The sequence below is a fragment of the Armigeres subalbatus genome, chromosome 3, assembly GCF_024139115.2.
Source record: "Armigeres subalbatus isolate Guangzhou_Male chromosome 3, GZ_Asu_2, whole genome shotgun sequence".
In the NCBI taxonomy this organism is placed as follows: Eukaryota; Metazoa; Arthropoda; class Insecta; order Diptera; family Culicidae; genus Armigeres; species Armigeres subalbatus.
The window spans coordinates 216,807,612-216,931,685 of NC_085141.1; the positions used below are offsets into that span (position 1 = coordinate 216,807,612).

At 38.9% G+C, this 124,074-nt stretch overlaps 7 protein-coding genes, 1 long non-coding RNA gene and 1 pseudogene across 12 annotated transcripts; 3 read left to right on the plus strand and 6 right to left on the minus strand.

Annotated features, from left to right (window-relative positions):
• Positions 1-1,157: 1,157 nt before the first annotated feature.
• LOC134219723 (RNA cytidine acetyltransferase) lies at positions 1,158-14,700 on the minus strand. The gene is made up of 6 exons (XM_062698561.1): positions 14,352-14,700; positions 12,863-13,964; positions 12,283-12,804; positions 2,157-2,670; positions 1,411-1,966; positions 1,158-1,352 (listed from the first exon to the last, which is right to left on the minus strand). The coding sequence occupies exons 1-6, from the start codon at positions 14,552-14,554 to the stop codon at positions 1,232-1,234; spliced, it is 3,018 nt and encodes a 1,005-aa protein (XP_062554545.1). The 5' UTR covers positions 14,555-14,700; the 3' UTR covers positions 1,158-1,231.
• A 5,492-nt stretch (positions 14,701-20,192) lies between these two features.
• On the minus strand, positions 20,193-21,195 carry LOC134225411 (uncharacterized). Its single transcript, XR_009983237.1, has 3 exons — positions 21,077-21,195; positions 20,938-21,017; positions 20,193-20,447 (listed from the first exon to the last, which is right to left on the minus strand). It is a non-coding gene; the product is annotated as an uncharacterized LOC134225411 (long non-coding RNA).
• Positions 21,196-24,919: 3,724 nt separating this feature from the next.
• Positions 24,920-26,779, plus strand: LOC134219730 (transcription initiation factor TFIID subunit 7-like). The gene is made up of 5 exons (XM_062698569.1): positions 24,920-25,198; positions 25,266-25,362; positions 25,427-25,642; positions 25,761-26,624; positions 26,684-26,779. The coding sequence occupies exons 2-5, from the start codon at positions 25,282-25,284 to the stop codon at positions 26,705-26,707; spliced, it is 1,185 nt and encodes a 394-aa protein (XP_062554553.1). The 5' UTR covers positions 24,920-25,198; positions 25,266-25,281; the 3' UTR covers positions 26,708-26,779.
• On the minus strand, positions 26,770-29,331 carry LOC134219729 (asparagine synthetase domain-containing protein CG17486-like). Of its 4 annotated transcripts, none has more exons than XM_062698567.1 (6): positions 29,123-29,331; positions 28,622-29,033; positions 28,376-28,557; positions 27,865-28,310; positions 27,347-27,527; positions 26,770-27,276 (listed from the first exon to the last, which is right to left on the minus strand). In XM_062698567.1, exons 1-6 carry the CDS (start codon positions 29,180-29,182, stop codon positions 26,818-26,820), a joined length of 1,740 nt encoding a protein of 579 aa, XP_062554551.1. In that variant the 5' UTR covers positions 29,183-29,331; the 3' UTR covers positions 26,770-26,817. The 4 variants fall into 4 exon arrangements, with proteins under 4 accessions (XP_062554551.1, XP_062554552.1, XP_062554549.1 ...); XM_062698568.1 differs by having other exon boundaries at positions 28,625-29,033; positions 29,123-29,330; XM_062698565.1 differs by having other exon boundaries at positions 28,373-28,557; positions 29,123-29,330.
• An 11,397-nt stretch (positions 29,332-40,728) lies between these two features.
• On the minus strand, positions 40,729-63,136 carry LOC134225419 (partitioning defective 6 homolog beta). Its single transcript, XM_062705480.1, has 5 exons — positions 62,612-63,136; positions 62,320-62,545; positions 41,682-41,809; positions 41,524-41,621; positions 40,729-41,465 (listed from the first exon to the last, which is right to left on the minus strand). The coding sequence occupies exons 1-5, from the start codon at positions 62,672-62,674 to the stop codon at positions 41,036-41,038; spliced, it is 945 nt and encodes a 314-aa protein (XP_062561464.1). The 5' UTR covers positions 62,675-63,136; the 3' UTR covers positions 40,729-41,035.
• A 680-nt stretch (positions 63,137-63,816) lies between these two features.
• Positions 63,817-67,371, minus strand: LOC134225420 (rho GTPase-activating protein 100F-like; annotated as a pseudogene).
• A 16,296-nt stretch (positions 67,372-83,667) lies between these two features.
• LOC134219751 (serine/arginine-rich splicing factor 1A) lies at positions 83,668-85,677 on the plus strand. Its single transcript, XM_062698617.1, has 4 exons — positions 83,668-83,957; positions 84,028-84,406; positions 84,471-84,547; positions 85,124-85,677. The coding sequence occupies exons 1-4, from the start codon at positions 83,791-83,793 to the stop codon at positions 85,215-85,217; spliced, it is 717 nt and encodes a 238-aa protein (XP_062554601.1). The 5' UTR covers positions 83,668-83,790; the 3' UTR covers positions 85,218-85,677.
• Positions 85,678-103,504: 17,827 nt separating this feature from the next.
• Positions 103,505-105,298, minus strand: LOC134219758 (peroxisome assembly protein 12-A). Of its 2 annotated transcripts, none has more exons than XM_062698623.1 (5): positions 105,030-105,298; positions 104,792-104,967; positions 104,227-104,720; positions 103,713-103,934; positions 103,505-103,642 (listed from the first exon to the last, which is right to left on the minus strand). In XM_062698623.1, exons 2-5 carry the CDS (start codon positions 104,912-104,914, stop codon positions 103,528-103,530), a joined length of 954 nt encoding a protein of 317 aa, XP_062554607.1. In that variant the 5' UTR covers positions 104,915-104,967; positions 105,030-105,298; the 3' UTR covers positions 103,505-103,527. The 2 variants fall into 2 exon arrangements, with proteins under 2 accessions (XP_062554607.1, XP_062554606.1); XM_062698622.1 differs by having other exon boundaries at positions 104,792-104,972; positions 105,030-105,297.
• Positions 105,299-106,963: 1,665 nt separating this feature from the next.
• LOC134219757 (alcohol dehydrogenase class-3) lies at positions 106,964-118,596 on the plus strand. The gene is made up of 3 exons (XM_062698621.1): positions 106,964-107,073; positions 107,139-107,220; positions 117,108-118,596. The coding sequence occupies exons 2-3, from the start codon at positions 107,200-107,202 to the stop codon at positions 118,218-118,220; spliced, it is 1,134 nt and encodes a 377-aa protein (XP_062554605.1). The 5' UTR covers positions 106,964-107,073; positions 107,139-107,199; the 3' UTR covers positions 118,221-118,596.
• The last annotated feature ends 5,478 nt before the right edge of the window (positions 118,597-124,074 follow it).

The following is a 124,074-nucleotide window of genomic DNA, read 5'->3' on the forward strand; positions in this document are numbered from 1 at the left end:
CAAAATAATTGCCTACCCAAAGGCGGATGTCTTGGGTTGAATGACAACTGTTACGTACTGTACTTCATGCTGCCTATCTATAAGGCGCTCGTCGGATTGAATAACTATTGTGACATGGTTAGTAACTATCGTAACGCTGGTTGCATATATTGTACTCGTAATTTCCAGAGACCTCGATATTAATTAATCCAGAACTAACTAAATCAGTCATTGATCTGAGCGAAACTCAATAGCGTTCAATAATAACATATATTTCGCCTTATGGATGCCTAATTTGGTAAAACTAAACTTGTTCAATACCTTAAAAATGAGCGAGATTTTTATGGTAGTAAATTTCAGAATTTGCACACATACGCACACATACATGCATACAAGTGATCTATTAGTGTCTCAAAACATGCTCACATTTGCTATCTAGCTTCTACTGAAGAAATTTTTGAAATCCCTTTCAATTTTTACGTTTTTGCTTTTCTGAGAAGATTTTTTGTACATGCTTCTATATGTTCCTCAATAAAAATCATTTGTTTCTTTGAAACAAATCAGAAAAATAGGCATAATTCCATATCATATCATTTGTTATAATTATATTTTCAATGTCAAAGTGAATTTGTTTCAAATACCATACATTTTATTTAATGATTAACGAGATTTCTTGATAGATTAATACGTAACACACCTGCGTAACGCATACAAAGTGAAATTATAGACACTTCCGAAGGAAGGGTCAAAAACATAAGGAACCGTACACTTATTGCGCATGGACTAATGGAGGAGGGTTGATATCTTCTTAGGCCCAACACAGAAAAATTTAATACGCTTCATACTAAGTTCACACAGAATAAAAATAAAACCTATACATAGTGTATAATGTAGAGTGGATTGTTCTTTCTGTTTCGAACCTATCGGATCTAAATAAGTAGGGGGAATGACGGCTTTGGCGGGTTTTGTTCTATTATTGTCAGGGGAATTTTTTTTAAGACTGATTATGCTCAAATTTGGCCCAAACATTCTTTGCATATCAAAGAATATTGTGGCCAAATTTAATAAAATTCGGTCGACAAAAACCCCCCTGACAAAAATAGAACAAAACGTTTCGAAAAATTGAATTGATTCTTTCATAATCACAGAAAACACAAAGTAACAGACTGTAAGCAGAATTAGATTTTGGTAATTTAATATTTTCTTTGCGTAAAATAAGTTCTCTATGATGAAAAATAATTTTTCAATTATTCTACTTGTTTTTGCGAAATTTTTGTTTCTTTCCAAAGTCATGCTTTGACTTTTTCTTTTTAGGAAGGCTATCATTTTCCTCATATGATAGATTGTTCTCCTCTCCAAGACGTTTTTCGCCACTAAAAAACAAGGAAAATAATTAAAACTACCATTGCGAAAAATAATTATTCTTCTCACCTTTTAATCGACACAATCGAAGACTTATTTTTTGATAATGCATTTTTCCATTCATCGTCCGTTCCTTTGATAACATACTGATCAAGGTTCTCCTTCTTCAGCCGAGCCAGCTCTTTCTTTTGCTTTTTCTCTAGTTTCCGGACATCATCTTCCAGATCCTCGTTGATGGATTTATCGAGCGCCAATAAATTTTCGCCTGTATCAAGCAGACTTTCTTTTACCATGGTACTCTCGATGGTGCGCTCCAGCACTGAATCGATGTACTTCGTAAGCTTTTTCAAACAATCGTAGAACTTGGCAAGCACTTGGTTGTTGGGCATGTTGAATTCTTCCGCTAGTTTGTCGATTGCCTTATGCTGCAGTCCCGTTCCCAGAAGAATTGCTTTCTGGAGCGAGTCAATTTGAGCACTACCCATTTTCGATTGAAAGTATAGCAGGGCCAGATCCGATGTGAGGTCCATTATCAACTTGTACTCAACCTGGTTGCGTGAGTACATCTCCAACCGTTGGATATCATGTGGCAGGAAGTATTCATCAATGGTTTTTTGTGTTAGTTCTAAAAAGCAATAAGAAAAAAATACGCAATCTATATGAATCCATATTTAAAAACATCAGAAACGCATTCTTGCAATTTCTGTGACTCACTTCAATCAACATAACTTAAGTCTTAAAATAAATTTCCCTATTCTGTTTAGTATTTAACGTTCTTCGTCGCTTTAGTCTTTAGACAGCAGCCTTAAACTCACCTTGTCCTTCGATCTTCACTGCACGGTTGTCGAGTAGCGAAAGTGACATTCCGGTACCAAACTTGGTGAACGACTTCCCTAGCAATTTCAAAATACGCCTCCGAAAATCGATGAAATATTCTTTCAACCAATCGCTGGTTTCCACCTTTTCTATGCCGGTGCTGATGGGCGACAACATAATGCACGAATGCTCGCCTGTCAAATCATTTTCCTTCTGGCTCAGGTACACAGGAACAAATTTTTGACTTTTCCAAAAGCGCAGTAGATCGTTCGTTAGCCCAAATGAGGTTCCAAGGTAATCGAGATGCTCGGGTCGACGCTCGGATAGACGTTTCAGCAGTGTGGGGACTTTCTTGCGAGGTTCGATAACCTCTTTCAACAGACCTACGTCTTCGTCGTCGATTGTTTGGATTCCGTTGTCTTCATTGTCATCCTCCAGGTCATCGCCCAGAGATGTGAAATTACCTTCGTAGTAATTCTTAAGCAATTTCAACGCTCGCTTACCGTAGCCCATCTGCAAGGAAATTTTGAAATTATTTTTTGGTCCGGATTCGTATCCAAATAAGATGATAAGCAAAAAAAAACGCGCTGTAATAGTTTTCATTTAGTACGGACATTTATTTTGTAGTTGATCGATGCTTTCGTTTCGTACTATGAAGATGAAAATCGTTTCAATGTTTTAGCAGGGTGCAATGCGACCACTTAAACCTACCCCTCTGGCCATCAATAAAGTAATAAGTACCAACCGTCTAAGACGAGTTTAGTACTCTCCATTTAATTCCACCAATTATTTTGATAGCTTTGCAGATACAAATATATCAAAATAATTGGAGGAATTAAATGAAGAGTACTAAACTCGTCTTAGACGGTTGAATACATTCCACTAAAAAGAGCTTAAAATATTTTTTCTGAGTAATAAGTACTTCAGTCAGGGGGAAGAAATATGAGTTAACGGAAACGGAAATCTGCATGCAGACACCTGAGGCGGATAACTCAAGTAGTGTGGGGATGGTTACTATATAGAGGCTAATCCGACCCACTGAAACCAAAACCTATTCGACGATCTGTAGCCTCGGCTTGCAATTAAGCTATCGCACAAAGCATTGAAAACAAATCAACTTCATAAGTGGTAACTTCACCACCCGTCGATCGCAAACCACGACATTAACCCAACGGTCTTTATCAGTAAGTCACGTAGGAGACGAGCACCCGGGAAACAACAATCGCGCATGGACCGCAATTACATCTATATGTACTTACAAATTGAGGGGCACTCGCGACATGTTGGTTTCCGAGGTGAAAAAGGTGTTCACAGCATCACTGGTCTCTACTGCAGCTGCTGGTTTTGTTCAAAACGCCACCACCGCTGCAGTTTCGACATAATCTGTTGACCTGCTGCAAATCCTCTCGATGAGGCTGTCCGGGGTCAAATCCATGCCGCTGACAAGCAGCATGTCGTTTCGCTTAATATCAAATCGCGGGCATGCAAACATCACATGTTCCGCAGACTCCTCCTCGACTACGCATTCCGTACAATCCCCAGATTCTGCGAACCTGAACCTATGCAATAACTTCTTGAAACAGCCATGTTCAGACTACACATGTAAGGTGGAACTTGATCTTACTAATTTTTAATTGACCCAACACGATACATGCGGAATTAGACTGTGGGTCACACGATCTTTGACTGCGGCAAGATGAAAACACCACTAGGTGTTCCAAGCATTTAGTAGTATATTCATCTTGGACTGCGGTATCCCATGCTCTTTGGCATTTTAGCAACGAGGCTGCTCTCTTGACACGTCGCACTTGCAGCAAGTCCCATTCATTAAAGCACTCCACATCTTCTTCCAGAAGTATGTCTATCGCTATCGTATGTCTATGCCCAGCAATGACGCAAACCATCTAATACAATATGGTGCGGTATGCGCTTGCGACCCATAGACATATCAGCTGATCAATTTCTTGATGTTGTACCTAGCCTCAAGTGCCTTAGACCATGCTGTTACGCCGTATCGGTTAATAGACAACGCTACTCTAGATATAAGCCTACGCACCTGACTATGAACCGCCGATCTGTCGGATATCATTCGTGATAATGATTTTATCGCTAGTGATGCCCTTTGGCATGCATAATCGACGTGGCTCGTAAAATTGAGCTTATCGTCGATAATCACGCCTCTCACGGACTTAACTGTGCAAGTCCCTAACATTATCTTGGTATCCTGCAACCCATGGCGGTTATTTACCACCGAGACTTCCGTCTTGTGATGTGCTAACGCCAACCTCCTTGAGTTGAACTATTCCTCGACTCTGCTAATTGCATGAAGATTTAAGTTCAACTTCATCGAGGATGTCGTAACCTCAAGCATTACATCACCTGCAAACCCGTCTGTTTTCACGATGACTGGGAAAATTTAACGTAATCCTCCGTCGTACATGGTATTCCACAGTACCGGTCCGAGGATCGATCCCTGTGGAGAACCTGCTGACACCTCAATCGGCTGCTGACCAGCATCGGTACCATACAACAATCACATTCTGAAAATAGCTTCACAGATAATCCGGAACTTGCAAGCGGTGTAATGAGTCAGCAATAGCTGCCCAGCTTGCGTTATTAAAAGCATTTTTTACATCTAATGTAATCAATGCACAGTACCTAATACCCCCTCCATTCAAACCACGCGCTATCCTAACCATATCCGTTACCGATCGAATTGCTTCAACGGTAGAACGACCTTTCCCAAACCGGTTGCTTGATAAGCAATCGTATGTATCGACAGTCTATTCAGGATCACCCTCTCCAACAACTTACCTGTTGTGTCGAGCAGACATATTGGTCTGTATGCCGAAGAGTCTATTTTTTAAGGTTTCCTTCATCCAGGGCAGCGTGTGAAGCAACTCCTGAACATATACGATTTAGCAAGAATCGCATGTTTAAGGACCAGGCTTATAGGATTCCTTCCGGACCTGGTGCCTTGTTTATCATAAGTTTTCTTGCAGCGACGATAAGCGCGTCGTTAGTTACTAGCGGTACCACGTCAACTGATTCAGAACCCACCCTTCGACGATCCTGGCTAACATCTCCGGGGACTTTTTAGAAGATGTGCTATTAGTCCTAGTCACCACTATCCTGTATGCATTCCCCCATGGAGTGTCATTAGTCATCCAACACAGCTCTTTAAAGCAGGCTCCAATACTACGTTTGATCTCGTAGTTTAGAGCTCTGCTCGCTGTCTTGAACAACTGGTGTCTTTTGATTCTGTGCACCTTTAGTTCTAAGACAGGTGCTGCGAAGATCAGCAATCGTGTTCGTCCACCAATTAACCGGTTTGCGGTTGCCAGTTGGCTTAGTCCTCCTTGGCATTGTTATGTCACAAGCTCGTGTCAGGACATCGGATAACTCGTCGCTGCTCAGGCCAAGAGTACGATATCCCATCGTAATGATTCATCTAACAATTCTGGGTTGAACTACGAGATACGCCATCCTAGGTCAACTGTATTGACCCGCTTTGTGGTTCTATTGGGAGTATAATTGACCATAAAGCGTACTTGCTGATGGTTGCTCAAAGTATAGGGGAAGGTGGGTAGACTTGATCCCCGGGGAGACTTGATCACCCCCTGTTTTATCGAGAACTAAAGTAGTTTTGTTCTAGCGTATTTTTTAATATAGATCCTCTAAACAAATGACCTTTATGTGGTGAGTTATTTTTTGGATTGACAACCTTATTTATTCTGCAGGGCGATTTGTATGTTTTGACCTTCCCAAAGATTTTTTATTGGCCACGCAAAATTTGAACTACTTTTCATAACAATGACCGAATGCTTTCGTTTTTTCACAGCACAAAGCCATAAATATGCTTAATGATCTGTACTGATGAAAATGTCAAAATTCCATCAAAGTTTTAGGATATTTGAATTTGAAGTTATTGCCTCAATATGGGGACACTTGTTCCCCCATTAGTCACCCATACAAAAATTTGGCAAAAAATTCAAAAAAATTTAAATCTATATTCAGGCTTCTAATTTTTTGTGGATTTGATAGATGTGATGAAGTTTTGGCAGAAAAAAATATTTATTGCGTAGATATCATAAAAAGGGGATCAAGTCTCCCCAAATTTTAAAATTGCATGTGCTGTCGAATTCAATAAAAAAATCGTTCATGTATACGCACTGTATATTTTGAAGGAAAAATATTAAAAAAATCTGAGGGCACCTTTCTAATTTTATCAAAGCAAGTTCTTGGAGAGGGATCAATTTCCCCCGATAATTCAAAAAGTCGATTTTTGACAGCACTCCAAAAAATCGATTGTGTATCAAAAAAACAATAATTTAAGGACTGTCATACATCAGTAAAGTTAAACACTATATTTCTGTGTGGAAATCGCGTATGTTTATTTATTTTTGGCTGTGGTACATCGGAAATCAGAAAAGCGGATCATGTCTACCCAGTCTCCCCTACCCTCATGTCACATCGTTACATGACTCACCTCTCGGACACCTGAACGTGGATACCTGCCCCTCGATCAATAAGACCACGTTCAGTCTCGCTAGCGACTCTAGCAGGATATTACCTCTAGCGTTAGTGAACCGGGCATCCCAGTACACTGCCCACGCATTGACGCTTAAGGTCGCTTCGTCACCTTGTTGTCGGACGCTTCACTGGATATTTTTATGTGAAAATACTTCAAAGTGTTTGGGTCCTCCTTGCAACTGTCGTTGAATCCCGATGAAGTAGTTGCCTTTGTTATTCCATGGTTATTCATGCTTGTCGAGGTAGCAAGGAGGCCATGTGAGGGTAGACACTTGCGTGTTCAGAGCCAGATCAGCGTTGGTCAGGAATTATCATCTGTGCCTACTTCCACCTAGTTGGCAAAACTGGGTGGAAGGATTGGATGGCATTAAACGGCCCGCAACGGCTTTTTGGAACGGGAGGCAGTCTAGTAATTAGCCTACTCGCCGTTTCAGGTCGGTGTCACTCGGCCTTACTAAGAGAGAAGAATGTCTCGACTGCCAGCCCTCGCATTCAAAATATAGAAATACCCAAAGCAAAGCGCGCTGCCAGTGCTCCCGGGATGGGACGTCATATTGTCCGCTTCAGCATTCAACTGAGCCTGAGGATATGACCAGATTTATACCCAGGGTAGTGACTCATCTTCAAAATAAAAATAATTCCGAAACTACGAAGATTTGATAACATTGAATGCTTAATATTTTCTTCTTGGTTCACTGTTGTTTTTTGTATTTTGTAAATTTAATTGTATTTTATCTTCTGGAAATTATAGAAGTAGTTTCTTCAGAAATTTCTTGAAAAAATCATGAATTGACCATATTGAAATTCTGACGGGAAACTCTCCAGACACTCTTCGTAAATACTTCAAGGATTTCTTTCGGAAATTCATTAAGATAATATTTTGGGTATTCTATCAGGAATTCTTTTAAGAATTCCTGCAAGAATTTAATTGGCAATTTCTCCAAGAATTTGTTTTAAAACTCCTCCAGAAATTTGTTTCTCTGGAAAATTTATTTAAAACCCTCAGTCAATTCTTAAGGAATCACTCCGAAAATTCCTTCAATTTTTTTAAAGAAACTCCTTCGAAAAAAACCTCAAGGAACTTCTTCTAAAATTCCATTAGAAATCATTTCTGGAATTCCTCCGGAAATTCCTAAAGCTTCTTCGGAAATTACATTCTTTCGAAAATTTTGAATTTCTAGGAAATTCCTTATTGGGGGAATTTCAGAAAGTATTCCTAACAAAAAATCTGGCATTTTCAAATATTCCCAGGAATGCCTTCAAATATGTCTTTAAGACATACATATATTTACATCGGAAATTCTTTTAGGAATTTCTTCATAAGCTCCTTTAGAAATTTCTTCGAGAATCCATTAAGAAATTACTTCGGAAAATTCTTTTAGAAACTCCATTCACAATAGGGTATGATGGGGCAAGATGGGTCAACTAAGGCGAACCCTCAATGCCGCAAAATAGAAACATTTTAATTTAGATTTTTAACGTGGATCTATAAAAATAGCTCATAATCTGTAAGCCAGGGGTATGAAATAACAAAAATTCAACTTTTTATTTCATTTTGAGTCATTAAAGTCGAAGTCTATTTTTCAGTCAATCAGGAAATGCCGGGGCAAGATGGGTCAAACAGTGGGGCAAATGGGTCACCTTTAAATTCTGCAATTAATATTGTTCTTATTCACAATATTAAATTACACCCAGAAAAATAGGTTTATTGTCAATGGTTTTATTGAATAAAAATAGGTTTTTAGGCTTTGGATGAAGAAATGTCTCTACATTTAAAAATGTCTGCAATTTCTTATGAAAACAAGTCGTCTGTGTAATGCTTTCTTAAAGACAAAATTTATACATTTTAATTTGATAAATTATCATCATCATGCTCAAAAGTAACCTTAAAATGATTAAATCAGCAAACGAGAAAGGTAAAAAACGATATGAATACAACATGATCACTTTGTCTGATAATTCCAGGTTTTCATAGGAAGTCGACACCCTGAGTCCCTGACACCGTTACAAACTACTACAGAGCATCTATATCCCAACGTAACAGGAGTGTGAAAAGATCAAACTACAATATTCCTATATCACGTATGTGTAGTTCAGGGTTGTTAATCGTTAATTTATCGTTATCGCCGATAAAGTTGATTGTGATCAACGTTATCGGTTGCTACGAAAACGATGAATCAACTGAATTATTATCGTAGTTCGATAATTTAACGTAAGTTAACTCGATAATTTGCGATAATGGGGTTACTAGATTACGCGAATAAGGTTGGTGAAAATTTTTGACAGAAGCCGAGAATGGAACAAATTGTTTGCAGCTGGTTGATGAGAGTTAATTTTGATTGAAGCGGGGCACTCTAAAATTATTGCTTAATGCCTGCTACTCTACGAAACGGTAAGAAGTGAGGTGCTCTGTTGGTGGTTTAGTGTTTTTTCACTATACAGCATAGATATTCCAATACGAAGATTGCGGAAATTTGCACTACCCAGGCGGACTTAATTCTCTGAGACAGTGACACTTAAATATGAGTACGAGCATAATGACTTTCCTTTGCTAATCCTTATCGTATAAGCAAGAATATTCACCTGGAATCAATTGGAACCCCTCGGCAATATATTGGGATCCAAGTACTAGAAATTTATTTGATGCAGCGATCTGTTGTGCTGCATTCCAGGCAGCACCAGTACCTACCGAGGAAACATTCTCTCAACAGATTGGTGGACTAATTCAATATGATTTGGTTAGACTAAAGATTTTAGTCTAAACTGGGAGTCAAAGAATATTCATATAACTGGGTGCTCCGGATCTTCAAAACAGAAGTTTTCATAAGACGAGTTTGTACAATCCCATTGAATTCCACCACTTAATTATATCTTGACAGATACGTATTTCGACCTAAGTCGAGTCAAGTATGAGACACTGAAGACGGCCTTACTGTTGAGGTCGAAATACGTATCTGTCAAGATACAATTAAGTGGTGGAATTCAATGGGATTGTACAAACTCGTCTTATGACAAGTGAAGACATTCCACTAAAAAGCTCAATATAATTTTCTTAACAGAAGTTTTGTTAATCATGCTAGATTAAACATAAGTATACTGCCGTTATACGCATAACTGTCCCATGTATATAGGAAATCCCAGCAAACATGGGACAAATATGCGTATGATGGCAGTATAGGTAGACATTAAAAATCCTCTCAGATTCTCTACTGTGAACAACTGCGACTCTGTAAGAACTTCAATGATTGAACGAAATAATGTTTTGGTCAATTCGGAGACCTCCTTGAATTCCGATTTAATTCAGGCGTTCCTGAATATTGTAAGGCGATACAATATTTTTAAAATAGATATTGCAAATCCAACTTGTGAATATTTGCACTTTGAACTATAGTACATGTTACAGTCAACTCGATAATTATCGATAAATCAACGAATACTCGATAACGATAACGTTAATTCAACGCTCACTTTATCGTCAACGAAGCATTATCGTAAAAGCATTACCGTCAAACGGGGTGACTTGCAACACTTTTCAAGTTTTTCTCTCAATAATTCTGAATTAGAAGGATTTATTCATTCTACTAGTACATGATACTTTTAATGTGTCCTAATATTCGTGATTAGACATATAATCAGACATATAACAATAACACGTCTACCTCGGATCCTTGCTAACGGCTGACAACAAAGTTAGTCGTGAAATACGAAGGCGCATCATCTGTGGAAGTCGGGCCTACTACGGGCTCCAGAAGAAACTGCGGTCGAAAAAGATTCGCCACCGCACCAAATGTGTCATGTACAAGACGTTAATAAGACCGGTAGTCCTCTAAGGACATGAAACATGGACAATGCTCGAGGAGGACTTGCAAGCACTCGGAGTATTCGAGAGACGGGTGCTTAGGACCATCTTTGGCGGTGTGCAAGAAGACGGTGTGTGGCGGCGAAGAATGAACCATGAGCTCGCCCAACTCTACGGCGAACCCAGTATCCAGAAGGTAGCTAAAGCCGGAAGGGTACGATGGGCAGGACATGTTGCAAGAATGCCGGACAACAACCCTGCAAAGATGGTGTTCGCTTCCGATCCGGCAGGTACGAGACGGCGTGGAGCGCAGCGAGCGAGATGGGCAGACCAGGTGCAGAACGACTTGGCGAGCGTGGGGCGTATCCGAGGATGGAGAGATGCGGCCTCGAACCGTGCATTGTGGCGTCAAATTGTTGATTCAGTGTTATCTGTTTAGATGTTAACTAAATAAATGAATGAAACAATAATAAAAATATGAAAATAATATCAAAATGATGGGTGTTGCAAGCCACCCCTACTGCGGGGTGACTTGCAACACTTCATCGAATTCAATCATAACATGTTTTAGAACAACTTAATCATAGTAATTTTTCATCCTGGGTCATTCTTCACCACTGTCAATGCAGGGGCCTTACTTGAGGGATCCCCCTCCCCTCATTCCGATTTTTTTTACGATTTCAACGGATCGATTGATATTTTTAAGTCATCGGTTTGAAAGTGCTTTATGTCGGTTTAAGAATGGTGTGCACCATCACCATTCCCTGGATAGTTGTTTTTAAAACGGTTTTCCTTTCTTTCCCCGCCATCCAAATTACCACAATTATGTTAAGATCATTATTTTAAAAAGGCATTTCCGCAGCAAGCAGCAAAACATCCACGAGTGTTGGATCTTCTTGGGGATTCAACACTGTTTGACCACCGTAAGTCTTAGTTTTACTGTTTTCTGTATTAGGATAATGTAATGTGTTAGGGACAAATCGTACCGCCGAGCGGCTTCCCGGATAAACAATTTGTTTTTTAACCTCTACCGCTGCCTTCATCAAAGTTTTCTTTGAAAAATTAGCAGACATGCGACTTCCTGCAGGCATTTGATGCGGCATGATAAAGTTTTTCTGTAACATAAAATCATTGCTAGTTTGAAAAACAAAATGTTTAAAAACTGAACCAGCAGTTTTTGAATAATAAACTGTCGTGTATCAGCTGTTGCAAGTCACCCGGGGGACATATTTCAAAAAAGTTGATATTTCAAAAACAAACAACAAACAAAACATTTATTATTTTACAGAATTACATACCTAATTAGATACTGTAACTGGAAAGGGGATCGATTTTGGTGAAATTATTTTCAATTTTTTACGCCAACTTACGATTTACGACGTTCAACTTTCAATTAACGTAACAGTTTCACAAAATAATATTAAAAAACAACAGTAAGTTATATTTTCACCTAAATACCAACTAGGCACAACAAATACAATGTAAACTAGGGATGCGTGATAACATAGGTCGATGTTTGGGTATATATTTATTGTAAAAAAACAAAAACTTGTGGAACACCCAAGTGTTGCAAGTCACCCCGCTGTTGCAAGTCACCCCGTTTGACGGTATCGTTATCGAAGTTGGCGTTAAATTAACGATGATAATTTATCGATTAACAACCTTGGTAGTGATAATAAAACACCGCTTACATATGAAAACAGCATTGCTTTCCTATGTTTACATTAGCTGAAGAAAATGCCCTTTAAATGTAGTTCTAGTGTAAGAAATTTGATTTTTCTATTTATACTCACACGTTGATAATTTGGATGTGTGGCAATCCTTACAATCCTAGCACCACTCAACTTTGGAAACTGTTGGTCGCCATACTGTTCGGCTATGTTCCAAGGAATCAAATCGCCGGCACTCTTCATCCCACGAGCCATCGAATTCTGTATCGATTGCGACGATATTTGACCCTCCAGGCAAACTTGAACCACCACCAGAATTTCCGGAAGTTGATCTTTCTTCGTTATCGGTCCCAGAAGACAGAAAAGATGATGGGCTGGAGCATCGCTCATCATCTGCAGATCGTTGGGACTGTTTTTGTAGTGCGAGGACACACATATGGAAACGACACGCTGTAGGAATGCTTCCGCCGCTCTGTGGTACGAGAAAAGCGCGTCCCGATCGATATAGTACAGTTCACAAACGTCTGGGGTGGGACAACCGGAGTTAAGATTTGGAACCACTGTAGCATCGAGGCATAGCAATGATGTGAGCCAAGATTCTACCGCATCATGCGGGTTGTAACGGATCGACTCTTCAAGTTTTATCTAGAAAGGAAAAAAAACACTATTTTTCTAGAAATTTCATAAGCGATGGGATAGTTACCGGTGGTGGGGCATGGTTATCCTTTTGTATTTGGGATAGGAGCTTCAAACTCAACGAGCGACCAGTGCCCTCGTACCCGTTGATGGTCGATGCCATGAACACCAAGTAAGGTCCGAGCATCGCTTTTACAAGAGGCAGTGGAATGGCAGCTGCCTCGTCAATTATTAGCAAATCAGCTGCGTTTAGCAGATGTGCATCTGATGGCGAAATGTACTGAATTGTCTGACGATTATTCCTTGTAATATTTATTCGAATTATGGCTTTATTAAAATCTGGATTAGTAGATCTGATGATGGTGTAATCGGTGTGCTCTTGATATTCCAGAGCATCAAATCCTTTCATGGTGAACTCGAAGAGTGTGATCAAATTTTCTGGCGATGGCGAAGTAACATACACATTTACATATCCGAATGCTATGGCTGCAGAAATTGCTAAACCCATAGCGGCAGATTTACCACGACCTCTGCCTGCAGTTAAGGACGTTGGCGGTTTCAGTTGCTTCTCGGCCAAAGCATCGATAAATTGAGCAACTGCCTTAGCCTGATCGTGTGTCTTGCACAGATTTACGAGAGGACCCACCGGGGGAGTATCAGAAAGGTTCTCCTTAAGTTCTTCGAGCATTTCGTCATTCGCACTTTTTCGCATCGCACTGATTTCAACGGGTTTGATTTCTGCAGTTCTGGAGGACAACGGAAGAACGGTTAGATCATCGTTAACCAACAAACAACGGGAGCAATCAGCCAAAGAAAGAATAAGCCTCTCGTTGAAACGGCACGTGACGTCTTGATGTGCTTCCGTTCGATACCGCTTGTGGACATCCATACTCATTGTGTAGAGTTGCTTCAAAGAGTTTATGGTTTTCAGCAGAAGGATGATCAATCCTCCTCCCTCGACTGTTTCGATTGTGCGTGCAAGTAGATTGGGAGTTAGAGCTTCAAAATCTTGCAGTACGCAAACGCCATAAGTTTTCCCAAGGATCGTATGCGTGTCCTTATAATATCTGCCATGAATAGTTGTCGACACTCTGAATGTATCGAACAAATCCGACTCGTTGATGTCAATTTTGCCTGCTTGTATCTTTTTTGCTCGTTTCTTTCCATGACTAAAATTAAACATTTTACATATTAGAGAGTTTCACAGAAATAGGATGATATTTTTTAGAGTATGTTATATTGGCAAGGTATATCTGAAGTAAGCATTTTGCCTGTAGAATAAAATTTGAACACATAAAACATTACTTTCAGAACACTACTAAAAATCCTTAAAGAACACATATTTACGTAAGTGTGGACATTTAACGTTCAGTTTTTTGTATAGGAGAACTTAAAGCGCTAAGACAATCCGAAAGAACAGAAAGAACAGGTCCCTTTTCCACACAGCAACAAACTACAATGCAACCACCATGGAGAATAACCGGTAAATGGATGCATCTAATGAACCATACGCCAGAAGTTACAATAGTTGAGAGTAGGTAATTATTGATACATACTTGGAGATAGCTTCGTCCTTGTTTTTGTAACACCACAAAACGGTAGGCCTCGCCTTCACTGAAGCCTTCGTCAGCATGTCGTACAGAATCGGAACTTGATCTCTGCCCTTGTCCCCGACCACAACGAACATCGTTCGGTGGCCTAGCTTTACGCCGTTCTCTATCAGGACACGAATGCGATTGTCGATCTTTTTCTTCACCATTTTTTTAAATTACTGTTTGCAATGTAATAATGTTTATTAAACAATATTTCGGTAAATTTTCACGTGTTAAACTAATTCGAAAAGATACAGCCAATGAATGTGCTACGACCGCTATTAACACGCATGTGGCGAACCAAAATAACCAAAACAATCCTGATGGGCCGGTGAGTGAGGGTCACTCACATGAGAGTCAATGTAGACGAAAAGGCCTTTGCCATAACTGTCAACAATCTCGGATACTTATTCAAAATGACGTATGTGATTTTGTAAACAAAGATTCAAAAGTCGTTGGCACTCCCACGCAAACTAAACACTCTATACCAGGAACCAGCAACTACAATGCACGTGTGCTGGGTTAGTGTGTAAATGCATTCTCCCTTGTAAAAAAACACCAGGAACTAATAACCGGGATCCGACACTCGGATTTTTTTTCGTGTTGCGCTTGAAGTCTGCATCGGTGTGTAGAGTTCTACACTCAACTAAACCATCTAAGTAACATCATAAGCCTCATTTTATGAAGAGCGGAAAATTTACCGAATTTCATTTTTTCATTGAGGCTCTTATGATAATTACTGGCCTGTTAAGAAATTCATTTTTGTATCTTATGAAGTTCATAATAGTTATTCATAGAAAAATTAAAACATAAGAATTGTCTTATGATTTTCATCACTACTCTTGATGTGAAAAACTCATAAGACAAATCTTATGAAATGGGAAGTCAACATGGTGGAATATGTTGAACGCAGTTCTCATCGCAGATTTATTTCTACAAGTCGATCACAAACGTGAGTAAATGTTTCTATTGTTAATTGTTTCTCTCTGCTGTTATATACAAAAACATATAATTTATGTTTTACAGAACCTTGACCAATGCAGGAGGACACCACCAGCACAGATTTTTTCAACTTCATCTGCAATCCGAACAATGACCTGGTGCGGCGACAAATTGAGGGGTTTGAAATCGTTGATTCGCGGTGACGTCGCTCGTCAGCTGAAGAAAATCGACCGTCAAATTGTACAGGATACTTTGTGGCGCCAATGGAAACTATACTGTATGGATCGTATAACTATACCAGCAAACATTTCCCACCAGCAGGAGAGGACCGACCGATTGAACATGCGAATTTCGAATCTCTCAAATCGAATAATCTCCAAGTTATTGATAAGAATAAATGTTTGAGATATAAGAGCATCATTATCGGTCGCGAGCATTTTAACAACCCGCGCAGCGCTTTCATTTTAGTTTCGTCACTCGTTTCCGTATCGGTCACTATTTTCGGCTCTCAATTTGGTTGCTGTATTCCGTACCGGTGACGTTTGACAGTTGACAGTTCATCAAATAGCAGCGCTCTTATAGCGCTACCAAATTTGGTCACCTGTCAGTCGCGCTACTGTTATAGCAGCGCGTTTAGTAGCGACCGGTAAAGTGTCAAGTAATGATAGTGCGCTGCCAAACGGCCTAAACTCACCACCGGTAATCTTGCTCTAAGTAGTACATATTACTTTAAGCTAGTTAAAAATCTTAGTTTAAAAAATGATACGTTTACACGAGAAAAATACAATATTATATTGTACATTAATTGTAGTATTTTTATTTCCTTCTTTTTTGATCTTGTGAAACAGCACAACATATATGATTATCGTGTTGAAAATATTATGACCCTCATATACAAGAATTATTGATGTTCATAAGATTCCCTTATGAAATTCTTTATGAAGGCTGAATTAACTTAATATTTTTATAAGACAAGCATATAAAAATCATTCTCGGTCATATAACACGCTGTTTATAAGAAAATCGTATAATGTTTATAGGATATCCTTATAGCAAAAAAACATAAGATATTCGTATGATTATCACTAGTTTTCTTGGCTGAGTGTAGGTATACAAATGAAAAGACGCTAAGGGCTGTTCAAATATTACGTAACGCGTAAAATGTTGTTTTTAAGAAACCCCCACCCCCTCGTAACAATCCGTAATGCTACGTTTTGACAGGGCAAGTGAATTGAACAACTCAGTTGAATTCAATTGACTTGCCAAAAGTTGAACATGTTCAACTTTCTTTTCGTTCAAGTGAATTGAATTAAGGTGTTTACACTTTCAGTTCTCGTTCGATTCAAGCGACTTGCTCAATTCACTTGCCTTGTCTAAACGTAGCATAACAAATTTCAGAACCACCCCCATCCCTATGCGTAACGCGTAACAACCCAGGTAACCATAAGCATAAGCCATACGTGCGACTATAAGGCTACCACAGAGCTAACAAACTTCATACTGAATCTATAATAGCCCTATATAGCCGAAAAGGCGAAGTAAAGTGCTAATGGTTACCTGGGAAATGCTGTTTTTTGAAAAAGATCTTAATTTTAGTAGAATTTGAAGACGGTGCAATAAATTATTATCTATTGCTTGTTCCATGCTTTTCAAAAAATAATGAATATCGTGAATGGAACCTATATTGTAGATCCAGTTGAAAACCGAACTGAGCTCACGCGACAATCGCTTTTTCTTCCATTTCTAAATGTCGCAACTGCATCGCGAGTGGTGCGCATGATGGCGCACGGCTATTATGGCATAGATGCGCACTACTCGCGATGTAGTTGCGACATCCGGAAATGGAAAAAAATGCGATCGTCGCGCATTGTCGAACCGAACTTTCTTCCGAAGTTTTATCTGTCAAACTAATTGATGCGTTGTTTAGCGCATTTTTAGGGGAATCCAGCGCACTACTTCCGAAGTTGGGAAAGTTGCTTGTATCTGAAGAAAAATCCAACTTCGGTATAAAAAGCGTTCTAACTTTGTTCCGGATATTAGACAATGGGGCAGTGCGCCGAATGAACACTTTGACGTTTGAACACCTTTTCATACATCGAATTCATTCTAAATGAATTTCGGCACCGCTCAAACGTCAAATAATGAACCTATGCACTGCCCCATAGTTCGACATAGTTGTTTCATAAGGGCCGAAGTCGCAAATGTAAACAAATCGAGTTTATGTCATAGATCGAACCTCCTGGAAATGTACTATATGTAGCATATTCAAAATGGTACAAAATGTTTTTTTTGCTGACAGAAAAATACAGAAGGGCGATATTACATTTCCGTTGGAATTTTTTTTTTCTTGGTGCGATTGCGCCCCGTTTTCTCCATGGCAGCAGCAAAACGGCTAAACTGTGTTTCATTTTTGCATTACACTGCTAAAAAAGTTTACACACAAAAGACTTTGAAGTATGCTCTTTTGACTATAAAGTATTCAATTATGACTTCAATGTACGCTCTTTCGTGGGAGAATGGGACTACACATAAAATGCAATAAATATTATGCACAATTATGACTATCTTTTATTCACAAATGATTAACATTTCTAGATTGCTTTGAGAATAGATCGTATGTGCAAAAGAGAGATTCTCTTTGATCTCGCTCTCTTTCGCTAATATGTCGGCTAGTTTTGCATGTTTTGCTCCATTTCTACTTCAGCATGATAGACAAAGCTATTGTCTTTGGATATCTGCCAAGAAATTCGAAGTAAACTTTTGCATAGTTTCGTAATAATCGAAAGCGAAAAGATCCAAAGAGAGACTCTCTTTTGCACATACGACCTATTTTCAAAGCACTCTAGATTTATGCATAAAAACAGGAAAAGTGTGTAAATCTTATCCTTTTTATGCATCAAATTTTACTCCTTTTGTGGGTAGTCCCATTCTCCCGCAAAATAGTGTATTTCTGCCGAAAAGAGCATACTTTCAGCTGTGCGTGTATGACACTTCGTTCTTGCATCAAAAACAGATGTGAGCAAAAGGGCTAAACGGTACATTGAAAACACAACGGGGCGATGCAAACAGGCGATATTGACAAATAGGTTGACAGCCGAGCGTGGAATTTGGGCGAAAAGGATGTTGTGAAAAACATTATGGCGCATTTCTGAAGGGCGCAAGTGTACACTGTTAGAAAAAAAGGACGACTAGTTCTTCAATCAGATTTTCAAATCGAAATCAATCCTTAGCGAATTTTGTTTATTTGTTTATTTGTTTGTTATAGATCAACAGACTCCATTTAGCCCCAATGATCTCATCACCTAATTACTAATTACACTCACAGTATGCATAATTACATAAATACGGAATACGGAAAGAGCTACTTTCAAAACAATCTAATAATACTAACAAAATATAACAGAATTATCATCGACATTTGCATAAGACATTTACTAGATTTGCACATTTCTTACGGTTCCCAGTATAGTGGCTCACGACTCGGCTCATCACATACGAATTCCCTAAACATCAATCCAGCGGGCCACGTCGTTTCCAAAAGAGCTTTTGCTTTGTACTGCATGTCGAATCCTACTTTGAATGAAACATAACGAAGATCTTCAAAATTACTCCATTGAGGAACAAGTCTCGTCACATCAGGTGGATCGCTTAGATTCAGCGTTTCGATAACCATTTTCCGTATATCGTCACAGGACACATGTTTTGCTATTCGCGTGAAGAAAATCCAGAACGTTTGGCTGCGGAAGGGCGAAGCTTTATGTGCATTTCTCCCCACATGTAGATGATTGCGATTTAAAGATGATATATTCCTAACGTTCGATTTGCTGCGAGGCGTAGATGTAGAAGGCATTATTCTATTTTCCTCACCGGTCTTAGGGGGTCGATTTATGACTAATTGCTTTATGTCAGAAATACATTCTTTTACTTCAGATAGCTCCACTTGTAGTTGTTGTACTGTTAGTTCCAAGTTGTTTTCTGTACTTGTAGCTTGCTTCTCGTCGTTCAATCCGTTTTGAACCTTATGGTGGCTGAATGTAGGTATAGGCATTCGTCGCATATCCAAAATAAGTTGTCGCTCTCCAAACATCTTTGTAGATCGTAAGCATTCATTGAAGTGCATTCCAAATGGTACTTTCTCGAATGGCAACAATCGCATTTTATTTGTTCGTCCGATGCGAAGAGAGGTAGCCTGCATTTCGCACATCCCGAGTAGGTCATTGTCGGGCAAGTTTGATAGCTCCGAAAAAAAAAAACAGCAAGAGCGGCTTCACAACAATAACAATGGACGTTTTGTAGATCACTTCCCGAATAGAATGAAATTATACCACTATTTTTCTGGTTATCGTTATTTGATTATAAAGAATTGTTATTGAAGTTTTAATGGAATCATTAAAAATATCGAACGATAATTATACCAAGAATCATATATACGATATCGTCTACAATAGTTTGATTTTGGACGATACACTGAACGGGTCGTTAAGTATCGTTACCATTCAATAAGAGCAATTTTTCCATATATTTTTGTTAAGCGATTTTACCAGATATCGTTAGTTTATCATCGTTTTTTGACTTGTGATGATTTGGATTATAATTGTATTCAACGTAGATGATCGATAGTATGCTTTGTGCTTAATTCAAATTGAAAGGTGTATAATAAGCATTCAATTATACAATAACCGAATTACAGTACGTATAATATTATTTCACGAAATACGATACATAATATGATAGTTAAAGAATAGTATGATTCATGCTATGATTTAAATAACATTTTTGTGTTTTTTCAGTTTATGATAAAATAATTGAACACAAAACAAGTTTTCATCATATTTTATTTATTATCTTATATAATTATTAAAAAGTTTTCCTAATTTATTAAAAAATATCAACGGTTTTTTTAAATTGCCTAATGATAATAAATTGCCTAATAAAATGATTATGGCTTGATAAATCATTGCTTTCAAAGTTAAAATTGCTTGTATAATTGCTTCTTCAAATTTTCACAATTATATCTTAGAACAACAAAAACTACCTCTGGAATGATTTTTGTTTGGTGCTGAATCTTTGCCCATGTCCAGAGGATCTGCTTTTTCCGGTGGTGCTGCATTCCTGTTCCTATAAAAGAAGACAAAAAAAAAATGAATGTCTGTAATATATATATGGAGTTTTGAGCATCATTCATTTTCTGACTTCTTGATAATAGCAAGCCATTCTGCTTGCGAATGGTTATCTGAGATTTTTTAAATAAGAAAAATCGCCGTTTCTCTCCATTTTTTATCTGTTTCAATAGGTTTAAAGCCCAGCTACAATGGTGAGCGCAGCGGCGCGTTTTGACAGAATATACATAGGTTAACTGTAAAAACCCGACGCTGTGCTTAACATTGTAGCTGGGCCTTTAGGCGATTCTTGGACTTAAATATAATCTCATTCTCGGGTTCTTTGCCAAAAATCACATAAATGAAAAAAAAAATGATTGAAACAATATAGAAAATGTTGTCAATCAAAAATATAAAATGATTTAACGAATACAAAAATTTGATGTGAAAGGTTATCGGATCGATTGTGAGTCATATAGATTCAATGTGGTTTATCATAGACTTCTTACCTTCACAAACGTTCCGCGGTTCAGCCGAATCCGATAATGAAATAGCGTACTTATTTTCATCTTAGGAGGTATACGTATTTCTGAAAATGAACAATATTTATGTTAGTTTTCTACGTCGTATAATATAGAGTCCACTTACATGTATTCTAAACCAATTTATTTTTGATTTTAGAATGCAATACATATTGCATTTTATTCACATTGCTGCCGAAAAAAATAAATGGCAGTTGGCCCGAACAACATTTGCCGAAAGAAATTGTCACAATTACACTGAAAATGAAAACACCTTATTTCTGTGTTGGTGAAAAGCTAGCTAAATTATTTATGGTAAGATACGTTTAGAATAAAATGATATCAGGTAATCCTTACTACACCATGTATAATCTGTGAATTATTGTATATGATCGAGTCGTTATTTTTGTTAATCATAAAATTGCACATATATCATATACGTTATGATGATTACAAGCGGAATGGCAAACTAATAATATCAACTATTCGGCGTACAATTTATTTCTATTCGGGTTGTAGCAAGCAAAATCAAAATACGATTTTTAAGCGAACACCGTTCCGAATTCTAAACATTCATATTTGTGTCTAATCAACAATAAATGTTCTTCGATCAACATGCACTTTAATCGTTTTTCACGGCGCAAAACACATTACATACTATGATATCAACGCAGCGGCTAATTGACTATATGCACTTGACGTTAACACGACACAACAATCTACTGGATCTTTCTAAAACATGTTCTACATACTTTTTTCTAGAGAAGAACTAAGCCTCCGTTCTTCTCTTTTATTTATATGTGGCTTCAATGATTAGATATTGATGTATTTCATGCATACTATTAACATTTAAAATACTATCTACTTTTCGAATTATAATTGAAAACATGTCATGGAACATTCGAACCCATTTTTCTCCATTCGAGTTCATTGCGACATTGGCCCTTATGAAACAACTGTGTCGAGTTCTCCGCAGATCAAGCTGATATCTCAAAGGCCTTTTATCATGAGTTACTATATACACGGAGACAAATGCCTTTAGTTTGAAACAACCATCACGGAGAATAAAAATAAGTAACTTCAACCAAAATAAAGGTTACTTCAAACAAATTCTTAGGTTGATTTGGGCACAAACAAATTTTAGTTTGCTTCAACCAAGTATATTGGTAAAAACAAACCATAATTACATGTTGTTGTTTTTCTGTTATGTATTTCAATTCAACCAAAATATAGTTTGAATCGACCATAATTTTAGTTGATTCGTTTGACAGTTCATACTACAAACAACACCGTTGGTTGTTTCAAACTAGTAAAAGTAGTATGAAACAACCATAATTTAGTTTGAATTAAACTAATTTATTGTTTGGAACAAGCAAAACAACAGTTTATTTCAAACTAATATAATTACTGCTTGTTTTTCTTCTTTCTGTTTTATGAAATGTTTTCAAAAGAAATTCAGTTCTTTACAGTTTTATTCTATCTCATCGATTTATTTTATTGAATAATGTATAAGCATTTTACTCGTAAGACCAGCATTTTTACCAAGGAATAACAATTAACAGCGCGCTGTCTTCCGGAAAATCCATAACCATGCGGCTATCGTCTTCCGGCAAATCCATAACCAAGCCGATCGTCGTTGAATTTTCGGTGCCCGGCAACTAGTTGGACTGTGCGGTGATGTTTCAACGGCGACGCGTTGATAATGGCTGGCATTGATGAAGTTTCTTGTCGCCTTCGATGGCATTATGGTTATTCGACGCATAATGGTTCCAGTTTAGTGTAGATATTTTCTTTTAGAATGCTGCAAGCTTTGACTGCGCTAAATCGCAAGTAGTCCAGGAGCGGAATAACTAAAAACTCGGCTAAACATGGCGAATGCGTACCAGATACAGCTGCAGCTGACTGAAGTGAAATCTAGTTTTGAACAGATTTTCCTGCAATTATAAAGTTTAAGGAATGCATTATTTTTAATCTTCTTTAATGTAATAATATACTTTACCTGATTATGTGTTTCAATAATTGAAAATAAATCTCTTGGTCCGTGTAGTTGATTACAGTGCGGTGTTCTAATGTGTTGCATTGTGTAGCAAATTTGTTGGTTGCAACAATCCATGTTTTGTTTGAAACAATGTAACATTTTGTTAAAAACAACTTTTTTTTTGTTTGAAATAAACAAAGATTAGCCGTATTCAAACTAATTTTGCAGTTTGTTATTAACTACAAAAAGTGTCTGTTTCAACCAAAACCAAGGTTTTAAAACAAACAAAAATTAGTTTAAAACAGCCATAATGTGTGTTTGTTATTCAACCATACATATGGTTGTTTCAAACTAAAGGCATTTGTCTCCGTGTATGTATGGTTGAATAACAAACACACATTATGGCTGTTTTAAACTAATTTTTGTTTGTTTTAAAACCTTGGTTTTGGTTGAAACAGACACTTTTTGTAGTTAATAACAAACTGACAATTAGTTTGAATACGGCTAATCTTTGTTTATTTCAAACAAAAAAAAAGTTGTTTTTAACAAAATGTTACATTGTTTCGACAAAACATGGATTGCAACCAACAATTTGCTACACAATGCAACATTAGAACACCGCACTGTAATCAATCAAGACCAAGAGATTTATTTTTCAATTATTGAAACACATAATCAGGTAAAGTATATTATTACATTAAAGAAGATTAAAAATAATGCATTCCTTAAACTTTATAATTGCAGGAAAATCTGTTCAAAACTAGATTTCACTTCAGTCAGCTGCAGTTGTATCTGGTACGCATTCGCCATGTTTAGCCGAGTTTTTAGTTATTCCGCTCCTGGACTACTTGCGATTTAGCGCAGTCAAAGCTTGTAGCATTCTAAAAGAAAATATCTACACTAAACTGGAACCATTATGCGTCGAATGGAAACCAACCTGCCATCCGAAGGCGACAAGAAACTTCATCAATGCCAGTCATTATCAACGCGTCGCCGTTGAAACATCACCGCACTGATCCAACTAGGTTGCCGGGCACCGAAAATTCAACGACGATCGGCTTGGTTATGGATTTGCAGGAAGACGATAGCCGCATGGTTATGGATTTTCCGGAAGACAGCGCGCTGTTAATTGTATTATTCCTTGGTAAAAATGCTGGTCTTACGAGTAAAATGCTTATACATTATTCAATAAAATAAATCGATGAGATAGAATAAAACTGTAAAGAACTGAATTTCTTTTGAAAACATTTCATAAAACAGAAAGAAGAAAAACAAGCAGTAATTATAACAGTTTGAAATAAACTGTTGTTTTGTTTGTTCCAAACAATAAATTAGTTTAATTCAAACTAAATTATGGTTGTTTCATACTACTTTTACTAGTTTGAAACAACCAACGGTGTTCATGTTTGTAGTATGAACTGTCAAACGAATCAACTAAAATTATGGTCGATTCAAACTATATTTTGGTTGAATTGAAATACATAACAGAAAATCAACAACATGTAATTATGGTTTGTTTTTACCAATATACTTGGTTGAAGCAAACTAAAATTTGTTTGTGCCCAAATCAACCTAAGAATTTGTTTGAAGTAACCTTTATTTTGGTTGAAGTTACTAATTTTTTTTCTCCGTGTATAGTAACTAAAAAATCCAGCGCCTGAGAACGTGCAGAGTTCCATATAAAAAAAGGTTTTTTATGCCCAGTTCTCGACTAGTGATGCGGAAAATAACGGTACTCTTTGTTTATAACGTTTAGGGTAAGACACCCAGAAATCGCCCTCCCCCCAGTTTTCGCCCACCTATTTTAAAATCTTCATTTCTCGTAAAATAGTTGTTGAAAACAGTCACAGTAAAAGTTTTTCCATACAAGCATCAATCAATTATGAAAAAACTGGACTTTAACTGTTTCCAACAACTAGTTTTCGAGAAATGAAGGTTTTAAAATAGGTGGGCGAAAACTGGGGGGAGGGCGATTTCTGGGTGCCTTACCCTATAGGATCAATTTTGGATTTTTCATTCAATGTTTCGAAAAATATGAACGCGCTGCTTAGACCAAATTGAAGTTTATTCAACATCGATAGTTGCGCTGATAGAGTTGTCAGTTGATTTGTTTGCTCGGGAATCAGAGTTGAGCTCGCGTGTATAGTATTTATAGTGCCTTTTCGTCATACAAACTAGAGAAAACAAGAGCTGCGTCAGCACCTGTCAGCATCAGTTTTACAAATATTTAATTATTTTTGTCTTGAAAACTCAATAAATTGATTAAATAAGGTAAAAATGTTCACTTGCTGTAGTAGTCCTTTGTAGCTAAACAAAAAATCTAATATTGTTTTTTTAGGTATAACTGCCTAGCAATGCCGGAAAAACCAGTGAAAGCTGAACCCAAGCGGGATGAGGTTGAATTAGAAACGCAAATGATTATGCGTATGCCCTTGGTAAGTATTTGTTATTTTTGGGATCATTTTCAACAGCTGAGGTATTCAAATTTGTTTTTCAAAGGAACCAGCCAGAATACTGCGAGAAGCTATCCAAACTGGAGCGAACAATCTGAAGGATAGGCTTACTATTCGGCTCGACAATGACCTTCGCTACGGGGAAGTTCGACTTGATCATTGGCTGCTACACGCTAAGGTTGTAGATTTACCGACTATCGTGGAAAGTTTGAAAACGATCGACAACAAAAATTTCTACAAAACAGCTGATTTATGCCAACTGGTAAGTTTTTCAGTTTTTTTCTGTAACAATACCATTAAACTGGAGTTGTATTGGTCATACTATGGGGACAAATCAATCTTTCGGTTTTAATAATTATGTTTGCTTCACAACAATTTAGATGATCTGTAAGGAGGAGCCTGATCAACCTTCAGCAGAAGAAGAATCCCCAAATAAGAACAAAAAGAAGGATCCTAACAAGGTCGACAAGAAGTTCCTGTGGCCACATGGCATAACACCACCATGTAAAAACGTCCGCAAACGCCGGTTCCGGAAAACCCTGAAGAAAAAGTATGTGGAAGCTCCGGAAATCGAGAAAGAAGTGAAGCGGTTGCTTCGAGTAGACAATGAAGCAGTCAACGTAAAGTGGGAACTCATTACTGAGGATGAGGATCCGAACAAATCAATATCGGATTCGAAACACGATGGTAATGCTCCCAATAAAAGTCCCACCAAGGGTAACAAGAAAAGCCACGCCAACAAGGATGTTGGTGAACACGATATTTTTGGTGAGGAGGTGTCAGATTCGGACGAGGATGAAAATCCGATTAATAAAAACATCGATATCGACGAGAGCAGCCGACTCTCGGCCGAGGCGGAAGATAGTCGACTGTCCGATTCTAGCTCTTATATGGGAACGCAATCCTCGGATCGCAATGCTGTCACCGAGTTCAGCAAGGGTATGTTCAGCAACATCAGCGCAAGTGGTGGTTCACGCTCGCGGAAGAACGATTCGCTACTGGGATCAAAATATGAAGACAACTCTCGTTTAGATTCGGACAATGAATCGACCGATTTTATGGCGTCATCGAAAGATTCGCTGAGTAACCGAATGTATGAACTGCGTCGCCAGTTGAGTGACTTGAAATCGCAAAGAATTCAGAAGGAACAGGAAATTCGAACAATCGAAAATCAAACGCTGCGCCAGCGCTTGCAGGATAATTTGGACAGTTTGTTGAGTCAAATTGTAGAAAAAGAAATGGAGGTATGACAACATAATTTTTCAGAACTGAACATTAGGACTCACTTATTTTTATTTTTCAGATTCAATATTTGGAACAGCAGTAGATTGAAATATAAACAATTAAATAATCGATTTGAGATATTGAAAAATAAATACAAGCTGCATATCAGTTTAAAGATTTATTTTAAATACGTATCACGACCTTGAAATGTCATCAAGAGCTAAGAAAGCTAGAACTATCGTTGGCATTCTGCTTCCTGTCAGCTATTCTGGAACCAAATTGTAACGCACGTTTGCGAAGTTTGCAAGACTGTCGTAGTCCTAGCTTATATGCGCATAATCTGAGGGTGAGTTTATCACCAATGCCTTCACCCAGTGGATGATAACATCTTTGGTCAGCATTCAAACTTCGTACTATCGAGATGAAGTCTTCCTGCAGGTAGGGCGTCCGCGGAGTGACGCCATGATCTCCTATAATTCTATCGTCTCTTGCAAGATTTCTACTAGGCAGTCGATCCCAATCCAACTCTAGTTCAGCCATTAGATTATTAAATCCCGTTAGAATACTTTCTTCACTCGGTTGGATGGCTTTGACGATGCTCCTATAGAATGCCGCACGGTGTCTCGAATAACCGCCAAACAACTCGTCCGCGCCAGAACCAAGTAGCATAACCTAACAGGGCAAATGTATATTTTGTTTAATTAATCTCTACATCTACTTAATTATTTCTGAAACATCTTACCCTACAAAGGCTATTATATTCGCTATTGTTCGCCAACCCTCTGCCACGTGATGCAAACCACAATGCTGCTCCCAAAGATTCGTCCAAAACAGATTTTAATGGAAATACTAGATCCGATATCCGATTTTTATAGTTTTGCAGTTCCATACGTGTTACATTTATTTCCACGAAGGTCCATTCTCTAGAAATTAATCAAACATATTAGATTACATTTGGTTACTATATTTTATAAATGTATGTCCGTTGAGACCAAAGAGAGAAAGTTTATTTACACCAACTGTAAATAATTTAGTACAAAGGATTCATATACTGCCGTTATACGCATAGCTGTCCCATGTATATAGGGAATCCCAGCAAAGATGGGACAAATATGCGTATGACGGCAGTATACGTCTGAACCAACCTTGAGTACCTCTTATTGGGGAAACCTCTAAGATCAGAAAAAAAAGTTTTATTTTTTCTTTGCTATGTCGAGGGATTGCCAACCTAAAAGGGAAGAAGCACCGTGTATGACTTACCGATTCGGTTTCAGAAGCTGTAATTCCTTCCAACTATTGTGCCCTGTTATCCGATCGGGTACATCCCAGTCAATATCGGTGCTGTTCGCCATATGTTTTTTGTACTCCGGATTCCCAGGGCGAATGATTTTTTCGAATGCCACATTCAGGAGACATATTGGAATGTGCGCCGGCACAAAGCTGTCGGCTAGTAGCGCCAGAATGGTACAATCGATTCCACCAGAGAATAGAATCCCAACTCGAGGATGCTCACAAGATTGTTTGGATGCCATACATGCTTTGCAGTGGTTGGGTGTATTAACCACTCTTTCGCGGACCGATTCAGTAAGCACATTCAACAAACGATCACACAGATCAGCAATGCAACTGTGGTTGAGTAGATAGTCGAATGTATCAGTCTCTTCTGGTGTTTGGGTGTTCAATACATGGTGAAAACTGAAAGCATTCTGAAACAAATAGAATGAGTCTATTGAATTAGGTTAAAACATGAGTTCATTAGCCTTATTACTACAGGAATCACATCCTTCGTCATCCACGGTAAATATATTAAATCGTCAGTAATGCTCAACGAGTCGATTTCATGATTGTTGGTGTGCTTCCAGGGAAATAGATTGAGTTCGATGTCAGTTCCATCCATATCAGCGTAATAAATACCATTTGGTGGAATTTCTACGACCCCTATTGAAGTGTTTCCTATCAAATGAAAAAAGAAAATCACTGTCAAGGTAATTCCACTAGTGTAAGAATCTTTACATACTACCTAAAACGCTTGTTATTATGAAGCCCTCCTCGGATTGCCCCAACAGAAGGGAATTTCTGCCAAGACTGTCCCTTGCAAAGTAAATTCTTCGTAGACTTTTGTCCAGCAATATGAGACTAAACGGACCTTTTAATTCTTTAAACACATCCGCTAGACTGGCTATATCGAATACCGCAGAAGTAATTCTGTCGAACAACCATTGCGTGTCACTTGCGTTCGTGTTTCCCCGGTCGATGAACAAATCTCCATTGAACAATAGTACGAATCTATCAGATTGTATCGGTTGGCGAGTGGTTTCTGAACCCTGTTGCCACAAGATTGAACCATACATTAATATACGATTGTCGTAAATTATCGACCCGGCATAATCAGGACCTCGGTTGTTCAGTAAATGTTTACATCCTTCCAACTGCAGAATATAAAAATTTGATACGGGTTATTAATGTTTGAATGACGAAATAAATTATTCAACATTATGTTGTATTTATTTGTACTTACAACTGCTTCGCCAAAATCTGTCGAACTACACTTCGAAACACAACAAAAAATTCCACACATGTTTATTGATATGGCTTTTTAAATGATGAATGGACTCATTCATACAGATCCGAACGTAAACAAAGAGTACTGTTATTTTCCTTATTTTCCGACCACTTCCTGAGAGCACTGTCACGCTTTACCATTCGTGGAACTCAGTCACTCATATCAATGGAAATTAAATGGACCGCCTTTCCAAATATAACTGCACTGAAAAAATCATACGCTAACAAAGAATTAACGATTAATTTGGCGTTGCAAAAAAAAGAAGCAGAATGTCGCGCATTTGAATAAAAAAAGGAAAAAAATAAATAAATAGAACTTCTTAAAAATTCTAGAAGTAATTTATTTAAAAACGGTTATCAGTTCTTTTTTCGTAGATAATAATTTCAATAAAAAACTCAAGCCGAAGTAACGATTTTAAAGGACCTTAGTCCACTAAACAAAGAAAGAAACACAAGGTCTGCGCTCAAGACTCTCGACGGTGTACAAGACGCGTCGGAGTCGTCCGCCGCGGCTAAACATTGGGCGGCTACAAGACGGTAGACTAGCCCAAAACTACGCGCAGCAGCTGGAAGTGGCACTCCCAACGGAAGAGCATCAGCTAGGCACAGCGTCTCTTGAAGATGGCTGGAGTGATATTCGATCCGCCATTGGAAGCACCGCAACCGCTGCACTCAGCACTATAGGCACGATACAAACGGGCGCGGAACAGACAAAACTCACAATGTTATGAAAACTCATATGTGAATGTGTACGTTATGTGGAAGATATTGATTGGGAAAATGTATTGGAGGTAACCACTTTCCCTTCAATGGGACTCGAACCCATGACCCTACAGTACGCTAGACTGGTGCTTTAACCAACTAAGCTACGAAGGACCTCCGTCGGCCTTCGCAACCTAGCGGCTACTGAACGAGCTCGAGATTCCCAAATTGGACGCATAGTCAGTGCAATAATAATACAATAATACAAATAAATAATACAAATTAATACAAATAATACAAATTAAAATACAATACTGCAATAATACAAATTAAAACGGTTGATCAAATCTACATTCGTTTAAATCGGGCATGCGTTCTAAGCTTTGAGTTTTTTTCAAATTATCTTGGTAGGATATTTTACACATAATTGAAATATAGATAATATAGTAACAAGTTTGTATTAAACATTTTAAATAGAATTATATAGACTTTTTCAAAAAAGCAACAAAGCTTAGGTATTGTTTGATTGCTTTGGGAAACTTGTCATGCATACTTCTATTAATTATTCAAATTTATATTTATTTGTGTTCACCAATGCGCTATCAGAAACAGGGCCTTTCAAGACTGAATTTGCTATACAACTTGTGAACATATTTTAATCAAGAACTTCATTCCAAAATTTCTGGAAGGAATTGCAAACAAGACCTTACAAAGGTGCAGAAAAAATACGATTTTTACGTAAATTTCTGAAACATCTCCTCTGTATCGTATTTATTCAAACCATTCGACAATTTGATGATAAATCTAATTTTCTAAGAACATGTGTACAATGTTCTGTTAATCGAAAATCCATATTCTTGTTAACGTTTGAAAGTATAGTTCGTCCGTAAACAAGAATACGGATGAAATTTAAAAAAAACTTCTTTACCGAACCTAAGCCTCATATGAATGTAATGTGTAACTGTGGATCAAATTTCCATCGTCATAACTCTTTGATGCATCATGAGGATTGTGAAAGACAAATTTGATTTTTTTTGTTGAATACAAGATTATTGTTGAAAACGAAGGTGTTTTTCACCATTTTTAACGGCTTTGGAAATGTTGTATTGTATTTGAAATAAAAGAGGAGAAATACCTAATATATTTATTTAGACAAATTGGAGAACGTAGAAGGAATCGATTGAGCGGGTATAAGTAACCCGGAGTGGTAATTAATTACTATGCCTGAAACTCAACTTTTGTGAGGATTGATCCTTGATTGAATGGGATATCTAGGGTCTATAAATTCATAAATAAATGACCAACTTTAGAAATTTGTATAAGTTCACAGTATGTACGAAAAATTGTAAACTTTGAAATAGAATTTAATGAGCGAATGAGTCTACCAATTCTCTCATGATTAGATTACTGCACTATTACTAGATTGAGATTACTGCACTATTTTTACAAAGAGGCAAATGCAGATTTGAAATTTTCCCCGGTGGTTATTGAATTTCCCGCATATTTCCCGACATTTTCCCGGTGATTTTCAATTCCCGGTTTTTTCCCGGTTCTCCCGGTTTTCCCGGTTCGCTGGTCACCATGGATAACTTCGCCGAACCTCTTGAAACGGGACTGAGCACATTCCGTCCGAATGCAATTGTTCAAGGATTGAACGATAATTTTGTAGAACGGATCTCTTGTTCTAGTCCACTGTCCTCTACGGCGATTTCTAAGGATGATCAAACCCTTGGTATGAGACGAGATTTCCGGTACAGCATAGACTAGAACAGGTTGATGATACTGCTACATTCTCCGCTTGAAGGACGGCAGAGGAGAAAAAAAATCAATTGCAGCATTTATTTAGGCTGAATCATTGAGGTCCGTAACGAGTAATGCAGCAACTGCAGCAAGGTCTAGACTATTGTTGACGGTACTCTGGAACCTGGGCCAGTCGACAGGCTAATAGCAGTGCACCCTTTTTTCGGTTAACGTGGAAATGGATCTTAACCCAACAGAGAAGTGATCGGAAGATAATTCATTAAGAATTATTGGCCTGGACATGTCGACTAAATTATTGGACAAAACAAGATCCAGCGTTGAAACCCGTCCTCTGCCTGTAGGATAAAATGTCGCTGCATCCGGAGCATGAATAAAAACTTGTTTGCCGTGGTCATTTGAATGAGCTGGGTGCAGGCCTGGTAGCGATAAATGCCCTTCAAAATAGTGACTTAGTGACCAACGATGACGAAAAAAGTGACCAAATAGTGACTTTCAGAAGCAAAAAAAGTGACCAAATAGTGACTTTTGTATATACTAACCAGGTAGTGAGCTGGGTTGCATTCGTATTGTTAATGTGTAACTTGTAGTAGATCGGAAACTAGGGATATCATGTTTTTTCAAATCCTTATTAGAATGCTATCAGAAATCAAGAGAAGACAAAAATTACAAAATCATGAGGATTACTACTGCTGGCCGTGTGCATCTTCATCGTAACTAGGGAGAGGATGGATCTTAGCAGGGGACAACCGACTTGGCGACACCATCATAAATACCACAGAGTTGGATATTGAGGAAGGTATTTGTTGGGACATCCAGAGGCTAGCAATATGACCATGGTAAACCTTATTCCGTGACACACGGGAGCAGGTAACGAGTTACAAGTTGTTACACTAAACCATGCTTATAATTTCAACAACGATTTTGAAGCAAGTTCTACACCATTGTGGTAATAAAGTTTAACATGAGCTCGAAGTTTGGAAAACTCTGAATTTTTTTCAGAAATTTCAGCGGAAGTTGATTTTCTGTGGAAAACCTTGTGAAAATTTCTAGGATTTTTTTTTCAGAAATTGTGCAGAAAATACTTCAATCCTTGTAAAATCTTTCTCCAGGAGTTCAAACGGAAATTCCAACAGAAATCCGATGGCGAATGTCAGCACAAAAACTTCCGGAAATTCATTCATACCATAAATTCAAGGCAGAATATTTTGTAGACATTCCTGCTGTCTTTCAGGAATTTCCGCGGAAACTGCACGTCAATAACTATAAAAACTTCTCCGCGAATTCCTGAAAAAAAAACGAGAAAGGCAAAAATCTCCTTCAAATACAAGCGGATATTTTCATAAATTCCGGTAGAAATCTTTTTGTGAATTCCTGTAGATATTGTTTGGTGAATTCCTAAGAAAAACCTTCCGAAAATTATTTCCCAAATTCAAGGCGGATTTTTTACGGGATTTACAGAAATTACAGTGAAAGTTCCTCTAAGAGAAACAAAGTTAGGAAGCTTTTTATAACGAAGGTGTATTTTTCACTAGATACAGGCAACTTACCCAACATAGGAAGTAGTGCGCTGGATTCGCCTAAAGATGCGCTAAACAACGCATCAATTGTTTGACAGATATAACTTCGGAAGAAAGTTCGGTTCGGAAGTCCCGATGTCCGAATTCTAATGTGGTGCTACGCCGACAATATCATGCTGTGTGGTTCGTCGTAGAGGGGTTAATCAATCAGAAACTAAGAAATATCTCGGAATTATGTCAAAATGACGTGACAAAAAAATGGATATTCAGAGACGATGAAAAATGACAACAAGTGAAGTTCTTACCCTTATAATGCTTGTTAAACGAGTGCTCAAGAGTATAATGCATTCATCACATCAAAAAAATTGGGTTCTATGCTTACCTATGCTATACTTCAAATGTGGAGTCCCTCTCAACGACATTTTGCTATCGAAAACAAAACCCTACGCTCCTTATTTATTAAATTTCCACCCAAAACTAAATCCGCGCGAAGCCTCAACCGTTATGTAAATCCGCATCAAATCCGCGAGAATAGCGATTTACATTTGATTTGGTTGATGATAATTAATAGTAGGTACAAATGATTTTTATTTTGAACTATTTTTACAAACGGTGGTGCGAAAATAGTGACTTTAGTGACCATTTTCCAAAAAATAGTGACTTTAGTGACTTTTGGATGCCAATAGTGACTTTTTAGTGACTAGGCTCAAAATAGTGACCAAGTCACTAAAAAGTGACTTGCTACCAGCCCTGTGGGTGCCACCTTTGTTATTTTTGCTGCAGTTCCCGACCCGGTGACAAGCGTGGTGTCATCATCATCAATAGACATAGCCCGCTGTCATCATTGAAACGCAGTATGAAAAAAAATATAGCCCAGGACATCCTGGCTACGATCTGGCGATGGGCCAAACAATAGGATGTCAATAGCCTGGCAGTTCCACTGACGACTGTGAGATCTTCAATGATAAATGTCGAAACACTAGTGCTGTCCAATGAGCAGCTCGAAGTAGCTCGAAGTTGTTCCCGTCCTGCTTGTTCTATTTTGTCAACAAATGGGCATGAGCAGGACAGGGAGAAACTTCGAGCTACTTCAAGCTCTCATTGGACAGCACTACTATTTTCCATTAGGAGCAGGGATGCCAGGGGATATTTTCAAATGTCTTCATAGTTGAGTAAAAATGTCTTCAAATGTCTTCAGTATCAAAATTATGATTATCAGTGAAAAAATTTCAAAATCCAATAGATTTGTTATTTCAATCATCTCCTTGTTTTATGTATCGGTTATTTTTACACAATTACAAATTGTCGGAATTCAAGAGAATATTCTTTTAAATCTTCATGAGTAAGGGAATTGACTTTCCCTTGATTTTTCTAATGAGTCTTTAAATATAATTCCAACGGATTTTTCTAACTGAATTTCTTTGTGGAATTTTTCTGAATTTATTATTGAAGAATAACCTGTAGCGATTCGGAACAATTCACCGTGAAATACTTGGAGAAACTTGCATAAGATTTTCTGATGAAATTTCCTGAATGGAGAAACTTCAGGATAAATTCCTGATGAATTTTTCGGAGACTTTCTAAAGGAATCCCTGACGGAATTTCCGGAGGAATTGCTGTTGGAACATTCAAAGGATTTTGTGAAGGAACTTTCAGAAAAATTTCTGAAAGAACTTCCGGATGAAATGCTAATGGAACTTCCGGAGGTATTACAGGAGAATTCCTGGAGGATTTTCCTGAGGACTTCCTGAAGGATTATCCTGAGCAATTACTGAAAGGGTTTCTGAAGAAATGTCTGAAGAATCTTCCGGAAGAACTTTTTGGAGGAACTTTTCGAGGTATTGCTCAGGAATATTGCGCAGGAATTTCCGAAAGAATTACTGGAGGAAATATCAGAGAAATTCCAGAGTATAGTTCAATAGGTATTATTGGAGAATCTTTCTGCAACATTCTCGGAGCATTTTCAAGAGGAATTCCTGGAGAAACTTCTGAAAGGATTTTTAGAGGAATTTCCGAACGAATGCCTGCAGGAGCTTCGAGAGCAATTCCTGAAAGATCTGCTGGAGGAAGTCGTGAAAGAAACAAACTGAGGAATTTCTGAAGGAGCGACTGGAGGAATTTCCGACGGAATTCTTGGAGGATCTAACGGAGAAATTTCTGGACGAACTTATGAAGGAGCTGCCAGAGGTACTTCCAAAGGAAACTCTGAAGAAATTTTCTGAAAAATCTCTAAAGAAATTGCTGGACGAATTCCTGGAGGAATTTCATGGGAAATTTCAGAAAGAATTCCAGAGATGTATTTACTGGAGAAATTCTTAGAGGAATTTCCAGTTAAAATACTGAAAGAGTGCCCAAAAATATTTCTTGAAAAAATATCAAAGGAATTCAAGGAAGAATTCAACAAGGAACTGTAACGAGTTTACCCCGAACTTTCTTTAATAAAAAACTCTGGCGGTTTTTTATGAAATTTCTCTGATTTTTTTCTTCAGAATATTCTCCTGAACAAATAAAAATAATTTAGGTTGGCTATTCTGAGAAATATCCATTTAACTCCAGAACAATTTCAATTTCTTGTCGACATTCGTAAGAATTTTCTATGGAAACTAAAGAAAATTTTCTGAGAAAATGAAACTAATTTCCTGTGAAAATTTTCGTAAAAATGTGAACATGGGTAAACATGGGAAATCCGAAGAGACATCCCTCAACTTCCAAATACAAATGATACTCCGGATTTGTATTTGAAAGACAGAAAGACAGACAAATTTAGACAAATTTCTTGTGGAAGTAAACATGAATTCTTTGCAAGAACTTAGAAAAAAATTTGTGGAAATAAAGATAAATTTCTCGTTTAAGTTTTGGGGGAATTTCTTTACTGTCCATACTGAAATTATTATAAATTTCCAAGATAATTGGAAAAGAATTTCCAATTTCAATTCTCTTGAAATTTTATGAGAAATTCCTCGGACTATTAATGGGAAATTCTCTTTATTTTACACGATTTTTTGGGCTCAAAATGAAATGTTGCAAAGCCCAAAACTTGCCTTAATATGTCTTAAATAAAAAATATTATTTTTACTGATTTAGATTTTCACCAGAATTACCAAAAAAAAATTAAGCGAATGCTGCCATCGGGAATTTTTAACCAGCACATAACTAAAATGTGTTGCAATTGTCAACCTTATCAACCGACTAGTGTAAATGTGTTTTTACGTATGAAATTTCAAGAAACATTAGTCTATTATGTATAACTTTTGAAATATTTAAATGATCTGCATATAGAAGTCACAAAATTTATAAGTTAGTCATCAAATTATATTTTCTATTCGCTGGCTTATTGATTGTCTTCAAGTATCTTTAAATAAGAAGGTAAGTCTTCAAATATTTTGAAAAGTCTTCAAAATGTCTTCATGAAATAAATGTCTTCACAGAGATTCAAATGTCTTCAAATCGAAGACATGTCTTCAAATCTGGCATCCCTGATTAGGAGTCGCAAGTCATTGCGGAAGTGTAGCCAATCTCTATTACGTTTAACGCCAGGGAAGTATACCGCTACTATCTTGATTTTGCTGTCGTTTTTGACCAGGTGTATTCCGATTGCTTCGATTACATTCGTGGAAATATCGATCTGCTCAAATATTATAATATGATCAGGGTGGCCAGACCTACCGATTTCTCGGTAGTCCTACCGATTTTTGACTCCCCTACCGATTCACAGACGAAAGATCGAAAACTACAGATTTTTCAAAATTCCTACCGAGAACTACCGATTTTCATGTCGCCAAACAAAAGCACGGTCAACATAGTAATTATTATCATAACCAATTTACATCATTTTAGTTAATTCTCAGACAATTTAAGATTAGAATAGTTGAATCTGCATTGTGTCGCATTATGCCTTAATTTGGTCTTATCTGTTATGATAACATTTAGCATCAAATCCATATAGTCCAATCAAATCCACATAAGTACATTAAAGGCAGGATCAGAGTATTCTATAATTATCTTTCGTGTCACTTACGATATTACTGCACTTTGATAAAGAGGATTTGAGGATCATCCGCTTTTGTTACTTTAAAATATCTTCAACAGGTTTGCTCAATATTTTTTTTAGAAATATAGAGATTTTTATTAGATTCTTTTCAGCATATAAATGTTAGTGTGATATTTCTCAACCAAATCCAACTATTCTTGAATTAAGGAGAAGAGCTTTCTCTGATTATTCTACGGTGGTTTCTAATTACATCCATTTATGAGCAACAAACTTCATAAAATATTAATTTTTGCAAGTATTCAGTATTATATTATTTAATAGATCAGCTGCAAGTCCAGCAATAATTTTGTAAATAGTGTAAATCAGCAGTCAATCTGATTGTTCTGTGATATTGATTTTACATTTTAAGAAACATGCATTTTCAACCATTCTAAATTCATCTTATATCAGTTGAGATTCAAATACTTGAAGCTATCATATTGCTTAGCTCTATTTTCTGCGGATTCGAACATCGAAATTTGTAACCAAATAAATCGGAAGATGTCGTTATGTCGAAACTGATGGCACTCCCACGCAAACCAACACCACCACCAGGTAGTCGAAGGTTCCCCTACCGGTATGTGGTGATAGTTTGCGTGGGAGTGCTAGAAGATTGGACAAATCGACGTTTCAATATTTTCTTACAATATCACATACGGTTCTTTTGAAAAAGTACCCGATATTTGAAATTGTACAACATGAGGCTAATACTATGTTCGCACTAGGACCTTATAATATGTTATTCAGCTATCTTGATGACCTTTTTCGTCGATTATTTGAATAACATGTTATTCAGGCCGTAGTACGAGCATAGTATAAGCACAGACAAACAGACGTAAAAGCTTGAATTTTTTTCTGAAAAATACCTCGCTTAACTCCTCTACTACCATCTTGCGCGCATGATAAACGAAACAATGTTTCGTATGACATGACATTGTCACCAGAAGGTGCTGGAGTGAAATGTCATACTTGAGGGATTACGACGCTAGCGCCTCTAGTTGTGAAACGCGCAATCAATTAAATTCGAATTGATCGTTGATTTCATGGTCGATGGTGATTTCTCTAGTGTTACGTCTGTGGTATAAGACTTGTGTGTCTTAAATATACTTTTTCATATGATTTGATATTTTCCTGCCTACCGATAACTACCGATTTTTCTACAGTCAAGCTACCGATTTATCAAAATATAATCTGGCCACTCTGAATATGATCCTTCCTTCGCAAGTGTCTATAATTTCACTTTGTATGCGTTACGCAGGTGTGTGTGTGTGTTACGTATTAATCTATCAAGAAATATCGTGAATTATTAACTAAAATATATGGTATTTGAAACAAATTCACTTTAATATTGAAAATATAATTATAACAAAAGATATGATATGGAAATATGCCTATGTTTCTGATTTGTTTCATAGAAACAAATGATTTCAATTGAGTAACATATAGAAGCATGTACAAAAAAAAATCTTCTCAGAAAAGCAAAAACGTAAAAATTAAAAGGGATTTATAAAACTTCTTTAGTGGAAGCTAGGCAGCAAATGTGAGCATGTTTTGAGACACTAATAGACCACTTATATACATGTATGAGTGCGTTTGTGTGCAAATTCTGGAATTTACTACCATGTAAATCTCACTTATTTTTAAGGTATTAAACAAGATTAGTTTTTCTAAATTAGTTCAATAAAATATATAATATTATTGAACGCTATTGAGTTTCACTCAGATCAATGACTGATTTAGTTAGTTCTGGATTAATTAATATCGAGGTCTCTGGAAATTACGAGTAAAATATATGCAACTAGCGTTACGATAGTTACCATGTCACAATAGCTAATCAATCCGACGAGCGCCTTATAGATAGGCAGCATGAAGAACAGTGCATTATCATTCGTTGAATTGTCACTCAACCAAGTCATGCATGACATCCGCCTTTGGGTAGGCAATTATTTGGCCACTTTCACGGTAAATCGCCGTGGGAAGCTGAGTAGTTTTATCTCGTTTTAAATACCGGAGTCTGGAAAAATTTCCTTATAGCTAAGGAAGGGTCAAAATCTCACTGTAGGTGGAGTAATCTGTTTTTTTTTATTGATAACATCACGCCACCACCCCTGTCTGCATCCGTGCTGTGTCTATCCAGTCGAAGACAGTGGTAATTTGGGTGAAGGAATGAATTGGCAGATTTAAGCCATGTTTCAGTTACGGCAGCCACATCGATCTTATGATGATTCAGAAAATCGAAATATTTCAATTATGCTTGTTGAGAATTGATCTTGAGAATCAGATCTGCTATTCCAATTTAGCATTTGGATTTTGGCTTGATCTAACATTGTATATATATATTTAATCATAAACTCCGACAGAGCTTAAAATTGCTGTTCTTTGTTCTTGCCGCAGGAACAAGTCACGTGCTAGACTGAGAAACTCGGATACGGAGAATAAATCCGATAATTGCACTTTTTGATTTACAATTAATTAATCAATCACAAGAAAAACGCAAAACGCTACATCATCTTGCCCCACATTCCTCTATACTTTCATCTTCCGTTTATAGTTCACTTTTCATTACCACAGAACTCTAATATCCTTTTATTGAAGAACGGATTTTTTTAAAAAATTACGCAATTATAGAAATTGTCATTCATTGAGGAAGTACCAACAAAAGCAAAATAATAAAAGAGAAGTGTTCGGATTCAATTAGCTCGTTGAGTCCTTAAAAATATTAGGTATATATTTTACTTATTCGGCTGTTATACACACTAAATATTACTACAACTGCGATTTCCATTAATGGATTTTTTATTGTAAGTAGATGAACATTTTATGCAAGTTGTAATGTATAAGTAAAACTCACTATTTTAATTGCTTCATTGTGAACTCTTTCCATGTTGTTCGAACAAGATTCCTGGTGACGTGTTGTTCTCTGTAGCCAGTATTTTAAAATTATCATATCTCATAGATTTTTGGTATGTATATGAAAAGGCCAAAGTTTTATATCGTGTAATGCACGAGCTGCGTCCTCAGTGGTAAGTATTCATATTACAATAAACTGTTGCACTGTCCTTGGAATGTTTTATTGCTGTATTAAGTTTCAAGAACTGCATTTAACGATTTTCAAAGTTTCGTATAGAAAGGCTTTGTTTTGATATCGAATCCATACTTTCTACCCTACAAGTAGATTCACGTCTAAAGTGTTCAAGAATTATCATTCTAATCGTCCGAATCTAAAGGCACTAATGTCTACTTAATGCATGTTTGTATATTTCGAAATTTTGATGCGCATATTTTGATTGAGCACTTTTTTTTTATTATTTTAATAATTACGATTAATAATGACAATAACAAGTAAGTGACGATAACGCTCTGCACTGCTAGGTGCTAATCTCGCAACAATCGAGAATTAGATGATGATTTAAGTACAAAATAAGATCAAAATATGATAAAACTGTTACAAGAAATACGCAAACCGACCGACAGCTCAAACAAATTAAATACCAAGTAAGCAGAGTAGCACAACGCAGAAATGCAACAAAAAATAATAAAACAACAAAAAAATAATTCCTGGGTCTGATTTTTCCCAAATGCATATACTGTATTTTTTAACAGATAATATAAACTTTTATCTCATAATCTAAATGCAGACAATATAAAACGAACGGAATGGTCTACGCAATACTGTTAGCAGTTATCTATAAGTTGGTACACAAATAGTCTAAAAAGACATCTAAATAGTTGAGTCACGATTGACGCACAATAGTGTGCTGTTTATACATTTTACGTGGAGGCTGTTGTGGGAAGGCATCTCTAGAAGGTAAATTGTGGTGCTGGTTGAAATTAAGTTATCTGATCACTGTTGCTGAGCTCACAAATGAAGCACCCCATCTTTTTGTGTGATCAACGCATTTTCTTCAAGAGTGGCGGCACCGGTAAGATCTCGTATTTCGTCCTGATCGTCCTGGTCGTTCTCCTCCGAACCCGTTGTGTGGTGTGATTGGTGCGAACCTCCGGATAGCTGACTGTTGCGTGAGAAGGAACCACGTCTCGGAGGAGCCAACGTTCTTTGGTTAGCAGGTTTCACCGTGATGATCAGGTTTGAGCTATTGGCCACCATCATGTCGGTGACCTGATCCAACGTTTTGCCATTTACTTCAATGCCGTTCACCTCAAGGACTTCGTCATTTACTGCCAGCAAACCGGTGCTTTCCGCCAGACCACCAGGCACCAAACGGGAGATAAATATACCGGGCTGTTTTTCCAGACCATTTGCTGTTACACGGACTGATGTGCCATCGCTGGAATAATTAGGATAGTAATGTGTAACCATGATTAATCATATTTACGTTGACTTACCGGATGTAGAAACCAAGCGGCTTATCACTGCCATGCTTTAGTAAACGAACTCTTCTACAGGTTTCTGGCACAATATCAACATCAATAATTGCAGATACCTGAAATAATATATTTTGAATTTAAGTCTTCTGCATATAATATTATTTATTAGGTCGTACTTGTCGGAAGTCATGAGGATTCGAAATAGCTAGACTTTTAGATTTTACAGGTGTTTGTCCAAGGATGCTACTTATGAGATTTCGTGGCCTAATGGTTCCATATCCGGTGATTTCTTCTATGCTGTCTCCTAGAGGAAAATAATTAAAAAAAACTTGATTTGTTTGACATCATAATAAGATCAAATAGAAGATTAGAAGCTGTATAGATTTTCAAATTAGGTGAAATGGCATTAAACTGATTACATATTTTTTTATCGGAAACTAAAATCAAAATATGTATTCGATTTGCTCTTATCGACAGCATGAATAATTTTCATTTTGATGTTACTATTTTTACCGTTAAAAGGGGGTGTCTTTCGAAAGGCTGAATACTTATTAGGCTGAAACCCGAGCAGGAGCGACGACCTCGATAACAGAAATTGATATGAACTAGCCTTGCATAAGAGGTAAAATACCAAAAACTTATATGCAGAATACTTGAGGCATAACGTGCTTAGGTATTTCAATACCAAACGAATAATAATTGGTTACCCGAGCAGGAGCGACGGCCTCAATAACATAAATTGGTATAAAGTAGCCTTGCATAAGAGGTAAAATACCAAAAAAGAATACCAAAATCTTATATGCAGAATACTTGAGGCATAACATGCTTAGCTATTTCATTACCAAACGAATAATAATTGGTTATGCATTTGGTATTGAAATATAATTTAATAACAGAGTATGTTATGGCTCAAGTATTGTGCATATTAATTTTTGGTATTATCACTTTGGTATTTTACCTCTTATGCAGGGCTAGTTCATAACAGAGTATGGTATCAATAACAGAATTAGGTATTATTGAGCTAATTTCTCTTGCTCGGGAATCCCCAAAGGCTGAAAATATCAGAAGGCAGTTAATTGATCAGAAATCTGAAATGTATCGGAAGGCTGAAATTTATGTGATGAAATAAATCTCAACCATACGAGTTATTGTACCAACCATGTTGAGTTTGAGTGGTTGAATAGTCAATAATAAATAAAGAATAAATGATACAGAATAAAGAATGAAGAATAAAGTATCAGGAGAGCTATTTAAACACGGTGGTGAGGCACTGGCTAGAGCGCTGCACTGGGTCATTACCAAGATTTGGGAGGAGGAAGTTTTGCCGCAGGAGTGGATGGAAGGTGTCGTGTGTCCCATCTACAAAAAGGGCGATAAGCTGGATTGTAGCAACTACCGCTCAATCACATTGTTGAACGCCGCCTACAAGGTATTCTCTCAAATTTTATGCTGTCGACTAGCACCAATTGCAAGGGAGTTCGTGGGGCAGTACCAGGCGGATTTTAGGGGCGAACGCTCCACCACGGACCAGGTGTTTGCCATTCGCCAAGTACTGCAGAAATACAGCGAATACAACGTGCCCACACATCATCTATTCGGGCCGATGCCCACGTAGCGTTTTTTTAACGCTGCGTGCACGTGGCGTTGAAAAAACGCAGGTGTGCATCGGTGCGGTGCGGCGACGCTGCGTTACCGCTTTTTCCCGATGCACACATGCGTCCTTTTAACGCCGTGTGCACGCAGCGTTGAAAAGACGCTACGTGGGCATCGGGCCTTCATCGACTTCAAAGCCGCATATGATACAATCGATCGGGACCAGCTATGGCAGCTAATGCACGAACACGGATTTCCGGATAAACTGACATCAAAGTTGATCAAAGCGACGATGGATCGGGTGATGTGCGTAGTTCGAGTTTCAGGGGCATTCTCGAGTCCCTTCGAAACGCGCAGAGGGTTACGGCAATAAGGTAATGGTCTTTCGTGTCTACTATTCAACATCGCTTACAATAATCGAATCAAAGTATCGATATCACCGATATATTGGTATTAACAAATCGATATATCGGAAAATCATATGATATTTCAATTTAGAATATATTTGTTGTAGTTAATAATTATTAGAAATAACTATTTTTCTATTACAAAATAAAATATGCTTCTAGAGTGTGCTAGTAGAACAATCATCGACGGGGGCGTTCGTCGTAGCGGCAGCGTTTTCGGCATGATACTGATCTCACTATTTTCCGTTCGCTCGACAAAAATAAACCACTGAAGTTTTGAGAAATTTGCTGAAATTTCACTGACATTTGTTCTGTATTTCTCTTCGGGTTATTTTGATTTTTGACAACAGAAAAATCTCTCCGGAATTTCCACGGAAGTAATTATTATTATTATTTTTATTTAAGAGGCGTTCAGCCCTTGGCTGGCTCACCTCTGCGACCACGGAAGTTTTTGAAAGTGTAAATTTAATGTTAAAATAAAACTTAGATTTTTTTTAGAAAATCCATTCTATTGAAATATTCTTAGCTGAAAAAGGAAAATCTTTTAAACTTCCACGAGAAATTATCTTTTTATTTCACACTAGCAGACCCGACGAACTTCGTTTCGCCTAAAATTGATTTATTTTCTGATTAGATCTCGAGTTATGAAGAAATTGGTGTTTCATTTGTATGGGAGCCCCCCTTTCCAAAGCGGGGAGGGGTCTCGAACCATCTTAAGAACCTTCCCCGGCCCCAAAAACCTCCACATACAAATTTTCACGTCGATCGGTTCAGTAGTTTCCGAGTCTATAAGGCACAGACAGACAGAAATTCATTTTTATGTATATAGAAGAAGAAGATGAAATTCCTCTGAATTTCAGCAGGGAGTTCTCATCGATTTTCACGGACATTCTTCAAAATTTACGCAAAAAGTTCCTCAAAAAAAAAACTAAGTTTTCATCAGAAAACCCGTAGCAATAATTTAAAGAAACTCTTTTTAATTTCTACGAGGCATATAGACGAATCCAAGTAAAAATAAGAAGAAGACACACGACGGTGTTAACTTTGACAGATCCTACAGCACAGCATAGGAAGATCATTTTAAAATGCTTATAATAAATTCTAGACAAAATGTAATTAAAATCTGATTGATGTATGATACGGAAAAAGTTCCGAACTGTATGATAGATACATTTTTGGCAAATATACAAAAAATTGAGATAAGCCTAAATATGTAATTCGGAACTTTTTCCGTATTGTACATCAATCAGATTTTAATTACAATTTGTCTAGAATTTATTATAAGCATTTTAAAATGATCTTCCTATGCTGTGCTGTAGGATCTGTCAAAGTTAACACCGTCGTGTGTCTTTTTCTTATTTTTACTTGGATTCGTCTATATTCCATTATCACAAATGTCTTCCTAATTTCTCAAGTAAATTCATCTAATTCATCATAGAAACACGTCAAATATACGATTGAATTAGCATAAGGACTCAAGGGCCAGTGGCATGACAGATGGTGCACAACGATGTGTCAATGCAAAATGTTGAGTTGCCAGAACAATGTTGATGGTAGCACACACCTCACACCATCCGCGCTATAAGTCATTTTATGAGACAGATTCGAACAGCTGATCGAAATTTTGAGTGAACGGCTCGGTCTTTGTTTTGGTAAATTTGCATGCAATCATCATTTCATCATCATCATCATCATTTCATTCCATTTTCGCAAATGTTCCTTGTAAAATGTAAATATTAGTGTTAGCTCTCCTATCATTTGAGCTTTCTATAAAATGGCTTATAGAGAAGAAACCTCTAAACCGTTAAAGGCGAGGAGCTAGATTTTACTATAAGGTGGCGCAGGTCAGCGCTGCGTGCCACTAGTTCTCTCTTTTACTCTCCCACTGATCTTATGCAACGCAAATAGTGACGTCACTATTTGCGTTGCATAAGATCAGTGGGAGAGTGACGGGAAGTGATGTACAGTATCCTCCCGCTTATCCGGACCTCGCTAATCCGACGACTCGTTAGTCCGGATCTCGCTAATTCGGAATTTTCCGGATTAAAAAGTATCAACATCCATTTAAACACATTATGCTGTCAGTTTTCAAATTTGTGCTGTGATTTCGTTTTGGTTCATTTGTATTGATTTGACAGTCGGATTAACGAGAGAAACCCCGTTAGTCCGGCCATACATTTGTCGGATCAGCGGGGGTATACTGTATATCCTAAAATTGATTATTCCTATCTAAGCGTGTATGTGCTATAAATAACTTTATAGCATTCGATATGTCAAAAGATTATAAAATAAACAGACCGAGCTCTGTCGGTCTCTTTCGTATTCCATCATCCAAACGAAAAACAACGTTTATTCCAACGCTCCTCCGAAAACCATCATTTTATTACCGCGATCTTCAACAGTGTCTAGTTAATTCCAGAGTCCACTTTGTGCTTCCCTCGGTTCGTTTCACGTATATAATAGAAGCACAAACAATCATCAAATCGTCATCATTTTCATCATTGAATGCTTTTTTTTCTACAACAAATATGATTTTGAAAAAGTATCAGCGGCGCGTGTTTACTCTCCACCTACTTGCTGATATATTTACAGTTACATCAAACAACTAAAAACCGAAATACGCGGCTCCAAAGTTACGAGGTGATAATGCTATAAAGAGTCACAAGACAGAAAAAATAACACGGTGTGTAGTGCTTCCCCGAGTCACCTTAAAAATACAGCAACATGGATATGAAACCATGTTGAAGTACATTCTTTCACAAAACATAATGCAATTGTTTTTTTTTGTGCTACTTAATTCTGATTCAATATAATGATATCGAAAGCAAAAATATCGAAATGACCGATATATTGAAAGAAAAATATCGATACAAAAATATCGGATATCGAAACAAAAATACCGATATTCCCCTACACGCTTACTTCAGTTCACCCAAATATGGGTGAAGAGTACCTTAAATCGCCAAAAAGTGCACATACCTAGATTTGGGTGAATCATCGTTTACCCATATTTGGGTGTTTCAGTATAAGCTGGGTACTGCGGATAGAGCCGCTTTTCTGCGCTCAAGTCAGCAGAGGGATATTTTGAAATCACTCCCATAAACAAAATTATTTTGCAGTTACTTGGCTGTCAAACATTTCCCGCTCTTCGAATTTCTCTTTCCACGCTGCATGAGAGCGCACAAATGCGCTAGACTCTACATGACTTTACGATTGTTTACATACATTCATGCTCCAATCAGCTGCTGAATCTCGTGAAATTTCGTAACGAGTGCTTTTTAGTTGCATCCCCACTAATTTTCCACTGGAAATATAATGTGAGAATATTTGATACATGAGCATGAGCATGAGCATGAGCATGATTGACCGCCCACGGTTGCTACTCCGTTATTGCCAGGTCAGCTGTAATTACACAGAGAACCAACAGATGATGTTTGGGACTAACATCATCTTCAATGTGTAAGAACTGGTGACCCAAAAATAAGCAATACCAGCGCCGGCCGTGTCCGAATGCAGGTCAATTAGGGAAAGGGGAGGAAATTGTTGACGTGATACTCGCTTTGATAGAAGCCGACGAGTCATCTGCACTTCCACGAGAAATCACTGGGATGTTGGATATATGGGGTAGGGAGTGTGGCAGGGTTCGTTTTGGTAAACGGTATGCCGTGTATTGCGTGTAGTTTGATCGATGAAAACAAAACTTTTTTTTATATTAAAGGCCGCACAAAGCAGAACACAATTTCGGTGATCGGCTGATCGTTCTGCTTACCGCACAAAGCAGAACACAACTTTGATGACCGGCCGATCGTTCTGCTTACTGAAGAAAACATATCTGGATTCGATTCAAACTTTACCTTTATAATTAATTCACTCACACGCACGAAGCAGAATAAAATTTCGGTTACCGGCCGATCGTTCTGCTTACCGCACAAAGCACAACAAAATTTTCGTTGACCGGCCGATCGTTCTGCTTACTAAAGAAAACACGTTTGGACGCGATCTCCGATCGTTCAACGCTCAATGCAAAACACGAACAAATCTGCACTCAATATATGTTCCACTGATGATAGATCAACAAAGTCGAATGTTTTTTTTTAAATCCACTGACATTAAAATAATATTATTACCACTATTCAAATTTTCTTCCATATATCTTCTCGCAAAAAATATTTGATCATCAGTTGATCTGTTTTGTGTAAAAGCTGCTTGGTGGAATCCTGGATCTCCTGGATATTTTTTCAGTCTTGTTACAAGCCATTTAGCATATATTTTGCACCTAAAATACTTAAAGTTATACGTCTAAAATCTGTTGGAATTTTTTATCCTTTCTTTTTTGGAATTGGAATTTGAACTGATGTCTTCCATTGTTTTGGTATTTTGTTATCTATCCATACTTTCCTTATAATTTGATATAGTTCTTCTATATTTTCCTCATTACTATATTTCTAGATTGCTTTGAGAACAGGTCGCATGTGCAAAAGAGAGGATCTCCTTGCTTGCGCTCTCTTTAGCTAAAAGATTAGCTAGTTTTACATGTTTCGTTACATTTTCACTTCAGCACGCTAGACAAAGCTATTGTCTTCAGATATTTGCCAAAAAATCCGAAGTAGACTTTAGTATAGTTTTGTAATAATCGGAAGAGAATGGAAGCAAAGAGAGACTCTCCCCCGCACACACGACCTACTCTCAAAGCACTCTAGATTTAATATATTCATTTCTTATTTTAACTAATCCTGTTGCCTTACCGTTTGCTAGTTCAATTATCTCTTATTTCCTCTCTACTTGGTTCTTCCGTTAATTCTTCTTTATCTTCTTGAATTATGATTGGGTGTCCTTCTGTTAATTCTAATTCTTCTACCCATTTCTTCATGTTTATCAATGGATTTCTTGGTTTTCTTTGTCTTGTAAACTGTCTTAAATATCTGTATGATCTTTTAACTCTATCTCCAATTTCATAATCTTGTAATTCATGTAAAATTTCAATATTCTTTACTCGTAGTGTTCATTGACTGTTGTTTTGTATTCCTGTTTCCTAATATTAATTTTTTCATTGAACCATTCCATATTCATTCCTTTATCTTTTGCCGCTCTCATTGTTTTCCTAGCTTTTAGTAATGACTAAAATAAATACTCCCCCTAAACAATTAGAAAATTCCCATAAAAAATAGAAAATTGCAAATAAAGAAATCAGGGTAGGAGCAATAAATAAATATAAAATTTTCATACATAAAACAAAATTTCCATAAATTATTAAAATTTTTCCACAAAACAAAAATAAATAAGCACTTTTAAAAGCAAAAATTGCAATTATAAAAGAAAAATTCTCCATAAAAAAAATGTTCCACGAAAAAAAATACAAAATTTCTATAAATAAATCAATATTAGCAATAAAAAATTACAAAATATTCCACAAAATAAATATATTTTTTCCATAAAAAAATTTTTTTTTTCTTTTTTTTCCACAAAATGATCAATAAAGAGCAACAAAAAAATAAGAAAATTCCCATGAAGAAATATAAAAAAGCAATCAAACTGTGCTTTTTTCCATAGATGATCCCTTCTTTAAAAGCGTTCAAAGTTCATGTAAAATTTCATTAGCTTTATTGCTTTCCTGTACCTCCCCTTGGAAACCCTCCCATCCCCTTCACTACTCCCTATTCATTATTTTGTGGAAAAATTTAGTTTATTCCATTCATAATGTTTCGTCTCTACCATCATACCTTTTATATTTGCTTCTTGTAATACCGCTATGTCTATTCCTGTTTGATTAAATTCTTCGTCTATCTCTTCTCTCTTACTTTTGTGGCAGCAGCCTCTCACATTCAAGCTTGCTATTTTGAAAATATTGGAATTCATTCTTCTTTGATTCTGATATTATAATTCTTTATTTCTAACCGTAGTGTCTTCGACCATTGATTCTTTCTTTTTGTTTTCCACATTACATATCAGGAAATGTTATTTTCCTTTTTGAAGTACATTTTATCCACACTATCTATTTGTATTTCGTTATCTATGGTACTTTCAAATAATACTATGTCATTTTTTTAATTGGTTGTCATTAACAAATATCCTTACTTTCGTGTTTTCTTGATATACTTTAATGTTCATTCCGGTAATGTTTGCTATTGCCATCCAAATTTCTGTGCATGGAATAAGTGTTTGTTCCTGTAGGTTCTTTCTCTTAATATCTGTCTGTAGAGCAATTGTAATTGGTTTGAATTCTGGTAATTCCGGGGAAATTTTGCTTACTTAATGGCACACCGACCAAATCAAGCTTTGTGGTCCCTTGACTATCCTTTTCGCAACTATTCTTCCCTCTTTAACATTACAATAGAAATTTTTATTGATAACATCAATTTTCTCAACAATTTCCATCATACTCATTTCATCCAGCACATCATGATTCCTAGTTTTTCCTTCGTCTGTCGATTTCATTTCTACATTTTTAAGTGTTCTTGAGTTTTCCTCTTTCCTTATATTTTTACTATAAACACTTTCATAATGATTAATTCCATTATAGTAAATTTCAATTGTTCCTTTTGACTCATTACCAAACTGGTAATACAACGGTTCATAAATTGGATTAAATATTTTAATATCAATTTTTAAATCTTTTTGATAGCTATAAATCATTCAGTGCCTCCTCATGTACCATTTGTAGCAAGATTATGTATGAAATTCTCTATTCTTCACTATTTTCTTCTGGTATTTCTTTAATACCGTCCTGCATTGTTGCCATTATTATGTCCTTCAATTCCACTCTATGATCCCATAAATAATCTTTTACTTGTTTTCTCAATGTATTTGCCATCTCCTTAAATTCAATGGTGAACATACTCCAACTAGTCAATTGTTGCACAATTGAGTAAAACGTGCAGTTTTCGTCTGCAGGAACTTTGACAACTTTAATTTTATAATTGAAAAATGCTTTTTCTACTGAATAATTCATTTTCACAAAATAAAAATTCAATTCCTTTTATTTTTATTTGATTTTGTCAGAGATATAACAAACAATCACTCTATTTTTATCTATTATTTTAACGTTTATTTGTTAATATTTGATTTGTTTTGTTATTATTTTGAATAATGATTTTCTTATTGTGTTATTTAGTTGATAAAATTTGGAATATGTCTTCAATACTATGAACAAAATTGAATGAAAAACTATTAGTTTGAAAAGAAAATAGAGCATGAGCATGAGCAGGAAAACCGTACAATTCGTAGTTGCTACTCCGTGATTGATTAGAACTTGCGAAATTGCACAGAGAACCAATTGAATGGAGCTTGGGTTTAGCTATCATTCTCAATGTGCAAATTTCGGAAATTCAATGCATTTTACTAAATCAATTACGGCGCCGGCCACGTCCTTACGGTCATCAAGGGAAGGAAGGATTATTAGTTCAACTCTCGTTGCTACTAGAGACCGAGTATACCTCTGCATCTCCACGATAGTCTTAGGATAGGATATTGTGTTAGTATGAAGGGATATATTATCTGGATTCACTTTAGTAAGTGATGCGATCTATGGGATAGGAATATATGAATGAGAATTAGAAGTACTAGAGTAATGAGAAAGTATTAAAGTGAATTCTAATGGGATTCATTTTTTACAATTAGAATTTGAATGCTATTGGATTCTAATACCACGCACACGTCTACCACACCATCGCTACCCGCACATCAACCTCACACATTCTTACTTGTATGAGGCCTGCACGAGCATAGCGACCGTATATAGCATTCGTATGCGGGTACAAATGAATACCAATCTATTTTTACATTTTATTTACTGCTACTAAGTAACAGGCAGCTTTTTATAACAATTCTATATTTAGAATCATACTTGCTAGCAATGAGAATTTGATTTGCAAAGAGATTGAGTTATATGATTAACGAAATTATCTAATAGGAAAATTGGAAAGGGCCAGGGATCAAACCCTTAATCTCCTGCTTATGAGGCAGAAGCAGTGACACAAGGCCACCAAGCACCCTTTTTAGTTTGAAAAAAAAATAGAGGAAAAAAAAAAACCAAAATAAATTAAGTGTAAGATAATAAGGAATTAGGGAATTATTATTGGGTATTATATTTTGGTAACTAAACGAGTTTTTTCCTTTATTTTTGATTTCAATACTGTGAATATGATAACGCGGGTTTTGGTATAACAGATATATTGTAAGAGAAATAATCAATAGTCAATAATAATATTTCACTTGAATAAAACGTAATTATATTTTAGATTAATTAATCACTCGCCGAATTTCAAATCCAAAATTTTTACGGGAGCCTTAGTTGAAAATATTTAATTTTGAAATTTCTTACCTTTCTAGTCCAAAAGTTCTGTTAAATGATTAATTAATATTTTCACTCACTCTCACTCTCACTGAAACTTCCAAACCTAAAACCAATAATATGCTATCTAATTTAATTAAACACTGCCGAAATTCGCAAAATTATTAACATCTGAAAAATGACAGGAGGAAAATTTATCGCGTCCGATCTTTTGGATTGCTATGATTCCTCTCAAATCACGGTTTCGCCTTTTCAACATAAAAATACTATCTGTGAGAATATTTGATACAAAGAATAAAAAACTCAAACAAAGTTTATTTTTATTTTTTTCCAAAATAATAACAATACTTCTCAATATTAGATCAGAAACGAACATAACCACAATCTTCAATGTTTGGCTCCGGCACAATAGAAAATTTTGGCTTCAGTTTGACAACCAAACCGATTCTATCCGCACCACCCAGAGTATAAGAACAGTTTATAGGTGAATATTACCCAAATTTAGGTACTTTTTTGAGCTTCCACGCGGGGTCTTTTGAGAGATTCAGAATTACATATTAATTGTTCGGATTTTTTGTTAATATCAAGCAAAAATGTTTAAAAGAATTCGTGATGAAAATCATTTTTATTTATAAAAAAATATTTATGGTGCACTACAATGGGGTAATGAACTATAATTAAGAATTATCTCAGGAATTACTGATATATAATACCGGGAGATGTTCCGATGTAAAACCGCAGAACCGAAGAAGTTGAAGCGGATTATGTTTGTTGAAACAGAATGATGTGGTCCTTGCTAGCGATCTACTGGTAATATAGCTAATGTTGCGTATTATTCTGGACATCTGAAGCTGATATTTCAATGGTCGACAACCAGTTGAGTTGACAATTGTTGACCGTGGACAATTGGACCGAGGTCCATCTATAAAATAAGTTTTAAATTAGATTTAACATCTCTCGGTTTTTTATGGCCGTCGCAAATTCACCTTTCATCGAAATTTCCTATATCAAATGCAGTAGGACGAATTTCTTCTCATGGTTGCCTCCACTACTGCAGAATGAAGTTTCCAAGTGGTCGAAGCCGGCCGGAAACAATCTGAAATTATGGAAAAATATGTACGTGGAAGGTGAAAATAAAGTACTTCTGGCTATAAATATTAATTATTCAGTTGAATACTCACCGGTAAATGAGATATACATCTTCAAATGTAAGAATTCCTATAATAATAATCTATAGAGAGGAGGAGCACACTGCTCTCCATGATGATCTCGATCTCGACTGATCGAAAATGTTTCGATTTTCATCCAAATATGGGTAAATTAATTCACCCATATATAGGTATAATGCAGCTTCACCAACATTATAAGTGAATTTTACTGACTTTATTGGTATACTTCACCCATAACTATGATGTACCCAAATATGGGTGAATCAAGTACCCATAAATAGGTAAAGTGAACTAAGCGTGTAGGTAACACCTGGGTACTGCGGATAGAGCCGCTTTTCTGCGCTCAAGTCAGCAGAGGGATATTTTGAAATCACTCCCATAAACAAAATTATTTTGCAGTTACTTGGCTGTCAAACATTTCCCGCTCTTAGAATTTCTCTTTCCACGCTGCATGAGAGCGCACAAATGCGCTAGACTCTACATGACTTTACGATTGTTTACATACATTCATGCTCCAATCAGCTGCTGAATCTCGTGAAATTTCGTAACGAGTGCTTTTAGTTGCATCCCACTAATTTTCCACTGGAAATATAATGTGAGAATATTTGATACAAAGAATAAAAAACTCAAACAAAGTTTATTTTTATTTTTTTCCAAAATAATAACAATACTTCTCAATATTAGATCAGAAACGAACATAACCACAATCTTCAATGTTTGGCTCCGGCACAATAGAAAATTTTGGCTTCAGTTTGACAACCAAACCGATTCTATCCGCACCACCCAGGGTAACACAAACAAGAATTAATAACATTTAATTGATGTTTATTGAAAGTATGTTATGAAATGTTTAAAATTTACACAAATCTGAAAAGGGGGAGCTGAAATAAAAAGATGACTTATTCGTTGCTTTTTGTTGAGATTGGTGTCTCTGAAAATGCGAGGTGAAAATTATTTGGATTCTGGACAGTTTCACCATAAACACTCATGTCGTTAGTTCGTACTACCAGATAGGCAAATTAAGAGAGAAGCGAACCAACACTACCCGGGCAGAAGCAATGAACAGAATAACATAACATTATATCAAGACAAAATTTTCAAAACGACTTATCTGCTTTTGTAAACAAAGATTCAAACGACGATTTGACGAATCTGATAGCTCTCCCACGCAAACCAACACCATCAACAGATAGCGGAAACCTTCATCTACCTATTGGTGGTGTTGGTTTGCGTGGGAGAGCTATCAGATTCGTCAAATCGTCGTTTGAATCTTTGTTTACAAAAGCAGATAAGTCGTTTTGAAAATTTTGTCTTGATATGGACTTGATTGATATAAGAGATAAAAGAACAGGCAACAATATAAAAAAATTGAACCGAAGTATCTTTTGAATATCAAGGTAGGGTATGATGGGGCAAGATGTGTCGCCCAAGGCAAACCCTGAATGCCTCAAAACAAAAACATTTTAATTCAACTTTTCTATGTGGATCTATAAATATAGCTCATAATCTGTAAGCCTGGGGTATGAAATAACAAAAACTTCAATTTATTTTTGAGTCATTAAAGTAGAAGTCTATTTTTCTATTAATCAAAAAATACCGGGGTAAGATGGATCAAACAGCGGGGAAAGATGGGTCACCTTTAAATTCTGCAATTAATATTGTTCTTATTCACAATATTAAATTACACACAGATAGATAGGTTTATTGTCAATGATTTTATTAAATAGAAAAAGATTTTTAAGCTTCGGGTTAACAAATGGCTCTACATTTAAAAATGTCTGCAATTTCTTATGAAAACAAGCCGTCCGTGTAATGCTTTCTTAAAGACAAAATTTATACATTTTTAATTAACAAATTAACATCATTATGCTCAAAAGTAACCTTAAAATGATTAAATCAGCAATGGAAAATATGTTAGAATGTATGAATGTCTAATTTTCGATCAAAATTATTTATTTCAACGCAGTTAGTACAACATCGCCTACATTACTTATGATACTTTTACTATATTACTAAAAATGTTTAAATTTTACATTGCTCGACGAGATTACATGTTTTATAGAAAGTGTGTTTCGCATAAGAAACAATGTTGAAAAATATTTTACATTGCCAATGACATTTTATCATCAAAATTGAGAAGTTTAAAGACATAAAAAGTGACAATAAAGTAGAACCAAATTGGGAATGGCACATGATATTGATCACTTCTTACAAATAGCATAAATTGATCTCCTCATGATATTTTAGTGCAAACAATTGATATTTGTCGCATGTTCTTTTATCTCTTACTAGTTGAACGTACCCGATCTCGCTCGGGTTTGTATTATTTTGCATTCTAACTGTCAGTTCATCGTAGTGCCGCAAACTAGATCATTTTTTGGATCGCATTGGGTTTGCTCCCAACTCGCCCTAATATTGCATTTTGATAATTTTTCATCTCTCCCCGTCAAATTTGGAAGCTATACGATTAGTGATAAAAACTTGCAAATCGGCCCATCCGTTCGTGAGTTATATTGCTTCAAAGGAAATGCAAACTCATTTTTATATAGATAGATAGATAGACAATCATATCCATGTAGATATTTTTGAGCCTTTTTCTTCTACTCGGGTAACACCTTGGCCTTTCTAGAACTTTCACAAACAGAGATTTTTTTTCTGTTTCCACAATAAACGCATTCGATTGTTGGATTTAATAATTTGATATACAAAAACCAAGTAATCACCTGTCAGCACTAAGAGAAGCTCGAGCACTGCTGCAATTATTTTCTATAAATACATTAAACCAGCCAAACATTGCTCCTGTATCACAACAAAAAAGATTTTTTTAAACTTACGGATCCATTAAAAATTACTTGTTGACTTACAACCGTCGAAAACATATTAGAAATTTTCAAACCATTGGGTACACCAAACCAATTCGCCATCTATACATCGGCTATTCAAAATGCAAGGAGATCACACAATACATAAAGACATTGGCCAAACAAAAACTGCAGCTGGAAACGCCAGTATCACAGTTTTTAGAGCCACGTTTGGAATTCCATCCGGACCCGGAGCTTTCTTCATTTTGAGACCTTTCGCCACTGACAGCTCGTCGTTGTAGACTTGCATACCTGCAAGTGCGACTCTTTCTTCATCTTCGTACGGTGTAGGCGGTCACGTTGTGGAATCATACTGCGGGAAAAGACCGTCAACGATTATCTTCAGTTTGTCTGAACACATCACCGCTGGCGACGCTTCGCTATTGCGAAATAAGTATTGCCCCAAGGATCAGTGTTGGCTTTTTTGCACAACTGCTTGAAGCAGTTGGACTTACTTGTTGATTTTAATATCCTGTTTGAAAGCCTCTCTAGCGGCTGTTCAATGGCTCCAGTTTCCTCGTCGCTGTCAACTCGAAGTGCTTCGATGAAAAGATCCTTGTTAAGTCCTTCGTCTTCCATCTTCGCTCGCTAGTCCTTATCTCTCTGCGAGTCGTCGCTAGCCATGTTTCAACACTATACCGTGATCGCTATGAGTGTAGTAGTCCTCACAAACTCTGCAGTTCATGTTCCTCGCCAGCGAAAGACTGTAGAACGTGACGTCGTTAATGGGCCGTCTCGGCGAAATGTACTGACGGTACCTTCGTTGCCTCCAGCTAACTGTAACCTTATACAGATATGTTCCGATTTTATCACGTTCCGATTTTGTCACGCTCCGATTTTATCACGCTCCGATTTCGTCAACAAAATTATTCCGTTTTTATCAACAAGAAAATTCAATCATTTTTTAGAGATTAAGCTTTTCGAATTGAATAATCTGGGGGTTAGTGTCTGGCCAAATGTTGTATTTATAGTATTTTAAGCATTAGCGGTAAAAAATCCTTAACTAACAAGATAAGGTTTTTTTTTTTGTTAATGTTTAACAAAAAAAATGGGTTTCGTACGGAGTTGCCGAATAATATGCAATTAAAAGATAAGGTTTCTCTTCACCGACTTCCCCCCATCGAAATAAAAGAGACAAGATGTGGGTTTGTTTGCATTGACACATTGTTATTTGGCGTTCTGATATAACCGCAAGATCTTTGAGAAACTTTTTCGGTTGTTCTAGGCCGTCCAAACTGTTCTGGAGTACATATCCTCGAATGCATTAGGAAATATGTCTACAAACAAAATCTCCTAAGCTGGGATTTATATCCAAAAATATCTATGTGATCATAAGACATAAATTGATCGAGTTTTAAATAAACGTAAACTATTTCAGGGTCTCCAAAACACCCTAAAGTTCAGAACATGTGATATACCCGATCAATCAAGCCTTGAACGACGTATTCGTTGAACATCTTAGCAGGTACATTGAGCGGGTAAGATTTCACTCATTACTTTTACACGCAACTATTGGCCTTTTAGTTTCTCCAAAACATCCTTAAGCTCAAATTAGTTCAGAACATGTGATCTACTCGATCAACCAAGCCCTGAACATCGTTGAACATCCCAGCAGATCCATTTAGCCGATAGTATTTCACTCATTATTTTTACAAGCTACTACAGGCCTTTTCGGTTGTTAAAAACGTCCTTGAGTTCAGAACATGTGATCTAGTTGCTCTACCAAGTCCTGAAAGATGTACCTGTGTATCGCTAAACATCCCAGAAGGTCCGTCGAGCCGATAGAATGGTACTTATTACTTTTACAAGCTACTACAAGTCTTTTCTGTTCTCTAAAATGTCCTGGAGTTCCGAACATGTGATCTACCCGTTCGACCAAGTCCTGCATAACATCACAAACATTCCAGCAGTTCCATCGAGCTGGCAGGATATCACCTAAAAAAGCTACAGTGGACTCTCCATGAGTTGATGTTCTAAGACTCGATATCGAATCGTTGGAACAAATTATGCCGTACAAAAATATTACTTTGATAGTCTTTTCGAACAATTTTTCAAGAATTTCTGTCCTACATCTCAATACCGACTGTATTACATTTCTACAAAACGTCATGAAGCTCAGATCATTTCAATACCGAATTTTCAAAAGGACTTTGACCTAGAATGATCCAACTTATGAATGATGTTAGATATGATATCCCAGTGAGTCCATTTAGCTTATATGACTTCAATCATCACTTGTACTAGCCATTGTAGACCTTTACGGTTGGCTAAACTATTCTGGAAGTTGTATTGTTTTATGTAATTATCCAAGTCCGTTATACGCCTCAACAAAAAAGTCCGCAGCTAAATTGCTCGACACAAACATCTCCTTAGTTATTGTGCATCTAGTAGATATCTTGATCTTAACTCACGATCATTTTGGAAGACCTTCGACTTCTTCTTCTTCTTTTGCTATGGCTGTACATTCCAACTGGAACTTGTCCTTTTCAACTTAGTATTCTATTAGCCATTCCTCAGTTATTAATTGAAAGCTTTTATATGCTCGCCATTGCATAAGTATGTACAGTCGGCTCTCATCGAGATGTTCTATATCTCGATATCTCTCCCTATGTTGATGCATTCCTCAGTCCCTTCAATCTACATACATTTGGGCTTTCTACATCTTGATAACCTCCCTATCTCGATATCTCTGTATCATGATGTTCTGATCATATTTTGTTCAGGATTCACTCTCCTTATGTCGATATGTTCAAATTTTTAGGCTACTAGACCAGATTTGAACAATAACAAACATATCAACAACAGTAAACGACATTTGTTTTGTTGTCCTTTTTCATAGAAACGATCTTTTTTGGATCTAGTACCCACTTTAATTTTCCTTCCATTCCTCGATCTCTCCCTATCTCGATGGTCCCTTCAATATCGAGATGTTGAGAGGCGATTGTATCTAGGAATCTAGAATGTGTCCCAACCAAAAACCGGACCGTAACTAACCGTGAGCACCTCTTATTCCCGAAAATTGTGTTTACATCATTCCTTTTGGATATATTAAGTATACGCCAAAGACATTGCAAAAACTTTGATTGATTGACCTGGTAGATACCTTGAGCTAAAGTCAAGAATGTTTTGGAGTACCTTGAACATCTCGAATTCAAGATAATTGAGTTTGCATGGTGCGCACATGCTTATTGAACCAGGTTGGGTACATATCGATGTTGAGGACTTTGCAAGAAGCCTTTTTTGTCCGGTAGATACTTTGGGTTGAACTTGGGAACGTTTTGGAATACCTTGAACATCATTGAGAAAACTGGATTTAAATGATGCGCATGTGCCTATTGGACTGGATTGGGTATATGGCGATGATGATGACTTTGCATAAGCCTTGGTTGATTTGGTAGATACCGTCAGCTGAATTAAATAACGTTTTGGAGAAATAAATGTCTCAACGATCAAGATGACTAAACTTGATTGAGTCTTCAGAATTATTAAACAATGTTGTATAGGATCCAAATATTTCAGATTCGTCTACAAGCTGTCAGAAGCAAAATCTTAGCTAGGTTTTGGATATCTAGGTCTTCAAGGTATAGTCAAACTTGACCTCCAATATTTTTCCTGGGTAGCCGACATCCAGATGAACATGTTTGCTGAAGAAAGTGGGGACCTAGTTCTCTTCGGTGATTGTTTACAGCCAATCTCAAACCCTGGGCATATATGACCCATCCGTCCCGAAAGGGTTAAGGAGGTCAACTATTTTCAAATTTATTGTTATGTTATCAACGGATGCCACCTTACCTTAGGGAACGTCCATAAATTACGTCACGCTTTTAGTGGAAGGGAGAGGGTTTCTAAAACTGTGACTACTCATATCAATATATAAGATATTTCATTCAGAAAGTGGGACAATGAATGGAGGAGGGATTGACAATGGTTAATTTTTCGTAACATCATTTATGGACGTTCCCTTGATGCACTCCTTACTTATCAGGATCCTCAACCAGTCACCATTGATGATCAATATACATTTCCTATGTCTTTTCACTAACGTAATTTGTTTGAATAAATTTTCACTTATCTAACACTCAAGCAGAACAGACGTTCTTTTATTAACCTGCGATTACAAAACAATCCCAATATCCTCTGTGAATTGCAGATAAGTATTGCGTTTATATTTTAATTGCACTGAGCTCGTTCTTATATGATCGATGAATGAATTGACTTGTCAAATCTTACATTTTACCAGCAATAAATCATTTTTACAAACATTTATGGCAAAAAAATCGTCTAAGAAAATTATTCCGATTTTGTCACTGTTCCGAGCAGCTACACACGAAGATCCCGTTAATTTTGGCGATAACGAAACCTTGGCTACAGCTATCTACCACTTCACTTCTTGAATAGAGAATTTTACCATCACTTGGCAATCGCCGATGAATCCGCCACCCAGTTACAGTTATTGCTTCGGTTGTCGTATGATGTCACAATGATTGAGATTTAACTGGATGATCTGCATTCATCCCGTCCGCTATCGCATACTTATATGCAGGGCATCGGAAGCCATCCATCATATAGTCGTTCCAGTCCTCCGGTTTGCAGAGCAGGCATTTCGGTTGCTTCGTACAGTCCCTAGCAACGTGTAATACCTCGCCACATTTTCTACATAGACCGGATCTGCGACTGGAATCGGTTGGCTCAGGATCGAGTCCAGTGGAGAAGGATTCTCCATTCGGCGTAGGCTCATCGAGGAGGAGCTGTAGTTCATTAGGTAAAGTACCAAGTAGTAGAGCGATGATGTTAAACACGCTAATTACGTGTGCTAATTCGGAGATAACGAGTTCGATTCTCGTTCGGTCTGGCCGAGAATGTTTTCGAGTCTCGGCTATCTGGGCATAGAAAAGCTTTCAATACCAAAATGGAACACTAACTTGAAAAGTAGATCAAGTTCCAGTCCAATTGGAATGTAGAGTCTGCAGTTAGCCTTGCGAGCAAAGGCGCAGAATTGCCAATCCGTAGATGGCGAGTTTGATTCTCGGTCTGGTCTAGTATGTTTTCGGGTGGGAAACATTCCCGACTCCGTGGACAAAGTGTATCCATTGTACTTGCCACAAATACAACTTATGCAATGGCGGGCATAGAAAAGATTTCATTTAATAACTAAGGAAATGCTAATATAATACTAAGTTCGAGTTGAAGTGTAGAGCCATAGATGAAGAAGAATAATTATTGTTGTTTTTCCTTTATTTATGTCGTTATGCAAAATTATGCTTCAAATGAAGGAACGAGAAAATTAACAAATTCAAAATGATACTCAAAATTTTGAAGTGAAATGAAAGACGCGATACGACTTTGTAGTTCGAGAAAGGCAAAAAATATGACTAACATCCAAGTACCGTTAGAGAACGTTTTATAAAGTAAATCGTATCACATTGCATCAATACATCCGTAGGAAACCAAAATAATTGTTTGATAACAAGAACCTCACCAAGTACCTAATTGTAGGTAAATAAAGTGTTCTCTATCCAGTTATCACAATCTTGTATCGTTGATACACAATCAGTTCACCAAATACCGTTAAACAAAGAACTTTTTATCTATTCATATGTGGCAATGCATTTATTTAATATACAGCATAATGCCGTACATATCTGTTTCCTTGTTTCCGCTGTCGCCGAGTATCGCATCAAATTAAGCGCAAGTGAATCACTGTTTGTATATGCAAGTAATAATCCAACCATGTATGTTTGTCGCGTACTGGCTGTGCGACTGTTCGTAGCATACCGTAGTAACAGAATGAAGATTATTGTTCTCCATATAAGTGGTGTTCGATAGATAAGTTGATTGCTGATTGTTAGGGTGTCCTAAAATCCGTAACTATGTCTGACTGCACTACGATAGACTACAAATCATTGAAAAGATGACAAAAATGTATGATACCCATATGATCATATTTCGTAACTCGTATTACGATTAGAACTCCAAGACCGTATAAAAGTCGTAGGTATCGTGGTACTAATTTCCCAACAGACCATACACGATCCGACATATCCGTTCCAATATTTGCGTTGTTAAACAAAACAAAAAAGTCATTATTACAAATAATTAATTATTAATGTTTTTGATGAGCACTTATTAAATTAAAAAATTAACTTCAATAAAAATTAAAAAAAAAGTTTCTAGAGTGAGAAATGAGTAAGACTATGCGGTTATGCCTTTTTATCAATTGCCAAAAATTGGATTATGAGCAGGGAATAAAGTCTAGCTGATAACTATTGAATTTAATGAAGATCGGCCGTGAGCAATGAACGAACATTGTTATTTTTCATTTAATGAAAAACGGTTACAACAACGGTAAAGAAATGGACATCGTAACTCGTTAAAAACTTTGATTTTCCTAAACCACCCTAATGATTATTTAGACGGCAAACTACATCAGATTCTATAAGAACAAAAGTAATTGATGTTCTACCAGATGAAGTGCAAAACCCAAACACACTTACCTTTCCGCTGGATAATAACGCGAAGCAGCGGTCGTGCAGTGGTCAGCGCTCGGCCGAAGTTGTCGTCATTGTTAATCGGCAGCAAGTCATTATCTCGCGGATCAATGTAGGACACCAGTAGTTGGGAGCGATCCAGTTTGTGCAATCTTTCAATTAGCGATTGGAATGCTTCGAAATTGTGCTGCTCAGACCGTTTCAGGGACCACCGTCGGAATTCGGCATCAAACTACACCGGGGAACAAGAATCTTTAATTTGTCAAATCCGGAACAATCAGTGAAGATTTTATTTTACCTTGGACTTTATCTCAATGTGATCACTTTCGAGTTTGGAACTCGCTATTTTATTTTTTGACATTGTGATCAATACATCCGACGGGGCTTTACCGCGGTCAAAGTTGGATCGAAGATAAAAATCTAATCAATATCACTGCACTTTTCACTTAATTGTTTCAGTTTTCTTTTCCTACTACGCGAATATCGTACCACTCTTCCTGTCTGGCTGATAAATAACCCGCGATCCAATAGAAAAGTTATATGAAAGAAGCGGAACGACAGCCAAAAGAAACTGCATCGAAAATTTCCTCTTATTCAATACTGCGATTTAGCATGGTTTGAGCACAAGATGCGATTTTCGTATTTTCTGGGAGTAGAACATTAGGCAATCACTACTGTCTTATTGGGCACAGTTTCTCGCGCAATGGAATGATTATTTTAATGCTAAAAAGTTCCGAATAACAAAATACCAAATAATTTTCTGATAAAACCTAAAAAAAGACGTTTCGCCACGGACGACGGAGGCACTCAACTTGTGATGGTTTCAAGTTATGACGTTACGCGAAAAAAATTAATGCACTTTTGACATATAAACTGTCAGAAATGAGTGTCATCAATCTGAATCGGTTATGAGTGCGATAATACTAAAGACACACTGGTGGTACAAGGACCGTGGTATACCACGGTTATATACCCTAGTACATATTGTACCATGGTTTTCCACGTTGTACCAGCATCCCAGCAAGGAAGGTTACTCTAACTTTAGCATAATGTGCACCTAACCTGTGAGATAGTTACACTAACATTCTCTCTAACGGTTAGGGTAAAGTGAGGCTAAAGTTACGCTAGAATGACACACTTTTGTTAGGTATGTTTATGCTTGGTGCATAATTCCATCTAACCTGTTACACTCACGTTACATCAACGTTAGATATGTTTCGCTTTGGGCGATTAGGCAGCGGTTAGGGTTGTTTTAAAAGGGATTTCATGTTGATTTATTTACACCCAGCTGTCATCGGAGGCAGAATATATATGTACTAGTAAAAGTACATATACATAACTGCCTCGAATGGCAGTTGGATGTAAATAAGTTATCAATAAAGAAAAGGATCGTGGAAAATTATATATTTAGCAACTAAATAGTACGGAACCCCTACAATTTTTACAGCGTTTTGAATTTTCGACAGAACATCCGTGCTGTCCCGAGGCCAAGTTCCGTTCCGGTGCAGCTTGCGGGCAGTTGCCGCAGGAGAATAGTTAATGAAAGTGCACATCTATGACACAGCTTGTGTCGATGTTGAGGATCCCACGATCCATCCAGCAACCCGGATACGATCGCATTCCAGTACGGAATACAAATCTCGGATCATCGGATGCTGCACTTGAGGTGGTTCAGGCGTAACCCGTAGTCCACGACCGGCAAGCAGATGGATCCACAGCATTCCGGATATTCGATTGCGCCAACCACTGTAAAAGCAAAACAAATAATTATTTCATAGTTACTAATTTGTTAACAAGTTCCGTCTCACCTGTCTTATCCAGTTTGAGCTTGGAATACTCGGCCGGGTTGATGTCGATCGGATAGTGGGTGCGTGGCAGTGTTGTGCTCGATGTAGGTGCCGGGCTCTGATGGCCGGTGAGGGCTGCTATTGCCGATGCTGGTGCGCCACCCGGACCAGCTTGAGTCATTTTCAGCAGCTGTCGCATACGCCGGACACTTGGCGAACGAATTGACGACGGCCCAATATGTTGCGAGGACATAGACCGTAGCGGCGGTGAATATATGAAGGTACCACCGGCTGCTGAAGATGTTTTCGGTGTTCTTAAGGTCCATGGACTGGCGGCCAAACGCTGGCGAAGATCTCTAGGCTCCCTTCAGATGGGCAGTGAGTACTTGGGAGCTGAAAGGATTTCATCGCTTTCGTCCTGCAGACGGTCAGCTACACGGCTCTGGAGACCCATACATGCCCCGGGTCGAACGCGCGGGATTGAGTTAAAGTTGGCAAATTCTGGACCACCTCCAAGGGTTTGAGTGCTGTCTCGAGCTTTCGTGTATGCCATGGCCGGGTGGGCCACGATCCGATGATGGCTTCCGTATCCGTATCTGTCGCATACGCCGGACACTTGGCGAACGAATTGACGACGGCCCAATATGTTGCGAGAACATAGACCGTACCGGCAATGAATATATGAAGGTACCACCGGCTGCTGAAGATGTTTTCGGAATCTTAAGACCGATGGACTGGCGGTCAAACGCTGGCGAAGATCTCGAGGCTCCCTTCAGATGGGCAGTGAGTACTTGGGAGCTGAAAGGTTTCCGTCGTTTTCGTCCTGCAGACGGTCAGCGATACGGCTCCGGAGACCCATACGGGACCCGGGTCGATTCAAATCTCGGATCAATGGTTGCTGCCCTTGAGACGGTTTCGACGTGGCCCGTAGTCCACGACCGGCAAGCAGATGGATCCACAGCATTCCGGACATTCGATTGCGTCAACCACTGTTAGAAGAGAAGCAAAACAAATAATTAGTTCATAGTTACTAATTTGTTAACAAGTTCCGTCTTACCTGTCTTATCAAGCTTGAGCTTAGTATACTCGGCCGGGTTGATGTCGATCGGGTTGTGGGTGCGGATCAGTTTTGTGCTCGGTGTAGGTGCCGGGCTCTGATGGACGGTGAGGGCTACCATTGCCGATCCTGGTGCGTCACCCGGACCAGCTTGAGTCATTTTTAGCAGCTGTCGCATACGCCGGACACTTGGCGAACGAATTGACGACGGCCCAATATGTTGCGAGGACATAGACCGTACCGGCAGTGAGTATATGAAGGTACCACCGGCTGCTGAAGATGTTTTCGGTGTTCTTAAGATCTATGGACTGGCGGTGAACCGCTGGTGAAAATCTCTAGGCTCCCTTCAGATGGGCAGTGAGTACTTGGGAGCTGAAAGGATTTCGTCGCTTTCGTCCTGCAGACGGTCAGCTACACGGCTCTGGAGACCCATACATGCCCCGGGTCGATCGCGCGGGATTGAGTTAAAGTTGGCAATTTCTGGACCACTTCCAAGGGTTTGAGTGCTGTCTCGAGCTTTCGTGTTTGCCATGGCCGGATGGGCCGCGATCCGATGGTGGCTTCTGTATCGCTGGAGTAATCCAATGCCGGTCGGATCATCGGTTGCTGCGCTTCATACGTTTCACACATGCTCGGAGTCCATGACCGGTAAGCAGATGGATCCATAGCATTCCGGATATTCGATTGCGTCAAACACTGTTAGAAGAAAAGCAAAACAAATAGTTAATTCATAGTTACTAATTTGTTAACATGTTCCGTCTCACCTGTCTTATCTAGCTTGAGCTTAGAATACTCGGCCGGGTTGATGTCGATCGGGTGGTGGCTGCGGGGCAGTTTTGTGCTCGGTGTAGGTGCCGGGCTCTGATGGCCGGTGAGGGCTGCCGTTCCTGATACGTCACCCGGACCAGCTTGAGTCATTTTCAGCAGCTGTCGCATACGCCGGACACTTGGCGAACGAATTGACGGCCCAATATGTTGCGAGGATATAGACCGTACCGGCAGTGAATACATGAAAGTACCACCAGCTGCTGAAGATGTTTTCGGTGTTCTTAAGTACGTCATGTATGTTTTCAGCGGAACAAGAGAACCGATGCACTCGCTTCTTATTTAGGATGTCGCGTGAGGCTCGCTGTTCACAGATGGCAGAACTGCTGGGTACTCGTCGCAAGCTAAGCTCGATATTAATCCGAGGTAAAGATCGATGGACTGGCGGTCAAACGCTGGTGATGATCTCGAGGATCCCTTCAGATGGGCTGTGAGTACTTGGGAGCTGAAAGGTTTCCGTCGTTTTCGCCCTGCAGATGGTCAGCTACACGGCGTCGATCGCGCGGGATTGAGTTAAAATTCTGGACCACCTCCAAGGGTTTGAGTGCTCACGTGTGTACCATGGCCGGGTGGGCCACGTGGCTTCCATATCGCTGGAGTAATCTAACGCCGGACGGAGCTCCTTTGGAGGGATCCAGTCGCGCCCAGCCCAGTGGCGATGGACTGTATTTCGGTGTACGCGATGGCAGAGGAGGTTCGTAACGTCAGCGGTCAAATGTGCCGCCGGCAATGGGAGCTGCTTGGACAAGGTCGGATTATAGGCTAGACCGTAACAGTGCGTGTCTCCCGAGTGATTGGTGGTCTGCGTTTTCGACTTGTGGCAGGTGTTGATCGGAACCGCTCTGTGGAAACCTTTGGTGGGATTGCGACATGATGACCGGTTACTGCTGACATGCGTTGGTTGGCGCTTGGGTAGAACGAGTGCACCTTTTCGGCAAGACTTTCAAGCGTGGCAGCGTTCTGATAGTACGAGTGCGTTCTCTTCGGTTGGTTGGTAATGACCGACGGCGGTGGTAAAGGTTTATAGCCCCAGCTGGGTGTTTCTACTGACTGGTCCTGCCGGGGACCGTAGTACAGATCTAGCTATTCGCTCTGGGGACTGTAACTGTTGATGCCTAGTCCCATACGGGAGTGAGACTACCCTACCGTATCCCATTCGGCACTCTGGTGGATCTCGATGAACATGGCGCGCGGTCCGAACCATCCAGATCAATACCCCTTCGGTTCCGCGTGATGACGACCACTGGCGGCGGCTTCTGCTCCGGACGGGACATTGAGGTGGCCCTGGTCGAAGATTCCTGCTGGAGTACCTTCGGACATTTCCGCAGGAGTTCCTTAAAAGATTGCTCCAGGAGTTCCTTCGGCGATTCTTCCAGAAGTTACATCAGAGATCCCTCAGGAGTTTCTTCAGAGATTCCAGCATGAGTTCCTTCGGAGATTCCCTCCAGGAGTTCCTTGGGAGATTCCTCCGTGATTCCTTTGGGAGGTTCCTCCAGAACTTCCATCGGAGAACCCCTATGGTGTTCCTTAGGAGATTCCTTCAGGAGCTCATTCGAAGATTCCTGCAGCAGTTCCTTCAGAGATTCCTCCAGGAGCTCCTTCGGCGATTAGTCCAGGGATTCTTATGGAGATTCCTCCAGAAGTTTCATCGGAGACCCCTCCAGAAGTTCCTTGAGAGATTCCTACATGATTTTTTTTTCGTAGATTCATACATGGATTCCTTCGGAGATTCATCCAATAGTTCCTTCGAAGATTCTTGCAGAAGATCATTCGCAGATTCCCGCAGGAGTTTCTTCGGAGCTTCTTGAAAGAATTCCTGGAAGATTTTTCCAGGAAATTCGTCTGAGATACCTCCAGAAAACCCTTCTGAGTTTCCTCCAGGAAATCCTTCTGAGGAAGAAAACCCTTCAGGAGTTCCTTCGGAGATTCCTCCAAGAATTATTTCGGAGATGCACCAAGGAATTAATTCGGTGATTCCCACAGGAATCCGTACTGAGATACCTCCAGGAGTTCCTTGAGAGATTCCTCCAGGAGTTCCTTCGAAAATTCCTCCAAGAGTTCCTTAGGATATTCCTCCAAGAATTCTTTCGGAGATTCCTAGAGGAGTTCCTTCGGCGATGCCTCCAGAAGTTCCATCGGAGATCTTCTCAGAAGTTCCTTGATAGATTCCTACATGAGTTCCTTCGGAGATTCCTCCAGGAGTTCCTTCGAAGATTCCTGCAGGAGTTCCTTCGGAGATTCGAGCAGAATTTCCTTCAAAGATACCTCGAGGATTTCCTTCGGAGATTCCTCGAGGAGTTTCTTCGGAAATTTCTCGAGGAGTTCCTTCGGATATCCCTACAGAAGTTCCTTCGGAGATTCCTCAATAAGTTCCATGGAAGATTCCTGCAGAAGCTCCTTCGGAGATTCCTACAGCAGTTACTTCGGAGAATCCTGCAGCAGTTCCTTCGGAGATTCCTGCAGGAGTTCTTTCGGAGTTTCTGCCAAGAATTCCTTGAAGATCCTTCTGAGGAAGAAAATCCAGGAGTTCTTTCGGAGGTTCCTCCATAAGTTCCATGGAAGATTCCTGCAGGAGTCCTTCGGAGATTCTTCCAGAAGTTCCATCGGAGATCCCCTCAGGAGTTCTTTCGGAGATCCCTGCAAGAGTTCCATCGGAGGAAGATTTTTCCAGGAAATCCTTCTGAGGAAGAAAATCCTTCTGAGATTCCTCCAGGAGTTCCTTCGGAGATTCCTTCATCAGTTCTATGGAAGATTCCTACATGAGTTCCTTCGGAGATTCCTCCAGAACTTCCATCGGAGATCCCCTCAGATGTTTCATCAAAGATGCCTCCAGGAGCTTCTTCTGAGATTCCTGCAGCAGCTCTTTCAGAAATTCCTCCAGGAGCTCCTTCGGCGAATCCTCCAGAAGTTCCATCGGAGATCCCCTCCGGAGTTTCTTCAGTGATTCCAACATGAGTTCTTTCGGATATTCCTCCAGGAGTTCTTTCGGATATTCCTCCAGGAGTTCCTTCGGAGAATCCTGCAGCAGTTACTTCGGAGATTCCTCCAGGAGTTCTTCCGGAGATTCCTCCAGAAGTTCCATCGGAGATCCCCTCAGGTGTTCCTTAGGAGATTCCTCCAGGAGCACTTTCGGCGATTCTTCCAGGGATTCTTATGAAGATTCTTCCAGAAGTTTCATCGGAGATCCGTCAACAAGTTCCTTCGGAGATTGCTACTTGAGTTCTTTCGGAGATTTCTACATGGAATCCTTCGGAGGTTCATCCAAGAGTTTCTTTGAAGGTTCTTGCAGAAGTTCATTCGGAGATTCCTGCAGGAGTTCCTTCGGAGATTCTTGCAGGAGTTCCTTCGGAGATTCTTGTAGGAGTTCCTTCGGAGATTCCTGCAGGAGCTTCTTCGGAGCTTCTCGCAAGAAGAAGATTGCTCCAGGAGTTCCTTCGGCGATTCTTCCAGAAGTTACATCAGAGATCCCCTCAGGAGTTTCTTCAGAGATTCCAGCATGAGTTCCTTCGGAGATTCCTCTAGGAGTTCCTTCGGAGATTCCTCCATGAGTTTCTTCGGAGATTCCTCCAGAACTTCCATAGGAGAACCCCTCAGGTGTTCCTTCGGAGATTCCTTCAGGAGGTCCTTCGAAGATTCCTGCAGCAGTTCCTTCAGAGATTCCTCCAGGAGCTCCTTCGGCTCCAGGGATTCCTATGGAGATTCCTCCAGAAGTTTCATCGGAGACCCCTCCAGAAGTTCCTTCAGAGATTCCTACATGATTTTTTTCGGAGATTCCTACATGGATTCCTTCGGAGATTCATCCGACAGTTCCTTCGAAGATTCTTGCAGAAGATCATTCGGAGATTCCCGCAGGAGTTTCTTCGGAGCTTCTTGAAAAAATTCTTGGAAGATTTTTCCAGGAAATTCGTCTGAGATACCTTCAGGAAACCCTTCTAAGATTCCTCCAGGAAATCCTTCTGAGGGAGAAAGCTCTTCTGGAGTTCCGTCGGAGATACCTCCAGAATTTCCATCGGAGATTCCCTCAGGTGTTTCTTCGGAGATTCCTTCAAATATTTCTGCAGCAGTTCCCTCGGAGATTTGTCCAGGATTTCCTTCGGAGATTCCTCCATGAGTTCCTTCGTAGATTCCTCCAGAACTTCCATCGGAGATCCCCTCAGGTGTTCCTTCGGAGATTCCTTCAGGAGCTCCGTCAGCGATTACTCCAGGGATTCTTATGAAGATTCCTCCAGAAGTTTCATCGGAGACCCCTCCAGTAGCTCCTTCGGAGATTCCTACATGGGCTCTTTCGGAAATTTCTACATGGATTTCTTCGAAGTTTCATCCAAGAGTTCCTTCGAAGATTCTTGCAGAAGATCATTCGGAGATTCCTGCAGGAGTTCCATCGGAGATTCCTGCAGCAGTTTCTTCGGAGATTTCTCCAGGAGCACTTTCGGCGATTCCTCCAGGGATTCTTATGAAGATTCCTCCAGAAGTTTCATCGGAGACCCGTCAAGAAGTTCCTTCGGAGATTCCTACATGAGTTCTTTCGGAGATTTCTACATGGAATCCTTCGGAGATTCATCCAACAGTTCCTTCGAAGATTCTTGCAGAAGATCATTCGGAGATTCCTGCAGGAGTTCCATCGGAGATTCCTGCAGCAGTTTCTTCGGAGATTCCTCCAGGAGCACTTTCGGCGATTCCTCCAGGGATTCTTATGAAGATTCCTCATGAAGTTTCATCGGAGACCCGTCAACAAGTTCCTTCGGAGATTCCTACATGGAATCCTTCGGAGATTCATCCAAGAGTTATTTTGAAGATTCTTGCAGAAGTTCACTCGGAGATTCCTGAAGCAGTTCCTTCAGAGATTCCTGGAGGAGTTTCTTCGGAGATTCTTGCAAGAACTCCTGGAAGATTTTTCCAGGAAATCCGTCTGAGATACCTTCAGGAAACCCTTCTAAGATTCCTCCACGAAATGCTTCTGAGGAAGAAAACTCTTCAGGAGTTCCTTCGGAGATTCCTCCAAAAGTTCCATCGGAGATTCCCTCAGGAGTTCCTTCGGAGATTCCTCCATGAGTTTATTCGGAGATTCCTGCAGAACTTCCATCGGAGATCCTCTCAGGTGTTTCTTCGGAGATTCATTCAGGAGCTCCTTCGAAGATTCCTGCAGCAGTTCCTTCGGAGATTTGTTCAGGATTTCTTCCGGAGATTCTTCCATAAGTTCCTACGTAGATTCCTCCAGGAATACGTAGATTTTCCAGGAAATCCGTCTGAGATACCTTCAGGAAACCCTTCTGAGATTTCTCCAGGAAATCCTTCTGAGGAAGAAAACTCTTCAGGAGTTCCTTCGGAGATTCCTCCAAGAATTATTTCGGAGATGCTCCCAGGAATTCATGCGGTGATTCCCACAGGAATCCCTACTGAGATTCCTTCAGGAGTTCTTTGAGAGATTCCTCTAGGAGTTCCTTCAAAGGTTCCTCCAGGAGTTCCTTAGGATATTCTTCCAAGAACCATTTCCAGAGGAATGGGAACCTTGGGAATCATTCCCAGAGGAACTGCTGAAACCTTAGAAACTCTTGGAGCATTTCACGAAGGAATTGCTGGAGCAAATCCCAGATGAATTTCTGGAAGGATTCGCAGAAGATCTCCTGGAGGAACTTTGGAATAAACTCCCGGAGGAACTTTCGGAGTAATTCTCAGAAGGAATGCTGAAGGAATTCCGAGAGGAACTCCTGCAGGAATTTCCAGATGAATTTCTGGTGAAATCCCCAAAGGAACTGGAGGAATTCCCAATTTAATTTCTAAAGGAACTCCAAATGAGTATCTGGGGTTATCCCAGTGGAACTCCTAGAGGAACTTAGGAACTTTTGGAGTAATTCCCAAAGGAACTTCAGTAGGAACTTCGACAGCCGGCTGGCAAGAGTTTAAATTAGAAACACATAAACAACATATGCTATTGGTCTAATTGCCAGCTTGAGGCAAACCTCCATGACCTACCTAACCACCAACTCTGTAGAACTTATGAGGGCGTCGCCAAGTCGGGGCCTCTCACTAAGTAAGTTTTACATAAACATTTCCTTCCCTATCCCTAGTTACGGTAAATATGGGCGTGGCCGGGAGTAGTAATCCTCATGCTTTTGCCATTTTTGTCTTAGATTGAAATCAAGGATTACTTCCCACCTTGATTTCTGATAGCAATCTGTGTCCAATGTCCAATCTACGAAGTATACCGTAACAACGCTAACGCTAATTCCCAAAGGAACTTCTGTAGCAATACCCAGAGGAACTGCTGGAGGAATTCCCATAGGAACACCTGGAGGAATTCCTACACGAAATTGAAGCAATTCCCAGAGTAACTCCTGGAGGAATTTGAAGCTGAAGGAATTCCCAGAGGAACTTCTGTGGCAATTCCCATAGGAACTGCTAGATGGAATCCCAGAAGAACTGCTGGAGGAATTCCCAACTCCAAATGAGAGTCTGGGGTTATTCCCAGTGGAACTCCTTGAGGAACTTAGGAACTTATGGAGCAATTCCCAGAGCAATTTTTGTAGCATTTCCCAGAGGAACTGCTGGAGCAATTCCTAGAAGAACTGCTGGAGGAATTTCCAGAGGAACTGTTGGGGAGATTCTCGGAGGAACTCCTGGATGAATTCCCAGATAAATTTCTGGTGGGATCCCCAAGGAAACTTTTGCAGCAATTCTCAGAGGAGCTGATGGTGGAATTCCTAGTGGAACTCCTGGAGGAATTCTTAGAAACGCTTGGAGCATTTCCCGGAGGAACTGTTGGAGTAAATATTAGAGGAAATGCTAAAGGAACATGCAGATGAATTTCTGGTGTAGTTCCCAGAGGATCTCCTGAATAAATTCTCAATTCAATTTCTAGGAACTCCAAATGAGTTTCTAGGGTTATTCCCAGTAGGAACTTAGAAACTTTTGCAGCAATTCCCAGAGAAACTTCTGGAGCGGTTCCCAGAGAAACTGCAGGAGGAATTCCCAGAGGAACTGCTGGGGGAATTCCCAGAGGAACTCCTGGAGGAATTCTTAGAAACTCTTGGAGCATTTACCAGAGGAACTGCTGGAGGAAATGCCAGAGGAACTTCTGGATGGAATCCCAGAGGAACTGCTAGAGGAAATTCCAGAGGAGCAACTCCCATGGGGACTTTTTGAGCAATGGACCAATCAATAAGCAAAAACTGCTGCTATGAAATGGGCAGGTCGCGCCACCGTAGACATGTTCTGTCAAAGACACACGAATAGAAATATGCGTATACTGCAGTGTCGCCGTTGTTTTGATGCGGTGAGTGCAAAATGAGTTACCTTGATTGATCCATTTCCAGAAGGACTGCTGAAGCAATTCTCAGAGGAAATGCTAGACGAATTGCAAATGAATTTCTGGAGGAATTCGCAATTAAATTTCCAGGAACTCCAAATTACTTACTTTTGGAGCGATTCCCAGAGGACTTTCATGAGCGATTCGAAGCTATTCCCGAAGGAGTTCGCGGAGAAATTCCCGAAGGATTTCCCGCCAGAATTCCCGTAGGAACTCCCAGAGAAATTCCCGAAGAAATTCACGAAGGAATTCCCAGAGGCGTTCCTCCGGGAATACCTTCAAGAATTTCTCGAGAAAATCCTTCGGAAATTTTTCCAGGAATTTCATCGGGATTTCGAAGGGAATTCAATCGAATTCTTATAAGGGTTTGCTATAGGAATCTATTGAAATCCCAAAAGAATCTCGGTAAAATATTGATGAATATGGATTTCCGAAAGTCGGTTAAAATTTTTACCGAAATCTCGGCTGTTTGATTCTTGACGAAATTGTTGCTGAATTCGGAAAAATAATTTAAGAGTGTCCCATTGCACTCCCAGAAGAACTTCTATTTGAGTTCCACAAGAATTGTCATCGAAATCTTGGAAATATTTCCGTCAGAATCCTAATTATTTTTCCTAAGTAATCTTAAAAAGATTCCCATCGGAGTCCCAGAAGAACCCCCATCGGATTACCAAAAAGATTCCAATCGAAATCTTTAATTTTTCCGTCGATATCCCAAAAATTTTCCTCGATATCCCAACAACAGGATTCCCATCCAAAAACCCAGACTGATTCCCATCGAATCCCTAAGAGCGTTTGCTATCAAAATATTCCCGTCTATTTTATAATTCTTTATTAAAGTAATCTTTTAATTTGGAATTAAGTCCATCACTGGCAATATTCCCGTCGGTACCCCAAAAGTTATCCTTTTGTGATCCCAAAAAAATCTTTTCGCAATCCCAAAATGATTCCCATTGAAATCTCAGAAGTATTTCCGATGAAATATTAAAAGTATTGCTTTCGAAATCCCAAAAGGATTCCCATCGACACTTCAGAAGAATTCCTATCGACACTTCAGAAGGATTTCCGTTGAAATATCGGAAGTATTTCCGTCGACATCCCAAAAGTTTTCTTTTCGAAATTCCAAAAGAATTCCCATTGAGACCTTAGAAACATTTCCATTGGTTTTCCTAATCCTAAGAGGTTTCATTTCGAAATCTTGGAAGTATTCTTGTCAAAATCTCAGAGCTTAAATCTCGGAATTACTCCCGTCGATATCCCAAAAGTTATCTCTTCGTAATCCTAAAAAAGTCCCAAGAGGGTTTGTATCAGATTCTCAAGGGTTCGTATCAAAATTTCGGAAGTATTTCCGTCGAAATCTCAAAAGTATTGCCTTCGAAATCCCAAAAAGATTCCTATCGACACTCCAGAAGGGTTTCCGTTGAAATCTCGCAAGTATTTCCGTCGAAATCTCAAATGTTTCCTTAGAAATCCAAGAAAGACTTCCGTAGGAATTCCCTTAAAAATCTCAAAAAGATTCCTTTCAAAATCTCAGAAGTATTTCCGTAGGAATTTCAGAAACTTTGTTCTTTTAGTAATCCTAAAATTTTTCCCATCGGGAACCCAGATGGATTCTTAGAATCCCGGGTTTTCTATCGAAATATCTAATCAAAAGTCCCAGAGTATCGAAAATCCCAGGATTTCAATAGAAATTCCAGAGGGATTCCTATCGAAATCCCAAAAGTGTTCGTTTGGAGTCAACAATTGAAATGTTACAGCCGTAATTTGCCCTAAGACCAACACCAAATGTGACGAAAATAATATATCATTCACAAAAAGGTACTACTCACTTGAACCGATTCGGATCGGCTTCAAATTCCTTCCTCAGTCGACCGCTGATCTTCCGCTTTGAGGCAAGCGTTTGCTTCTCTGGTGCATTGTCGCTGTTCCTCAAGATGATTCTGCCCCTGAAGCCACAATGATATTATTTATCAGCGACAACGACATTTTTTGTAGCACCGGCTTTCAAAAGTCAAATCGATAATCTTCCTGTAGGCCCTGCTCTGGTTAAAAACATATCCGATCCGACGGAGATACAACCCGGAACGACATGCAAACATGGCGGTTGCACTTACTCGTTCGAGGGAACCAAAAACGACCAAAATGTGTGTTTCATCCGGGGTGCCAATCTTCCACGAGGGCCTTAAGTTTGGGTCCTGCTGCCAGAAGCGAACGTCAGATTTTATGGCCTTCATGAATCAGGTGGGTTGCGAAAACGGTAATCACAAATGGACCAGTGACGGTGCCGTATGGATTGGCACCAATCGTTGTGCATTGTCGCTGTTCCTCAAGATGATTCTGCTCCTGAAGCCACAATATTATTTATCAGCGCCAACGGAGATGCTTGCTCCTTTTTTACTAGCCGGCTCAGTCTCCGGAGCAGGGTCCTCCTACACAATATCAGCATAGAACGCATTGGTCTGGTCGATGGTGGTAACTGCAAATAAATTAAAAACAAAAACTATTTGATTAAGACACTCTTGAAGCAATCAATGTATAGCAATCACCTTTTTGATAGTATAGAAAATAAAAATCGAAGACGAGGATCCGAAAAGGAACGCCGACATTTTTGCTGCAGCACTAAGTGCTAATGGTACCGTGGCGGGAGAGAACTGCATCAGGGCATTGGTCCCAGCCAGAATATTCTCAACTTCTCCACAGCAACCTTTGGAGGATGTTTTGCACTATGTATTTAATATTTACTCCGGATGCACATCTCCTGATGAGCACAAACACGCGAATAAAGGAAGCCCGCTGTCTCGAACTGCTTAGAATCCCCCTGCTAGGGAACGCACAATCTCGCGCATAATAAATGACCGTTCGAACACGCGATTACGGTTTTTTCCGCTAATTGAGCTCTGAATATTGTTTTTGATTTCCTCTGCCTCGCGGAGCCGTTGTCATTGTCGAACAAGAACTGGAAGAAGAAAAACGGTATCAGCATAAAAGCATGAACATGGTTATGTTTTTTTAAAGAGCATATCTAACCTACCTAACCAGCATCTAACATCTCACAAATTGTTTTCTGGGATGGTACAAGGCAACACACCTGTGGTACAACTTGTACCATGGTACGAATACCATCAGTGTGTCATTAGTAACCGGTTCAAAAGGCTACCAAACTTTTAAGGCCGAATTTTTCAAAACGACGTGTCGAATTCCGATTGTTAAGGTTCACGTAAAAAAATAACCTTATATGTTTTGGCAAAAAACCATTCGAAAATACTTATACTCTTTATTATGCCACCTAATGAATGATCCCATACCAAAAAGCTAATAACATTCATAAGTTAATGAAAAGTATAAGTTTCGGAATGTATGTGACTAATGCGATGTATAAGTTTTTTCTTATACATATCATTAGGCACCTGCTTTGGCAAAAAGGTATTAGAAATATTTATAATAAATAACATTAATTTTTTTTACGTGTTGGTATCGTGTCCAAAAGAAATTTCTTTTTCTATCTCAATCACACACGTAAAAAAATAACCTTATATGTTTTGGCAAAAACCATTCGAAAATACTTATACTCTTTATTATGCCACCTAATGAATGATCCCATACCAAAAAGCTAATAACATTCATAAGTTAATGAAAAGTATAAGTTTCGGAATGTATGTGACTAATACGATGTATAAGTTTTTCTTATACATATCATTAGGCACCTGCTTTGGCAAAAAAGGTATTAGAAATATTTATAATAAATAACATTAAATTTTTTTACGTGCATGTTAAATTCCGTTCACTGAATCGGGGAAGTAAAGAATCGAAACAAAATTCTTACAGCAGTATCCACATGAAAAGAACCAAAAACAAAATTGGCATTTGTACGGTTCCCACGCAAAGTAATGCGAGCTGTCACTTTACTTTCGGAAAAATATTCTGCTCGATTATTCCGTAAGTAAAAGTGACAATTTGCTCCATGCAGATCAGTTGTCAAAATTCCTCTCGGTAATATTGAACAAAATTCCGTAACCTCTCTACTTTTTAAGTCGATACTGGCCTTTACAATTGAATTTAAAAACGATTTTCTCATTTTATTCGCGCGCTCCGAGAAAATGTCGGACAAAAAAGCTTTGTCGTCAGAATATCAATAAAGGCTGATTTACAATTTAGAAAATGTTGACCAGTAAAACTGCTGAATTTATATTTCTAAAATTACTAATTACAACCAGGGGCGTATAGAGGTCAGAGCAAATTAGTACTTATTTTATGGTTCCAATGTACTAGTATCCCCCCGCTTATCCGGACCTCACTAATACTAAGGCACACCTAAGGCACTTGTACTATGGTACAAGAGGACAAGAAAATTATTCCAAGACTATCTTTAATAAAGACAATAATCGGTATACGGTAATCATTTCAAGATTCTTGTACCATGGTACTTATACCATCAGTGTGTCATTAGTATAATCCTACGACTCGTTAGTCCGGATCTTACTAAATAAGGATTAAAAAGTTTAAACACCCATTTAAACACGTTATGCTGTCAGCACAGACAGGCGTAACACTGATGAAATTCCCATCCACCATGAGCTCAAAAGTCGTTTTAAATTCAACTGCTTGCGAGTTCCACATCCAGGGCGCGCACATCTTATACCTTTGTAAATATTTAACATCTCACGCTAGCGCCTTCTGTTGATATTGTCGTACTAAACTTTATTTCGTGTAACATGCACGTGAGGTGATAGTAAAGTCAAGACAAAATTTTCAAAACGACTTATCTGCTTTTGTAAACAAAGATTCAAACGACGATTTGACGAATCTGATCGCTCTCCCACGCAAACCAACACCACCAATAGGTAGGTGAAGGTTGCCACTGCTTGTTGATATATGTGCAGGAATAGTGGCACCCGAGGTGGCACCGGAACAGACAGCGAATGGGGGGATAATTGTTGCACCGGAAAAACAAAGAATTTAACAACCGCAGCATCAGAGTCAAATGGTGAATCTGAATTTAAAAAGTTATTATGAAGAACTGACTTCTAGTTTTTTTAAACCATCTTACACTTTGAAATGAGATTATGTTATGTTGCCAACTTCTATTGATTCTGTCAAATTCGATTAAGTTTTATTTTTCATCCAAATATGGGTGAATTGCATTCACCCAAATTTGGGTAAACTCAGTTTACCAACAATATAAGTAAATATTACCAATATTATCAGTACAATTCACCTATAATATAGGTAATGTACACAATACCTATATATGGGTGAATCAAGTACCCATAAGTAGGTAAACTGATCTAAGCGTGTACGCTCTGTATTTAAAGCTATCATGAAATTTCAATAAATTTTACCATGGTTTAAGAGAAATTCACCATTGTTTCAGTTCATGTGACAACATTCCGCATTGACCACAGTTGATTTTTACTGTGCGCATGATAAAATCCTGGGTACTGCGGATAGAGCCGCTTTTCTGCGGTCAAGCGAGCAGAGGGATATTTTGAAATCACTCCCATAAACAAAATTATTTTGCAGTTACAGTCGGGATTCGCTGGTTGGGATCTTAATACTTGGGTCACTTTTTAGTTGGGCCTCCGCTGGTTGGGCCATGGCCCAACTAAAAAGCAACCGTACGTCAAAATTCAATGTAAACACGGAAAACGGGATTGGGCGTCACTGCACACTTAACCAGGGTTCTGTTGTTCGGTAAAAAATTTTACAGATCTTGCTCAGTAATTTACGATTTTACTGAGATATCAGCAAACCTAATGTCAAAATTGATATTTTTTACCGGTGACTCAGTTTATGGGAATAAAAGTACTGAAGACCGCAAAAAAAAACTACTGACTGCTTCGGCAATTAGTTTTTGTTCGTCTGTACGGTAAAAAAATACTGAGACTGACCGTAAAAAATGAATTCTACTGAACACCCCATCAAATATACTTCCAAAATTACCGAGCACAACTGTTAACCAGCAATTGCAACTTGATTACAAATCTATTCGCCATTTGCGATATGTTACGGTTTTATTCCTAGTGTGGTTTTGCTTGAGTTCACATATTTATGATATTTTCAAAAGTATTTTCATCTTTGATTCAGAATAAAATAATGTTGGAACATTGTGGAAGGATGGAGGAACATAATAGAATAACTATAAATATTTAGCAACATTTAAATAATGTTTTCCGGCATTTTGAGTGAAAAAGTGAATCGTAAATTCTTAAACTTTGCGATTCAAAGATCGCAATTCCTTCTTCCTTTTTTTCTATTCTTTCTTAATTCCTTTCCAAAGGAAAAAGACATTGCGATTCTAGAACTGCGTCATTTCCACCAAGATGTTCACATTAAATATCCCATTTGTTGTTGAACATAATACTTACTTATATTCTATTTATAATATTATTTTCTATTTTGAATTTCGATACAAAAAAAATCATCTATTTACCGATCGATCGGTAATACATTTAAAGTTTTACCGAAAATATTGTTAAACTTTTACCGACGTCCTGTTAGTTTATTGACATTCACGGTAATGAAATTACTGAACACGTCGTCAATTTGTTACCGAACAAATTGTAATTTTTGACAGTTCATGTTATTTTTTAATTACTGAGCGTTCGGTAATCCAAAAAATTACTGGGTTGATTACCGAACGTTCAGCTGTTTGAAAACCCGGTAAAATTTTACCGACCCCAGTAATCTGAGTTTACTGTGTGGACATCATTTGTGATGTTCAAGTCGAAATACACGTGTTCAAATGGCTGTCAGTTGGCCCAACTAAAAAACCGAATTCGTTAGTTGGGCCGAGGTCGTGGCCCAACCAGCGAATCGCGACTGTACTTGGCTGTCAAACATTTCCCGCTCTTCGAATTTCTCTTTCCACGCTGCATGAGAGCGCACAAATGCGCTAGACTCTACATGACTTTACGATTGTTTACATACATTCATGCTCCAATCAGCTGCTGAATCTCGTAAAATTTCGTAACGAGTGCTTTTTAGTTGCATTCCCACTAATTTTCCACTCGAAATATAATGTGAGAATATTTGTTACAAAGAATACAAAACTCAAACAAAGTTTATTTTTATTTTTTCCCAACATAATAACAATACTTCTCAATATTAGATCAGAAACGAACATAACCACAATCATCAATGTTTGGCTCCGGCACAATAGAAAATTTTGGCTTCAGTTTGACAACCAAATCGATTCTATCCGCACCACCCAGGTAAAATCAAACGGGTTTGTTATCTGCTGAAAATCGTCGGTGCACCGCTTTTGACGTAAACTACGTCTAAGGGGAAGACTCGGATACAGGGTGTCAAATGAGAATTTCAAAACTGAAGATCGTCACGAAATCATGTAAGATTTGTAACATTAATAGGTCCTTAATCTTTCAATGGATTTTGATGATTTATATATCAATAGATTCGTAAACTTTCCACCAATTTGCCAGTAGTATTGAAACTATCGATTATCAACGCTAAACTATTGAAAATTTTAGTTCATTCATGCATCATGCATCCTCTGTACAGCGCGTTCCAATCCTTGGTAATTGCCTACTTTAAGGGTATTATCTTTTATTGAATTGGGTTGTATGAATGGGGTGGCCCAGCCGCTATACAGTGGAGTCCCTACTCTTTCATAGAGTGGAACCTTTTTGCGGCCTATTTGTTATAACTTGGGTAGTTGCTTGGGCTGTATATGGGAAATACAGGAAAATCAATTGTTTTTGTGGGATTGCCAAGGGAAACGACACTAGTTTTTCTGGGCTGGAAAGTTCCGAAAAACGATGGTAAATCCCGCAAAAACGACAACAAAACCCGCACTAGTTATGCTATCTTTTTTGAGGGATATGCCGTATCTTTCGCCATAGAAAAAAATGTGTCGTTCCCCTGGGGGAATTCGTCGGTTCGGCCGGTTCGGCACAACTCGGGAACAAAAGTGCGAAAAATTAGTTTGATGCATGCTTCAGTTTTTCGTAGTCTTTTCGCTGACTGCACAAAGCCGGACTCTAGTCGAGCAAGATGACGGAGATAATTCAACCAATAAGCACAATAAGCTGGAAGCTGGAACATCCTGAAAAAAAAATGAAATGTGGCAACGCTTCGACTTACCTTGCTGAACGACAAAAGTAAAATGAATGTTTTTCTCAAGTCTCAAGAATAATAATGCGAGCTTGTTAAGCATTTAAAAGTTTATTTTTCAGAAAATCATTGCAATGCTTAAAAAGCATGCTAAGCTACATTTATTAATAGTCCTTGTAACAATTATAATTTGAAAATGCTTTATAAGGAATAAATAGTAACCCAGGTAACCGTTAAGCACTGTAATAAGCCGCATTTGTACCATATAACAGCTTTTCAGTGCTTATAAGTTCTATATAGGTTTTTCTAGTGCTTATTGGCAGTATGGACCACAAGCAGCAAAAGAAACCGTATATCGGTATATAACGCTTGGATATAAAGCTAATCAGCTCTGTGGATACAAGCCGAATAAGAAAACCTTAAATTCCAATTTAGAGCTATCATGTATGACGTTTGAAAGAAATCATAAACAATAACGCCCATAATTTTAAAAGCTATCTCTTTCACTCGCATTAGGGCAGATATATTTTAGAAAACCTGCAGGAATAATATTATTGATGACATTCGTATAGAGAATGTATGATCCATGTTCCGCGAAGTGTGGATTTCTTCTATTTATATTAATTATTATTGCTTTTCTCATCGAAGAATAGACTACCGTGCAAATTTGTCGAAGTACCAAAACAAATGCTCACACGTCCGATTGTATAGAAATTAGCGAAAGCACAATCCAAAACATCATTCTTGCACCTTATTTCACACCCCAAAAAGCTCTTTCTTGTAGTGGAGACGTCATCCATATATGGAGAAACTGGTGGGAACATATTTTGGTGGGACAATATTTTTTGCATGGGAGTCGAACACGGCGCAAAATTCGCAATATTAATATTGATATTAATTCCCACCTGAAAGGCACCTTTTAAATAAACTTAATTTGAAAGTTCCGTTTGGCTTACTATGATAAGTAATAAATAATTCGTTTACGGAATATATTTTTTGAACACTTTCCTCGCCATTGACATGAAAGCAGATAGAAATCTTCCGTTTATTAACCCCTCCCAGCAATGTATCCACTCAGTACGGAGATGGATCAGATGGCAAACTCAGCCACCAGCTAAATCCAGATCCATCGTACTAAACACAGTTCAAGACCGGAGTTTAATACAATTAACAAAAAAATCATCGAATCCCAACGTGAAGAAAAAAGATAGAACGCTTCAGAATGTAAATAAATATTTTTCCTTTCATTTTTTTTTTCGTTTTCCAACTCGTCTAAATAGTTTGACATTTACGCATAGACATGGAAAATAGTAGGGGCATGCACTATATCAGCCGAATATTTCGCCAAAAGCGGCTTTAGAGCAGCACTCAAGTTCAATATAGATCTTATCAGCACTGTTGACCATGTCCTTAATGCGACTATAGAACCGAATTAATGTCATTTTAAACGGCTTAGGCCGGTCCCAATGCTAAAGTTGCAGTTTCAGTTTGGTACTGCTTGATGTTATAAAATTTATAACTGTCAAAATAAAACTACAACTTGGTACCCGCAACCCACAGTTGTAAACAAAATAAAACTTGGTTTTATTTTTCCAAAAAGCCAAAACAAAACAAACTAACATTTTTCGCGGTAGTTTTTACCTCGCAAACGAACAACAAGGAGTTTGTCTGTCATCTAACACACACAAACACTATTAAATGAATTTGAAACTCAGTTTCATTCCAGTTTCAAATCAGCTCATATTTACAACAAACCAGTCGAGCAGTTGTAAATCAGTTTCAAAAAGTGCTCGAAAAATAAAATTACAACTCTGCGTTGCAAACTGGTAGTTTCAGTTTCAGTTTGATTTCCAAACACGCCATACAAAACCCAACAGCATTGCGACCGGCCTTAGTGGTTACTTGGGAAGCTAACAAGCTTTTTTAATTTTATCCGTGTATAATGCAGTTCAGAACTTTTTCCATATCATACATCAATCAGATTTTAATTACATTTTGTCTAGAATTTATTATAAGCATTTTAAAATGATCTCTCTATGCAGTGCTGTAGGATCTGTCAAAGTTAACACCGTCGTGTGTCTTCTTCTTATTTTTACTTGGATTCGTCTATAAAGGTGGGAATAAAATTTTGGGATTTATGCGCAATATTAAAGATTTTGGTACCCAGCGGCAATGGAGAAAATGGTGAATCTGGTCACCCTGGTTTGGTAGCGATTTTGCTACCAAATTTGCCGTCAAAACATTGCACGTTTTTGCATGTGTTTGTAAACGTTGATACGCACGCACACTATCGAGAATCAAGCGGCTGGCGGCACTGCAGCGTCATTTTCGTCTTGCTTCGCGAATCGAACAGAAGGTTTATTTCGGTAGTGCCGCGAACTGTTTCGCCATCTTTATATACATTTTTTACTGTAATAAACGCTTAGTAAAACATGTCTCATGGTCGCAATGAGTGCCGAATCTATGTTGGAAACCTGCCACCAGATATACGCACTAAGGATATCCAGGATCTGTTTCACAAGTTCGGTAAAGTTACCTTCGTTGACTTGAAAAACCGTCGCGGGCCGCCATTTGCTTTTGTAGAGTTCGAAGATGCCCGGTAATTATGGAAGCAATAAAAAAGCTGCAAATGTTTGGTGAGATTAATGCTGAACTTCTTTCCATTGCAGTGATGCTGACGATGCCGTGAAGGCTCGCGATGGCTACGACTACGACGGTTACCGATTGCGGGTGGAGTTTCCTCGCGGCGGTGGACCCGGTAGATACAGCAGCAGCAGTCGAGGTAATAGCGAGCGCGGCGGAGGGGGAGGCACACGAGACCGGGGAAATCGCGGTCCTCCGGCTAGAAGATCCCAGTTTCGCGTCATGGTTACGGGATTGCCTGCTTCCGGCTCGTGGCAAGACCTGAAGGACCATATGCGAGAGGCCGGCGATGTTTGCTTCGCCGATGTGTACAAAGATGGAACCGGAGTAGTGGAGTTCCTGCGCCATGAAGATATGAAGTATGCCATAAAAAAATTGGACGATTCTAGGTTCCGGTCACATGAGGTAAGCCGGTGGGAAAACTTTGGTAGTTAGAAAAAATATGTAATGTGTTTGTTCTTGTTTTAAGGGAGAGGTAGCGTACATTCGAGTGCGAGAAGATTCTACCAATAATGACGATAGAAGGGGCGGAGAATATCGTGACCGGTAAGTTTATATTTGAGCAGAACTAAAACTCAAACCTCAAGGCAGTAAACGAAATTGAATACTTTAATTTGATAATTTTCGAAACATCGATTTGAATAATCAAATTCAATAATAAATCAAAGCCTAAATGAAGCTATATTTAAAACCAACATTTCATTCTTATAAAACTATTCCTGATATGAAATGATGAACAAATTGGGCAGCATTCAATCGCGCATGTTGTAGATATTTTCTACTGAGTGATGTTTGATCAATACACAGGATTTTGTTTTTACACGATTTTTTTTCGCTGGTATTTTTGATCGTGTGACTTCAATTTGCCACCAAACTCTTCGCAACATGTTTCAAAAAATCCAGAATAAATCAAAGAAAAATCACATGATAATTAATATACGTTAAACATTTAGAATGAGTGGAAAATTGAGAGAATGTAAATCGTGTAAAAACAGAATCCAGTGTATTTACAAAAATAAAAAAATGTTTTGCTGCAGAAGTAGCTAAAAATGAGCCGTACAAATTTAGTATCCTATGTTAGTTTTCTCTAGGCCAATATTAATTTGGAATGTTTATTTTCAGATCATATTCCCCGCGCCGGCGTCGTGGAACACCAACTTATTCACCGGTACAACGCAGTTTCTCACGATCGCGCTCCCGTTCGTTCAACTATTAGACACTAGTTCAGACGATGAGCAAAGCCTGGACGGATCCCCTTTCATGTGGATTCCAAGTAATTTGATACATACTTTCCCTTTGTTTCCAACAAACTTGCGCAGCAATGCGCTATCTTTCAAAACTTCTTTTGTCAGAAATTGCGACACACATGCAATCTAGCTGGGCCGGAAAATTTGCAAACATGCAAATGCGGTTGTCCTTTTGTAAATGTAGGCGTATTTTATTCGTTTTAGTACATTCCTCGAGAAGGTAAAGCACATTACGTGACAGGGCAAAAACAAAACTAAAACAACTATCAATCATTTTAGTCGTAGAATTTTATGATAAAACTGTATGGAACACAGGATGTAATAGAAAAAATAAGTGCTTCAACAATCTAACGGATTCGTTATGGAATCAAATAATTTTAGTTTTCGTCAATCATACAGACTATATACTGAAAAAAAAGCAAAATCAAATGAATTTTAGTTTGAAAAGTTCGAATAATTTCCAAGTTTCCATCTCTTCCTCTAGCCTGTGAAACGCGACATGAAGATCTCTCAAATCAGTAACATGGACGGATTACATTTTTTTACAATATCATATTCATACACAAAATCATGTTGCCAAGCATGTAAAGATTCTAAAGCCTGTTTCTTTCTCCTCCGAACAGGACAAATAGGATCCTTTTCTTGCTTGTACTTATCGTACCAAGGATCTCGCGGTTACGGATAGTGACTCGAAAGGGATTGTAGTCTCCTGCTAGGAATTAAGCACTCAGGATATCTGGATTTTTTCGAAGGACACATTTCACAATCATGACCGGATTCCTTTTTGTTCGTTCAATTCCTTATACATCTCGATCGGCCATGAATCTGCTAACAATGGAGAAAGTTAGGACTCAGGACTAACGGGAAATGGAAATAATGATCTTCGCCGCGTCCCTGTATGGATCAAAATCAGAGATAAAGATTACATGTGATGGCAGGAATCTTCGATACTTTGTAGGCACTACATTATTTGAAAGCGAATATCATCTGATCCTATAGTACTTCTTAAAAGAGACCATATCCCACATGGTTTTGTATCTCCAATTCTAATTAATCTGTTTGAGTTTTTCCGAATATACCATTATTTTGGAAAACATTAACAATGGCAAAGTTTCATCTAGGGGAACTGTTCCGTCTTCCATCTCACTGAACATATATTCATCTCATCGCAAAACAAAGAAATACAGCACCAATCTCGTCGCTTATTTTTGCTAACAACCTAACATCAATTTTCTTTTAATTGCTTTGTTTTTGATAAGATGAACATGGGAGCTATGAGATGAAGTGCCGAACCGTTCCCTATCTGATATTAATTTAATATCTCATCTAGTCATTGGCTTCAAATGTATGAAATGTTGAACAGCTAGAAATGTCGCTTCTCGTTGAACATAATAATGAATGTACATACATGCGTTGGACAATAATAGAGATTTTATTTACGTTCAACATTTAACGAATTACCCTAGGTAGGGTTACAGCACGTATTTTCGTATGTGTCCTAATTCCCGTCATTAGCTCGAAACCAATAATAGAGACACTTGTTTGCCATAATTCATCTGTATTATTAAGTAGGCTTGAAGGGACATTCTGATGAAGTGGAGCTATAGCAAATGGACATTACTTTCATTGGTTTTAGCGCCTACGACGGGAATTAGACAAATCTCGCTTAACTTTTCAGTCCCTATTGTCTTTTCTTACATTTTTTGTCAATAGACAATTTCATTCTGAGTTGGAGTCATTTGGGGTAAGGATTCTTGGATGTAATGTAAGATCAATTCTGTAAATGCTACGCTTTCATTTTTTTTGCCCTAGTATTATCAACTTAAATACTGCTGGAAATGATGTATAATCACAACTTGCATGGAATAGAAAATCATAAACGATATAGCAAATATTTGTATACACTTTCAAATAACAGGAGAGGAACGGACAATTTTAGACATCACCGGAAGGATTGGTTCTCGAGGATATCAAACATGCTTTCGGAATGGACATTTTGGAGAGATTTGCGGATGGAGATTTCAAATTCATACCTGGATTAGAACGCTGGATTTCTCGAAGTATGGACATAAATTGTTATAATCGTTGTGATTTTTCAAATGCTACAAGTTGTCGATTATTACAATGCTTCCAAGCATGGCTTCGTTTGATAAATTTTGGTTTTTGGATTGCATCCGCTTTCCAAGTTTGCAATAAGTAATTTGATATTATCAAATTCAATATGAGAAATGTCATAAAACAAAGGAGAAAACAAGGATTTGAACGCGGATGAAGTTGGATGGACTCTGAACTGAAGGAATGGACTCCGTGGGATATTGATTCAGTACGCGTCAAATAGTTTCGGAATTCTTTGGAATTGGAAGCCCCAAACATCATTTCGCTTGACTCGTTAGGAATCAGGACTTATGGACATCGAGGGAATATGAGATCTTCTGTCTTTTCATGGCTATTTGTTGAAACAGCACTCCACATGGAATCGTGCATGAATCTTATTTGGAAATGGAACCGAGAACAGAGCAATAAGGACCAACGGTGTGTATTCCATTTTTGATCTTTTCTACACTTTTTACAGTCGGTGAGCAGATACTTTTATTAATACCCTAGAATGTTTGCTTTGAGCTAACTTTAATTTGTTTTTATTTCCTTCTAACCATTATACATAGTCCTCATCTCATATTCCAAATTATGTTCAGTTGAACTAATTAAAATACCCTTTCTTCGCACTCACTTTACGCACCGTTAATCGAATGCGGATTATTAACCTCCATGTTCAAAAAGTAGAAATAGCATGTGGATTTCGATACAACTAAATTATTGTTTCAGTTCGCGAAAGTGCTAACGCCCAAAGATATAGAGTTGAATAAGTTGAAAATTCGATGACCAATTTAGTGTTTTCTAAGCTGACTGTAAAACAGTGATAAAATAAGCAAAACTATGCGGTCTATTCAAGTGTGGTAATATATTTTTCGGAAAGTATTGAAGGATTGACCTGGCACTGCAGCATTGCATCCCACAGTAAGTAAATTTAACATCAAATTGGTTCTCAGAAAATGAGCGTTGCATCTCCGTCATGAGAAATAAAGAGGATTTCATCAAAACGAATTGAATTTTGCATCCATATCACATTTCATTGGACCGAGTTAGCTTGGGTCGCATTTACATAAGCGTGAATGTGAAGTAAGTTGTAATTGGTATCAATTGCGCCTTTTAAAACCATATCCTGAGCTGGGCATGTAGAAATCAGATCGCATTACAAATGTGATGAGTTGTCCACCCACCGCGGCAACCAACATGTGTTGACTTCCACGAATTTTATGAACTTTTCTGAATACCGAATTCATGTTAGAAGGCGTTCGCTCATTTTTCCTAATGAAAGTGTTCAAACTCATAAGCTATCAGGGTCTTACGTTGATTAGTACAATTAATGAGCGGAGGTTTTCTAATGTTAAGGAAGCGTGGAAGAAATTGTTCAAGATAGAGGGCTGACCAGTAAGATTTGCTTGTTATGGAAGTTTCGACATCATCATTCTCACTGAAACATGGTTGAACTTACGCACGCTCTCCAGTCAGGTATTTGACAATGATTAGAAAGTTTTTCGCTGCGATCAGTTTGCGGATAATAGTCTAAAAGCTACAGGTGGAGACGTGCTAGTCGCAGTTAATAAAAAGTTTCACTCTATCTCAGTGGAGAATCAGTCGTCGATTGTCAGCTTGGAAAAATTGTCATCGAACTCGGAGGTTTGCTCATTTTCCCGCTGTATATTCCACCCAACAAAATTCGTGAGCTTAATGCCATTGAAACCTATTGTGAATCTGTTTCTGCTGTTCTGGAAGAAACGAAAGACATCGATGAAATTATTGTGTTCGGCGATTTCAACATTTCAGGAATCTCGTGGGTGAATTCTTCCAATGGTTTATCTCGCTTTCCGTACCACTCTGGATTAGGCCACTCTGCCATCCATCAGAACACCCTGTACCTTTTCAACAACTACAATTCCGCCCCTCTTTCGCAAGACAATCATGTAACTTTTCAGAATTGACATAGCAGCGTTGCAGAGTAATTCGCTCATAAGCTCGACGAAAGAATAGAAAGACACCTAACTGGAGAAAAACGCATTGTGGTCCGAGAAGGGATGGCTGCTAGGTGAAAGGAGCACTTTGAGTTGTTGAATGGCCAATCGGACAGGGAGGGCACAAACAAAATGAGGATTGAGGATGACTCTGAAAGGGGGACGGATCTTAGAAATGTGAACATTCATACAAAAAAACATTGTTTTTGCCTTTCTCGTATACAAAGTACGAGTAAAGGCTATATATTCGCTCCAAAACCAAACTTTTTATAGAAGGCTCGGAAACCCATAGTTTTACATACCATTTGACTCACCTCGACGAATTGAGGTGATGTCTGTGAGTGTGTGTACGTGCGCAAAAATGTTCACCAACATTTCTGGTACTTACCGTTCACCAATTTGCTCGCAACAAGTTGCATTCGACGGGAAATCTTGTCTCATTGTTTCCTATTGACAATCGGGCTGAACAGGCTATGGGATCAGAGCCAAAATATTTTTTTTTGCAAAAAGTTGTAAAAAGTCAATTCTGATACACATAGTTGGGTAGAGAGAAGAGGTGTGAAATGTTGCCAAAGCAGATTCGATAGATACGGGGAATTGACTGATATCCCATCGTTATTAGCTGGTTATGGAACAACTTCTCGCAAGGGCAGCTGTTGTATAATTGGTAATACGTCCGAGTACTTAATGGAATAGTGTGGGTTCATGTCCCACCGGCTGCCGAATCTTTTTTCGCAATATCTCATAAAAACACCTTAAAATGGCAAACTTAACTATGTGTATCAAAATTGAACATCTTTAAAAAAAAAAGGAGTTGTAGAAAAGTCTCGTCATTTGTTAAGTCATTTACACTGCACGCAAAACTGAAAGTATGCTCTTTTGTGAAGAAGTATGCTCTTTTGCGGGAAAATGGGATTACCCAGAAAAGGATTAAAAAAACCATAAGAGGCATAAGTTTTACACATTTTTCCTGTTTTAAGCATAAAAGTTAATCATTTGTGAACAAAAGTTAGTCATAATTGTGCATAATATTTATTCCTTTTTGTGTGTAGTCCCATTCTCCCACGAAAAAGCGTACTTCAAGACAAAATTTTCAAAACGACTTATCTGCTTTTGTAAACAAAGATTCAAACGACGATTTGACGAATCTGATAGCTCTCCCACGCAAACCAACACCACCAATAGGTAGTTGAAGGTTTCCGCTACCTGTTGATGGTGTTGGTTTGCGTGGGAGAGCTATCAGATTAGTCAAATCGTCGTTTGAATCTTTGTTTACAACAGCAGATAAGTCGTTTTGAAAATGTTGTCTTGACTTGTTATATTTGAATACTTCATATTTAAAAGAGCATACTTCAAAGTCTTTTGTGTGTGAACTTTTTTAGCAGTGTAAACCAATTTGCTCGCAGGAAGTTTCATTCAGCGGAGAATCCTGTTCCATTGTTTCCTATTGAAAATTGAGCTGATCGGATTATGGGATCAGAAATTATGGCCAAAATACATTTTTTACGCAGAGTCGAAAAACAAGGGTCGTCAATTTTTGAGTCATTTACTCCAAACCAATTTGCTCGCAACAAGTTGCATTTGCCGAACAATCCTGTTCTATTATTTCCTATTGAAATTAGGGATGATAGGACTATGAGATCAAAAGTTATGACCAACACACTATTTTTGTGCGCAAAAAACTCATTCATATTTTTCAGTATTTTTTTGCTCGAGAAAGGCACTAACACCGCTAGATAGATTCATCAGGGTTTTTTATATACAAAAAACTACAGAGGTAAAAAAGGTTTCACGAGGCGTAAACAAAGGAATTTTCCTTTAAAAAAAGTCCACTAATTATGTAACGCAAAGTTTGTCCATTTCGTATTTCCTATTTTACACTTTTTGTATGAATCCTCTATAAAATCGTCATACATCTCGTAAACCCCCGTCCAGCTAAGCGTTGCGTAATTTATGGATGTTTCTTTTGATCAAATAAAATAATCATTTAGATAGTAAAATTGTGTTTTCGGACTGTGTTTAGGTGTAAAACAATATTATGCATCTCGAGATAAAATAGAATACAAATAGAATTCATTTCGCGAAAAGCTCGTGATTTTGTTTTAAGCGGGAAAATTCTGCCTATCTTTTAATACGGCGGCTATCTTGACGTTTACCTTCGCAGTCGAGCCTGCGAGAGTAAGACCGCCGCAGCATTCTAGAAAAAGATAAGCCCGACAATATACAATACCTAATGAAATTTCATTATTTCGCTTCAGCGCTTTGTTCGCTAAGTCATTTCTAACGCCAAAGCACTTCAGCTTATATTTTATAAAAAAAGACAGAAACACCGTCTTCGACAAGAGGTCGCATAGACTGAATACTTAACATCTAGCATGAGACAACGGACAGGACATTTACACAACACCAGTGGACCAGTGGAGAATTTTTCGCTTTGGGAAAAGTTTTCTCCTTGATTGACGTCGCTAGCCGCGCGGCCACGAAGCCCACGAAGGAGAACTTGTGATAATTTTCGATTTCTGTCTGACCCTTTTTTCTTTGTTGTGGATCTTTACGCTTTGGACGTAATTCAATACCAAATTTTCAAAACGACTTATCTGTTTTTGTAAACAAAAATTCAAACGTCGATTTGACGAATCTGATAGTACAGCAACAGTTCGCTAACTGGGCGCGTTTTAACTGGACTGTTTTTTAACTGGGCGTTCGCTAACTGGGCCAAAGCCCAGTTAAAAAGCAGTTATCCGTCAAAAAACAACAACAAAGACTCGTTGACGAGGGGACTCTGAATGGCATATTCTCTAAGCTTCATGTAAAACACGATCACAACAATGCATCGTGAATTCCCTCGTCGTCAGTTAAAAAGCGGCGTTCGTTAACTGGGCTGGTGTTTTAGCCCAGTTAGCGAACGGATGCTGTACTCCCACGCAAACCAACAACATCAGCAGGTAGCCAAAGCCTTCACATACTTATTTATGGTGTTGGTTTGCGCGTCAGTGCTATCAGATTCGTCGTTTTGAAAATTTGGTTTTTTATTTCATTATTGAGGCTTCGCCGCCATGAGCCTCTGGGTCTGCCTCTGCTGCGATGTCCCGCTGGGTTCCAAATGCTTGATTACAGATTTCGTTTCCGCCCCTACGTAGAGTGTGGGCGACCCAGCCCCACTGCCGATCCCGATTTTCTGTTGCTATCGGCCTCTGGTGACAACGACGATGGAGCTCGTTGTTTGAGATCCAGTTGTGAGGCCACCAGGCCCGAATTATATACCGCAGGCATCTGTTGATGGACACCTGCAGCCGTTGAGCGTTCTCCACTGATACACACCATGTTTCGCTAGCGTATAACAACACAGATTTCACATTAGAGTTGAAAATTCGTATTTTGGTGCGTTCACTTATCTGCCTGTTTTTCCAGATATTTCTTAAACTCGCAAAGGCAGCCCTTGTTTTCTTGATCCGTGCGCCTATGTTGATCTTGATACCTCCGTCTGATGCCATTTGGCTACCAAGATATTGAAGGTTTCAACATTCTCCACTGGTTGCCCGGCTACTGTGAAACTGGAAGGAGTCACCGTGTTTACATCCAACGATTTGGTTTTGTTGACGTTGATGACTAAGCCTGCCGAAGAGGAGCGCTCGGCAAGGTCGTTGAGCTTACTCTGCATGTCAGAGCGCCGTTGAGCGAGGAGTGCAACGTCATCAGCCAATTCGAAGTCGTTTAGGTGCTCCATGGTTATAGGCTGCCATAGCAGCCCGCGGTTTGGTTCACGGTCAATCGCACCTACCAGAATCTCGTCGATTACGATGAGGAACAGTAACGGTGATAGAATACATCCTTGCCTCACACCAGCTACGACCCGGATAGGGTCGGACAAGACCCCATTGTGCAGCACTCTACACGAGAAGGCCTCGTACTGTGCCTCGATGAGGCCGATGATTTTCTCAGGAACCCCCTTGCGTCTCAGGGCGCCCCACATATTCTCGTGATTGAGATGGTCGAAAGCTTTTTCGTAGTCAATGAATACCAAGTAAAGGGACTCTTGGAATTCGTTGACCTGCTCCAGAATGATACGGAGCGTGACAATATGGTCCACACAGTATCTTCCGGCACGGAATCCGGCCTGCCTCCGGCCTCCGGAGAGTCGCATCGATCTTCTCCTGAATCCAGGCTAGGATAATTTTGCATAGAACTTTGAGAACGGTACACAGCAATATAATGCCTCGCCAGTTATCGCATACAGTCAGAACACCTTTTTTGCGTCCAGTCGACCGGGAAAGTTGCGGTGTCCCAGATATTACGAAATAAACGATGCAGTAGTTGAGCTGATGTCATGGAATCAGCTTTGAGGATCTCGGCTGATATGCGATCGACCCCTGGGGCTTTATTCGATTTCATGCTTTGGATGGCTGTTTGAATCTCTAGCAGTGATGGAGCTTCGGTACTGACGCGTGTTATACGTCGGATTCGAGGCAGATCATGCCGAGGTAGTGGTAGCCTGGCTGGCACTTGAAAAAGTTGTTCAAAGTGGTCTAACCAGTGTTTCAGCTGGTCAGTTGGGTCGGTCAATAACTGATCATTCGCGTCTTTCACAGGCATCGTTGCATTCATCTTCTCCCCGCTCTGCGGCTCTCTCTCCTTCGTCGGCCAGAGAGTCTGCCAACGCTCATTAATCCCGTCGACATGAGCGTTTTACTTCTTTCTCGAGAGCCGAGTATCGTTGACGGGCTAAGACTTAGGCTCCTCTGGTTTTTGATCGCTCTATCGCGGCTTTGGCTTCTCTTCACTCCTCTACCTTCCTCCAGGTTTCATCGGTGATCTATTGTTTTCTCTGGGTGCGCAGTTCGCCCAGATTGTTCTCGCTGGCGGCGATGAAGGCATTCTTGATGGCGGTCCATTTGTCTTCCACGCTGCCACCTTCCGGAATATCTGCAGCACGCGTCTCCAGTTCTTCAACGAAGGACCGTTTCACCGTGGCATCTTCCAGTCGGCATGTGTGAATCGTCGTCCAACTCTCTCCTCCTGTCGACGAATCCGCGCAATGCGCAGGCGTATTCCGCCGATGAGGAGGTGATGATCAGACGCGATATTGGCACTACGTTTATTCCGTACATCAAGAAGGCTCCGTTTCCATTTTCGGCTGATGCAGATGTGGACGATTTGATTTTCTGTAAAGCCATCGCGGGAGACCCACGTAACCTTATGAACCGGTCGATGAGGGAAGAGCGATCCCCCGATCACCATGTCGTTGTTACCACAAAATTCTGCGAACAGCTCTCCGTTTTCGCTAATTTCTCCGAGACCATGGTGTCCCATAATGCGTTCATGATTCGAGTTGTCGGATCCGATCTTCGCAATTTCATCTTCGGAATTTCATCTACGACGGCATTGAGTTGACTGTAGAAGTTCTCTTTGCCTTGCAGGTCGTCAGCATCGGTTGGCGCATAACATTGGATTATAGTAAGGTTTCGGACCCGTGTTCTAAATCTGGCAACGATTATCCTTTCACTTAAAGGTTCCCACTTCATAAGCGCAGAGTGTGCCTGAGCGCTTAGTAGGAAGCCAACTCCGCGATGCCGGGGAGCGTGTTCACCTCGTAAACCAGAGTATAGCAGAACTTGTCCCGACGGCGTTCTGTGTTTTCCAAAGTTTGGCCAACGGACTTCACTCAGTCCCAGGATCTCAAGCTTCATGCGGCGTGCCTCATTGGCAAGTTGTGCCAATTTACCCTGCTGGGCTAGGGTTAAAACGTTCCATGTTCCTATTCGTGTCCGTTGTTTCGCGCTAAGAGTCGTCGCCGTAAAATCAGTCCGTATTCTTTCATTATCGGATTCTCGAACAAATTGATGTTTCGGGAACAGTAGGTTGTTGGCCCAAGGTTCCCTATCCACCGGGATGGGGCTGCCATCTTAGGTATAGCTTCCGGGAATAGCATTTCATACTCAGCCGCTGGATGCCAGAACAGACGCTGTTGGAGCCGCACCTCCTTGGTGGACAGACGCTCGATCAGTCGGGTCAAATTTGTTTAAAGTCCTACCCAACACCAGGACTAGGCTAGTGCGCTTTGAGCGGCACACGGTCGCTTTGATAGGGCCTGCTTGGGGACACATGCAGCTTTTTATAGAAGTTCAACAGAGCCCACTGTCGAACCCCACCACATCCTAGGCAGACCCCACAGGACGCACCCTCTCACTCTAGCTGATGTCAGAAGGACAACAGTGCCCAGGCTGCACTACCAGCTAAGTACGCAACCCTTAGCTGGCGGGCAATTGTCATCGGAAGACCCGTGGAAGCGTGAGTATTGGAACTTGTGAGGACCAGAGCTATGTTAGGCGCCCCTTCCCGGATGTCAACTCACCATTTCGCAGCCCCGTCCAGCTAAGCGTTGCGTAATTTATGGATGTTTCTTTTGATCAAATAAAATAATCATGTAGATTTTAGATAGTAAAATTGTGTTTTCGGACTGTGTTTAGGTGTAAAACATTATGCATCTCGAGATAAAATAGAATACAAATAGAATTCAATAGTCCAATAGTGGACCCCCGGAATTTTGCTCTTCCTGTCGATAAGTAGTTGAAATTTTCAACATATTAATTCTGCTTGATATCTAAATAGTAACAAGTTCTGCATCTCCTCCTCACGATACATACATAAAACACTTAAATACACGACTTTGAAATTCGTTGAAATTACCCTGGGAAAAGGCACAACTTTGTGATAAGCTTGTATGCTGTCAAGCCTCAGATCTTAAATGTATCTTTACTCTTCAGAGAAAGATGCACACTAGTGGTGCCACTAGGAAGCGATCTTGAGAAGCGATTACATCACAGTAAACTCAGATCACTGGAGTCGGTAAAATTTTACCGGGTTTTCAAACATCTGAGCGTTCGGTAATGAGCCCGGTAATTTTTTGGATTACCGAATGCTCAGTAAACAAAAATAAGTATGAACTGTCAAAAACTGCAGTTTGTTCGGTAATAAATTGACGACGTGTTCAGTAATTTCATTACAGAAAATGTCAATAAAATAGCCGGACGTCGGTAAAAGCTTAACAAAATTATCGGTAAAACTTTATTTGTTTTACAGATCGATCGGTAAATAGATATTTTTTATTATTTTGAAATCAAAATAGAAAAAAAAATTGAAGAATTTAATAAGTATTCTGAGCAATTACATTTTTAAGTATGAGCATCTTAGCGGAAAGTAGGATTTTCTTCCTCTTACTTCCATTTCGATTACAACTGCAGTCTCATGAGATGGAAATAAAAGAAAGAAGAAGTTGAGATCTTAATTTGGTGCAATGGTTAAGAATTTTGGATCTAGTCTGTTATTGTTTTACACAAAACCGGACAAACAGTATTTATGTATGCTGAAGATTTGTATTGGTTTCACTATGCTTCTCCATCTTTCCTCAAATTCCATAGATGATTTCTTGATGACTTTAAATCAAATGAGAAAAAACTTTTTTTAATTCACGCAAAACCATGCTGAAAAGCCGCGACACATAGAATAATGAAAATAACGATCTATAGGTTTGCCATCAAATTGACATTGCTGGTTAACAGTTATGCTCGGTAATTTCAAAGACATGCTTGACGGGCTGTTTGGTAAAATTATGATTTCTACGATTAATTTCAGTATTTTTTTACCGTACAGCCGAACAAAAAAAAAATTGCCGAAAAAGTCAGTTATTTTGTTTGCGGTCTTCGGTACTTTTATTGTAATTAACTGAGTCATCGGTAAAAATATCAATTTTGACAGTTGGTTTACTGGTATCCCAGTAAAACCATAATTTACTGAACAAAAATTGTAAAAATAATTACCGAACAGCGGAACCCTGGCTAAGTGTGATTATTTTCTGTACTACACATATATCTCCCATTCCAGAATGAAAACCTCACTTTGAAGAATAGAAAAAGGGTCCCTATTAGATTGAGATTGGCAACGTACTTGTACTAGTCCTTAACTGTTCATACTAAACTAAACACAAACACAGATCGTGCTTGGACGGACAATCTCGTTTTGTTATCACCGATCTGCATGTGTCTAGTCCTGGTATTGGGTGGAACTTTAAATAAATTTGACCCGACTGATCGAGCGTCTGTTCACCAAGGAGATGTGGTTCCAACAGCGTCTGTTCTGGCATCCAGCGGCTGAGTATGAAATGCTATTCCCCGGAAGCTATACTTAAGATGGCAGCCCCATCCCGGTGGATAGGGAACCTTGGGCCAACAACCTACTGTTCCCGAAACATCAATTTGTTCCAGAATCCTAAAATGAGAGAATACGGACTGATTTCACAGCAACGACGCGAAACAATGGACACGAATAGCAACATGGAACGATTTAACCCTAGTCCAGCTGGGTAAATTGGCCGCATAAAGCTTGAGATCCTGGGACTGAGTGCAGTCCATTGGCCAAACTTTGGAGAACACTGAACGCCATCGGGACAAGTTCTGCTAGCTGGCTAGTTGGAGTTGGCTTCCTACTAAGCGCTCAGGCACACTCTGCGCTTATGAAGTGGGAACCTATAAGTGAAAGGATAATCGTTACCAGATTTAGAACACGGGTCCGAAACCTTACTATAATCCAATGTTATGCGCCAACCGATGCTGCCGATCTGCAAGACAAAGAGAACTTCTACAGTCAACTCAATGCCGTCGTTGATAGAATTCCGAAGGGTAATATCAAGACCTGTTTGGGCGACTTCAATGCGAAGATCGGATCCGACAACTCGACGCCATGGTCTCGGAGAAATGAGCGAAAACGGAGAGCTGTTCGCAGAATTTTGTGGTAATAACGACATGGTGATGGGGGGATCGCTCTTCCCTCATCGACCGGTTCACAAGGTAACGTGGGTCTCCCGTGACGGCTTTACAGAAAATCAAATCGACCACATCTGCATCAGCCGAAAATGAAAACGGAGCTAGCCTTCTTGATGTACGGAATAAACTTAGTGCCGATATCGCGTCTGATCATCACCTCCTCATCGGCGAAATACGCCTGCGCATTGCGCGAATACGTCGGCACGAGCAAAGAGTTGGACGACGATTCAACACACGCCGACTGGAAGATGCCGCGGTGAAACGGTCCTTCGTTGAACTGGAGACGCGTGTTGCAGATATTTCGGAAGGTGGCAGCGTGGAAGACCAATGGACCGCCATCAAGAATGCCTTCATCGCCACTACACAGTAAACTCAGATTACTGGGGTCGGTAAAATTTTACCGGGTTTTCAAACAGCTGAACGTTCGGTAATCAACCCAGTAATTTTTTGGATTACCGAACGCTCAGTAATTAAAACATAACATGAACTGTCAAAAATTACAATTTGTTCGGTAACAAATTGACGACGTGTTCAGTAATTTCATTACCGTGAATGTCAATAAACTAACAGGACGTCGGTAAAAGTTTAACAATATTTTCGGTAAAACTTTAAATGTATTACCGATCAATCGGTAAATAGATGATTTTTTTTTTGTATCGAAATTCAAAATAGAAAATAATATTATAAATAGAATATAAGTAAGTATTATGTTCAACAACAAATGGGATATTTAATGTGAACATCTTGGTGGAAATGACGCAGTTCTAGAATCGCAATGTCTTTTTCCTTTGGAAAGGAATTAAGAAAGAATAGAAAAAAAGGAAGAAGGAATTGCGATCTTTGAATCGCAAAGTTTAAGAATTTACGATTCACTTTTTCACTCAAAATGCCGGAAAACATTATTTAAATGTTGCTAAATATTTATAGTTATTCTATTATGTTCCTCCATCCTTCCACAATGTTCCAACATTATTTTATTCTGAATCAAAGATGAAAATACTTTTGAAAATATCATAAATATGTAAACTCAAGCAAAACCACACTAGGAATAAAACCGTAACATATCGCAAATGGCGAATAGATTTGTAATCAAGTTGCAATTGCTGGTTAACAGTTGTGCTCGGTAATTTTGGAAGTATATTTGATGGGGTGTTCAGTAGAATTCATTTTTTACGGTCAGTCTCAGTATTTTTTTACCGTACAGACGAACAAAAACTAATTGCCGAAGCAGTCAGTAGTTTTTTTTGCGGTCTTCAGTACTTTTATTCCCATAAACTGAGTCACCGGTAAAAAATATCAATTTTGACATTAGGTTTGCTGATATCTCAGTAAAATCGTAAATTACTGAGCAAGATCTGTAAAAATTTTTACCGAACAACAGAACCCTGGTTAAGTGTGTAGCGAGAACAATCTGGGCGAACTGCGCACCAAGAGAAAACAATGGATCACCGATGAGACCTGGAGGAAGATAGAGGAGCGAAGAAAAGCCAATGCCGCGATAGAGCGATCAAAAACCAGAGGAGACAAAGTCTTAGCCCGTCAACGATACTCGGCTCTTGAGAAGGAAGTAAAACGCTCATGTCGACGGGACAAGCGAGCGTGGGCAGACTCTCTGGCCGACGAAGGAGAGAGAGCCGACGCAACCGGGGACATTCGCCTCCTCTACGATATCTCACGACGCTTAAGCGGGGCGAAGATGAATGCAACGATGCCTGTGAAAGACGCGGATGATCAGTTATTGATCGACACAGCTGACCAGCTGAAACGCTGGTTCGAGCACTTCGAACAACTTTTTCAAGTGCCAGCCAGGCCATCACCACCTCGGCATGATCTGCCTAGGATCCGACGTATAACACGCGTCAATACCGAAGCTCCATCACTGCTAGAGATTCAAACAGCCATCCAAAGCATGAAATCGAATAAAGCCCCAGGGGTCGATCACATATCAGCCGAGATGCTCAAAGCTGACCCCATGACATCCGCTCAACTTCTGCATCGTTTATTTCGTAATATCTGGGACACCGCAACTTTCCCGGTCGACTGGATGCAAGGTATCTTAGTGAAGGTGCCCAAAAAGGGTGACCTGACTGTATGCGATAACTGGCGAGGCATTATGTTGCTGTGTGCCGTTCTCAAAATTCTATGCAAAATTATCCTAGCCCGGATTCAGGAGAAGATCGATGCGACTCTCCGGCGGCAGCAGGCCGGATTCCGTGCCGAAAGAACCTGTGTGGACCATATTGTCACGCTCCGCATCATTCTGGAGCAGGCCAACGAATTCCCTTTACTTGGTATTCATTGACTACGAGAAAGCTTTCGATGTCTCAATCACGAGAATATGTGGGGCGCCCTGAGACGCAAGGGGTTCCTGAGAAAATCATCGGCCTCATCGAAGCACAGTACGAGGCCTTTTCGTGTAGAGTGCTGCACAATGGGGTCTTATCCGTCCCTATCCGGGTCGTAGCTGGTGTGAGGCAAGGATGTATTCTATCACCGTTACTGTTCCTCATCGTGATCGACGAGATGCGTAGATGCGATTGACCGTGAACCAAACCGTGAGCCGCGCAACGGCGCTCTGATATGCAGAGTAAGCTCAACGACCTTGCCGAGCGCTCCTCTTCGGCAGGTTTAGTCATCAACGTCAACAAAACCGAATCGTTGGATGTAAACACGGTGACTTCTTCCAGTTTCACAGTAGCCGGGCAACCAGTGGAGAATGTTGAAAGCTTCCAATATCTTGGTAACCAAATGGCGTCAGACGGCTGAATCAAGATCGACATAGGCGCATGGATCAAGAAAGCAAGGGCTGCTTTTGCGAGTTTTAGAAATATCTGGAAAAACAGGCATATAAGTGAACGCACCAAAATACGAATTTTCAACTTTAACGTGAAATCTGTGCTGTTATTTGCTAGCGAAACATGGTGTGTATCAGTAGAGAACACTCAACGGCTGCAGGTGTTCATTAACAGATGCCTGCGGTATATAATTCGGGCCTGGTGGCCTCACAACTGGATCTCTAACAACGAGCTCCATCGTCGTTGTCACCAGAGGCCGATAGCAACAGAAATTCTACGTAGGGGCGGAAACGAAATCTGTAAACAAGTATTAGACTGGAACCCAGCGGGACATCGCAGCAGAGGCAGACCCAGAGGCCTATGGCGGCGAAGTCTCAATAAAGAAATAAAAGAAGTCGACCGAAATCTAACCTGGCAAAAGGTTAAAGCGATAGCCGGGCAACGCTCAGGATGGAGATCTTTCAAGTCGGCTCTTTGCACCACCGGAGGTGTACAGGACCCATAAGTAAGTAAGTAATCACCGATCCGAACATCTAACGTTTTTTCCTTTTTTGCCTTTTATATAGCACTGTCACTAATTCAAGACTACACACATAAATCATCACTTGTCATAAGACGAGTTTGTACAATCCCATTGAATTCCACCACTTAATTGTATCTTGACAGATACGTATTTCGATTTCAACAGTAAGGCCGTCTTCAGTGTCTCGTACTTGACTCGACTTAATCGAAAAAATACTACTCTTCAACCTCAACTCTTCAACCTCAACCTTGGACCTCACTTTTGAACTACCCCTTACATACATAACTACTTTTGTGGTAAAAGTTCGTTTTTGAAAGGATCCTACTGTATGAAAAAGGATAAAGATTTTTTTTACTGAATTTAATACAAAACAGAAATGTTTATTTGTAAAGTGTCACTTTTTTTAGCCGACACTGTATTTTTTACTTCAAACTCGAATCATTGCCTTGTTATGCAACGATGTTGTAACTAAGTTCAAAACTAAGCCCGGATGCAGCTTTATAACATATTAAAAACATATTTGTTATGAGTAAGTTATTTTAACATAGTTATAACCGTTTTAGTAGCGTCAGAACGCAGGAAGAACAAACTTAATTGGCGCTTAGATATTGCATGAAGAAGAAGAAGCAGAAAGATGATAATCGGAAAAAACTCCACGGGAAACCATACGAAGCAGTTTTTAAAACTCTTCTCAAAAATTCTAGAAGCAATTTAATTAAAAACGGTAAGCAGTACGGGGTTGGTTGGTTGTTGTTTTAAAAACTTCTTCGTATGGTTTCCCGTGGAGATTTTTTCGATTATCATCTTTCTGCTTCTTCTTCATGCAACATCAAAGCGCCAATAAAAATTGACGAATTTTGCAATCAGTTTCTTGTTGGCCACGAACAGCTGAGGATGGGAAATCAAGTGATGGGCCTTCGCAGGTACGAAATATGACTGGCATTCGCCGACGAAGAACTGCTCAAGTAATTTCTATTCGTTTAAATTATGTACGCCGAGTTCAGAAGTATAATCACTTTGTCATTGGTGCATTATAATTTGTGCCATTTCTCATATATCGAGCCTAAAAGATTTCAAAAACCTTTTTCCAAAGATTCATTACAGGCACAGACTTGAATGTATCAATTTCAAAAAGGAGTACCCTTCAGTACGTCGAACTGAATTCTATTGACCAGACTGAAACCGCTAGTTATTTTTGCTAACATGACAATTTCTTACTCCCATAAACCTATTTTTTTAATAGTTTTCTTTTTTCTGCAAAAATGCGATTATTAACTTGTTATATTTCTGTCAATGGATGTATATCATGTGTGCTGCCGCATTTATATAACATCAATAAAACACTCACACTGTTAGTTATGGTGAATGTTATACTGAAGTCCAGGGAATCAATATTCGAACAACGCCTAACAATATACTCTTTGTCATCAACAGAGTTTATTACTGACAAACGCACTTCGCAATAAGCCTTTATCAGAACCCGAACACAATATGACAAGAATCATTTCCATTGCATGCTCTGATTTTTCCGAAAATACGATGCTATTTTCGTAATCAGAGTTAGACTCTCGAATATTTTCATAACAGCAGAAACTACGATAGCTTAAAACCGAAATTTGCTGTAAAGATAATGCAAAATAACGATATGAAAAGTTAGCAACAAAATTTTCTTCTTTTTTGTTTCTGACAAAAAAAAATTGTATCTTTGTCATTATTATCTCCGACAAAAACAAAGCTTTGTCGTTGATTCTCTTTTGTTCTCTTGCATCCAAGAAAAATTGATTCCCTGCTGAAGTCACATATATTTCTTGTTGACAGAAGTACAACACAGAATAATTTCGCTCAGAAATGTTTAAACAAAAAACTTATAAACCTTTTCTATAACAAAGTGCACTGTATGGTTGGTTCTCCCGATGGAATTTCATAGCAAAATGTATACATTGAGCTGCAATAATGCAAAAATGGCTGGAGGGTCCACTATTGGTTGTGGGTCCACGGTTAGGCACTTTACCCTATTCTGTTGATATTATAATATAAATAAAAAAAACGTTTTCATACAAATCTTTAATCGGTTAGATGTCGTCAAATATCCTAACAAGGTCGTTAACAGTCGCTGGATACTTTGTAACTAAACATTTGTTCTCTTTCTGCAAATGTGCTACGATACAACTGTAGCAGTAGACATATCTGTAACGAAATATTTGCCATTCATTAATTACTATATTATTCAGAACCTTCCGCTAAATTAATATATTACCCTGATATCGAAATGGCCGTGGGAATCACCCAGCGCTGCAAACAGATAGGACAAATACCTTTGTATTTTGCACTATTCAAGTCCGATGGTGGAGCGTTCGGTATCGGAAGCTTGGAAAGGTCCCCCATGTTCGCTTCATTCTGCCACCATTCAATAAATTGCAGGAAAAACGCCGATAACTCCAATGTCCTCAGCATAACAGTGCTCAGAAGAGTAGCAATTCTGAAAAAGAAGGTATTTTTTAGATTATATCCTATACTGCCCATGATCGCATATTTGTTACATTTGCATTTTGATTAATTTTGTAAACCATTTGTCAATCCTCCCCACAAGTTCAATCATTTCCAGCTTACCACAGATAAGTAAGATAGTAAAGCCTATTTTAGTGATGTGGGATTAGATGCAGTAAATTGAGATTTCTGAACGATTCACAGGCTTTTTACAAAATCAACAAAAATGCGAGTGTTACAAATATGCGATCATGGGCAGTATAATACTAGTATTAACTACTTACTTCACTTGACCACCTAGAAATTCTCGAATGGTCCATGATTGGTCCTCTTCTGCCAAATAGGTGAGCTTCAAATTGAGCACCCTCAATACAGGAGAATGCGTTGAACCACTGCCGGCTAAATAGGTTACGTATTGTAACAATCTGGCACATTCAAAACATGCCTTAAGATACGGCATAACGCGAGTCAGCAGTAGTTTGCTTCCTTCAACCGGTTTTCCTGCTTCGTAATCATCTTTCCATTGCTGTAAGCGTTGTTCAACTTTACGGACGACGTAGGGAGCTATAACCAGGGTCACCCATGACCACCGTTGACCGGTTCGATCGAGGATTTGTGTTCGCGATGAGATGCGCGTAAGTCCGTAGAAGACCTCCGATAGTGAACCGCCCTTGTGTCGCAGATAGTAGCTCTGGACAATCCAGTTGAATAGCAAATAAACCTCATCGTAGTATCTGACAAGGACACCGAATGTATTGGGTTTTATGGTAGCAAGGAACTGAAAATGTGTGACAATATTAAAAATTAATTACAAATGCAGATGTCATATGAAGGAAACAAAGTACCTACATTGGCTATTCTTTTCAATGCAGGGTAAAAAGTTGCATTCAAAGAATCAGCTGCTACGACTTCGAATATTGAAGGGCGAGCCTCTATACTATTTTGTGTTATATGAGCTCCTTTTGCTGCCATAGCGGTTGTTCACAGTTCTGTTACCCGTGTGGATGGATCAAAGGTCATCTCACCTGTTCTGAAGAACGTATCTTCGTAATGCAATCAAAACAGACATAGGTTAACTAATACCTACCTATCTCAAAAGTTATCCACACTGATAAAACCAAAGTTAATCAAGAGGTTTCTTTAAATTATGCCATAATAATATGCTGTGTTTTCTGCTTTCAGAGCTTTGTCCGTGATATGAATCGTTTTCTGATAGGCAAAGTCAAGGCTACTTCACCAGATGAAAGTTAACTTACGAAAACTTTAATGGCAAAACCTTTGTAAATAAACAATCCACTGATATCAACACAATTATAGGGGATGCGGTGAAAGAGTACGGGCGGTCCTCTGTCCTCACGGTCCTCACAGATAAGTGAGCATGACATTTGCGCAAAAAAAAAAACAATATTTAACACAAGGTAGGTATAGAACATTTTATTTTAATGTAGAAAAACGATTCTAAAAAATCTTGGTCTCAAAGATTAGAATTTTGAAAACCGAAGGAATTCCCAAGACCTTTACATAAAAAGATATTTACATAAAAATGAAGTTTAAGTTTTCTCCGTAATAGCCTGAGTCGTTTAAGTTTGGTCAAAGTCTTAATTCAGCAGATCGATTTTTTGTCATTTTATACGAGATTTTATATTTCATTTCTTAAAACCTTCGTGTTTAAATTGACAAAGAGTTTTCCATTCCGATAAACCTGTGAAAATAATCTGCATATGGTTACTGTGGATGCATACGAGAATGGCAAAACCATCATTACACTTGTCATATAAGAATAGTTAGTAATATATCATTTCCAGCACCATCATATAACATTACAGTTCTGTGTGGTCAAAATTAGATAGGGGAAGGTGGTCGGTTACATAACACATGTATGCAGGGTTTGAATCCAAAGTAGAATGAGAAAATCACTTATCATATCTGTATACAGTCTCGATAGGTAGCATACCGTGAGAGACGTTTCTCGGTAGCTGCTATGATAATGAACTGATTCGGGGGGCTACAGCTGATAAATTTCTTTTACTAAGCCCCAATTGCGGGACATTGCGACAACAGACCCAACAGACCAGTGCCGGCAACCGACCACTTTCCCCTATATTTTACGTGTCTTTATGGGGTTGCGGATGGTATTCCCGGCACTGGCTCAAAAACCAAAGAGAGAAACATTATTTTTCCAAAACTCCCCCGTAATCGTGTGTGCTCACTTAAGAAATTACGAAGCAGCTGTAGTTGAAATTGAACTTGAAGATACCACGGGACTGTCACTTGTATACCTCCACCACAGTGTGTTTCGTAGTCAGCATTGGAAATTCCGCACTGACAGCCATAAGGATAATCACGGGAAGAAAAGAGATAGGTGCGATCCACACTGACAGTTCCATAAACGAAAAGCAGAAGAAAAGAGACTGCATCTATACTACGAAAACACAACCAAAACATCAGACCCCCGGAAGATACCATTGCGGCTTTAAAGTGATGTGCCGAAGCGCAATAAAAGCTGTCGGGAATATCTGCCGATACCCAAAATCCCATTGAGCTTATTGGCGAACAAACGTTGCATGAAGAAGAAGAAGCATAAAGATGATTTTCGAAAAATATTGCACGGGGAAGCATACGAAGAAAATTTTGAAACTCTTTTTAAAAATTCTAGAAGCAATACAATATGAGAAATTTCCGACCCCGTACTGCTAACCGTTTTTAATTAAATTGCTTCTAGAATTTTTAAAACGAGTTTCAAAATTTTCTACGTATGCTTCCCCGTGCAATTTTTTTCGAATATCATCTTTTCTGCTTCTTCTTCTTCATGCAACATTAGACTGCCAATACGGTTATCACACTTGATTAAAGTCGAAATCGACACGTCTGGAATTGAATAGAGATAAAAATATCAGTAGGAAATTTGACTTTTATACTGACATTCTAAAAAATTGAATATTTTTTAACGATTTCTTTTCATCATAAACTTTTACGATTCAGAGTTTGTTATTGATTACCTTGTCTACAACAAACTTTGAATCCAAATGACCTGTTGGTTGTGCGTTGTTTCGTCTGTCTTTTGCACACGGCACTGATTTTTTATTTTGCTGGCACTACCAGTTATCATCTACTTCTTGAGATAGCCGGCAGTGAGTTAAATGCGCATAGATTATTATTAACCGGTATCTAATTTTTTTTCATAAATTTCTTCCAGGCGTGGTGGTCGAAAACTATACGTTTCTACAAAAAGACTTTGTGAGAAAATCGGTGCAAATATGAGCAATACTGCAGGACAGGTTAGTGCAATAGTGTTGAAAAGGAATCTTTCCATGTCTTTCCAAAATGTACATAACCGTCAAATTGTAATCTGGGAAAAAAAATTTTTTTTTTCTAAACATTTGACCCTATTGCTTTTTTTACCTTTTCATAATCCATACGCTTAAATCGGGTCAAAAGATTAATCTGGAATGATGAAATCAGCCCTTAGTTGTTTTAAAATTAGTACCAACAAGCGGAAAAGTTTTTTAATATAAATACACAAACTATTTACAAAAGACTAAGTGAAAGCAGCTTGATCTTAATATGTTAAGTATATTATGGGCCAATTTTCTTACAGCAGCGTTTAGTTCGTTTTGCCTATTATGGCGGATGATAACCAATTTGATGTTGTTTTAGACGAGGAATCGTATTCCATTGTATCCTATTCAAACTGCGACGGATCAATGAATACCCTAAACTAAACCTTATGATCGATATGAGAATGTAGCGGTTTTTTCGGTTTTCCAAAATTGTTGCATACATTTGTATAAATTCTCATGATACATCTATTATAGTGATACATTTTATTATCTATATCGTCAGTAGGTGTGACAATGACTTGCAACTTATGAGTGATTTGCGATATATTTGATATGTCTAGACTTGGGACTTCAAGATCGAACATTCTTCTTCTTCTTCTTGGCATTACATCCCCACACTGGGACAGAGCCGCCTCGCAGCTTAGGGTTCATTAAGCACTTCCACAGTTTTTAACTGCGAGGTTTCTTAGGCAGGTTACCATTTTTGCATTCGTATATCATGAGGCTAGCACGATGATACTTTTATGCCCAGGGAAGTCGAGACAATTTTCAATCCGAAAATTGCCTAGACCGACACCGGGAATCGAACCCAGCCACCCTCAGCATGGTCTTGCTATGGAGCCACGCGTCTTACCGCACGGTTGAGGAGGGCCCCAGATCGAACATAGCACAACTGTTAGGTGTGAGTAAACATCAAAGAACTAAAGAACAAGAGCCAGCGTCTCTCGAAAGTGAAAGTTAATTCAAATGATCTGATAATCTCTCATATAAAGATTAAATAATCCATATGATCTGATCTCATTTGAATAATCATGTTTCTACCCGAACATGCTTGAAAGGAGTTTTGACAATTTGATCGAATATTACAATCTTCAATTACAATAACTTTCCAATCACTAAACTTCGCCGATTGTTCCGAACCGTATTCTCTTGTTGATCCTTAAAGGCTTAGAATCTCTCGTGGCACTTGGACGATGATCAGCCAACTCTACTATGAAGAACAGACGCTGTTATTAACCGTACTTCTTTAATTGTAGACAGGCGCTCGGTGGGTTGGTGTTGGGCAAATACATGCAGCTTTTTATAGAAGTTCAACAGAGTCCACTGACAAACCCCACCACATATTAGGCAAGACCCACGATTTGCAGTGGCATAGTGAAGGATCGTCAAGCCCTTGAATATAGTCCCTGCTACCTCTACATTATCTAACATGAAATGGCGCTTAAAACGTTGCAAGTTTTTCTAAATATAGGTCTGTCCACTTTCAAAACAAGTTCAACATCAAATCCTGTTACTGAATATAAGAATTCGTTATTAAAAACATTTGGAAAATTCCAACTAGGATAGACAGTGTCCAGTCGATTCCGGCCCAAAGGCACGCATTCAAGTATGACTAAAGTGATCTGATGTTGAGTGCAGTTGGCCATCACATTCATCGCATTTCATTTTCTAATCATTACGAGGTATAGAGAATATAAACCACAATTTTCAAGAAAACTTTGATTGCATCGTTCTCGTAAAAGCGCAAATATGCGCAAGTAAATCACTCACTAAAAGGTGGCACTAGGGTCATATTTTATTCCCCCATTTACAGACGAGGGGACATTAGGTTTGAGGGACCATTTTATAGCGAAGAATTGATGTAATGACAGTTTTTCTTCTTCAACTTTTGGATATTAATCTTCGCGTACAAAACCAACCAAATTATCGAAAAGCTAAGGTTTGAAGCTTTGAAATGGTATATAAAAACCTTATATTTGGAGAAAAATTGACTTCATAACATACAATCACATACAATTCAAACTAAGGAATGATTTTTTTTTCATCAGCTTTTTTCACTTCGCCAGCCTATATCTTTTGACTGAATAAACATAGCGCTTCAATCGGAAAATAGATTCTCTCATGTAGAGTATATACTTTCATACCTACCTGGATACCTGGTTAATTACAGCGTCGATACAATTATGTCTGGCGTATTGTTGAGCTCCATAATCGTCGGTCTTGGGCGATGTTTCTCCAGTTTCCCCGAACGTTCAGGGTCCCCAGGTCCAATTCCACGTGCAGCCAGTGTGTTCGTGGCCTTCCACGAAGTCACCGGCCCCTATCTGGTTCTCTGTTGAATATTGTTTTCATTATTCTTTCTTCCGACATTCGCACTAAGTGAACAGCCCGCTGAAGTCTGTCGTATTTTATACGATTCACAAAATTTACTTCTTTGTATAAGGTACACTGGGGGAAGTGGAAAAGAAAAAAATCGATAGTGCATGTTTGAATTAGTGTAAAACCAGTTCAAATGATTTAAATGCGTTCAATCAAAAACAGTCAATTTTGCATCAACTATGCGGTAATTCATACCATTTTGTTCGCTTGAAATTTATGGAAATATGTTTTATAATTAGGAGTTGTACCCTAGTGGGATGAGGTAAGTGGAAAACCTATGTTACCTTGACCTTCAATAGTGATGAGTAGTTAGGGTATGATGGGGCAAGATGGGTCGCCTAAGGCAAACCCTGAATATCTCAAAACAGAAACATGTTAATTCAACTTTTCAACATGGATCTATAAAAATAGCTCATAATCTGTAAGCCAGGGGTATGAAATAACAAAAACTCCACTTTTTATTCCATTTCGAGTCATTAAAGTAGAAGTCTATTTTTCTGTCAATCAAAAAATGGCGGGGTAAGATGGGTCAAACAGCGGGGCAAGATGGGTCACCTTTAAATACTGCAATTAATATTGTTTTTATTCCCAATATTGAATTACACGCAGATAGATAGCTTTATTGTCAATGTTTATATTGAATAAAAAATAATGTTTAAACCTTGGATGATGAAATGGCTCTACATTTAAAAATGTCTGCAAATTCTTATGAAAACAAGCCGTCTAAGTATAGCTTTCTTAAAAACAAAAAAATAGACATTTTCAATAAACAAATTAACATCATTATGTCAAAAGTAACCTTAAAATCAAGCTCTATCTGGAATAAGGGCGAATGTCGCAAGAGAGAATTCTCTTCGCCGACTTCCCCTCTTTTAAATTAAAGTGACAAGCAGATGATTTCGTTGCGGTTTTTCCCCTCAGAACGAAAGAAAACAATGAAAACTTGCATTCTGAGGTGATAAATCGCGATGAAATCCTCTGCTTGTCACTTTATTTAAAAGAGGGGAAGTCGACGAAGAGAATCCTCTCTTGCGACATTCGCCCTTTTACCAGATAGAGCTTGAAATGATTAAACCAGCAATGGAAAATATGTTTTGAATACGAACTATGCCCTTCAGTATGCGCTGACCCATCTTGCCCCATTTGTAAGTTCACGTTAGAATGTCTAATTTTCGATCAAATTTATTTATTTCAACGCAGTTAGTATAACATCACCTACATTACTTATAATACGTTCACTATGTTACTAAAAATGTTTAAATTTCACATTACTCGACGAGATTACACATTTTGTAGAAAGTGTGTTTCGCATAAGAAACAATGATGGAAAATATTTTACCTTGCCATACTCTACCAAAATAAAATTTTATCATCAAATCGAGTGATAATAAAGTAGAACCAAATTATTCCTCCTACAAAGTCATAATCACCACATTAAAATGTACACGATGCCCAAAAACGGCCCTGACCCATCTTACCCCGTGACCCATCTTGCCCCGCCTAACCCTACATATAACTAATATCAATACGATAATTGCTCTGAGTATCTTTTGTGGAATAATTTCATTACCTTAACGGAATAGATCCTCAAGGAATTCTTGTAAAAGCTAGGGGAGGGCTGGTTTTGCCTTCGCGAACACTAAGTGTACGTAAAGTCTATATATTCGCCCCAAAGATGAACTTTCTAAAGGAAAAATAGGATTTACAGGGTTATAAACTAATCAACTTAGTTTAACGAATTGAGATGATGTTTGTATGTGCGTATTTGTATGTATGTGTGTGCGCAAAGCACGTACAAAATTATCAGCTATTCTTAAGCACTTGTCCTTGACCAATTTGATGGCAAACAAAATTGCCTTCAACGGCGAAACAAGTTTTGAATAAAATTAATGTGAATTATACCATATATTTACCTATCAGTGCTATTTTTAACTTTCTTATACATTTTTTCATATGTAAAATATGTGAAAGGCATCAATACCGAAAGGTGGATTAATCAGGCATTTTCTCATTTATATGAGTCCAATCACCACTGGAATCACAATGATAACAAAGAATGAACATATTAAGATTCACAGCAATCGAAATAAACCCTGGAGGGAAAAAAATCCGTGATTAGAATATTATCCACTTCCCCCGCAGTGTTTGATACCTGGGGTAAGTGTAAAATCTTCGAATTATTTGCTTTCTTGGTACAAACCACTACCGATTCAATGTTATTAGTTTTATTGTATTATAATGGTCACCTGTGATATCAATTCACTTGAAAAAAGAACAATTGGTGCAAATAAGAATTGATTTTATGAATGCAAAAATCAACTTTTCGCGAATCCTAAAATTACAGTTCTAGCGTTAACTGTGTTAGTGTATGTATTATACAAATTTCAACATAGTATTAGTCTGAACATCAAAGTATACATTATGCGTTATGATGTGGTAAAAACTGTAAAGTATGTACAATTCCAATTTTTCGTGTCGATTTTTACACTTACCCCAGTGTACCTTACTTGATACAGCTCATGGTTCATGCGTCTGCGCCACACACTATTTTCTAGTTTCCCTCCGAGTATTGTACGCAGCACTTTTCGCTCGAAAACCCCGAAAGCTCTCCGGTCCGCTTTTTTTAATGTCCATGCTTCATGTCCATAAAGGGCCACTGGTAGAATCAGAGTTTTGTATAGAGCAAATTTCGTTTCGGTCTGCATGTTGCGGGACCTAAGCTGGTTACGTAATCCGTAAAAGGCCCTATTCGCAGCAGCAATACGTCTTTTTACTACACGGGAAACGTCATTGTCACATGTCACAAGCGTCCCAAGAAATTTTAGTTACCAGATAAAGATTGTCGCTGTCGTCGCTGTCCGGAACATCTTTTGCTGGCGAGGATAGGGGATCCAAATGTCAATGAAGGAAAAATACATACGATTTGACAGTTAGGTACCACACATGTTTTGGACAGCAGAACCAAGGGAACCGAAGCGACAATATTTATCTGGTAACTAAAATATCTTTTGTTCCAAGGTAAACATATTCTTCAACAACTTCAAACACATCCCCATCAAGCACTACCTCTGCACCAACACCACTAGGTCTTCCCCTATCTCTACCTGCCACCATGTACGTTGCCTGGGTAGAGTTAATGGTTAAGCCCTGTTAAGCCTATCCTCGCCGTCTCCCTCTTCAGTGGGACAAAAGCCTCCACTACTGCTCTGCGATCGATTCCAATAAGGGGCCGTACACATATTACGTAAGCACTTATGGGGGGGGGAGGGTTTCGGTCAATATTTTACGCTCCATATAAATAAAAAATCATTTGTATGAAAAAAATCTTACATGGGGGGAGGGGGGTCGAAAAACCCAAAAACTGCTTACGTAATAAGTGTACGAAATCTAAGGTCGATGTCGTCCGCAAAGCCCAGGAGCATATGCGACCGTGTGATGATAGTGCCGTTGCTCTGCACGCCAGTTCTACTAATCCAGCTTTCCACGCTCGGTAATGGCGGCTTACCGCTGTGTAAAAATCAATCGGTCACTGTACTGTTTGACACTAGCTGGAGGAAAGCTCACTGGCGTTCCTGGATGAGGGGAAGGGAAAAAAGGCCTTTTCGCCAGTGAGTTTTCCTCCAGCTAGTGTCAAACAGTACAGTGACCGATTGATTTTTACACAGCGACAAGCCGCCATTGCCGAGCGTGGAAAGCTGGATAGCGCCTTCGAGTGCAATGTTGAACAATAAATTCGAAAGCGGGTAGCGTAGCACAACTGTTAGGTTTGAGTATCAAAGAACAAGAGACAGGTCTCGACTGGTTATTCATATGATGATGATGATACTACCATCTATTGTAGCAAGGCACCTGCCGATAGCATTGGCCATATTTGACAAACGATTTGATCATGATTATACTATTGTTTGTATTTCATCAAACTCCTGTATGAAGGGCCAAAAATGGGTGGGGCGGTTCCATAAGCAGAAACACCTATGCGAGTCCACGGAATGAATAGAGAATCTCCTTCCAGAAGAAAGTTCGTACATACAATAATACAATGCGATACAATCTAACCCTCGTTTCCCAGATTGACCCAATAGATGGGGAGAAGAGCCCGCTCTTCCCTCTGCACGACTGGTATCAAGAATGATGATGCCGCGTGCACCCCAAATTGACCTTTCTGCGATAGGGCCTATTCGCCAACACACAGAGGGACTTGCCGACGCGAGGCCTACGCCTGCCCCAGCCTTGACGAGGACCCCTTTCCGTCCTCGGGCTCGAAACCCCCCCGGTTGACCGACGCCGCGAAAGCGACGATACCATGTTGTTCTTCGCGCGGCCACTTGTTCGATAAAAGGATCGAGTTCGACCACAGAGCATGACCACCGGTATGACCCATGAAGCCGACTCCGATCCCTTGGACCACCTCTTATTTGCGCCTGAACTAGCCATCCTTGAGTCCACGCGCCACCTTCTGTGTAGCTCCGAGACGATTTGGGCGATAGCCGATAAAACGGCGTTCCAGCCAACTTCATCTTTACACATCCTCCGAACTAGGTTGTCCGGGGTAGTGTCCAGACCACATGTGGCAAGCATGTGGTCACGCATTGCGCGAAAACGTGAGCACACGAACAACACGTGTTCCGCCGTTCCCTCTAAACCTGCGCACACCAAACACTCGGGCGAGGCCGAGCAAGCCAGCTGCGTTACCTGCACTTTGATTTTGCAGCACGCTTAAACGCCGGGCACATCGAACCCCCCATGGGGTGCTTGCTGTTCACAGCTTTGCTGGAACAAATCAAACAATTGGGAGGGTTCGTGCAGTATTGTGCCTTATGTCCCTCCAATCCGCAGCGTCGGCAAAGATTGCTTCTGTCAGGGCCTTTGCAGTCCCATTGCTTGTGCCCCGGTTCCAGGCACTTGAAGCAAACTGCGGGTTGCTCGTATATGCGCACAGGGCATACCGACCATCCCACCTTGACGCTCCCTAACTTGACTACCTTGGAGGCGTCCGCTGCAGATAGCCGAACCAATGCTACCTGCGTCCCTGCCGGACCTTTCCGTAGCCGAACGGCTGCGGCGTCTCTACTTCACAATGTCGCCGCAGTGCCGTGACAAGCTCTTCGACTTCAGTGATCTCGTCCAGGTCTTTAACCCTTAGATTCACCTCCGTCGTGAGTGCCCTCACATTGACCGTCTCGCCTAGGACCTCCTCCGCGGAATTTAGCCTGTGGTATGAGTTATTGACAAACTAGTAAATGATGGAGACCGGATTGCTAAATGATCGAGAACATACTTGCTTTAAACATCCTGAGCGCTATCGGTCCTAAAGTCCTAAAGAATAATCAGAGCTCTATTCCTTTAGAATCCCAGAAACGTCTATGATTATTCTAAACACTCCGATTAACTTTGAAATCACCATTTGATAACGCACAGATTCTTGCCAGTCAATGACTTCATATGTTCCTACCATAATCATGGGTAGGACAATGCTTTGACTGTCCCACTAGACTGGCCCAAAATGCACGAAATCCTGAATTTCAAACCTTGCACCCTTAAATGACAGTTTGGGGGTCCCAGAAGCTCCCCTGAAAATTTCAGCTCATGGGGTCCAGGGTTTGGCGTGCGCAAATGGCTCAAAGTTTGTATGGGAAAAGTGATCCAAATGTATGGAGAAACGCAACCGTTTCAGTTTTTTGCTTCTAGGTGGCGCTGTAGTCGACGGATTCCTGTTGTGGACAAAATGTAGAACCTTTCTTATATAAGGAAGCGACTGGTGAAGACCGGATGTAAATCCCTTTGAAATTGGCCAAGTTATAAGCATCCAAAGTCGAGGGTGTCGAGCATGTCCGGCGTATTCGGTGCCGTGCGAAATTAAATGCATGATTATCACGCAATCTCGCGAATTTTTATCCGATTGATAAATACTTTCCGTACTCTGTACAGTAGTGTAGGGGGTGAATAAGGGGGGGGGGGATTTTTTTTTAGTAGGAGAACACATCCGGGATATTGTTCGATGTTTAATCTCGCAATTTTCTGGCGTCGTTTTATCTTCGAGCTAACACGCTAAACAAATTTACTCAAAATTGACATAAATTGAAGAACTCAAAATTTGGTCAAGTTTGGTTTATGCTATAGTTTAGAGTTCAATTTTCGAAGCGTGAATGTAAATACACGAAATAAATTAAGTACTTCTTCCATTTATTTTGTTAGCCTCAAATAAAAATATACAGCCATCCAGTTCCAACATTATTGATATGATCCCTCAAAAGTACCTTATATTTGGTAGGATCGTTTCGTATAGAACAATATTGGACCCATTTTATTATTTCCCCTTTATGGTGACCAATTTTAATATAGGGTATTCAGAAAAATCTATCATTTCAGGAATTTTAATTTTTCATAAAATTGTAACTCCCAAATCATTAGGCCTATTTGTTATACATATTAACAAATCAAATAAAAGCTCTTTATTTCTACAGGTATACCTCGATATAACGTAACTAATTTTTCAGTCTTCAAATCGTTGTATCTCCAAAACCACTGGTCCTGCAAGATAAATGTGCTTCTTGCTTTTGTGAAGTGATATTTGATCGTGCAAGTGGAATACATAAAATGAATTTAAAATCTAAGGAAGAATTAAGTATGGAACTTGTTGTTCCAATTGAAAGTTTTAAAGGTGTAAAGTTGCCTTCAAACGGTGAGTTGCTTGGTCGGATGCGTTTTATAATGAAAAAAAAAAAAAAAAGAATGAGCTGAAATTTTCAGGGGAGCTTCTGGAACCCCCAAACTGTCATTTAAGGGTGCAAGGTTTGAAATTCCAGACTTTTCACTTTTTCCATATAAGCTTGGGCCACTCTACTGTCCCACCCAGGCAAATTCATGCGTAGGACATGTCCTACTTGTCCCACCCACTCCCGGCGCCACTGTGCTTTATCGATATGAACTTGTTTTGTGGTGATTTCATTGGCCATTTCGCATATAAAGCACTAGTGCGACAACTGGTGCTATAGCCACAACTGGTACATCCTATATGTATATAATGGAATTCTCTCACCAAGTTTCAATTCGCGAGAAAGGACCTTTCTTCAACACCAGCTAGTTATTGATCTATGCTGTCTTTAGATACCAATAGTTTGTCAAGAAATATGCCGGTTAAAATCGGGGAAAATTCATCTTTCTGGTTCACAGATTGAAAAAAAATAGACTTCTTGATTTCGTGTCTCGAACGTTTATTCATATGAGCCAAATAATCTGATAATCTTATACATATATAAAATTTAACTCTCTTTATTTGAATCATCGGTTCTCTACCCGAAGATACTCGAAATGGGTTTTGATAGTTTGACCGAATATTACAATATAACACTACAAACACTTCATTAGACATACTTATAGAATAAAAATCATCAATAATTTAGAACATTGTTTCCCCATACATTACAGTTTATATTATTTTTCAGGTTATCAAATGCAAAGCCGTCGTTGCGTGGGAGGCCAAGAAACCACTCTCGATTGAAACCATCGAAGTTGCACCGCCGAAGACCGGAGAGGTACGAGTGAAGATCTCGGCTTCCGGTGTGTGTCACACGGATGCTTATACATTGGGTGGATTTGATTCAGAGGGAGTTTTCCCAGTCATTTTGGGCCACGAAGGGGCCGGCGTAGTGGAGAGCGTAGGTGAAGGCGTTACGAAGTTCAAGCCGGGAGACCATGTGATTCCTCTGTACATTCCGCAATGTTTCGAGTGCAAGTTTTGCAAGAGCCCGAAAACCAACCTCTGTCCCAAGATTCGTGCGACGCAAGGAAAGGGTCTGATGCCCGATGGAACTTCTCGTTTTACATGCAAGGGTCAGCAGGTGTTCCATTTCATGGGGACCTCAACCTTTTCGGAGTACACAGTCGTAGCAGAGATATCTCTGTGTAAGATTGATGAAACAGCACCATTGGATAAAGTTGGTCTCCTCGGATGTGGCATAGCGACGGGATACGGAGCTGCTCTCAATACTGCTAAAGTCGAGAAAGGAAGCAGTTGTGCCATCTGGGGACTGGGAGCAGTTGGATTGGCTGTCGCTATGGGATGCAAGGCTGCTGGAGCAAGCAGAATCATCGGAGTCGACATTAATGCCGATAAGATAAAATTGGGCGCACAGTTTGGCTGCACGGAGTTTGTCAATCCCAAAGATTACGACAAACCTATCCAAGAAGTGTTGGTTGAGAAGACAGACGGAGGTTTGGATTACACCTTTGAGTGTGTTGGCAATGTGAATACCATGCGCGCCGCTCTTGAATCGTGCACCAGAGGATGGGGAGTTTCGGTTATTGTTGGAGTCGCCGAAGCTGGGCGTGAAATTGCGACACGGCCCTTCCAATTAGTCACGGGTAGAACTTGGAAGGGAACGGCTTTTGGTGGTTGGAAAAGCGTTGAAAGTGTACCGAAGCTGGTTACCAGTTATTTGAATAAGGAGCTGATGGTGGATGAGTTCATAACTCACACGATGCCGGTCGAAGACATCAATGAAGCATTCACGCTCATGCACGAGGGTAAAAGTATTCGATCGATCGTTAATTTCTAAATTTCAAATGAGAATGGTGATAAATTGATCAATACTGGATCCTTATTTTTTTACGTAGCATCTAATAATAAGTTCCTGTATGTTACTTGAAGCATTTAAACACAGCTTATTTCAATCCATATTCTTAACCATGTCAACTACTTGTGATGGAATTTCACAGGAAATGTACTATTGTTTAGAGCGTTATTGTTGGTTAAGGGTCTACTATATGACAATTTACATCTTTCTTAAGTGAAGAACTTCCGTCAGTGAAGTATTCACGTTAATGGAGATTTAGAAAAAAAAAATACATCTTCGTTTATTTCTACTGGTTCAATTTATATGTATTTCTGCGCATCACTTTGGTATCAATACAAAAATGTATTTCTTTTGATAATACTTTTTCGTATTTATTGCATCCGAAATCCATTCTCCATAATAATAAGCACACAGGAACTTGTAGATTGAAATTTCATCGGCCAAAGCACACATGGAGCTGTCCTTTAAGTTACAAAAAAATCTATTGGGTTATGCATTCATAGTCGAAGTAATTTTGGACAGAATAGATTCATCTAAAACAGTGATCCATTCCAGCATTTTGGGCGTATTTGTTTCCGCAGTCTACGTAGTGTCCAAATAGTTTTGTTTATTTATTGTCTCGAATCATATTTGTAGTCAGTTCACAAGTAAACTTAAATACTAAATTATTTTACATTTTATATTACATTAGGCGAACAGACGGCTTTGGCAGGTTTTGTTCTATTATTGGCAGGGGGGTTTTTGTCGACCGAATTTTATGAAATTTGGCCACAATATTCTTTGATATGCAAAGAATGTTTGGGCCAAATTTGAGCATAATCTTCTTCTTCTTCTTCTATATACATAAAAATGAATTTCTGTCTGTCTGTGCCTTATAGACTCGGAAACTACTGAACCGATCGACGTGAAAATTTGTATGTAGAGGTTTTTGGGGCCGGGGAAGGTTCTTAAGATGGTTCGAGACCCCTCCCCGCTTTGGAAAGGGGGGCTCCCATACAAATGAAACACCAATTTCTTCATAACTCGAGATCTAATCAGAAAATAAATCAATTTTAGGCGAAACGAAGTTCGTCGGGTCTGCTAGTCAGTCATAAAAAAACCCTTCCAATAATAGAACAAAACCTGCCAAAGCCGTCATTACCCCTATATTAAAATCATTTTATATCAAATTTTTAATTCAAATTCACGACGTTCTTTCAAAGTTTCAATATTAATCAGCATACTCGAGCTTTGTATGCTGGTAAAAGAAAAACAGACCATCCTAATATTTGAAGTCGATATAACAGAAACTTTTTCTATCGACTCAATTTGCTTTTTACCCGATTGAACCACCTTGCCAATCTTGTGTCCGTCTCTATAGTTCATAACCTCTTTTGTGCAAACGAGTAACCACAGACAAACATACATAACACATTGGATATTTACTCATCAAATTATTCGTCGCACAAACACTAACGACACAAGCACTGACATAACACAAACACTAACGACACCTATTGACTTGGGCAAGTTGCGAACCAGATGGCGGTAGTGAGCAAACGTCAATTTCGAACAAAACCTATGTGCGTGCCACGGGTGATCGCTTGCCAACTAATGATTATTCACTTGTCATAAGACGAGTTTATACAATCCCATTTAATTCCACCACTTAATTACCACCAACATAAAATTAAATATTAAAATAAAAATCTTGTAGACCTCCATGAAGAAGGCCCAAACCAAGGGTCGAAACGTCGGATGTAGTAGAATCACTCCGCTTCACACATTATATGACCAGAAAAGCCAAAACAGAGGGATTATTTGATCTTAGAAATGCTGGAGGAGCATATTCCATAATATTCATGATTTTGCCTTAACACGTTTGTTCTTTTCATATAACAAACTTTAGAAGCGAAGAAACACGTTAAGGGGGCACACCACTCGCGATACGGAGGCGGCGGACAACTTTCATTTTTGTTGATTCAGCTTTGCTGCGTCGCAGCATGCGTGAAAAAATAAAAATGACAGTTGTGCGTTGCTTCAAATTGGACAGTATTATTATGGACTATGTAGAAAGTTTTGGTAGAGTTTACTGAAATACCAATTTACCATTTTTTTTGAAATTTTAGTAGGACGTTATGCGTTACAGAAAAGGGTGGGTGGGTATTGAGGAAATGTTACAAACAAATCACAGAGGGGTAAGTGGGGGTTAAAATCGGTGTTTTTTTTGCGTTATGTAATTTGTGAATGAGTCCTAAACACCAATTATAAAAAATATATAATATGGGGGTTTGTGCGACTTCACTATTAATATAAACGCTCAAACATTTTCGGCGAACATTGACTGCGCCACCGACAGCTCAAACCAAAATCAAACCGCTTTGATGTATTCCAACAAATGATATTTTAGAAAAGATATTTTAGTTACTAGATAAAGATTGTCACTGTCGTCGCTGTCCGGAACATCTTTTGCTGGCGAGGATAGGGGAGCTTAATGTCAAAGAAGGAAAATCCATACGATTTTACAGCTTGGTACCCAACATGTTCCGGACAGCAGAACAAAGGGAACCGAAGCAACAATCTTTATCTAGTAACAAAAATATCTTTTATTCCAACCGAGCCACCAACTGTCAAATGGTTGTTCGAACAACTTTACACACGTTCAAACAAAGTAGCAACCGAAGCATTTTCTTAGGGGCGGAGTCAATGTTGGTCCAATGTGTTTGAGCGTGTGTACGCTACATTTTATGGAACGTACACACGGTCAAGCAGTTTGACCAACATTGACTCCACCTCTCGTTTATTCAAACATCCATCAAGTTTCACCAACAGCGGCACGAACAATCAATTTATTCGACCAACAATATCACACACGAACGAACGAAGCGCCAACTTGAGCACCAACCATCAAAAAATATATGGGGGTTTGTACAACTTCACTACAAATGCTCAAACATGTTCGGCGAACCTTGACTCCACCCCCGACAACTCAAACCAAAATCAAACCGTTTTAATTTTTTCCAACCGAGCCGCCAACTGTCAAATGGTTGTTCGAACAACTTCACACACGTTCAAACAAAGCAGCAACCGAAGCGTTTTCTTGAGGGTGGAGTCAATGTTCGTCAAACTGCTTGACTGGTGTGTACGTTGCATTAAGCGTGAGTTTGACCAACATTAGGCTTTCAGCGATCGTGTACGTACACGCACGTTTCACTCACACTTTTACTCGGTTTGTTTGCAACCACAAGCAGCTGTCACGGCGAAATCAAATGGGATTGTTTGCAACCACGAACCTGCGTTCGTGTTGGTGAGAAATGTCGGCGAGACCCTAATTGACTCCGCCCCCGCTTCGGTTTTGCTGCTTTGTTTGGCCGTGTGTGAAGCTGTTTGATTTTGGTTTGAGTTGTCGGGGACGCAGTCATGGTTCGCCGAACATGTTTGGCAAACAAGGTGAAGCCTGTGTTCACAACGTGATTACTTCAAGGACAATCCCAACATCCTCTGTGTATTGCAGATAAGTATTGCGTTTATATTTTAATTGCACTGAGCTCGTTCTAATCTGATCGATGAATGAATTGACTTGTCACATATTTAGATACATCGTGAATAATCAATATCATTAGTAAAAATTGATTCCCTGCGTTTGACACACTCAAAATAATCTACACGTCAAAGCTACGTGAAAACATATGTGACTTTTTTCCATCATACTTTTCACGTAACAGTTACGTGAACCATAGGTGACCAAAGCGTAAATGAACTCCTATCTTTTCACCACATATTTCACATAACATCTATCTGATTGAAAGGTATCAAAGAAAATGAACTTCTATAGTGTCACCACTGTTTCACGTAACAGCTACGTGGTTTTTCGGTAGCTTTAACGTTATTTTTCAATATATCCTAAATGATGTTCCCCTAAGATTCAGTTAAATTTTCTTGTAAAATGCACGTTTGTTGTTGTTTATATTTCTATCATATAAATCAAATCAAAAAAATATTTCTAAAATTGCATTTAAGATAATGCAATATTAGAAATATTCAAAAAGTAAAACAAATGTATAAAAGTTTGTATTTTATTCTTATTATCTATACATATGTATTTGAGTTATACAGAATTAAAACTATTCTTAACACGAAAATACATTCTAGAGTTATTACCTATCTTATGCAATGATACAGGAAAACTATCGAATAATTCGATTTTTAAAATATCTACTATGGGTAAGCAGTTTGATACTTCATACGCCATAAAATGTTCGCAATAGTTATCAACTTGCCAATATTGGCCCACCAAAAATAACTCATCGTTATGTAGGACGAACTCAATAATTTCAAATAAATTCATTACATCATTTTCAAAAAGCGTCATAAAATACCCTGATCTATATTTAGTCCCTTTGTACTCAATACTATTTGCGAATAACAAATTTAGATCTGATTCAATATTCAATGGTTGCCGTAAATTGCTAAAATAGTTACGTAGTTGTAAGTCAAACATTTTAAAATCTTCATTTATCTCACGATCGAAAACATTTCTATTGAATAAGTCATATGCAAATTGCAATGAAGCCTTAATACAAAGCGTGTAACAAACATTTTCCTTGAAGGCATAATATGAGCATATTGTTTAAAAGCTCTGTGTTTCGCTTCATACCTGAAACACATCATAGCTTCCACTGGGCCTGATGAAGTTATTACTGTAGGGTAATGAACAAGAAAGTGGTGTTTTGGCTTAAGTTCCCTCTTAAACAAATTAATATACATGGTATGGTGCACATTGATCAATCGTCGCAATTGATTTATCATTTCTGATGAAAAGTATTTCTTAGACAGAATTCAGTCAGCTTTACTAACGTTAAGCAATACTTCCAAACCATGTCATCATGGGGAACATATTTTCCAATAATTAACGTAATATAATGTGTCAACATGCGAGTTTCATTAGAAGTTAGCCGTATATGAACTGTTTTGCGTTTTTCCTTACTATTATATCCTTCAACTACATCCGGCATTCGCGATATTTCGCTATCTAAACAAGTTTTCCCAAAGTTCCTTCTGTTAACATTAAAGTCATTGAGAGTGAAGTATTTCTTGTTGAAGATGCAATAATCTAAGACTTCTACTAGACCTGATTTACACACGCCAGAACTGAACAAATCGTGCATTGCGTCAACACTCATGTTTTCAGTTACGTGGAAAGATGGAAGCTCATTGAAAACCGTGTTACCGTGTATTCCTGTTTCTTTTGGTTGATTTAACTCTAAATCCTGAGCATAATCCTGACGTCGACGAAGGCAATCAGCATGTTCTTGGCAGTCTGATTTTAAAAGGTCTTTTGGACGTCTGCAGAACCGACAATAAAATGTAGCATTAAACCCACTCGCAAAAAGCAGCATCGAGTGAACACCCAAATTGTCGCCTTGTATCAAACATAGCACAAACCTTACTAATATTGGTTTTCCACCCGATTCAATATATATACCTTCATTCTCTATTTTTTTAAATCTATCGACTAAAATTTGCATAAGCTTATTCATCCCAACTTCTTTAATATCTGACTTTTTGACCATTCCAGCCACAAAAATGTTGCATAGTTTTGATTGGAATTCCTTAGGTATAGTTGGGAATTTATAGTATATTCCACAAACGTTGTGTCTATTACTGTGCGAACTCTGTGAATCATTAACTTCATATTCATCTGCATATAACCATACCGGCAGAACGTTTTCGTCGTAGTTTTGTTCAATAGCTTTCCATGTACTTCCATTTATGTAATTAGCAATAAAAGTCGATTGTTTTAGATTTAGTGTATTCCGCAAAGTAGTTTTCAATATATCATTGCATTCAAAAAAAG

Bases quoted from the DNA above. Each gene is read 5' to 3' on its own strand.
- LOC134219723 (XM_062698561.1), bottom strand. From the start codon at position 14,554: ATGGTGAAGAAAAAGATCGACAATCGCATTCGTGTCCTGATAGAGAAC. The intron at 12,805-12,862 runs GTAACTATCCCA...TTTCCTTTCTAG, and splicing joins ATAACCATGCCCCACCACCG to ATAAAACTTGAAGAGTCGAT. The intron at 2,671-12,282 runs GTGAGTATAAAT...ATTTCCTTGCAG, and splicing joins CACATCCAAATTATCAACGT to ATGGGCTACGGTAAGCGAGC.
- LOC134219730 (XM_062698569.1), top strand. From the start codon at position 25,282: ATGCCGGAAAAACCAGTGAAAGCTGAACCCAAGCGGGATGAGGTTGAA. The intron at 25,643-25,760 runs GTAAGTTTTTCA...ACAACAATTTAG, and splicing joins CAGCTGATTTATGCCAACTG to ATGATCTGTAAGGAGGAGCC. The intron at 26,625-26,683 runs GTATGACAACAT...TTTATTTTTCAG, and splicing joins TTGTAGAAAAAGAAATGGAG to ATTCAATATTTGGAACAGCA.
- LOC134219729 (XM_062698565.1), bottom strand. From the start codon at position 29,182: ATGTGTGGAATTTTTTGTTGTGTTTCGAAGTGTAGTTCGACAGATTTT. The intron at 29,034-29,122 runs GTAAGTACAAAT...TATATTCTGCAG, and splicing joins CAGATTTTGGCGAAGCAGTT to TTGGAAGGATGTAAACATTT. The intron at 27,277-27,346 runs GTAAGATGTTTC...TTGCCCTGTTAG, and splicing joins AATATAATAGCCTTTGTAGG to GTTATGCTACTTGGTTCTGG.
- LOC134225419 (XM_062705480.1), bottom strand. From the start codon at position 62,674: ATGTCAAAAAATAAAATAGCGAGTTCCAAACTCGAAAGTGATCACATT. The intron at 62,546-62,611 runs GTAAAATAAAAT...TCCCCGGTGTAG, and splicing joins ACATTGAGATAAAGTCCAAG to TTTGATGCCGAATTCCGACG. The intron at 41,622-41,681 runs GTACGACCTAAT...ATATTATTTCAG, and splicing joins ATCCTCATGACTTCCGACAA to GTATCTGCAATTATTGATGT.
- LOC134219751 (XM_062698617.1), top strand. From the start codon at position 83,791: ATGTCTCATGGTCGCAATGAGTGCCGAATCTATGTTGGAAACCTGCCA. The intron at 84,407-84,470 runs GTAAGCCGGTGG...TCTTGTTTTAAG, and splicing joins CTAGGTTCCGGTCACATGAG to GGAGAGGTAGCGTACATTCG. The intron at 84,548-85,123 runs GTAAGTTTATAT...GTTTATTTTCAG, and splicing joins GGCGGAGAATATCGTGACCG to ATCATATTCCCCGCGCCGGC.
- LOC134219758 (XM_062698623.1), bottom strand. From the start codon at position 104,914: ATGGCAGCAAAAGGAGCTCATATAACACAAAATAGTATAGAGGCTCGC. The intron at 104,721-104,791 runs GTAGGTACTTTG...ACACATTTTCAG, and splicing joins CATTGAAAAGAATAGCCAAT to TTCCTTGCTACCATAAAACC. The intron at 103,935-104,226 runs GTAAGTAGTTAA...CTTCTTTTTCAG, and splicing joins TTTCTAGGTGGTCAAGTGAA to AATTGCTACTCTTCTGAGCA.
- LOC134219757 (XM_062698621.1), top strand. From the start codon at position 107,200: ATGAGCAATACTGCAGGACAG. The intron at 107,221-117,107 runs GTTAGTGCAATA...ATTATTTTTCAG, and splicing joins TGAGCAATACTGCAGGACAG to GTTATCAAATGCAAAGCCGT.